We start from the raw sequence: 144,179 nt of genomic DNA, 5'->3' as shown, positions 1-144,179 counted from the left end.
GGACACAGACTGATGGACAGACTGATGGACACAGACTGATGAACACAGACTGATGGACACAGACTGATGGACACAGACTGATGGACAGACTGATGGACACAGACTGATGAACACAGACTGATGGACACAGACTGATGGACACAGACTGATGGACAGACTGATGGACACAGACTGATGAACACAGACTGATGGACACAGACTGATGAACACAGACTGATGGACAGACTGATGAACACAGACTGATGAACACAGACTGATGGACAGACTGATGAACACAGACTGATGGACAGACTGATGGACAGACTGATGGACACAGACTGATGGACAGACTGATGGACACAGACTGATGAACACAGACTGATGGACAGACTGATGAACACAGACTGATGGACAGACTGATGGACAGACTGATGGACACAGACTGATGGACAGACTGATGGACACAGACTGATGGACACAGACTGATGGACAGACTGATGGACACAGACCGATGGACATTTGTGTTTGACATATGTCAGTGGTTCTGAATCTTTTTACAGTGGAATTCCTCCTGAAATATACATATTTCATCCAAGTACCCCCAACTCTAACTTCAGGTAATTTATAATAAAATAATGAGTCCAAATGTGTTCCTGAGCCAAAGGTGTGTGTTTATGTTTACAAAACTGTGTAAACAAACAACATATAGTGCCCTCTTTCACTGATAAGAAAAATAAATTGGTCATTAATTAATAAATGAACTGTTGATCAACATAAAATAATTCCTTATTTACTCACATAAACTCATTTTGAATCATATAAAATATAAATGTTCTTCAAATGTCACCAAAGACAATAAAACTATTATATGAATGTATTTATTGTGTTTTAAATTTCAGCTTTAATTCTATTTATTTATTTTATATTCAATACAAGATGACTTATTTAATGGAGTACCCCTGGGCTCCTTCCAAGTACCCCTGGGGGTATGGGTACCCCACTTCAGCAGAACCAGACCAGCCTGCGAATGTGGACCTGCAGAACCAGACCAGCCTGTGAATGTGGACCAGCAGAACCAGACCAGCCTGTGAATGTGGACCAGCAGAACCAGACCAGCCTGTGAATGTGGACCAGCAGAACCACACCAGCCTCCAACCCACAAATCCCCAGAGCCCACAGGGTTAAGTCCAGGGAAAAGCTCTCAGAGGGATTGTGGGAGATGAACATGTGGCATCCAGAGGTTGTGGGTGTTGTGCCAGGACGGGGACTCGGCAGCGGACGCCGTCCTCTGCAGCCACATCAAGGGAACAGATCCGGGGCCCGGGCACCACCCGGGCCGCCGGCCAGCGCTGTCACGAACACAAACAAACCTCCACACTGGGATCTGTCACAGCAGAACTGGGAAGACGTTCTGTAGTAGAAGATCTGTTTATAGAGCAAACACACCCACGCCATGAACGCACCAACCATCTGGAGAAAGCATGAGGATGGAGACGACATGAGGACGGAGACATGAGGACGGAGACATGAAGATGGAAACATGAGGTCGAAGACTTGAGGACGACGACATGAGGACAGAGACATGAGGACAGAGACATGAGGACAGAGATATGAGGAGGGAGACATGAGGAGGGAGACTTGAGGATGACGACATGAGGACGAAGACATGAGGATGGAGACATGAGGACGAAGACATGAGGGCGGAGACATGAGGATGAAGACATGAGGACAGAGAAATGAGGAGGGAGACGTGAGGACAGAGACTACAATGAGGATGGAGACATGAGGATGAAGACATGAGGAGGGAGACATGAGGATAGAGACAACCATGAGGATGGAGACATGAGGACGAAGACATGAGGACAGAGAAATGAGGAGGGAGACATGAGGATAGACAACAATGAGGATGGAGACATGAGGACGAAGACATGAGGACAGAGAAATGAGGAGGGAGACATGAGGATAGAGACAACAATGAGGATGGAGACATGAGGACGAAGACATGAGGACGGAGACATGAGGATGAAGACATGAGGACAGAGAAATGAGGAGGGAGACATGAGGGCGGAGAAATGAGGACAGAGACATGAGGACAGAGACGGTAATGAGGATGGAGACATGAGGACAACGGAGACATAAGGACAAAGACATGAGGATGTGACAATGAAGGATGAACACAGTTGAGTTCAGGATTTGCAGAGTGGCTGCCTTTGACCCATATTCACATAGCGTATGAATAGGACTGTGTATCAGCAAGAATCTGGTGATATGATACAAATCACAATAGTAGGATCACGATACGATATATCACGATATATCACGATACTGTTCAAAAGGCAATTTTTTGTTTGTGTCTTTTTAAAAAATGATTATTTCCTGGAAGAATTGAATTCCATCATAAATCTGCACAAATACTAAACACATTTGTATTTGATCCCAACAGGATCTAATGTGCTATCACCAAATGCTCAAACTGTGTTCAGACTGAAATTCTGTTTTACAGACATTCCAGTTTCAGATCCTGTTCAAATGTTCAGATTCTATTAGTTCACAACATCAGAACAGGATTTGAGTTCAATCCAAACAAAGGAACAAACATCTGCCTCTCAGACAGAAAAAAGTGCTTTTAGGATGTGTCAAATAACCATTATTTAATAAAACAATGTTAAATAATAATAAATAAGATATTAACAATAAAGAAAAACAAAAAAACTAAAATGAACCTCTGTCATATCTGCATTTGAATAAATACCTAAAAATATTGATACAGTATTTTTTAGTATCGATACAGTATTGTGAAATGAAATATTGTGATATATTGCAGAAGTGATATTTTCTAACAGCCCTATGTATGAACCAGTTTAAGGATCTGATAGGACATGGAACTGTTGAACAAACCAAAGCAGTTCATCATATTCTTCCAGTTTAGAATGGTGGATCTGTTCAACACTAGTTCTTTGGTCCACCTGCCCTAAACTGTCCCATATTTCTATAAATGTGTTCCAAACACTAGTGTGTAATGTTGGTTTGTCCATTCAGTCCCTGCTGTGCTAATGAGTTTCTTTCTTGTGGTAGATGTCAGTGTGGGTCCTTTAGTTTCTTTAGTTGTGGTAGATGTCAGTGTGGGTCCTTTAGTTTCTTTAGTTGTGGTAGATGTCAGTGTCGGTCCTTTAGTTTCTTTAGTTGTGGTAGATGTCTGTGTGGGTCCTTTAGTTTCTTTAGTTGTGGTAGATGTCTGTGTCAGTCCTTTAGTTTCTTTAGTTGTGGTAGATGTCAGTGTCAGTCCTTTAGTTTCTTTAGTTGTGGTAGATGTCTGTGTCAGTCCTTTAGTTTCTTTAGTTGTGGTAGATGTCAGTGTCGGTCCTTTAGTTTCTTTAGTTGTGGTAGATGTCTGTGCCAGTCCTTTAGTTTCTTTAGTTGTGGTAGATGTCTGTGTCAGTCCTTTAGTTTCTTTAGTTGTGGTAGATGTCAGTGTGGGTCCTTTAGTTTCTTTAGTTGTGGTAGATGTCTGTGTCGGTCCTTTAGTTTCTTTAGTTGTGGTAGATGTCTGTGCCAGTCCTTTAGTTTCTTTAGTTGTGGTAGATGTCTGTGTCAGTCCTTTAGTTTCTTTAGTTGTGGTAGATGTCAGTGTGGGTCCTTTAGTTTCTTTAGTTGTGGTAGATGTCAGTGTCGGTCCTTTAGTTACTTTAGTTGTGGTAGATGTCTGTCGGTCCTTTAGTTTCTTTAGTTGTGGTAGATGTCAGTGTGGGTCCTTTAGTTTCTTTAGTTGTGGTAGATGTCAGTGTGGGTCCTTTAGTTTCTTTAGTTGTGGTAGATGTCAGTGTGGGTCCTTCAGTTTCTTTAGTTGTGGTAGATGTCAGTGTGGGTCCTTTAGTTTCTTTAGTTGTGGTAGATGTCTGTGTGGGTCCTTTAGTTTCTTTAGTTGTGGTAGATGTCAGTGTGGGTCCTTTAGTTTCTTTAGTTGTGGTAGATGTCAGTGTGGGTCCTTTAGTTTCTTTAGTTGTGGTAGATGTCAGTGTGGGTCCTTTAGTTTCTTTAGTTGTGGTAGATGTCAGTGTGGGTCCTTTAGTTTCTTTAGTTGTGGTAGATGTCAGTGTGGGTCCTTTAGTTTCTTTAGTTGTGGTAGATGTCAGTGTGGGTCCTTTAGTTTCTTTAGTTGTGGTAGATGTCAGTGTCAGTCCTGAACAGGAAGAGGAACACAAATCTGGGTTGGTTTGAATCTAGAATGATCCGAACTAGGGATGTAAACAATTAATCGACTAACGATTGTCGATAAGAATTTGCTCGATTAAATTATTAATTGTCGGTTAATTGCGCTTTCCGCCCGTCCACACCCGTCCAAAGACAGCCAATTTGACTGCTCTGTGCCACGGCTGGGATAGGCGCTCATTGAACCGGATCATGGCGTTGATGAGTTAGAATGTCTTTATGGACATGATGGAGCCAAACACAGACCGACCCGGTGCACCCCTGAATAAATACAGACACAGATGCGTGGTCGGTATTGGAGCATTTTCCCTGGAGGTTGGTCTAGTCTACAGTCAGTGAAAAGTTTCACTGTCACTTCTGCAGGGGCACGGACTGCACCGTACCGCCATAGTATTAGAAGGAGGATGGAAAGTGACGCACGCACGCATGCTGTTACCAACCAACACGCACACATCCCCCGGGCATACGCACGTGCGTGCACCCCCCCCACTGCACATACACACCACTAGGGCTGTGCAATTAATCGAAATTCAATTACGATTTCGATTATTACACGCAACGATTACAAAAATTATGTAATCGAGAAAAAACGATTATTAATTTTGAGTTGTTTTAATTCACGCGCACGCAAGCTACCATGAGCTGCTCTGCCCCGCCCCCCTCTAAGCTACTGCTGCCAGCTAGCTGGCAGGTCCACCCCAAGAGGACAGTTGTACCTAGCGGTCTGGAAAAATGGCAGGAGAATCACAGCAGAAGTGCTTGGTAAACAAAAAAGGCAAGTCCAATTCAATTGTATGGAATCACTTTGGGTTTGATGAAGACGAAGAGCAAAAACACATCACGTGCAAAAAGTGTTTCGTAGTTGTGTCCGCACCGACCGCTAACACAACAAACCTTTGTAACCATCTGAAGTTTAATCACCGCCACCTTTATCGTAATCTTATGAAAAACTAAAACGCATAAAAACAACTTTGTCCGCAATGCAATCTTCAGTCCCCGAATCTCTTTATGCTGCAACTCCCGTATTAACCTAACCCGTATAACCCTAACGTACGTATTCTAGATGGCTGATGTATACAGAAGGCCTGAACTGAAACCTCAAGGCACGCCACTGAATTTACTGTTTCATACAAACATACTTAAATTTATAATTTGCACTTTACGTGAGTTTTTTTTTTTTATTGCTACAGTTCTATGGCAAGTCTATAGCAGTTTAATTACAGTGCACTATTTATTTACAAAAGGAAACATACTTGAATTTACAGTACACTTATTTGCATTCAAAGATTTTTTTGTTTTGTACAAAAGTGAACATACTTTGTTTTAGTGGTTAAAAGCTTTATTTATGTTTAAAGAGTATATTTTACATTGCTTTGCAAGAAAAAAATAAACAACTTTAAGGTTAACAAATAATCGTTTTTAATAATCGTGATTTCAATTATTACTAAAATAATCGTGATAATTTTTTTTTTCTATAATTGAGCAGCCCTACACACCACCACATCAACAGATGAATTCCACAGGAAACACTGACTGGATCCAATGGTTCAATAAATCAATCATTAAGGAATATGACGTTTTTTTCATGAAGTGTATAATCAATATTTAGCTTTTATTCTTATAGACCATATTGAAAAAGAAATTCAGGTTCTCAGGAAAATCGCCGCTTATCAATTAATCGTTAATCGATCGATAAGGGCAACCAACTAATGATTAATGAATTAATCGATAATTTACATCCCTAATCCGAACCCCTCCATGAAGCTCCTCCTCCAACTTTCATTTCAATCCTATTTGTGCTTTACACTACATCGGCCTCTCCTTCTACATTAACTCAGACTTGAACCACATTTGTAGTTGTATTCGAGCTGCTCATGGAACTTTCATTTGTCATGTGAACAGTATTTGTGCTTTCAGCTTCTTCAGCAGCAGTTTGAGCTTCAGCTTCAGCCATCACACATCATCTGTTCAGTTTACAGTTCATTTCCTGTACCCTTCATTTATGGATTCATTACAGTTAGACAGTGTGTAATCAAGCTGTTTTCAGACTTAATTAATTGATCAACTGTTTGTTCCAAGTCCAAATATTCCATTTGCTGTAGAAATGAACATTTAGATGTTCTTTTTTCCTAATAAAATGATTCAAACTGATCAGACATTGGATAAAACCTCAGACTGAACCTGAACCATGGATGTCCTTTGGTTTATTTTAGGTGTTTGTTTTCAGTTTCTTTTGTGCTGCTTTATGCGTTTTTATTATTTATATGTATGTTTCTAATCACCCCTTACTCTTCCTGTATTAAATATGACTGTATATGTGTATGTATTTAATGTGTAAATATTTTTTATATTTAATCTACATATCTCTTTGAGTTTAATATCCCCTTCTGTTTTCTTTGAATATATGTGTGTGTGTGTGTGTGTGTGTGTGTGTATATATATATATATATATATATATATATATATATATATATATATATATATATATATATTTATATGTGTGTGTGTGTGTGTATATATATATGTATGTATGACCATATATATGTGCGGAAGAAAGAAGTCGTATTAATGTGATTTTCTTACCATTATGTGAATAATATGACAAATGAAATTACTTCCTTTGTGTTATTTATGGATCATTAATATTAATATCGCAGTAAAAAAAAAGGAACATGATGAAAAATATTTGGTTTTTCAACTGTGATAATTGATTTGGGCCATTTTTAGAGTTGGTTTGTTGAATTATACAATCCCACATCAATAGAAGTGGGAATTTATTGACTTTTACAAAATAAAATAAATGAAAAGTGTCTGACAACATGTCCTGAAATGTGTTTTTGGTCCAAAGACACTACCTTGTATCGGAAAAAACACAAAATACTGAAGTTTAAGAAGATGAAATCAGAGAATTTGGAATTTCTTTTTTCCAAATTAAAACAAATTCTATGATTTCCCTTGAGGTATTTATGAGTTATTGTTATTATCATCATGGGTTCTTTCCATTATGATGGCGTATTAGTGCCACATCGGAAAAATAAAAACACCTGTCACTACGAGAATAAAGTCGGAATATTTTGAGAATAAGTCGTAGTTTAAAAAAAGACCTCATAATTTAATGAAAATAGTGTTGTACTCTTATGAGATTAAAGTCGTAATATTTTGAAAATAAATGTGCAATAGTGCAATAAAAAAGTCATCATTTAGAAATCGTAAGTTTTAAGTTTAAGACAGTTTTCAGTTACAGTGCTAGCCCTTCAGTCGACCAGTTCAGTCAATTCCTCCACCATATAAGAAGTAATTTAGACCAAATCTGTTCAGTTCTTACGACGAAAAACAAACCCAAACGTGTGCGAACTGTCTTCAAACTCCTTGGACTAATGCTAATGTGTTGATGGTGGGCGGGGCTAATAGTCTCAGTATGTGTCCTTTGTGCCTAAACCCCAATGAAAGTCAAAGCTCAGAATGTTCCAGTTCTACATTATTAGACCAGTGGGTACGACTGTATTCTGGAAATGAGGAGATTTTTTCTCCTGTTTTAAAATTGTTATTTTCGTAATATTGTCGCTTTATTCTCTAAATATTCCGACATTATTTTCATAATATTACAACTTCATTCTCGTTAAATTATGACTCTTTTTGCATTTGACTTTATTCTCATAAATTCACAGGTTTTATTTCTTATATTTTACAAAGTAACCAGTGTTTTTCTTTTCCGATGTGGCCGTCGTATTCCATGGTGGTGTGAATAAAGTATGATAGTTTTTGGCTGATCTGCTGGACCACACTGTTGTTCAGGGATGATCTAAGTGGATGCATTAACTCAGCTGTTTTACTCCTTCTTTCTAGTCTGAGGAGACATATTTATTCCTGAAAATGTTGCTTCTTGCTGTGACACTCTCTCTCTCTCTCTCTCTCTCTCTCTCTCTCTCTCTCTCTCTCTCTCTCTCACGTGGCCTCTGGTAAAACTGCCAGGAAACGCTAATAAACGCCTCGACCTCTGACCTCACCTAATCTGTCCCGCACAGTTCGAGGCGGAGTCAATCGCCCTCCTCCTCCTTTCAACAGGACGCCACGAACGAGGCCACGGCTGACAACAATGGAGTGTACCTTTTAGATGGTCACCATGGCAACCGCTGCAGACAGAGCGAGGGAGACCAGAGAGAGAGAGAGCAAGCGAGGGAGTGCGGTTGGGTGTGCTGTAGACCAGCGCAGTGTGGATCTGCTGCTCCACTTTTCTATGTCCACCAGACCATTTCCATTTACAGAACATACAAAGACACCGGTTTAAAAGCAGCAGCTCCCATCAGCCCTTGGGGCGGGGGGGGGGGGGGGTGTTTCAGGGGGCTTTTAGTGTCGAGCAGCTCAGATGATGCTTTGTTTCCTCCATACATTTACATAAAGCCTGACGCTGCCAAACCAACTCTAGAAGGGCGTAGCATGAACATGTTCCTGTGTGGACTTGATAGAACAGCAGAAAGACACTAAAAAAACAGCAGAAACACAGTAAAAAAAAACAGCAGAAAGACACTAAAAAAAACAGCAGAAACACAGTAAAAAAACAGCAGAAACACAGTAAAAAAAACAGCAGAAACACACTAGAAAAACAGCAGAGACACAGTAAAAAAACAGCAGAGAAAACACAAACAGCGCCACAAAAACACACACACAACACCGGACACGGACACTCTACCTTTTTCTTTGACCATGACCATTGGAATCCAGATAAATCGGCACCAGAAAAGGCTCCGGCTATCAATCGGCGGCAACGCGACAGCTGTTAGTTCCTTTTTTTAGCCGAGACTGAAGAGCGAAAACAGAGCTGAGGCACCACAGAGGAAGAAGAAGAAGAGCGAGAGAGAGAGGGAGAGGTGTAGGCGACCAACTCTCCTCCCAAAAACACTGCTACAGCGTGGGGTTTGCCTCCCGACTGCCTGTTTTCCTCCCATCCTCCTCCTCCCATCCTCCCCCCCACCCTCCTCCTCCTCCTGCTCCCTCTCTCAGCCCCTCTGTTGTGTCAGCCGCCTCCTCAATGCAGCAACCAGGTGTCTGCTGCTGCTGTTGCTGCCTCCCACTGACCAAAACCCCCACCAGGACCACCAAGGCCACCAGGACCACCAAGGCCACCAAGGCCACCAGGACCACAACCACCGCAGACTTTAAAGACCCACAGTGCCCCAAAAGAAATGTTACATCACACTTTTCTTTCCCGTTTCAGCAGCAGCGTTTCCTCCTTATTTCAGAGCGTGACTCATCTGCCGCTGTAAACTGTGTGGTATATGTGAGATGAGCCTAAAAGTGGAAACGTCTCAGTCCACAGTTTCAACAAACGCACACTTTTACACTCAGTCAACTGACGGTTTGGTACGACAGTGTGTTAGGGCCACAGAAGAACATAAAAACACCTGTCACTTACCAGCAGAAAGTCAGAAAATACAGAGATAAAACGCCAAATTTAAAATTTTATTATCAACTAGGGATGCACCGATACCACTTTTTTCCAGACCTAGAAGTACGAGTACTTCCATTTGAGTACTTGCCGACACCAAGTATCGATCCTAGTCCTTAATAATCCCATTCCAGTTGTTCGTTCCTTTTGTAAATGTGCTTTATTGTCGTTGTCATTAGTCTGACTGGAACGAAGTGCTGCTACTGACATTTAATGTGTTGGAATGAGCGTTTGTCAGTTAATCCACCAGGGGGCGGCGCTCTGAATTAACCATACTGGACAAATACCACGAAGAAGAGGAAAGTTTAATGAGAAGAAGAAGAAAGTCAGTAATAACAAACCTGTAGATGACAGAGGAACACTACTGTGATACTAATGTTACAGCGTCTTCTCTGGTAAGGTTTAAAAGTTTAGCTTCAGCAGGAAGAGAAAAGACAAATGAGTGAGAGGTTTGGTTTTCACTTCCACTGACGACCAAGTCTCCGCGAGGGGCTCGCAAGACAGAGCCGGCTGTGCTTCTGTGTCGGCGGTTTCTGGGTCATTTACTCACGGTCCTGCTCTGAAAAATCGATCTCATCCACCATTAATCGATTACACAAAATTAAAAAGAAATCAATACAAAATCGATCAAATCAATTTTTTTACCCAGCCCTAACGAGTACAAGTACATGGTATCGGATCGGTGCCTCCCTATTAACAATTATCAAATAGTTTACTCACACGACGACGGAATACAACGCCGTATTACAGCCACATCGGATAATAAAAACACTGTAAAATATGGAAATAAAACCTGTAATTTTATGGGAATAAAGCTGAAGACAAAAAGAGTCAGAATTTTACGAGAATAATTTCGTAATTTTAAAACAGGTGTAAAAATCTCCTCATTTCCAGAATACAGTCGTATCCACTGGTCACATGATGTAGAACTGGAACATTCTGAGGTTTGACTTTCATTTGGGGTTTACGCACAAAGGACAAATATTGAGACTATTAGCCCCGCCCACCAAATACTGAGCCAATTAGCCCCACCCACCATCAACACGTTAGCATTAGTCAAAGGACTTTGAAGACAGTTCGCACACGTCTGGGTTTGTTTCATCTTAAGAACTGAACCGATTTGGATCAAATTACTGAACTTACTTAAGGCTAACAATTTCAAAGTTTTTTTAATCTATGACTTTATCCTCAAAATATTATGACTTTAATCTCATAAAAGTACAACATTATTTTTGTTAAATTATGAGGTTTTTCTAAACTATGACTTTATTCTCTAAATATTCTGACAAGTGTTTTTATTTTTCTTATGTGGCGCTAATATGTCATCGTAGGTTGGTTAGAAAACAGTGAAAAACTGTTTCTAAAAGCCAATTAATGTCTTGTTTGGGGTCAAAATCCCAAGATATTAAGATAGAAAGTACATTTCTGGGGGCTAGAATCAGATAATTTGGTCTGTAAAATGGTGAAAACTCGTCCCTCTGGTCCCACCTGTCCTAAACTGTTCCCCTTGGTCCACCTGCCCTAAACTGTCCCTTTAGTCCACCTGTCCCTAAACTGTCCCTTTGGTCCACCTGTCCCTAAACTGTCCCTTTAGTCCACCTGTCCTAAACTGTCCCTTTGGTCCACCTGTCCTAAACTGTCCCTTTAGTCCACCTGTCCTAAACTGTCCCTTTGGTCCACCTGTCCTAAACTGTCCCTTTAGTCCACCTGTCCTAAACTGTCCCTCTGGTCCACCTGTCCTAAAGTGTCCCTTTAGTCCACCTGTCCTAAACTGTCCCTCTGGTCCACCTGCCCTAAACTGTCCTTTTAGTCCACCTGTCCTAAACTGTCCCTTTAGTCCACCTGTCCTAAACTGTCCCTTTGGTCCATCTGTCCTAAAGTGTCCCTTTGGTCCACCTGCCCTAAACTGTCCCTTTAGTCCACCTGTCCTAAACTGTCCCTCTGGTCCACCTGTCCTAAAGTGTCCCTTTGGTCCACCTGTCCTAAACTGTCCCTTTGGTCCGCCTGTCCTAAACTGTCCCTTTAGTCCACCTGTCCTAAACTGTCCCTTTAGTCCGCCTGTCCTAAACTGTCCCTTTGGTCCACCTGTCCTAAACTGTTCCTTTGGTCCATCTATCCTACACTGTCCCTTTGGTCCACCTGCCCTAAACTGTCCTTTAGTCCATCTGTCCTAAACTGTCCCTTTGGTCCACCTGTCCTAAACTGTCCCTTTGGTCCATCTGTCCTAACTGTCCATTTGGTCCATCTGTCCTAAACTGTCCCTTTAGTCCACCTGTCCTAAACTGTCCCTTTGGTCCACCTGTCCTTAACTGTCTCTTCGGTCCATCTGTCCTAAACTGTCTCTTTGGTCCACCTGTCCTAAACTGTCCATTTGGTCCATCTGTCCTAAACTGTCCCTTTGGTCCACCTGTCCTACACTGTCCCTTTAGTCCACCTGTCCTAAACTGTCCCTTTAGTCCACCTGTCCTAAACTGTCCCTTTGGTCCACCTGTCCTTAACTGTCTCTTCGGTCCACCTGTCCTAAACTGTCCCTTTAGTCCACCTGTCCTACACTGTCCCTTTGGTCCACCTGTCCTAAACTGTCCCTTTGGTCCACCTGTCCTAAACTGTCCCTTTAGTCCATCTGTCCTAAACTGTCCCTCTGGTCCACCTGTCCCTTTAGTCCACCTGTCCTAAACTGTCCCTTTGGTCCACCTGTCCTAAACTGTCCCTTTGGTCCGCCTGTCCTAAACTGTCCCTTTGGTCCACCTGTCCTAAACTGTTCCTTTGGTCCATCTATCCTACACTGTCCCTTTGGTCCACCTGCCCTAAACTGTCCCTTTAGTCCATCTGTCCTAAACTGTCCCTTTAGTCCACCTGTCCTAAACTGTCCCTTTGGTCCACCTGTCCTAAACTGTTCCTTTGGTCCATCTATCCTACACTGTCCCTTTGGTCCACCTGCCCTAAACTGTCCCTTTAGTCCATCTGTCCTAAACTGTCCCTTTAGTCCACCTGTCCTAAACTGTCCCTTTGGTCCACCTGTCCTAAACTGTCCCTTTGGTCCACCTGTCCTAAACTGTCCCTTTGGTCCATCTGTCCTAACTGTCCCTTTGGTCCATCTGTCCTAAACTGTCCCTTTAGTCCACCTGTCCTAAACTGTCCCTTTGGTCCACCTGTCCTAAACTGTCCCTTTAGTCCACCTGTCCTTAACTGTCTCTTCGGTCCATCTGTCCTAAACTGTCTCTTTGGTCCACCTGTCCTAAACTGTCCCTTTGGTCCACCTGTCCTAAACTGTCCCTTTGGTCCACCTGTCCTAAACTGTCCCTTTGGTCCATCTGTCCTAAACTGTCCCTTTGGTCCACCTGTCCTAAACTGTCCCTTTAGTCCACCTGTCCTAAACTGTCCCTTTGGTCCACCTGTCCTAAACTAGGGCTGCTCGATTATAGGAAAAAAAAATAATCATGATTATTTTAGCAATAACTGAAATCACGATTATTAAAAACGATTATTTGTTAACCTTAAAGTTGTTTATTTTTTTTCTTGCAAAACAATGTAAAATATACTCTTTAAACATAAACAAAGCTTTTAACCACTAAAACAAAGTATGTTCACTTTTGTACGAAACAAAAAAATCTTTGAATGCAAATCAGTGTACTGTAAATTCAAGTATGTTTCCTTTTGTAAACAAATAGTGCCCTGGAATTAAACTGCTATAGACTTGCTACAGAACTGTAGCAATAAAAAAAAAACTCACGTAAAGTGCAAATTATAAATTTAAGTATGTTCAATGTAGTATGAAATAGGGCTGCTCGATTATAGAGAAAAAATAATAATCACGATTATTTTAGCAATAATTGAAATCACGATTATTAAAAACGATTATTTGTTAACCTTAAAGTTGTTTATTTTTTTTCTTGCAAAACAATGTAAAATATACTCTTTAAACATAAATAAAGCTTTTAACCACTAAAACAAAGTATGTTCACTTTTGTACGAAACAAAAAAATCTTTGAATGCAAATAAGTGTACTGTAAATTCAAGTATGTTTCCTTTTGTAAATAAATAGTGCACTGGAATTAAACTGCTATAGACTTGCCATAGAACTGTAGCAATAAAAAAAAAAAAAAAAAAACTCACGTAAAGTGCAAATTATAAATTCAAGTATGTTCAATGTAGTATGAAACAGTAAATTCAGTGGCGTGCCGTGAGGTTTCAGTTCAGGCCTTCTGTTTACATCAGCCATCTAGAATACGCACATTAGGGTTAAACAGGTTAGGGTTAGGTTAATACGGGAGTTGCAGCGTAAAGAGATTCGGAGACTGAAGATTGCATTGCGGACGAAGTTGTAAACAGAGTTGTTTTTATGCGTTTCAGTTTTTCATAAGATTATGATAAAGGTCGCAGTGGTTAAACTTTAGATGGTTAAAAAGGTTTGTTGTGTTAGCGGTCGGTGCGGACACAACTACGAAACACTTTTTGCACGTGATGTGTTTTTGCTCTTTGTCTTCATCAAACCCAAAGTGATTCCATACAATTGAATTGGACTTGCCTTTTTTGTTTACCAAGCACTTCTGCTGGGATTCTCCTGCCATTTTTCCAGACCGCTGGTACAACTTTCCTCTTGGGGTGGACCTGCCGGCTAGCTGGCAGCAGTAGCTTAGAGGGGGGCGGGGCAGAGCAGCTCATGGGAGCTTGCGTGCGCGTGAATTAAAACAACTCAAAATTAATAATCGTTTTTTCTCGATTACATAATTTTTGTAATCGTTGCGTGTAATAATTGAAATCGTAATTGAATTTCGATTAATTGCACAGCCCTAGTATGAAACATAATAAATTCAGTGGCGTGCCGTGAGGTTTCAGTTCAGGCCTTCTGTATACATCAGCCATCTAGAATACGTACGTTAGGGTTATATGGGTTAGGTTAGGTTAATACGGGAGTTGCAGCGTAAAGAGATTCGGAGACTGAAGATTGCATTGCGGACGAAGTTGTAAACGGAGTTGTTTTTATGGGTTTTAGCTTTTCATAAGATTATGATAAAGGTGGCGGTGGTTAAACTTCAGATGGTTAAAAAGGTTTGCTGTGTTCGCGGTCGGTGCGGACACAACTACGAAACACTTTTTGCACGTGATGTGTTTTTGCTCTTCGTCTTCTTCATCAAACCCAAAGTGATTCCATACAATTGAATTGGACTTGCCTTTTTTGTTTACCAAGCACTTCTGCTGTGATTCTCCTGCCATTTTTCCAGACCGCTAGGTACAACTGTCCTCTTGGGGTGGACCTGCCGGCTAGCTGGCAACAGTAGCTTAGAGGGGGGCGGGGCAGAGCAGCTCATGGGAGCTTGCGTGCGCGTGAATTAAAACAACTCAAAATTAATAATTGTTTTTTCTCGATTACATAATTTTTGTAATCGTTGCGTTTAATAATCGAAATCGTAATTGAATTTCGATTAATTGCACAGCCCTATCTTAAACTGTCCCATATTTCTATAAATGTGTTCCGAACACTAGTGTGTAATGTTGGTTTGTCCATTCAATCCCTGCTGTGCTGATGAGTTTCTTTCTTGTGGTAGATGTCAGTGTCGGTCCTGAACAGGAACAGAAATCTGGGTTGGTTTGAATCTAGAATGATACTTACCACGCAAAAAAAAAAAATCTTGAATTAAGCAAAAAAATAAATAAAAAAATCTTGAATTGAGCAAAAGGAAAAAATCCTGAATTTGGAAAAAAATCTTGAATTTAGAAAAAAAATCTTGAATGAAGCAAAAAAAATCTTGAATTAAGCAAAAAAAAATCTTGAATTGAGCAAATGAAAAAAAATCTTGAATTAAGCAAAAAAACATCTTGAATTCAGAAAAAAAATCTTGAATCAAGCAAAAAACAAAAAAATCTTGACTTAAGCGAAAAAAAAATTTGAATTAAGCAAAAAAAAATCATGAATTAAACAAAAAATATCTTGAATTAAGCAAAAAAAATTAAGAAAAAAAAAATCTTTAAGCAAAAGAAAAAAAATCTTGAATAAAGCAAAAAATTCTTAAATTAAGCAATGAAAAAACCTTGAATTCAGCAAAAAAAAAAAAAAAAAAAAAAAAAAGAATTAAGCAAAGAAAAGAGTCTTGACTGAATCAGTGGTAGACTGTGAATGCTGGTTCCTCCTCTATCTGCTCCTAAATTCTAAACTGATGTGCTTTCCTGCTGTGTCCACACATACACACACACGTTTGGGAAAAACTCTTCTTCTTCTCTTGTTCTAACACCCATCCACATCTGTTTGTTTTGGTCATGTGACTCCAGTTGGACTCATAGATCTTTCCGTTACAGTTTTGGGTCATAGACCAATTTAACTACGAACAAACACCTGGAACAACAACAACAACTATTTAGAGAAAAACCAGAGTTTGGGTGAAACTGTCATTTTTTTCCATCAGACACATTTTTATGCACCAGTTATATTCACGAACCTTGAGGGTCAATAGAAAACAGACAAGTGTTTCCAAAACCTAAACATGATGAGGTCTTAAAGGTCTAGTTTGGTCCAAACCCAAACATATTCAGTTTACTGTCACACAAGACAAAACAAACCCCAACATTATCACTTTTTGAAGCTGATTTTTACTCAAGAAATGACCCAAACTGTTCACCTATAAATAATTGTTGATTAATCTATTATTTTATGTGTATTACTTTAATGGTGTTTTTAATACAGATGTGTGATATTTATGTGTAATGTGTCATTTTGATTGACAGTTGGTGTAGTTTTATGTTCATGTTCATTTTAAAAACTGCAGCATTTTGAGTCCAAGACCAATTTATCTACATGGAAAATGGTCCTGTCACATCTCACCATTTCATACTGGACCGGATCAGATCATGTTATATCTAACTGTATGGTATATCAATGTATCACATCTTGTGCAATGTATCGAATGATACTGTATCACGACTCATACTGTATCACATCACATCTCACTGTACTGTGTTCTGTTGCATTGTACTGTGTGACATCATATGACATATTGGGTCATATCATACTGTATCGTATCCCTTCAATTGCGTTGTACCTTTACAATGGCAATACAGACTAGGGCTGTTAGAAAATATCAGTTCTGCAATATATTGCGATATTTCCTTTCACAATACTGTATCAATATTAAAAAGTACTGTATCAATATTTTTAGGTAGTTATTCAAATGCAGATTTGGTAGAGGTTCATTTTAGTTTGTTTTTTTTCTTTTTTATACCTTATTTATTATTATTTAACACTGTTTTATTAAATAAAAACACTCAATTTCATTTGATGTACTGTACATTGTACTCTGCTGTCAAATGACAATAAAGGCAGCTCTGATATTGGTTATTTGAATCATCCTAAAAGCACTTTTTACTGTCTGAGAGGCAGATGTTCCTTCCTTTGTTGGGATTGAACTCAAATACTGCTCTGATGTTAGTTGTGAACTAATAGAATCTGAACATTTGAACAGGATCTGAAACTGGAATGTCTGTAAAACAGAATTGCAGTTTGAATACAGGGACATTTTGTGATAGAACTTTAGATCCTGTTGAGATCAAATAAAAATGTGTTTGGTATTTGTCAGTTCGTCCAAGAAATAATCATTTTAAAAAAAGAAACAAAAAATGGCCTTTTTAACAGTATCATGATATATCGTGATATATCATATCGTGATCCTAGTATTGTGATTTGTATCATATCACCAGATCCTTGCCAATACACAGCCCTAATGAAGACATTCTGTTCTATTCTTTCATATTGTATCATATCATATCGTGTCATATTTCGTACCATGTAATGTCTTATTGTATTGTAATAAATCAAATCATATTGTGTCATACATCATAGTCATATTGTATCATATCGTACTGTGTCATTTATCGTATCATAGCATATCATATCATATTGTATGGTATGGTGTTAAATCTAAAAAATATAACAAAACATATTGCCTTGTTAACAGTATTGTGATATATTACAATATATCGTATGGTGATCCTAGTATTATGATATATTGCGATATATGGTATGGTGATCTTAGTATTGTGATTTCTATGGTATGACCAGATTCCTACCAACACACAACCCTAATGACAGCATGTCAGGACACTTGAGGTCAAAGGTCAGGCTGTGCGCTGTGTATTAATAACTTTAGTGGATCCTGTGGAATCCAATTACTGAGGACACGGGAGAGTATGTTCCGGAGAACCTGCGAACGGCGCCTTACATCACCACCATGTGAGAAAGTCCGCGGTTCAAGACACATTTAGACACAAAAAAGGTCAAAACATGGAGGTCAATGCACATAGAGTCCATTTATTCTGTAGTTTCACTGTTATGATCCTATTTATTCTACTATGGATTAAATATTTATGCTTTAACAGCAGCTCTATGGTTTACAAAAAGGTAAAACATGATAAAACTGTAATTATTGCAGCAAAATTCTGATTTTTATCATAATAACGATAATTGTCACAGCATTATTATGTGGTCTTTAAAACAAATTTTTCATTTTCCTGAAAAAAGCAAAAATATTTCCATGTTTGTTTTGATTGATTTTACTGTTAGAGTTGGATGGATTCCCTTTTACATGTGTGAAATCTTCTGAAGTCTATGCCATGTTCTGATCATTAATAAAAATTAAAACCACTAATAACCATTGGTTTCAACTTGCTCAATCCCATTCAGCTTGTCGTTGCTCATTTTCTGTATTTTTTGTTGTTTTCATCTGGTTTAATCTTTTTAATCTTAAACCACAAGTAACTGATTTGTTTCATTAACTTTTACTCACACACACAAACACACACACACTTTAAAGAAACCCAACATTATTTATAGGTTTAAATTATTAATACAAGATGTTATGACAAGTGGAATTAGAAACAGAAATTATGGAAATGATTAAGTAAGATGCTAAATATTTCAAAAGTTTTAAAAGATGTAACAAGACAAAATTTAAAAAAAAAAATGAAAAAGAGGCGACAAGACCTAAAAAAAGAAAACGATGAAAATTATCGGCAATATGAAAAAGATGAAACAAGATAAAAACTAATCTGTAAAGGACATAAAATGAAAAACTGGATGAATTATATAAGAAAGATCAGATTAAAACAACAGTTAAGGTTTAACTACAAAAACACACAAAATACACACAAAACACACACAAAAACAAACACAAAACACACAAAAACAAACACCAAACACACACAACATACAAAACAAACACACACAAAAACACAAAACATACAAAACACACACAAAAACAACACAAATAACAAACACAAAACACACAAAATTCACACAAAACATACAAAACAAACACACACAAAAACACAAAACATACAAAACACACACAAAAACAACACAAAAACACACACAATAACAAACACAAAACACACACAAAATTCACACAAAACATACAAAACAAACACACACAAAAACACACACAATAACAAACACAAAACACACACAAAATTCACACAAAACATACAAAACAAACACACACAAAAACACAAAACATACAAAACACACAAAAACAAAACACACACAAAAACACAAAACATACAAAACACACAAAAACAAAACACACACAAAACACAAACACAAACCCACACACCTCTGACCAACGATGTTGTGGTTTTATTTCTAACCTGAAAACAGTGTAAGAGCTGAAAATGATGGAACTACAGAGAACAGCTGAGGATTTACAGATCTGATGGTCCTTATCGCTCTGATGACTGAATGAATCAGTTCTCTCTCTGATAGTGACTGAATGAATCTGATAATGACTGAATGAATCAGTTCTCTCTCTGGTAATGACTGAATGAATCAGTTCTCTCTGGTAATGACTGAATGAATCAGTTCTCAGATATTGACTGAGTTTGTTTTGTTGTTGTGGTTAGTGGTCAGTTAGTGGTCAGTTAGCTGTGGTCAGTTGTAGTTGAATGTGTGCTCTTCTCCATGTCTCTTAAATGCTGGGATGTGGACCATGTCCAACCTGCTCCAATCTGAGTTCTGGACATGGTTCTGTGCCACAAATTCTATTATGAACAACATTATCACAAGATAAGGACCACAAATATTATGTAAACCCATGGCTGTTCTGGGATTCCGTATGGAAAAGATGCAAAAGATAAAACAACAGCTCTTATTTTGATCATTTTCTATATTTTAAAGGTTTACTGTTTGGTGAAAGTTAAAGAAAACGGACAGTTAAATTATTCATAAAAGATGAAAATGAGACAAACATTTCATGAGAACAGACATGAAAGCAGAACAGAAATAAACCATATTCTAGTTTTAATGCATATTTTGTTCATTATCTACAAGATGAAAATAAGTTAAATGTAGCTGGTTTTAAAATGTTCCTGGTACCAACAACACAATACAGTTTAATATTAAGGACTAAAATTTGGGTTTTCTTAAGCTCAGAATGAAAACAAAAGAAACCCTAAAGATAAAAAGAAATGACAGTGTAGCTGCTGATCTCCAAACAAAAAGGATCCGAATATAGAAATACAGACTATTATTACAAAGAAAAGGATTTGAATATAGAAATACAGACTATTAATATGGAGAAAAGGATCCGAATATAGAAATACAGACTATTATTACAAAGAAAAGGATTTGAATATAGAAATACAGACTATTAATATGGAGAAAAGGATCCGAATATAGAAATACAGACTATTATTACAAAGAAAAGGATTTGAATATATAAATACAGACTATTAATATGGAGAAAAGGATCTGAATATAGAAATACAGACTATTATTACAAAGAAAAGGATTTGAATATAGAAATACAGACTATTATTACAAAGAAAAGGATTTGAATATAGAAATACAGACTATTATTACAAAGAAAAGGATTTGAATATAGAAATACAGACTATTATTACAAAGAAAAGGATCCGAATATAGAAATACAGACTATTATTACAAAGAAAAGGATCCAAATATAGAAATACAGACTATTATTACAAAGAAAAGGATCCGAATATAGAAATACAGACTATTATTACAAAGAAAAGGATCCAAATATAGAAATACAGACTATTATTACAAAGAAAAGGATCCGAATATAGAAATACAGACTATTATTACAAAGAAAAGGATCCGAATATAGAAATACAGACTATTATTACAAAGAAAAGGATCCGCATATAGAAATACAGACTATTATTACAGAGAAAAGGATCCGCATATAGAAATATAGACTATTAATGTGGAGAAAAGGATCCGAATATAGAAATACAGACTATTATTACAAAGAAAAGGATCCGAATATAGAAATACAGACTATTATTACAAAGAAAAGGATCTGCATATAGAAATACAGACTATTATTACAAAGAAAAGGATCCGAATATAGAAATACAGACTATTATTACAAAGAAAAGGATCTGCATATAGAAATACAGACTATTATTACAAAGAAAAGGATCTGCATATAGAAATACAGACTATTATTACAAAGAAAAGGATCTGCATATAGAAATACAGACTATTATTACAAAGAAAAGGATCCGCATATAGAAATACAGACTATTATTACAAAGAAAAGGATTTGAATATAGAAATACAGACTATTAATATGGAGAAAAGAATCCGAATATAGAAATACAGACTATTATTACAAAGAAAAGGATCTGCATATAGAAATACAGACTATTATTACAAAGAAAAGGATCCGCATATAGAAATACAGACTATTATTACAAAGACAAGGATCCGCATATAGAAATACAGACTATTATTACAAAGAAAAGGATCCGAATATAGAAATACAGACAATTAATATGGAGAAAAGAATCCGAATATAGAAATACAGACTATTATTACAAAGAAAAGGATTTGAATATAGAAATACAGACTATTATTACAAAGAAAAGGATCCGCATATAGAAATACAGACTATTATTACAAAGAAAAGGATCCAAATATAGAAATACAGACTATTATTACAAAGAAAAGGATTTGAATATAGAAATACAGACTATTATTACAAAGAAAAGGATTTGAATATAGAAATACAGACTATTATTACAAAGAAAAGGATCCGAATATAGAAATACAGACTATTATTACAAAGAAAAGGATCCGAATATAGAAATACAGACTATTATTACAAAGAAAAGGATTTGAATATAGAAATACAGACTATTATTACAAAGAAAAGGATTTGAATATAGAAATACAGACTATTAATATGGAGAAAAGGATCTGAATATAGAAATACAGACTATTATTACAAAGAAAAGGATCCGAATATAGAAATACAGACTATTATTACAAAGACAAGGATCCGCATATAGAAATACAGACTATTATTACAAAGAAAAGGATCCGAATATAGAAATACAGACTATTATTACAAAGAAAAGGATCCGAATATAGAAATACAGACTATTATTACAAAGAAAAGGATCCGAATATAGAAATACAGACTATTATTACAAAGAAAAGGATCCGCATATAGAAATACAGACTATTATTACAAAGAAAAGGATCCGAATATAGAAATACAGACTATTATTACAAAGAAAAGGATCCGAATATAGAAATACAGACTATTATTACAAAGAAAAGGATCTGCATATAGAAATACAGACTATTATTACAAAGAAAAGGATCCGCATATAGAAATACAGACTATTATTACAAAGACAAGGATCCACATATAGAAATACAGACTATTATTACAAAGAAAAGGATCCGAATATAGAAATACAGACAATTAATATGGAGAAAAGAATCCGAATATAGAAATACAGACTATTATTACAAAGAAAAGGATTTGAATATAGAAATACAGACTATTATTACAAAGAAAAGGATCCGCATATAGAAATACAGACTATTATTACAAAGAAAAGGATCTGAATATAGAAATACAGACTATTATTACAAAGAAAAGGATTTGAATATAGAAATACAGACTATTAATATGGAGAAAAGGATCCGAATATAGAAATACAGACTATTATTACAAAGAAAAGGATCCAAATATAGAAATACAGACTATTATTACAAAGAAAAGGATCCAAATATAGAAATACAGACTATTATTACAAAGAAAAGGATCCAAATATAGAAATACAGACTATTATTACAAAGAAAAGGATCCAAATATAGAAATACAGACTATTAATATGGAGAAAAGGATCCGAATATAGAAATACAGACTATTATTACAAAGAAAAGGATCCGAATATAGAAATACAGACTATTATTACAAAGAACAGGATCTGCATATAGAAATACAGACTATTATTACAAAGAAAAGGATCCAAATATAGAAATACAGACTATTATTACAAAGAAAAGGATCCAAATATAGAAATACAGACTATTATTACAAAGAAAAGGATCCAAATATAGAAATACAGACTATTAATATGGAGAAAAGGATCCGAATATAGAAATACAGACTATTATTACAAAGAACAGGATCTGCATATAGAAATACAGACTATTATTACAAAGAAAAGGATCCGCATATAGAAATACAGACTATTATTACAAAGAAAAGGATCTGCATATAGAAATACAGACTATTATTACAAAGAAAAGGATCTGCATATAGAAATACAGACTATTATTACAAAGAAAAGGATCCGCATATAGAAATACAGACTATTATTACAAAGAAAAGGATCCGAATATAGAAATACAGACTATTATTACAAAGAACAGGATCTGCATATAGAAATACAGACTATTATTACAAAGAAAAGGATCCGCATATAGAAATACAGACTATTATTACAAAGAAAAGGATCCGCATATAGAAATATAGACTATTAATGTGGAGAAAAGGATCCGAATATAGAAATACAGACTATTATTACAAAGAAAAGGATCCTAAAATAGAAATACAGACTATTATTACAAAGAAAAGGATCCAAATATAGAAATACAGACTATTATTACAGAGAAAAGGATCTGCATATAGAAATACAGACTATTATTACAAAGAAAAGGATCCGAATATAGAAATACAGACTATTATTACAAAGAAAAGGATCCGCATATAGAAATACAGACTATTATTACAGAGAAAAGGATCTGCATATAGAAATACAGACTATTATTACAAAGAAAAGGATCCGAATATAGAAATACAGACTATTATTACAAAGAAAAGGATCCGCATATAGAAATACAGACTATTATTACAAAAAAAAGGATCCGAATATAGAAATACAGACTATTATTACAAAGAAAAGGATCTGCATATAGAAATACAGACTATTATTACGAAGAAAAGGATCCGCATATAGAAATACAGACTATTATTACGAAGAAAAGGATCCGAATATAGAAATACAGACTATTATTACAAAGAAAAGGATCCGCATATAGAAATACAGACTATTATTACAAACAAAAGGATCTGCATATAGAAATACAGACTATTATTACAAAGAAAAGGATCCGAATATAGAAATACAGACTATTATTACAAAGAAAAGGATCTGCATATAGAAATACAGACTATTATTACAGAGAAAAGGATCTGCATATAGAAATACAGACTATTATTACAAAGAAAAGGATCTGCATATAGAAATACAGACTATTATTACAGAGAAAAGGATCTGCATATAGAAATACAGACTATTATTACAAAGAAAAGGATCTGCATATAGAAATACAGACTATTATTACGAAGAAAAGGATCCGCATATAGAAATACAGACTATTATTACGAAGAAAAGGATCCGAATATAGAAATATAGACTATTATTACAAAGAAAAGGATCCGCATATAGAAATACAGACTATTATTACAAACAAAAGGATCTGCATATAGAAATACAGACTATTATTACAAAGAAAAGGATCCGAATATAGAAATACAGACTATTATTACAAAGAAAAGGATCTGCATATAGAAATACAGACTATTATTACAGAGAAAAGGATCTGCATATAGAAATACAGACTATTATTACAAAGAAAAGGATCCGCATATAGAAATACAGACTATTATTACAAAGAAAAGGATCCGAATATAGAAATACAGACTATTATTACAAAGAAAAAGATCCGAATATAGAAATACAGACTATTATTACAAAGAAAAGGATCCGAATATAGAAATACAGACTATTATTACAAAGAAAAGGATCTGCATATAGAAATACAGACTATTATTACAAAGAAAAGGATCCGCATATAGAAATACAGACTATTATTACAAAGAAAAGGATCCGCATATAGAAATACAGACTATTATTACAAAGAAAAGGATCCTAAAATAGAAATACAGACTATTATTACAAAGAAAAGGATCCAAATATAGAAATACAGACTATTATTACAAAGAAAAGAATCCAAATATAGAAATACAGACTATTATTACAAAGAAAAGGATCCGCATATAGAAATACAGACTATTATTACAAAGAAAAGGATTTGAATATAGAAATACAGACTATTAATATGGAGAAAAGGATCCGAATATAGAAATACAGACTATTATTACAAAGAAAAGGATTTGAATATAGAAATACAGACCATTAATAGGGAAAAAAGGATCTGAATATAGAAATACAGACTATTATTACAAAGAAAAGGATTTGAATATAGAAATACAGACTATTATTACAAAGAAAAGGATTTGAATATAGAAATACAGACTATTATTACAGAGAAAAGGATCTGCATATAGAAATACAGACTATTATTACAAAGAAAAGGATCTGCATATAGAAATACAGACTATTATTACAAAGAAAAGGATCCGAATATAGAAATACAGACTATTATTACAAAGAAAAGGATCCGAATATAGAAATACAGACTATTATTACAAAGAAAAAGATCCGAATATAGAAATACAGACTATTATTACAAAGAAAAAGATCCGAATATAGAAATACAGACTATTATTACAAAGAAAAGGATCCGAATATAGAAATACAGACTATTATTACAAAGAAAAGGATCCGCATATAGAAATACAGACTATTAATGTGGAGAAAAGGATCCGAATATAGAAATACAGACTATTATTACAAAGAAAAGGATCCTAAAATAGAAATACAGACTATTATTACAAAGAAAAGAATCCAAATATAGAAATACAGACTATTATTACAAAGAAAAGGATCCGCATATAGAAATACAGACTATTATTACAAAGAAAAGGATCCGCATATAGAAATACAGACTATTATTACAAAGAAAAGGATCCGCATATAGAAATATAGACTATTAATGTGGAGAAAAGGATCCGAATATAGAAATACAGACTATTATTACAAAGAAAAGGATCCTAAAATAGAAATACAGACTATTATTACAAAGAAAAGAATCCAAATATAGAAATACAGACTATTATTACAAAGAAAAGGATCCGCATATAGAAATACAGACTATTATTACAAAGAAAAGGATCCGCATATAGAAATACAGACTATTATTACAAAGAAAAGGATCCACATATAGAAATACAGACTATTATTACAAAGAAAAGGATCCGAATATAGAAATACAGACTATTATTACAAAGAAAAGGATCCGCATATAGAAATACAGACTATTATTACAAAGAAAAGGATCCCAATATAGAAATACAGACTATTATTACAAAGAAAAGGATCCGAATATAGAAATACAGACTATTATTACAAAGAAAAGGATCTGCATATAGAAATACAGACTATTATTACAAAGAAAAGGATCCAAATATAGAAATACAGACTATTATTACAAAGAAAAGGATCCGCATATAGAAATACAGACTATTATTACAAAGAAAAGGATCCAAATATAGAAATACAGACTATTATTACAAAGAAAAGGATCTGCATATGGAAATACAGACTATTATTACAAAGAAAAGGATCCGAATATAGAAATACAGACTATTATTACGAAGAAAAGGATCCGCATATAGAAATACAGACTATTATTACAAAGAAAAGGATCCGAATATAGAAATACAGACTATTATTACAAAGAAAAGGATCCGAATATAGAAATACAGACTATTATTACAAAGAAAAGGATCCGCATATAGAAATACAGACTATTATTACAAAGAAAAGGATCCGCATATAGAAATACAGACTATTATTACAAAGAAAAGGATCCGCATATAGAAATACAGACTATTATTACAAAGAAAAGGATCCGAATATAGAAATACAGACTATTATTACAGAGAAAAGGATCCGCATATAGAAATACAGACTATTATTACAAAGAAAAGGATCCGAATATAGAAATACAGACTATTATTACAAAGAAAAGGATCTGCATATAGAAATACAGACTATTATTACAAAGAAAAGGATCCGAATATAGAAATACAGACTATTATTACGAAGAAAAGGATCCGCATATAGAAATACAGACTATTATTACAAAGAAAAGGATCCGCATATAGAAATACAGACTATTATTACAAAGAAAAGGATCCGAATATAGAAATACAGACTATTATTACAAAGAAAAGGATCCGCATATAGAAATACAGACTATTATTACAAAGAAAAGGATCCGCATATAGAAATACAGACTATTATTACAGAGAAAAGGATCTGCATATAGAAATACAGACTATTATTACAAAGAAAAGGATCCGAATATAGAAATACAGACTATTATTACAAAGAAAAGGATCCGCATATAGAAATACAGACTATTATTACAAAGAAAAGGATCCGAATATAGAAATACAGACTATTATTACAAAGAAAAGGATCCGCATATAGAAATACAGACTATTATTACAAAGAAAAGGATCCGCATATAGAAATACAGACTATTATTACAAAGAAAAGGATCCGAATATAGAAATACAGACTATTATTACAAAGAAAAGGATCCGCATATAGAAATACAGACTATTATTACAAAGAAAAGGATCCGCATATAGAAATACAGACTATTATTACAAAGAAAAGGATCCGCATATAGAAATACAGACTATTATTACGAAGAAAAGGATCCGCATATAGAAATACAGACTATTATTACGAAGAAAAGGATCCGCATATAGAAATACAGACTATTATTACAAAGAAAAGGATCTGCATATAGAAATACAGACTATTATTACGAAGAAAAGGATCCGCATATAGAAATACAGACTATTATTACAAAGAAAAGGATCTCAATATAGAAATACAGACTATTATTACAAAGAAAAGGATCCGCATATAGAAATACAGACTATTATTACAAAGAAAAGGATCCGCATATAGAAATACAGACTATTATTACCGTCCACGAACCCTTAAAGACACAAACAGCCACCACAACCATCAAACGCTTTAACAACTTCTGAACCACTGAACCTATTCATAAATATAGTTCCTCATCTGTTCATGGTCATCAGATATGACCATATTTGGACGTTCAGAGGCTCCATAGTTACCATGGAAACACTGTCATCTTCTACAATATTGATTCTCCAGTCAAACCCATGCAGTTGGATCAGTGCCAGTGGATGGACACACTGGGTTTATGTTCAGTTATTGACAGACTGAACTGAAAAAGACACTGTTTATTCAGTTTGATCTGTTTCTGATAGAAGAACCATCAACTGGAATCTGAGCTGTAAAGAATATCTACAGCACAGGTGTCAAACATGCGGCCCGGGGGCCAAATCCAGCCCACCAAAGGGTCCAATCTGACCCGTAGGATGAATTTGTGAAATGCAAAAATTACACTCAAGATTTTAACAGTCAATGTTTTTGCTTTAGGGGTCATATAAAGCCCTACTTTGGTCTTAAGTGGGTCACATCAGTTAAATGCAACCATAAAAACCTACAAATAATGACAATTCCAAATTTTTCCTCTGTTTTAGTGTAAAAAAGTGAAATTACATGAAAATGTGCAAATTTACAAACTAGCCTTTCACAAAAAATATGAAAAACTACAAATGTCCTAAGACAGGGGTGTCAAACTCATTTTGGTTCAGGGGCCATATTTAGCCCAGTTTGATCTCAAGCGGGCCAGACCAGTAAAATAATGACTTAACCTATAAATAATGACAAATCCAAGTTTTTCATTTGTTTTAGTACAAAAAAAACCCAATTAAATCATGAATATATTTATATTTTACAAAAAGATGTGAATATCCTGAAAAAAAAAACAGAAATTTCATTTGAAAAATTAGTGCAATTTTAACAATATTATGCCTGGACTTATTATTTATACATGTGCATTACACACAACGTTCCATAAACATTTGGTAACAGGCAGAATATTGTTAAAATTTTGGAATTTGGAACTAAATTTTGAACAATTTCTACAATATTCCATCTGTTATTATTAACACAACTGCAGATCCCAGTGGATCCATAAATGCACCAAACATTTAGTAACAGGCAGAATATTGTTAAAATTTTGGAATTTGGAACTAAATTTTGAACAATTTCTACAATATTCCATCTGTTATTATTAACACAACTGCAGATCCCAGTGGATCCATAAATGCACCAAACATTTAGTAACAGGCAGAATATTGTTAAAATTGCACATTTCAGGTTGTTCATCTTTGTTTTTATTTATGTATTTATTTGCATTTTATTGTGAAAGAATAGTTTTGTAAATGTAAATATTTTCACAGTGTAATGTTATTTTTTCACTTAAAATTTTTCTGCAAATTTTTTAAGGAGAAAATTTGTAGTTGTCATTATTTATGGGTTATTGTGTTGTTATTTTTACTGGAGATCTCGTTGGTCTGTATGTGGAACCTGAACCAAAATGATTTTTGACAACCTTGACTGTTCTGGTTAATTTTTGCACTTTCATCCTGCGGGCCGGAATGGAACATTTGGCGGGCCAGATTTGGCCCCCGGGCCGCATGTTTGACACCTGTGTCCTAAGAGAAGTAAGTGCAATTTTACGTATACTCTGCCAGTTTCTCAGATATTTTGTAAATTTGCAGATCCATTGTAATCTGTACGTTTTAATGCACATTTACAAATAATAAGCAGAGGCAAAACAGAGTTAAAATTGCACTTATTTTTCTTAATAAATTTCAGTTTTTTCATGATTGTTCATGTTATTCATATTTTTAAAAGGACAGTTTATAGATGTAAATGTTTCCATAATGTAATTTTACTGTTTTTACTATAAAACACATTGAAATGTTTGGAGTTGGCATTATTTCTATATAATTATGTTATTAATTAACTGGTCCGGCCCACTTCAGAAAATATTGGGAGGATGGGAGAATATTGTGGAACCTGAACTAAAATGAGTTTGACATCTCTGATCTACAGGATCAGTGAAATAAATATAGAAAATACATTATTTTCTCTGAAAGAATGCAAAATACAGAGGATAATATGAGAATAAATGGTGATAAATCACCTCAGAAAAGTTAAACATAGATAAAAATTCATTTGTGAAGTGACACAGAAGTAGCTGTGGGTGTGTAAGGGTTAAATCCACTGTCATCCAATCACAGACAGAGCAGTCCATGGAAGGTGACTGACACGTTAACAGAGTCATGTGACCCCATCGCATGGAGTCATGTGACCTGATCACATGGAGTCACGTGACCGTACACGCATCACAGTACTTTAGTGAGTCTGAGGGGGAGGAAGAGTTTTGCATGAGCATCACTTCTTCCGTAAGTGCTGATGCAGGAAAGACATTGTGCATTCAGAAAGCATCCATCCACTGCAGTGTGGACTCCACCTCCCCCTGGTGGACACCCAGGGACATGCACCCACTGCACATGGACACCCAGGGACATACACCCACTGCACATGGACACCCAGGGACATGCACCCACTGCACATGAACACCCAGGGACATGCACCCACTGCACATGGACACCCAGGGACATGCACCCACTGCACATGGACACCCAGGGACATACACCCACTGCACATGAACACCCAGGGACATGCACCCACTGCACATGGACACCCAGGGACATACACCCACTGCACATGAACACCCAGGGACATACACCCACTGCACATGGACACCCAGGGACATGCACCCACTGCACATGGACACCCAGGGACATACACCCACTGCACATGAACACCCAGGGACATGCACCCACTGCACATGAACACCCAGGGACATGCACCCACTGCACATGGACACCCAGGGACATGCACCCACTGCACATGGACACCCAGGGACATACACCCACTGCACATGGACACCCAGGGACATGCACCCACTGCACATGGACACCCAGGGACATGCACCCACTGCACATGGACACCCAGGGACATACACCCACTGCACATGGACACCCAGGGACATACACCCACTGCACATGGACACCCAGGGACATACACCCACTGCACATGAACACCCAGGGACATACACCCACTGCACATGAACACCCAGGGACATGCACCCACTGCACATGGACACCCAGGGACATACACCCACTGCACATGAACACCCAGGGACATACACCCACTGCACATGAACACCCAGGGACATACACCCACTGCACATGAACACCCAGGGACATACACCCACTGCACATGGACACCCAGGGACATGCACCCACTGCACATGAACACCCAGGGACATACACCCACTGCACATGAACACCCAGGGACATGCACCCACTGCACATGGACACCCAGGGACATGCACCCACTGCACATGGACACCCAGGGACATACACCCACTGCACATGGACACCCAGGGACATGCACCCACTGCACATGGACACCCAGGGACATACACCCACTGCACATAGACGCTCATGGACTCAAACCACGCAGTCTTCTACAGAATGTAAAGCTTCAGGCTGTGTAAAGTGCATCCAAACATGGCTGTCATAAACCCCACTGCTTCTTTTACTACTGTCCACTGGTGGTTCTTCATGCTCTGCACAGCTCAACAAGTGTGAGCTGTGAGAAGAAAAGCCTATTATGTGTGGTTCAAAGGTGACTGCATCTGTCCATTAATAACCAGACCAGGACACAGACATCAGCCCAGCCTCGTGGACGTCCACATTCAGCTCTGAGCTGCACACACCTGCTTTTATTTACAGTCGGAGGCTTCGTTAATGCACTAATAATCCCATTGATACCTTTAGAGCAGGGGTCTCAAACATGCGGCCCGCCAAAGGTTCCAATCTGGCTCGTGGGATGAATTTGCAAAGTCAAAAATTCCACAGTCTTGAAATGAATTAAGCAAAAAAAAAAAAATTAGCTTGAATTAAGGAAAAAATGTTGAATTAAGCAAAAAAAATAAATCTTCAATTAAGTAAAAAAAATCTTGAATTATGCCCAAAAAAATCTTGAATTTAGCAAAAGAAATCTTAAATTTAGCAAAAAATCTTGAAGTAAGCAAAAAAGAAATCTTTAATTAACATCTTTTTTTTTTTCTTTTTTTTAGTGCAAAAAATAACATTAAATTATGAAAATATTTACATTTACAAACTATGCTGTACCAATAAAATGTGACTAACCTGAACAAATGTGCCCAACCTGAAATGTCTGTATTAAATTCAGTCCAGTTTGAACTCTTTTCTTCCTGTTCCTCAGTGTTTAGTGTCTTTGGAGATCTGATCCAGAATGCACATGGACTAATGAGAAGTGGAGGAAGAAGACTGAGAAAATTACACTGATTTTACTGAAGAAATTTCATTTTTTTCAGGTTATTCACATCATTTTTGTTTGGATAGTTTATAAAAGTAAGTATTTTCATAATTTAATGTTTTTTTTTCTTTACACTATAACACAGACATAAACTGTCAGTTGTCATTATTTCTAGGTTCTTCTGTTCTTATTTTACTGGTTCAGTCCACTGCAGATCAAATCAGACTGAATGTGGAACCTGAAAGAACAGGAGTTTGAGAGCCCTGCTTTAGAGTAAACAGCAGGTGGTCATGTAAGGCAGTGTGGATCAAACTGGGTGGGGGTGAAGAGATCGTACTTCTGTCCTGCAATTATTTAGCAATACAACATTTACTGAATATTTATCAAATAAAAATGCACTATTTTTATATAGACTTGGTTCATAGGCACACATACTGTTATATACTGTTAATATTGTCAATTTGCATCCTTTCATATTTTGTCCATTTGTATTTTTTATTGTACTTGGCTCTATTGTTATATCACTTTGTAAAATGTATATACTACTTCTTATCTTATTTTTAGTTTTCATAATTTTCTATTCTCTCTCTTATTTCTGTAGAACTGGCCTTGTGTTAATATTGCTGTATTGACAATGACAATATAGGATATTCTATTCTATTTTATTCTAAACATTTCAGAACATTGATTTATTTAATGAGAAATATCAATGTTTCCAATGTCCAGAATGTGGTTGAAAAGCCTCTGACTGAACGGGGTAAGTGTGAAACGCTGTAACTCTAACTCTATAAATACAGGACTGATCTGGTCCCAGGTGTTCTGGTTCCTGTCCACTAACCTGTTCTAGAACTTCAAACAATCCACAGCCTGGATCTGTTGCCCTGTGCAACGTGAAAGCATGACTCACATAAATATACACACAGACACTTTGATTATCTGTATGCATTATGAGCTTTTCACATGTATGTTCACACCGTTAGGAGACCTCTGTCCACCCTGAAACCAGGAGTCACATACCACAAACTGAGGAGGAGGGGTTAGGGGTAAGGGGTTAGAGGTAAGGGGTAAGGGGTTAGAGGTTAGGGGTAAGGGGTTAGAGGTAAGGGGTTAGAGGTTAGAGGTAAGGGGTTAGAGGTTAGAGGTAAGGGGTTAGAGGTTAGGGGTTAGGGGTTAGACGTAAGGGGTTAGAGGTTAGAGGTAAGGGGTTAGAGGTTAGAGGTAAGGGGTTAGAGGTTAGAGGTAAGGGGTTAGAGGTTAGAGGTAAGGGGTTAGAGGTAAGGGGTTAGAAGTTAGAGGTAAGGGGTTAGAGGTTAGAGGTAAGGGGTTAGAGGTTAGAGGTAAGGGGTTAGAGGTAAGGGGTTAGAGGTTAGGGGTAAGGGGTTAGAGGTAAGGGGTTAGAGGTTAGAGGTAAGGGGTTAGAGGTTAGGGGTTAGGGGTTAGAGGTAAGGGGTTAGAGGTTAGGGGTTAGAGGTTAGAGGTAAGGGGTTAAAGGTTAGGGGTTGGGGTAGAGGTTAGGGGTAGAGGTTAGAGGTAAGGGGTTAGAGGTTAGGGGTTAGAGGTTAGAGGTAAGGGGTTAGAGGTTAGAGGTAAGGGGTTAAAGGTTAGGGGTTAGGGGTAGAGGTTAGTGGTAAGGGGTTAGAGGTTAGGGGTTAGAGGTTAGAGGTAAGGGGTTAGAGGTAAGGGGTTAGAGGTAAGGGGTTAAAGGTTAGGGGTTAGGGGTAGAGGTTAGTGGTAAGGGGTTAGAGGTTAGGGGTTAGAGGTTAGAGGTAAGGGGTTAAAGGTTAGGGGTTAGGGGTAGAGGTTAGTGGTAAGGGGTTAGAGGTTAGGGGTTAGAGGTTAGAGGTAAGGGGTTAGAGGTAAGGGGTTAGGGGTTAGAGGTTAGAGGTAAGGGGTTAAAGGTTAGGGGTTAGGGGTAGAGGTTAGGGGTAGAGGTTAGAGGTTAGGGCAGTGGTTCTTAACCTTGTTGGAGGTACTGAACCCCACCAGTTTCATATGCGCATTCACACATTTTAACACACACCCATCACCTAATTTCCATCAGGCTACAACAGTAATGAATATTTACTGCAAATCAGTGTGACTTCTGCTGTTGTCGAGTGTGTGTCTTGACCTCCGCCGAACCCCTGAGACTGACTCACTGAACCCCTACGGTTCGATCGAACCCAGGTTAAGAACCACTGGGTTAGGGGTTAGAGGTTAGGGGTAGAGGTTAGGGGTTAGAGGTTAGGGGTAAAGGTAGAGGTTAGAGGTAAGGGGTTAGAGGGTAGAGGTAAGGGGTTAGAGGTTAGGGGTAAAGGTAGAGGTTAGAGGTAAGGGGTTAGAGGGTAGAGGTAAGGGGTTAGGGGTTAGAGGTTAGGGGCTAGAGGTAAGGGGTTAGGGGTTAGAGGTAAGGGGTTAGAGGTTAGGGGTTAGAGGTCAGGGACTAGAGGTAAGGGGTTAGAGGTTAGAGGTTAGGGGTTAGAGGTTAGGGGCTAGAGGTAAGGGGTTAGAGGTTAGAGGTAAGGGGTTAGAGGTTAGGGGTTAGAGGTTAGAGGTTAGAGGTAAGGGGTTAGGGGTTAGAGGTTAGGGGTTAGAGGTTCAGGGTTAGAGGTTCGGGGTTAGGGGTTAGAGGGTCAGGGTTAGGGGTTATGTGAACTGGAGATCTTGGCATAAATTGACATGTGATCAAATGGCACTGAATAAACGTGAAAGGTCAAAAATTCAGACATATAACACACCAAATGCCATAAGAACTGGAGTGACATCCAACACCATGTATTGACATCAGTGTGCCTTGTGAAGAGGAAAAAGGATCATGTCCAACACATGCAGTGACCTTCTCTGAATGCCTCTATGTCCAGGCTGTTGTTCATGTCCTGCTTTCATCCTCTTTTACTGATTAATCTGACTTCATAGTATCAGTAGAAGTTGCTGACTGTAATGTAATAATGATAAAACTGATTGAAAGCTAAAAATTGCTCTTTACAGTAGGTTTGATGTCTAGACATTGATTATATTGATTATTTCCTTCCTAATACATTCATTCATTCATTCATTCATTTTCTGAACCTGCTTTATCCTCGCTAGGGTCACTGGGGCGGAGCCAATCCCAGCTACTAATGGGTGAAGGCGGGGTTCACCCTGGACATGTGACCAGTTCATCACAGACTGAACATATAGAGACAGACAACCACTGTCACATTCACACCTATGGGTGATTTAGATTAACCAATTAACCAATCAGTGCATGTGTTTGGATGGTGGGAGGAGCCAGAGTACCCGGAGAGAACCCATTAACCTATCAGTGCATGTGTTTGGATGGTGGGAGGAGCCAGAATACCAGGAGAGAACCCACTCAGACACGGGGAGAACATGCAAACTGCACACAGAAAGGTCCCATCCCAATGGACTAAAGGCCCCACCCCCATGGACTGCTGTTGGAATTGAAGCCAGGACCTTCTGTCCACCAGTGCTATCCACTGCACCGCTGTGTCGCCCCCTTCCTAATACAATGATAGTTAATTTTATAAATGCATAATGTGTTTTTATGGGACGAACAGGTGGAACTGATGTGAACCCATCAATCAAAGGGTGTATTCACACCTACCACGTTTGGTCTGTTTAAAACGGACCAGAGTTCGTGTCCCCAGAAAGTCCAGACTTTTTTTTAGGTGAGAATACAAACATGCGAACTCTGATTCGAACCAAACAAACCAAACCGAGACCACCTCCTCTAGGTGGTCTCGGTCCGCTTCCAAACGGACTCTGGGCCGGTTCACTTCTGGTGTGAATAGAACCGACCTCGAACCGAACCAAACCAAAGAATCTTGCGCCTTTTTGTGCTTGACAAGCCACCATAGCCACTGGAAGTAGCCGAGGTTTACGGGTGGTCAGAGCTAATAGCAGCAGCCATGAGCTGTGGACGGATTTGAAGCAATGAGGAGATTGAATGTGCCACTGACATTTTGTCAGATGCCCGTATTATGAAACTGGCTCCGACTGAGCTTTTCTTGAGTGTTAACGTCATTTTCGTGAATTTGTGTCAGTAAAAATACAATTTATATTCTGAAAATGATAACTGTATGTAGGAGCACCACGTCTATTTTCATCAACACTGGCCGTCCTGGTTCACCCCGCCCCCGACTTTTCTGTCCAATGCTAGCGCAGTTCGTCACATGCGTGCTTCTGTTCACGTATTTTGGTCCACTAGCAAAAAGTGCAATGTGAATGCGATCCGACCCAAATGAAAAAAATAAAGTCTGCATTTGATCCAAATCAAATAAGCGGACCAAAGGACTTTTCAGGTGTGAATACAGCCTAAGACTACATTCACACAGCAGGTCTGAAAGCACAAGATGGATTTTTGGGTTAAATCTGATTTTTTTCTGTGTTGGTTCATATTCCACATTAAATGTGACTTAGGTCTGCATATGAACGTGGTCTGAGTCAGATTTAGGACCACAGATGAAAGCGGTCTGGGTTAGATTAGTGCTGTTCAGAGTGTCTTTACCAGATCAGATCCAGGTCACATATGGACACATTTGAACCTAGGTGGTCTTTTTCCTGCTTTTATTCCAAACCCACTGTTTGTCGACCTCTACACACTCATTCCAAAGGCTGTGATTCAAATACTGCTCATCATTTCCCGTTCGGTCTTGGTCTGGATCACAGACGTGTCCAGGAGGTCAGAGGGTTAAAGGACTGAGGCGTCCACACTTCTGTCTGTCATTAACTGACTGACTCACTGTGGGTTAGAAATAAAAAGGCTTAAGCACTAATTAACTCTGCTCGCCCTTTGAGCTGAGGTGGGCTCAGACACAAGGCTCTGGACATTGACTTATGAGCTTAGATGAACTTCAGAATAGAACTTATTACAGTGTCTTATTTTCAGAGCCAAACACAGATGATTACTCTAGCGTCTGGCACGCATTCAGAGAATCCATAAGGTCTGAAATCTGCATTTGTCGTCCTGCCCGTGCTGTAATCCTGATGTAAGCCGTCGTGTCGCTTCATGTACAGTTGTTTGGCAAAGGCTCTGAGGTCTGCATTATGTAAGGATGGACAGGACCCACATTCATTTACACTCAGTATGAGCACTAACACTTCCTGACATTGGAAGGATCTGATTGTATAACTCATGTACACAAATACAAACAGGTGACAGATGAGCAGGAGTCACTCACCGTCAGCCAATTAGAATGATGGAATCACCAGGATACCGCCACTACAGCTGCACACTGAAGCCCGCACACATATTTACAGATAGTGTGAAATCATCAGCTTATAAGAAGTCGGGGTGCTCCATAAAGAGTTTAAGGCAGTGGTTCCAACCTTTTTTGGCTCCTGACCCCATTTTAACATCACACATTTCTGGCAAACCTAGACATTAAAAATGGAGAAATTTTTTAGGTAAAGTGATTTAGTTTTGATCATGTAATAATTTTTTCTCCTCTTTTTCAAATCCAGGTTAATTTTAGAGGACATTTAGTCGATATAATGTATATTATTGTGGACAGAGGCAGTAAATCCAGGTGTAGATTACTGCACAAAGGGAGAATTTTATCTTCCTTGGTCAGGATATGTACAGTCAGTCCAGCTGTGATTTACAAGGAGGACAATTAATACTGAACAAACAAGAACTGAAACTATGAATTATGAAAGAGCTGCAGCGTCTGAAACTGACCACAATGAACATTTGACACAGAAACAGAACCACAGAGAAACACAACCACACATAAACAGAACCACACATAAACAGAACCACAGAGAAACAGAACCACACATAAACAGAACCACACATAAACAGAACCACAGAGAAACAGAACCACACATAAACAGAACCACACATAAACAGAACCACAGAGAAACAGAACCACACATAAACAGAACCACAGAGAAACAGAACCACATGCTTCAGTTTCACAACCGCAGTTTGTCATGTCTTTTGTGTCTTTTATGGATTGTGACTGTCTCTCACCTCACCATATATTTTTTATTAGTAAGTTGTTGGGGTTTTTTTTTATTATTTTTGTCAATTACTAGAAATTCTAGGCGACCCCACATGGGGCCCCGACCCCAAGGTTGAAAAACACTGGTTTAAGGGTTATTCCTGAGTATCTTGCCCATTGTAGGGGGCACTACACACATGAACTGAACGATACTAAAGACACGTACAAAGTAATAATGTACTCCTAACACAGAGGGCTGAACTCAGCCAATAGAGCAGCTCCTTCCAACAGATAATGACTGTAGTGACGAATAGATTTGATTTTCCACAGGTTATTGAACTCCAGCGTCTGATTTGTGAAACAACCATCAGTTTGATGGAAACCATACAGACTGGACAGTTTCAGGGACACTGGACTGGTTCAGGGACACTGGACAGCTGATGGGACATTTACTGGGACACTGGATGAGCATCGTGTGGTGTTTATGCAACAACAAAACCTACGTATGAACACAATTCAAGTCAAAATTAAAAAAAAAAAAATCAAGGTTTATTTCTATAGCACTTTACAACAACATAATGAAGCCCAAAGTGCTTTACATCTAAAAGCGTGATTAAATTATAAGATAAAAAAAACAGGTAAATCAAGTACCATAATACAACAGGACACAACACACAGTGACGAAAGAGAGCACAGATTCAAACCTAATACTGTCTGAGTGCTAAGGGTTCAAAGCCAGTCTAAACTGGTCCAACAATGAGGACACACAACTGTCAGAGACAGGTACCAACCCACACCTGCACCAACCCACACCTGCACCAACCCACATCTGCACCTACCCACACCTGCACCAACCCACATCTGCACCTACCCACACCTGCACCAACCCACATCTGCACCTACCCACACCTGCACCAACCCACATCTGCACCTACCCACACCTGCACTAACCGAACACCTGCACCTACCCACACCTGCACCCAAAGGCAAACACACCAATCAGACTAATTAGGAATCATTCTAATCAATACACTTTGACACACTTACTCACATAGACAGATACAGAGAGACAGACAGACACACACACTCACACAGACACACACACTCACACAGACACAAACAGACACACACACTCACACAGACACAGACACACACACACAGACAGAGTGGTACCTGTGGCCACATCGTTGAGCCGTTCGCTCAGGTAATAGTCGTTGGGGTTGAGGTAGGGCAGCTGCTCCATGTACTGTTTTGGAATCAGGTACAGGACCTCAGCCACATGTCCATCCTCAATGACAGACATGCGTTTTACCGAGCTCTTGCGTTTGACGCAGACTCGGTCCACGCTGTGACTCCGGCTGGAGCTGCACAGTTTGCCCAGAGTATTGAGGGTGGGCAGGGTGGGCATGGCGCCCGTCCGGCCCCCTTTAGAGGTCCCCGACAGAGGGGTGGAGCAGCGCCGGTAGACGCCGGCCAGGGTCCAAGGGCTCTAATGAGACCTAACAGACGAGGTGCACATTTAAGACCAGGCACGGACCACAACGGAGGAGCCAGAGCATGGTGGGAAACCTCCAGCAGCGCGTCATCACATCTTGGCAGCCATGGTGGACTCCCTGGCACCGTGGAGTCCGCCGGCCAGTCCCTTCCACCTGTCCCCGGACGTGAGGCGGCGTTTGAGAACAGCGGGCGTCAGGTATGACAAAGCAGCGGCTGCAGGTGGTTGAGTGGGACCAGGAAAGAGGCTTACAGACTGAGTGTCTTCAGCGGCGCAGCCCCGGCCTTAAGCAGCTTAGGGCTGACGTGGAGCCCAGGATTATCCTCTGGGTGGGGTTAGGTGGTGCTGCATCAGGTCGGCCCACCCCACCTGAGCCCCTGCACCTACCACGACAACTACCTCCCATCATTACTAAGGCTGTACGAAAATACTGGTTCCACGATATAATGTAATATTTTATTTCACGATACTGTATCGATATCAAAAAGTACTGTGTCGATAATTTTAGGTTTTTATTCAAATGCAGACATAGCTGAGGTTTATTTTTATTTTTCGTTTATATTTTTTGGGAATCCTGCGAGCTGTTCGTCTTCTATTCTACATTCACGAGTATTTTGCATTATTTGTATGCAACAAAGGTAGTATTGTGATATTGCAACTGATAGCACTGTTTTGTTAAATAATGGTTGTTTCAAGCATCATAAATGCACTTCTTACTTTCTGAAAGGGGGAGATCTTAGTTTTCCAGGAAAGAATATTAAACATTATTTTTTAAAAAGTAAAAACAAATAAAAATTGCCTTGTTAACATTATTGTGGTATATTATATTGTGATCCTAGTATTGTGATTTGTATCATATGACCAGATTCTTGCAAATACACAGCCTTAATCATCACTATAGAATCTGAAATCCTCAGGTCAGCACCTGTATTTAATTTCATAGCAGAGTCATAAGTTGAATGTGTTTGTGTCAAATAAAAGATCCCCTCATGTTCTGATCATAAATATGAGATTATAGCCATCTGTCACATCATTTTCATTTTCTTGAATAAGAATTTGTTTTTTATAAAACAAAATTAAAATGTAGAAACTGAAAAGCTGGTGTGTTGTTGACTCGCTGTATCTGTCATGACAGTAGTCGGCTCATTTTCATCTTGTTTTTGTCCCTTTTTCAAATTGTTTTGTCTCATTTTCATCATGTTTTTGTCTCAATTTCATCTCGTTTCTGTCTCATTTTCATCTTGTTTTGTCTCATTTTCATCCTGTTTTGTCTCATTTTCATCTTGTTTTTGTCTCTTTCACCTTGTTTTTCTCCTTTTCATCTTGTTTTGTTCCATTTTCATCTTGTTGTCTCATTTTCATCTTGTTTTGTCTCATTTCTATCTCGTTTTGTCTCATTTTCATCTTGTTTTTGTCTCATTTTCATCTTATGTCTCATTTTCATCTTGTTTTTGTCTCTTTCATCTTGTTTTTCTCATTTTCATCTTGTTTTGTTCCATTTTCATCTTGTCTCATTTTCATCTTGTTTTGTCTCATTTCTATCTCGTTTTGTCTCATTTTCTTGTTTTTCTCATTTTCATTTTATGCCTCATTTTCATCCTGCTTTTGTCCCATTTTCATCTTGTTTTGTCCCATTTTCATCTTGTTTTTGTCTCATTTTTATCTCGTTTTGTCTCATTTTCATCTTATTTTTGTTTCTTTCATCTTGTTTTTGTCTCCTTTTCATCTTGTTCTTGTCTATTTTCATCTTGTTTTTGTCTAATTTTCATCTTGTTTTTGTCTCTTTCACCTTGTTTTTCTCCTTTTCATCTTGTTTTGTTCCATTTTCATCTTGTTGTCTCATTTTCATCTTGTTTTGTCTCATTTCTATCTCGTTTTGTCTCATTTTCATCTTGTTTTTGTCTCATTTTCATCTTATGTCTCATTTTCATCTTGTTTTTGTCTCTTTCATCTTGTTTTTCTCATTTTCATCTTGTTTTGTTCCATTTTCATCTTGTCTCATTTTCATCTTGTTTTGTCTCATTTCTATCTCGTTTTGTCTCATTTTCTTGTTTTTCTCATTTTCATTTTATGCCTCATTTTCATCCTGCTTTTGTCCCATTTTCATCTTGTTTTGTCCCATTTTCATCTTGTTTTTGTCTCATTTTTATCTCGTTTTGTCTCATTTTCATCTTATTTTTGTTTCTTTCATCTTGTTTTTGTCTCCTTTTCATCTTGTTCTTGTCTATTTTCATCTTGTTTTTGTCACCTCATTTTCATCTTGTTTTGTTTCATTTTCATCTTGTTTTTGTTTCTTTCATCTTGTTTTTATCTCATTTTCATCTTGTTTTTGTCTCATTTTTATCTTGTTTTTCTCACCCCGTTTTCATCTTATTTCCATCTCATTTTAGTCTGATTTTCATCTATCCATCTTCTTTTCATGTGACTCATCTTATTTCCATCTCATTTCCATCAGTTCTTATTTTTCTAGCTCTTTTCATTTCTTGTAAATAATTTCACTACCTTGTTTCTTCAACTTTCACTCAGGCTCAAAATCCAGCCTTTAAAATAAAGAAAGTTAACAAAATAAGCTCTTAATGCAGACATCAGAGAGGCTCATTTTGTCTGTATCTTGTAACACATTGAAAGTTCTACACTGTTTTGGCCTTGTTGCATCTTTTACATATAATGAAAATAAAGGTGGTTGAACAAAGTAACACATTTATCATGACAACACTTTGACCATATCATCCATCTCTAAATACCCTTTGCATCCACCGGCGTTTCCAACACCTTCTTTTGTGTTTTTTTAAGTCTGACCCTGAATCCATCACACCTCCATTAGAGTCATAACCGCTGAGCATGTGCACTCACATTAGCCCCTCCCTCCAGGCCAGAGCACTGAGCAGCAGCGATCTACTAGAAGACGTGGTTCAGGGCAGTCTGCCAGTCACTTTACAAGGACGACGACCAACAAGGTCAATGGTTTTAGCCACTAAACAATGCACAAACCAACATTCAGCCGTCACAGGGGTCGTCCAAAATAACAGAGAGTGGAAGTACATCAGCAGAGCTCAACATCATCCGCTAAACACCACTGGGTCAAGAAAGAGGATTTGGAAGATGTTCTGACTTCTAAATCCTAAAACCGTCTGATGCTGCTGAGAATCTGCCTCTAAGACTGATTTAACGCCAAAACATGTGATGATATGGATTTGATGAGGACAGAAAATGTCTCAATTTGTCATGACCAGTGTTGTGAACATTACTTCCAAACAGTAATCTGTTACAGATTACTGGTTACTGGTACAAAAGTAATTCCTTATGTAAAACCCTCAGTATTTTAGCTGAGCTCTCCTTACAATATTAACGTCTCAGAACTGGAATGCGTTACATGACTCCTGTATTACTTTGGAGTAACAGACAGACTCTCCTCAGAAATGGTGCGTGCATAGTAAACCCCCCCCCCCCCCCAACATTTAACATGTTCAAATAGGGGGCGGGGCCAAGGACGCTGGTAGATAAATCTGCAATCAATAAAGAATTCTAACTAGTCCTATAAACGTTATCTTCGTTACTAGGGGTGTGTATCGGCAGGAATCTGGCGATATGATACAAATCACAATACTAGGATCACAATCCGATATATCACAATATATCATGATACTGTTAAAAAGGCAAATTTTGTTTTCTTTTTTTTAAATGATTATTTCCTTGAGGAACTGACTTACACCAGAAATCTGCACAAATACTAAACAGATTTTTATTAGATCAGAACAGAATCTAATGTTATGTCACAAAATGTTCCTGTGTTTAAATGGAAATTCTGTTTTACAGACATTACCGTTTCAGATCCTGTTCAAATGTTTTATCTGTTAGGTCATATTATTTTAGTTCAATCCCAACAAAGGAACTAACATTGTTTAATAAAAGAGTGTTAAATAATAACAAATAAAATATAAACAAAAAAGAAACACAAAAATGAACCTCCACTAAATTTGCATTTGAATAAATACCTAAAACTATTGGTACAGTACTTTTTAATATCAATACAGTATTGTGAAATGAAATATCACGATATATTGCAGAACCGATATTTTCTTACACCCCTATTCGTTACCTTGTCGTTGCTGATGACAGGGGTCATGCTAACATGCTAACTAGCTTCTGTAGAGCAGGGTTAGGGTCAGTAAAGAGCATACGTCCATGTGGACAGTGGACTGTCTTCTGCTGTCTTCACCCATTGGCTGAACACCAACAGGAAATAGAACTTTAAAAGATGCATTTTGGATTCCTTAAGGTCTTGCTAATTTGTTTTTTCTGTTTTGTTTTTTTTTTTGGGGGGGGGGGGGGGGGGGGGGGGGGGGGGCTCATTTGAGGAATTAAATTATGGGCAAAAAGTGTTTTGTAATGCAAGCGCTGTTGAACATATACTGAGTAAAATATGACTGAAAATGGATTAGCAATGCCTTACACTACTGCGCTACAGCAAAAAGTAATCTGTTACTGTAATGCATTACTTTTGTAACTAGTTACTCCCAACACTGGTCATGACATATGCTTTACTTTTCCTTTTGTTTGCCTTCTCTAAAACACTTAACTTTACTCATGCATATTTTAATATTGAACACACACTAAAACTGCAGTGAATCCGCCTCTGGATGAGTCACATGTTCTTATTCGTCATGTTTAGGGTTTAAAAATCACACATAACTACCTTCATGTCACTCTGTCTAGCTTTACAAATCATTACATTCTGTTTCTATTTACACTTTATGGTGTCCCAATTTTTATGGAATGGGGTTTGTAACAGGGAGAAAAGCAATAGATGATTAATCCGATATCATCACTTCTGAGAATGAGGAACTAGAAAACTGCTGAAAACTAAATAATAATATTTAAAATAAGTGGTTCCAGGCACAACAAACCCTGCCCCTCACACATACTGTAGCTTATTTTAGCATTGATTCAGCTGATGTCATCATGTCTGTGTTAATCAGTTCCTCTATGGCATTTATTTATTAAAACAAGGGATTTTTTTTTTTTTCAGGATGAGCTGATAAAAAATTCCGAATTTATGGATTTTTTTTATGACTAATTTATTTCTGAATTTATTTCCAACGACGGGCTGGGGGATTAGTGTGACTACTAGAGGGAGTAGTGAATCACTCTGCCGGTCTCCCATGGTGAGGAAAACTAACACCACAAATCTTTAGTTCAGTTATTGATGACACAAACCAACAGAAAACCGAGGATTAGTGGTTTAACTGGGACTGTTTTAGTCTAAAAACAGAGCTAAGCTAACAGAGGGGCTGTTTCATTCATTCATTTCATTTATTTCATTCATGGTTGTGCATTTCATCAGCCAACGTTCAATAATCATCCAGTAAACAAACATGTACACACCCATGCTCGAAAAGGAGCAGGATGAAGAAAATCTGATGTTTCCTGCCCCCTTCTAAATAATAATAGCCTTAATGGTTAGCCATACACAACTAGCTATAACATCATACTGTATAAAGTCAGACAAACCAAACACATCCAAAGATAATACAAAATGAATACAAAACTAAGTGCAAAACTACATGTCCAGAAATTACAAAACATAGCTAAACATATACCTGACGAAATGATGCAAAAACATTATACCAGACCAAAATAAGTCAATAAATATGTCACAAGATGCAGTACAAATACGAAGCAAAATGTAAAAACTTATAACTGTTCTTATAATCTCATTGTTCTTTCTTTAAGTCTTAAAACAGAGCCAAGCTAACAGAGGGGCTGTTTTAGTCTTAAAACAGAGCTAAGCTAACAGAGGGGCTGTTTTAGTCTAAAAACACAGCCAAGCTAACAGAGTTAAGCAAACAGAGTCAAGCTAACAGAGCTAAGCTAACACAGGGGCTGTTTTAGTCTAAAAACAGAGCTAAGCTAACAGAGCTATAATGTAAACTATCAGCTGACCAGCATGTCAACATTATAAGATGCAGTGTTATTTTAGCCACCGTTAAAATAAGCATATATAAGTTTGAGTTTTTGAATAAAACTTGATGAAACCATAATACAGATGTGTGGAAACTACAACACGAGACCATGATTCGTGTAAATATACACAACACTTTTAATTGCTGTGTTATCTGTACGTATTATAAGCTTTCCACATGTATGTTCACATTGTTATTATCTCCTGTCCAACCTGAATCCATGCGTCAAATACCATGAACTGAGGGTTAGGGTTAGGGTCATGTGAACCACAGATATTGGCCTAAACTGACACGTGATCAAATGTTGCTGAATAACCCATGAAAGGTTGAAAATGCGTAGGTATAGCACGTCTAATGCCATAAGAACTGGTGTGACATACAACTCCATTTCATGAGCTCAGTCTGGGAGAGTATGAGCTTCTTCCTTTATTCAGTCACTGATTCAGTGTGTGGTTTTATGGAGGTTTGGGTTCTAAGTGTGTTCTGGTAACAGACTGCCCCCTGCTGGTCGGAGTTTGGAATATCAAAAGCAACATGAAAAAAAAAAACTAGAATGAATACTGAAATCAGTAGAAAAATATGATGGCAAAAGTGCCAGCTGAACATTCAAACAATAAACCCTGAACTTAACACCAAACTAATCATGAAACATACAGACGTCTGAAGTTGAGTATTATTTTTTGAGCTGTTATTTTTTAAGAAACTTGTATTTTCTTGTTGAAAAGTTGAATATTATCCACCTGTCATTAGCATCTCTAGTATTTATTTCCTGAAGTTATAGAAAGTGTGCTATAAATCAACCAATCACATGTTATTTACACAGCACCTCATCATGACAAAAGTTACGTCATGACTTTTACATTTAGAGCTGGTCTAAAGCAGACTCTTAATAACTCATCTGCATGATAGTAGGTGTCATTAGTGGAAATGAAATGGAAATTAATTCCAATATGATAATGTCCTTTTACTTCTGATGTCTGTTTGAGCCAACTTTTATCCACAAAAAAAAAAAAAACCAGAACAAAACTCCACATAAAACAAAAAAACACCACCATGTTTCTACAACCATCAGATGAATGACAAACATCACCTCCATGACTTTTACTAAGAGCATCCTCCACTGAAGCAGACGTCAAACTCACTTTAACTCAGGTTCCACATTCAGCCCAATCTGATCTCAATCAGGCTGAACCCATAAAATAATGACATACTAACCTATAAATAACAACAACTACAAGTTTTTCTCTTTGTACTAGTACAAAACAAAAAAAACATTGAATTATGAAATTATTTAGGTACATTTTACCAAAAAAAAAAAGAAGTGAATAACTTGGGGGAAAAAAACTGAAATTTCATTACAAAAATTAGTGCAATTTTAATAATGTTCTGCCTCAACTTATTACTTATACATGTACATGTACACACAATGTTACACAAACATGTGGAAACAGGCAGAATATTGTTTAAAGTTTGAAACTAAAATAAGAACAGTTTCTACAATATTATGTCTCAGTTTATTATTAACACACATACAGATCCCAGTGGATCTACAAATGCACCAAACATTTAAGAACAGACACAATATTGGTACAATTACACATTTCAGGTTGTTCATATTTGTTTTTATGTATTTATTTGCATTTTATTGTGAAAAGATAGTTTTGTACATGTTAAAATTTTCATAGTTTAATGTTATTTTTTTCACATAATTTTTCAAGAACATGTGTATTTGTGATTATTTATAGTTATTCTGTGATTATTATGGATCCCATTGGTCTGTTTGTGGAACCTGAACTAAAAGGATTTGGAAAAACTGGACTGTTCATGTCTTCAGTGTCATTTTTGTACTTTCATCCTGCGGGCCAGAGTGGAACCTTTGGTGGGCCGGATGTGGCCCACGGGCCGCATGTTTGACCCCCCCCCTGCACTAAATGGACTAAACTGCAGTGTGATGAAAAGCCCAGCACACAATGACAAAGCACAAAACATCCTTTTGGGGTGAAGAGCTGTGTCTTGGCCTACACTTCACATTTAATGAATTTAGTCTTTATCTGAGACGGTGCAGAGACGGGACGACCAGCACTGTTTACATCCACCCCCTCCCTCTCTCTCGTACTGCGTTAATTCCATGAGCACAGATTCACTGCTGTACTCAGGGGGTTTCATCCCAGAGGTACCAGAGGTGTAGACAGGCTGCTGAGCATCCCCACGCCTGCCCACACATGGTCCACACTGTGGACTCCACAGAGGACCTGAGGACACGCTCCTGTCCTCCAACTGTCATCCAGCTTTGACTAAACTACCCACGCATGCACCGGCACAAACGCACATGAAAAACACGGCAGTGGAGCCACCGGCACCTTCTGCAGTACATGTGAGAGTTTGACCAGCCTCCGCCGCAGAGGAAACACCCCTCCTGTTCCCTCCTCCTCCTCTGTTTTCCCCCCGTCTGTCTTACCGTCCAAGCCGAAGCAGGAGGTGATTTTCTGGGCGTAGTTGCAGAGGCCGTCGTAGCCAGGCTGCTGCTGCTGCCTCTCCGCCATCTCTACTCCGTCCCACACGCCGACCGTCCGGTAGCGCCTTCACTCCTTCCACTGCTCATCAATTATTCAGGCTTTAGCCAGGACACATGCATGCGCGCGCACCCCGGCCCTCATACGTGTGCATATATACACGGACTGACAGCCAGGGAAAAATGCTGATGCAGAGGGTTGAGCCGCGGGGGAAGAGATGAAGAGCTGGATCCTGCGGTTGGACGAGGAGGAGGCAAAGGATTGGGTTACTGCACAATGAGTCCTTTTCCAGCCACCATTGATCTGGCAGATTGCACTGCAGTGGAACAGGTACAAGGACTGAAGGGGCTCCAAAAAGGGCGGAGACAGGAAGTCACCGCTGGGACTGAAGTCACCTCTGGGACTAAAGTCACCTCTGGGACTAAAGTCACCTCTGGGACTGAAGTCACCGCTGGGACTGAAGTCACCTCTGGGACTAAAGTCACCTCTAGGACTGAAGTCACCTCTGGGACTAAAGTCACCTCTGGGACTGAAGTCACCTCTGGGACTAAAGTCACCTCTAGGACTGAAGTCACCTCTGGGACTAAAGTCACCGCTGGGACTGAAGTCACCTCTGGGACTAAAGTCACCTCTAGGACTGAAGTCACCTCTGGGACTGAAGTCACCTCTGGGACTAAAGTCACCTCTAGGACTGAAGTCACCTCTGGGACTGAAGTCACCTCTGGGACTAAAGTCACCTCTAGGACTGAAGTCACCTCTGGGACTAAAGTCACTGCTGGGACTTAAGTCACTGCTGGGACTTAAGTCACCTCTGGGACTGAACCTCTGGGACTGAAGTCACCACTGGGACTAAAGTCACCTCTGGGACTGAAGTCACCTCTGGGACTGAAGTCATCTCTGGGACTAAAGTCACCGCTGGGACTGAAGTCACCTCTGGGACTAAAGTCACCTCTGGGACTAAAGTCACTGCTGGGACTTAAGTCACCTCTGGGACTGAACCTCTGGGACTAAAGTCACCTCTGGGACTGAAGTCACCTCTGGGACTAAAGTCACCTCTGGGACTGAAGTCACCTCTGGGACTGAACCTCTGGGACTAAAGTCACCTCTGGGACTGAAGTCACCTCTGGGACTTAAGTCACCTCTGGGACTGAAGTCACCGCTGGGACTAAAGTCACCTCTGGGACTAAAGTCACCTCTGGGACTAAAGTCACCTCTGGGACTGAAGTCACCTCTGGGACTGAAGTCATCTCTGGGACTAAAGTCACCGCTGGGACTGAAGTCACCTCTGGGACTAAAGTCACCTCTGGGACTAAAGTCACCGCTGGGACTGAAGTCACCTCTGGGACTGAAGTCATCTCTGGGACTGAAGTCACCTCTGGGACTGAACCTCTGGGACTGAAGTCACCTCTGGGACTGAAGTCACCTCTGGGACTGAACCTCTGGGACTAAAGTCACCTCTGGGACTGAAGTCACCTCTGGGACTGAAGTCACCTCTGGGACTGAAGTCACCTCTGGGACTGAACCTCTGGGACTAAAGTCACCTCTGGGACTAAAGTCACCTCTGGGACTGAACCTCTGGGACTGAAGTCACCTCTGGGACTAAAATCACCGCTGGGACTGAAGTCACCTCTGGGACTGAACCTCTGGGACTAAAGTCACCTCTGGGACTTAAATCACCGCTGGGACTGAAGTCACCGCTGGGACTGAAGTCACCACTGGGACTAAAGTCACCTCTGGGACTAAAGTCACCGCTGGGACTGAAGTCACCTCTGGGACTGAAGTCACCACTGGGACTAAAGTCACCGCTGGGACTGAAGTCACCGCTGGGACTAAAGTCACCGCTGGGACTGAAGTCACCTCTGGGACTGAACCTCTGGGACTGAAGTCACCTCTGGGACTGAAGTCACCACTGGGACTAAAGTCACCTCTGGGACTGAAGTCACCACTGGGACTAAAGTCACCGCTGGGACTGAAGTCACCTCTGGGACTAAAGTCACTGCTGGGACTTAAGTCACCTCTGGGACTGAACCTCTGGGACTGAAGTCACCACTGGGACTAAAGTCACCTCTGGGACTGAAGTCACCACTGGGACTGAAGTCACCACTGGGACTAAAGTCACCGCTGGGACTGAAGTCACCGCTGGGACTAAAGTCACCGCTGGGACTGAAGTCACCTCTGGGACTGAACCTCTGGGACTGAAGTCACCTCTGGGACTGAAGTCACCACTGGGACTAAAGTCACCTCTGGGACTGAAGTCACCACTGGGACTAAAGTCACCGCTGGGACTGAAGTCACCTCTGGGACTAAAGTCACTGCTGGGACTTAAGTCACCTCTGGGACTGAACCTCTGGGACTGAAGTCACCACTGGGACTAAAGTCACCTCTGGGACTGAAGTCACCACTGGGACTAAAGTCACCGCTGGGACTAAAGTCACCGCTGGGACTAAAGTCACCGCTGGGACTGAAGTCACCGCTGGGACTGAAGTCACCTCTGGGACTAAAGTCACCGCTGGGACTTAAGTCACCTCTGGGACTGAACCTCTGGGACTGAAGTCACCACTGGGACTAAAGTCACCTCTGGGACTGAAGTCACCACTGGGACTAAAGTCACCGCTGGGACTGAAGTCACCTCTGGGACTGAAGTCACCGCTGGGACTAAAGTCACCACTGGGACTAAAGTCACCGCTGGGACTGAAGTCACCTCTGGGACTAAAGTCACCGCTGGGACTGAAGTCACCGCTGGGACTGAACCTCTGGGACTGAAGTCACCACTGGGACTAAAGTCACCTCTGGGACTGAAGTCACCTCTGGGACTAAAGTCACCTCTGGGACTGAAGTCACCTCTGGGACTAAAGTCACCTCTGGGACTAAAGTCACCGCTGGGACTAAAGTCACCGCTGGGACTAAAGTCACCTCTGGGACTGAAGTCACCTCTGGGACTGAAGTCACCACTGGGACTGAAGTCACCTCTGGGACTGAAGTCACCGCTGGGACTGAAGTCACCTCTGGGACTGAAGTCACCTCTGGGACTGAAGTCACCGCTGGGACTGAAGTCACCTCTGGGACTAAAGTCACCTCTGGGACTAAAGTCACCTCTGGGACTGAAGTCACCTCTGGGACTAAAGTCACCGCTGGGACTAAAGTCACCTCTGGGACTGAAGTCACCTCTGGGACTGAAGTCACCACTGGGACTGAAGTCACCTCTGGGACTGAAGTCACCGCTGGGACTGAAGTCACCTCTGGGACTGAAGTCACCTCTGGGACTGAAGTCACCTCTGGGACTGAAGTCACCGCTGGGACTGAAGTCACCTCTGGGACTAAAGTCACCTCTGGGACTAAAGTCACCTCTGGGACTGAAGTCACCTCTGGGACTAAAGTCACCTCTGGGACTAAAGTCACCTCTGGGACTAAAGTCACCTCTGGGACTAAAGTCACCTCTGTCTGGATGGACAGGGTGTCAGGATGGACTGGATGTCTGTATGTGGGTCTGAAGACCATACGACAGGGGTGTCAAACTCATTTTAGTTCAGTTCCACTTTCACCCTAATATGATCTCAAGTGAGCCAGACCTGTAAAATTATACCAGTGAAAAAAGTAAAATTACATTATGATAATGTTTACATCTACGTTTCCTTAAAATCTGAATGACATGAACAACTTGAAATGTCTTAAGAAAAACACAAAGTGCAATTTTAACAATATTCTGCCTCAGTTTATCAGTTTGTCATTCACACATGTGCATTACAACTTACATTACAAATACACAAAACATTTTGTACCAGGTATAATATTGGTAAAATTGCATTTACTTCTCTTAAGACATTTCAGGTTCATATTTGTTGAGCTTATTCACATTTTTTACAAAAGGATAGTTTGTTAATGTAAACATTTTCATGTAATTTGACTTTTTTCACTATCACAAAGATAAAATCTGCAGTTGTCATTATTTATAAGTTATTATGATACTATTTTACTGACCTGACCCAGTTGAGATCTAATTGGTCTGTATGTGGAACCTGAATTAAAATGATTTTTTCACCAGTGATTGTTAATATCTTCAGTATAATTTTTGCATTTCACTAATTCATCCCAGGGGCCAGATTGGACCATTTGGCAGGCCGGATTTGGCCCCCAGGCCGTATGTTTGACACCTGTGCCATACGAGGTGGAGTCAGTTTGCGCTCATCCTATAAAATAAAGTCCAGTTACCGTCCAGAGCAGGGCTGTCACACACATTTTAGTTCAGAGTCCACATTTAGCCCAATTCCATCTGAAGCAGGGGTCTCAAACATGCATCCCAGGGCCCAAATGCGTCCCGCCAAAGGTTCCAATCTGACCCCTGGGATGAATTTACAAAGTGTAAAAATTCCACAGTCCAGGCTCATTGTAGTTCAGGTTCCACATACAGACCAATATGAGCTACAGTCAAATAACAGCAGAACAACCGACAAAAAAGAATGACTCCAGATTTTCTTCTTGGTTTGATGTGAAAAAAATATTACATTATGTCTATAAATAATGACAACTTCATTTTTTTTTTCTATGTTTTAGTGCAAAAAATAACATTAAATTATGAAAATATTTACATTTACAAACTATCCTGTAACAATAAAATTTGAATAACCTGAACAAATACGAACCTGAAATATCTGTATTAAATTCAGCCCTATTTGAACTCTTTTCTGCCTGTTCCTCAGTGTTTAGTGTCTTTGGAGATCTGATCCAGAATGCACAAGGACAAATGAGAAGTGGAGGAAGAAGATTGGTAAAACTGCACTGATTTTTCTGAAGAAATTTCTTTTTTTTTCAGGTTATTCACATCTTTTTTGTTTGGATATTTTATGAAAGTAGTATTTTCATAATGTAATTGGGGGTTTTTGCACTAAAACAAAGACAAAAATAGGACCAATGGCCCTGGAGCTTACCGGCCAAATTAAAAGCTTTGGGAAATGTATCCAGATGCCATTTATTATCACCCAGTTCTGTGTATTTATTCTATTACAGAAATCACCCATGCTTTGGTCAGAGGTTGCGCTAGACATTTTTATTGTCCGTCATTTTGACGGACAGGGTCGTAAAAATTCCGTCATAACATATTATTATCCATCATTTCAAATTTTTATTTTTTAATGATAAAGAGATATATTTAGTAGTATTTAATGTTCAAAAACATCTCAATGATGCAGCAGCTGTAGTTGCTGTTGGCTGACAAACCAACATGATATCACGACTTGCATGATTATATACGCCACTTTTAATTGGTGTGTTATCATGCACTGAGGGTTAGAGTTCAGGTTATGTGAACCAGAGATCTACGCACAAATTTACATGCCATCTAATAACACATGAAAGGTAGAAAATGCGTATATATAGCCCACCAAATGCCATCAGAACTGGAGTATTCCTTACTTGCCCGTCATCTTTCACCGCATCAGTCCCTCTTTTTTGAACCACGTTTATCAATGCCATAATATTTACTGGGCCTTCTAAAATAAGGAGACTCAGCTGTCTGCACAGTTTGCGCTAGCAAAGTAGCATCCAATTTTGGCTAAAGTCAGAGAAACAACGACACAAGACTGGAAACTGACTGACTAATATTCACACTCACCATCAACTGGACAGGGGGTCTACTACAGGTGGACTAACGGTGAGTCATGTGACTGCAGTACCGCTGTTGTATTCAGTGTAGTTGTGAACAGTGGTGCTGTTGGTTCTATACAGGTGGATGTAGGTTCTATACAGGTGGATGCTGTTCTGGACTGTTTGATGCCTTGTTAAGAGAGAGACAGACCAGCAATTCTGCAGCAGGTTCTGTTCACAGTGTTGCGTGAAAACTTTCTTTGGTAGTGTTATGAGATTGGTGTGTGTGTGTGTGTGTGTGTGTGTGTGTGTGTGTGTGTGTGTGTTCCTTTAAGTGCGAGAGCAGTGTGTGGCGCGTGCGTGTACGTATGGTGTGAGTGGTCGAGCAAGGTGAGGGAGCAGCACTTTTGAGTATGAGTGTGTACGAGGACAGAAGGAAAAAGTGTTCTAACATCAATATACTGTGCATAAATAAAAGTTGCTGTCTTCCACTACTGGTAAGGGAGTTAACCCCGATATCGGCCCTGGAGGAAATCTGCCCTGTGCTCGCTGACTACGGTCGGACGAGCCGAGCAGGAAAGGTTAACAGTAGATTACCCTCAGTATTTCAATCTGTCAAAATGATGGACGGCCTTCAGAATTTTCCGTCATTTAAAAAAAAAAAATCTGTCAATGACGGAATATTTTCGGTTAACACGACCTCTGGTTTTGGTCATATTCCAATCAGATCTGTAAAAAAATTCAAATTCACACTTGACATCATTGATACTGATTTATTGCATCAATCCACTTCCTATCTGTTATAATAGGGAAATTTTTCAAAGTGGCACCAAATCCAGAATCAGATCCGGATCCAAATAATTTCACTAACTTTTGTTGACATCATCATAGGGCTGCACGATTTTGGCAAAAAAAAAATCCCGATTTTTTCCTCTAAAAATTCGATTTTCGATTTTGATTTCGATTTTTGGGTAAAACTACAAAAGACAACAGAAGTCAGCATGTTGTTTTTGTGAGCAGCCAACAATGCAAGGCACTGCTCTAACCTCAAATCTGTGATGGTATCACGTGATGAACCGAAAGAAGTTTATTTTTTCTTAATTAAATCTTTACTGAATGAAGTAGAGTATACAAACAATGTATACAACAAGAAAATAACATAAGTTTGCCAGGGGGAATACACTATAATACAATGTCCAAATCAGAGCAAATACTTATGTTTTTTATACCTTTTTTATACCTGCCTTTTTGTTTCCAGATTTATCTAACAGCTTTTAAATAAAGTTCAACATCTTTCAAAAAATAAATAATATTTGGTTTTGTGTTACAGAACTTACATTTGTGAATGAAAAATTTAGCAAGTAAGAGGACTAAATTAATTATTAAAAACAAATATTTATTTATTTATTATTATTATTATTATTATTATTTTTTTTTTTTTCTGGGTATCTGGGCCCACAGAAATGATACCAATATAAGTCAGTGACAGGCTTCAGTCGTGCGTGTGTGCGTGGATCACGTTAATATGAGTGATCCACATGCGGTTCTATTTAAATTGGGGGATCTGCGTGGAACAGACCTATCCAGGACACACTGGAGGGGTTATATCTGTGGAGCTGGTGGATGTGTGTGGGCACAGGGCTGTCTGAGCTCCTCTGCTGAGGCTGATGACCCCGAGACCCGGACCCGGTTCGGAAGAAGACAGTACGGTACGGATCCGGGACAACGGAAAATGAGTGATCCGCATGTAGTTCTATTTCAGTTGCGGGATCCGTGCGTGAAGCCACGGCTTACATTGCTATAAGTACTGCGGGCTCATTAACACATTTAAAGTCCGGTCATTACACGGACTTCTGTGACAGACTGCTGTCACTGATAGAAGGAGGAGCCTACGGGAGCCTGCAAGCGCGCGGCCCGCAGACACGAGAGGGATGAAATCGATTTTACGATTTCCCTTTTTTAAAAATCGTCCTAATTAAAAAATCCGATTTCGATTTAAAATCGATTAATCGTGCAGCCCTACATCATCATAAAGAAGCTGTATACCAAGTTTGAAGTCAATCGGAATTGCAGTTAGGCCTGTCACGATAACAAATTTTGCTGAGCGATAAATTGTCCCAAAAATTATTGCGATAAACGATAATATTGCCATTTTGATACCATTTTCAACTAATATAATAATATTGGTGTAATAATGCTAATAAATCATTTTAAAGACAAACAAACTTTTATTTCTTAACAATATATAATATTTCAATTGTATTATAAAAAACAGCATAGTAAATATCCAAAATAAATAATAACAACTAAAAACAATGAATAAAATGGACTGTCAGTCTCTCTTAACAAAAAATTGCACTTGAGTAAAAACCACACAGAAATAAAACAGTGCAAAAGTATAAAGTCTCTGTAAACAAAATTTAACTTCAATATATATTAAATATTGGGCTCAGACATTAAGATATTTAACAAGCAAAACTTCCAATCCCGTGAGGACCTTTGTAAACAACAAGTGCAAACTAACAACAAAAACACTCCATAGGAATAAAAGCAGGTGCCTCAACAGGCCATATGAAAATTAGTCGGTACTTAGTTTGGCAGATTTCGAGCAAGAAAGACCAACATGTTGACCTTCTGTGGCTTAAGGCAGGATCTCTCAGGAGTAGCAGTGTTGCCAGCTGTGCTGAACATTCTTTCTGAGCTGGTGCTTGTTGCACAAATGCACATGTATTTTCGGGCCAAATTAGCCATCATAGGATATCTTTTTTGATTGTCACGCCACCACATCAAGGGATCACAAGATGCATCAAGTGCATCCTCTTGGAGGAACTTGGTCAGCTCTGCATCAGCCTGCACTCTCTTTGGAACTGCAGCTTGGGCCTGACCTGTGAGATGAGCTCTTCTGTTTTGAAGAAGATCACTCAACCTCTTCTTCTTGGGGCGAAGGGCAGCAGGAGGTTCATCTTCATTTCCTCCAGCAGCTGTGCTGCAGCTCTCACCACTGGCACCTTCTCCACTTCCTTCTGGCTCTTTTAAGTCCAGTAGCTCTTGCACAAGCTGATGTTTGACATCGTCCGATGCATCTGCCTCCTCCATGCTGCCGCGATACCTTGGATCCAAGAGGGTTGCCTTTCTCAGGATGACTTGGATTGCAGGTGAGTTGTATTTTTCAGTCAGTACCCTGCAAATGTTTTGTTTAATACTGGCTGTCAGTGCAGTGTCTTCAGGGCTTGGAGAGAGAAGATCACCTTTAATCAGTTCCAGTACAGACTTAACTGAGGACACTGTGACGTACTTTTCCCCTGAGAGAACATCTGTGAAGTCAGCCAGTGGTTTCATTGCTGCATTGATGGACTCCAACACAGAAACATCCTGCCATGTGGGGTTGAGGTGGCTATGTTTTCTGTCTTGAACCAGGACATGTCTTATGGCTGGGAGTTGCTCCAGCACCCTATCATCTTCTGCTTAGTACCCCATCGTGTGGCAACATCCTGTGGCAAAGATAATTTTCATTGTTATTTTTCATTAGTTGGCATATCAACATTCTTCTCAAATACAACTTTATACATTTCCATTCTTTATCATTATTAATTTGAATAATAATGTTAATGTTATTATTAATTTGAGTGTTTATTATTAATTTGAATATTTATGTTATTTTTATATTTATGTTGTTATTTATAAATTTATGTTATTTTTATATTTGCTAGGGCATATATATATATACGTGCTAAAACACTACAATCTCAATTAGATTATGACTATATGTAAAACCAACATGCTTATGAAAGTAGGTCTACAGACATTAGCCAACATGTTGCTATGAAATAAAAATGTCTCATAACAACTCTTAAGATTTTGTCAAATGAAACTATTCATGATGAATTAAACACAAACTACTCACCAGTATTAGACTGTGTTGGGGAAGATTAGCCTCACTCTGTGCTTTCCTCAAATCTCTCCTCTTAATCCAGCTCAGACTGAATGTGTTGACCAAACTTTTACAGAGTCCTATGGCACGTGCTGTCCGTTCTTTGTCACTGTCCAGACCATGGACAACAGCTAGATGGAGGTTGTGGCCAAAGCAATTTAGCCATGGCCAGCCAAGATTCCTTACTGCAGCAACAATGTTAGCACCATTGTCAGATGTTATGCACACTAGCTTGTGCTCATCCAGTCCCCAGTCTGCTAAAGCAGACTTCAACTTCTCACCAAGGGTGTCAGCAGTATGATTTTCAGGAACATATCTGGTCTCTAAACACTTGGATTGCAGGGTCCAGTCAGAAGTAATGTAGTGTATGGTCAAGCTCATATAGGGGGTCATGTTTGAGCTTGACCACATGTCCGTAGTGGCAGAGAAAAACGGGATGTTTTTGATCTCCTTAAGTATGTCGTCTTTTATGTTATTGTAGAGTTGTGGAATTGCCGTTTGTGACACAAATGTTTTCCTTGGCAGCTCGTACTGCTGGTCAAATGTTTGTAGCATTTGTCGAAATGCCGGCTTTTCGACGGTGTTAAAGGGCTGCATCTCTTTGGCAATGTAGCGAACTACACTATCTGTGAGTGTGCACCATTTAGCACTGTCTCATTTATATTTGTTTTGTTTCATAAACGCCCCCGTGATGGTGGACTGTCGGGAAGACGTCGATGGCCCCGCTGCCTCTTTGGTAGATGGTTTTTTTTCCCAGTTGAGAAAACGCCAATGGGTGATTGTGTTTAAGGTGAAGGTGCATGTTAGTCGTGTTGCTCCGCTTAACTTGAACGGTTTTAAAACAAATGCGGCATACTGGCTCGTTGAGGTTCACTGGTTCACCGCGGTCATTGGGCTTAAAACCAAAGTGTTCCCACACGTCTGCTGTAGTATTTGGCTTTGAAACCAACTCCATTGTATTTTTCATTCCTCCAAATCGGTCACTACAGGCCTCGGCTACTCCACACTGTTGTCATGCTGCGTGCGCCACGTGCTCCGCCTCCCCACACATACAGAGTGATTGACACAGGAGGGTTCACTTCTCATGACCAAGGGTTAGAGTAAAGAGGAGGACGAGACAAATGTAACAAAGTTAACTCATTATTAATATTATTTGGTAAATGAAGACTTATCGCAGCTAACAAAGTTATCAAACTCATTTTTAATTATCGCGCGGTTTATTGATTTATTGCTTATCGTGACATGTCTAATTGTAGTTTCGGAGAAGACGATTGAAATTTTTGTAACGGACAACAGATGACGATGACAGATGACGCTGGACGCCACATGACGACAATAGCTTATGGCCTGCCTCAACTTATCATGAGCCTCTGCCTCAACTTATTTATTCATGTGTATTACAGATCAGATCTACAAAGACACTAAACATTTAATAACAGGCAGAACACTGGTACAATTACACTTAATTTACTTTAGACATTTCAGGTTGTTCATGTTTTTATAGTTAAAGGGTAGTTTGTTTATGTAAATATTTTCATTATAAAATGGGATTTTTTTTGCACTTAAACAAAGAAAACATTTGGAATTGTCATTATTTATAGTCATGATGTAATATTATTTTTTTTTACATTAAACCAAGAAGTACATTTGGAGTCATTATTTACAGATTATTATGCTACTATTTTACTTGAGATCATATTGGTCTCTGTGTGGAGCCTGAACTAACATCACTTCTACATCACCACTGTTCATATCTTCAGTGTAATTTTTGCGTGTCCATCCCACAGGCCGGACTGAAACCTTTGGTGGGCCGGTTTGGGCCCACGGGCCACATGTTTAACACCCCTAGTCCACAGGATCCATCCATGACTGAATGAATGTTTGAAGTGGTTAAATGTCAGTCTTCCTCTAACATGGTCCACATTAATGACAGACTGATAGATTCATCAGTCTACAGGACAGAGGATTCAGGTTCTTCTGAGGTTTCATATCAGGCTTTTCAACTAGAATTACTGACGGTGGGGGAAAGTGATGAAAATAATAAATATATTGAACATTTTTATAGTTTGTTCCACTTGTTCAGCTCTACATTTACTGATAAATGAGTGTCGGTTGGATTTATTTTTGTTGGGGTGTTTGTTACTTGAACTTAAATGTTCCATTGAAATGTGTTTAATACAGGTAATGGGTTTTCAGTGTCAACATTTTCAGCGGTGAAGCTCCTACTGGTCGATTCATCAGCTAATGGCTTTTTCCTGCTCCATTTGTTCACATATTGACCTCTAAGACTCCACTATCTGTCCAACTCTGCTTTTGTCTTTTTTTTCTCAGAAGTGAAGTTGACTATTGGCCAGAATAAATCACATTAAATATGAATATGATCTGTTTTCTGATGCAGGAGGTGATCCAGAACTGTGATGTCCATAGAAACTCCTCCTGTTTTACACTGTGTTGAGTCCTTTTCTAAATCTATTCCAACATAATATCATGAAATCCTGTAAATACACATGGGTCTATCCGTACTCATCTGCATTACATTTTGGTGTCCCCGTTACGCGGTAACATGTACAAAATACATGTTACCGTGTAACAGGGACACCAAAATGTAATGCAGATTAGTATGAATAGACCCACATGCCACTTTTAATTGCTGTTAATTGGTGCGTTATCTGAAGGCATTATAAGCTTTCCACAAGTATGTTCACACTGCGTCAAATACCACACACTGAGGGTTAGGGGTAGGGGTAGTTTTAAGATAGGATAAGATATACTTTATTGTCCCTGGGGGGAAATTTGTTGTAGGTAATAGTTCATGGGGGCTGCAACACCATGCAGAGAACATAGTACAAACAAGAAAACACCTGAGTGCAGACACATAATAAACTACAAGCACTCGGAGAGCGCAGACCTCCGCCAAGGCCGATCAGTGGGGCCCCCCGTGGGGCCCCCCCACACCCAATCACCACCAAAATTTAATCATTTGTTCCTTGTGCCAGTATCAACATTTACTTAAATTTTCATCCAAATCCCTCCATAACATTTTGAGTTATCTTGCACACAGACAGACAAACCAGCGCCGGCAAAAACATAAGCTCCTTGGTGGAGGTAATAAAGGATAAAACCCACCATTAATCAACAATAAATAGAAAGAGAATGCAATAATAAGTAAATAGTGACCAGCCATTTTCGCAGTTACAAAGTAAGTGGTCGAGATATATTAAGAAGAAACATGGAGAAGGGGATGAACAATAATTTAAAGCGGTTGCTTTTGCAGCAGACAGCGCTACAGCATCTACCTGAAGGTAGCAGTTCATATTGGGAAAACCACACATGAAAGGGGTCCTGCAGGATTCTGTTTGCCTGTCTGATTACTGAGCTCTCATAAACAGACTGAAGGGCTGGAGCTGATTATTCCACCCTGTAACTTTCACTGCTGTTTTCACTGTGCTCAGGGGTCTAGATTTAGACTGAACTGTTAGCGTGCCAAACCATGAAGCCATACCAGATCTGATGATGACTACCAAGAACAGCATTAGAGAAAAGAAGCAGAATCTCAGGACGGACACCTTACAGTTACAGTTAGGGTTAGGGGTATAGTTACAGTTAGGGTTATGGGTATAGCTACAGTTAGGGTCAGGGATAGGGTTACAGTTACAGTTATGGTTAGGGGTATAGTTACAGTTACAGTTATGGTTAGGGGTATAGTTACAGTTAGGGTTATGTGAACCGGAGATCTTGACGTAAATTGGCATACGATCAAATGGCGTTGAATAACAGGTGAAAGGACAAAAATGCGTAGGCATAGCACACAAAATGCCATAAGAACTGGTGTGATGTACAATGTGATTTGCTGAGATCATTCTCTGTTCATACATTGACTGAACCAACTTCAGAAGTACTGATGAAGGAACATGAATCTGCATCTTCAGGCTCAAGGAACTGATTCATCACATGATTCTGTGAGTGAATCCTTCATTGTGGCAGATCTGATCTGAGTGGATAACTGTGAAAACACTTAGTTCTCTAAACTTAAAGCCCATTACTTTAGACCTCTTTAGACTACAGTAAAAACTCATGCAGTGTCTATTTAAGATGTAAATAAGATGGCCTGGCAATTAAATAATACGAAGAACTCATTTTTCAACTTTTATGACCATAGAGCTGTGTCATAAAATGATCAATGCTATTCTGACAGTTTTATATTGTAATTATATTTAGAATGATATACATTTGTACTTTGGAACTGTGAACAAAATGAACCCAAAGAACAGTTAAAATACTAAAAGATTCAGTTCCGTTTGTTTTTACTTGTGTGCATCATGTATATCCTGATAACGAGCAGACACTATTATTAATAAAAGTTCTACCTCTAGATTTGAGAAATATTGTGAAATTCTGACCATGAAGAAGAGTTAAACTGTCTTATTGAATAAGATATGTTTCTGAATAAAGACTAAATCACAAAATAAGGAACTATGGGTGTGTTTTTGTCTTAATGAGTCCTGTTTTATCTTTTTCTTTTGACATTTTCATCACATTTGGTCTTTTCTGTTATTTTGTCTCATGTCTCCTGTTTAGTTTTCACCTTGTTCTATCTTTTACAAATATCCATCAGGACTAAAAATCAGCCTTTAAAATGTAAATAACCTGGGCTTTACTCATGAAAATGTTAATCATAATTGCATTTTTATCCACATCACCTGTATCGCTCTATATGACATTTCAGATACTAAACCATGTAAGAAAACAGTCTACCCTCAAAAATCTGCAGTATTCACTCAGATGTGTACAATAATTGGCTGATAGTTTCACAAATACACAGCCTTCAATACGCCTCTAAATGCTGTTCCAGTCTGAGAACCCAGCGTCCGATATGTTGATTTAAGATCCTGCGGTAGAGAAAGGACAAAGGGCTTAAATGGACCGAGATGAATAATAAATGCATCCATGACTGAAAGGCCAACCTAAACAGTCACAGAACCAATTAAAGCTGAAGCGCCCACTGTACAAATAAATGAAGGAATGCATTTAAATGGTAGGATGAAGGGAATTCCCACAATCCACCACTGCCATCACTCCGATAATACTACTGAGTAGGACTGTGTGTTGGCAACAACCTATGGATACGATACAAATCACAATACTAGGATCACCATAAGATATATGACAATATGGTTAACAAAGCAGTTTTGTTTGTTTTGATTCTTTTCTTTCTTATTTTAAGATTTTTCCTGGAAAATTTTAATTACACCAGAAATTTGCACAAATATTAAACACATTTTTATTTGATCAGAATAATAACCTAATGCTGTATCACACAACATTCATCTGTAAAAATGATTTTTTTTTTTAAACACATGAATAAAGTTTTAACATCTGGCTTTACCAGTAAAAAAAAACACACCCATGCAAAATAAAATAAAAGTATGTTTTCCAGACATTACAGTTTCAGATCCTGCTCAGATGTTCATATTCTATTAGTTGTGAGTAGAATGCTGTTCAGTCCATGAATCATCCAACATCAGAACAATATTTTTGTTCAATCCCAACAAAGGAACATCTGCCTCTTTCAGACAGTGAAAAGTGCTTTAGGAAGCTTGAAATAACCATTATTAAACAAAACAGTGTTATCAATTTTAAAAAAACTACATGCATGACCCGCAGTATTACAATACTACTTTTACAATACCCATGTGAATGTATAAATAAAAGAGTTTGCAGGATTCCCAAGAAATACAAACAAAAAAGAAAACAGAACTACAAAAATGAGCGTATGCCATGTCACCGCCACTGGCCCACTTCGTCCACAGAGGAGGAATGTGAATAAATGAAACTGCAGCTAGCTCTGACAAAGCCTTTGGATTGGGTATAAGTTCAGGTAGTACATGTTCATACGTTCACAGAAAACACTTCACTTTAACAATATGTTGAATTCAAATACAGATTTATAAGGTAAAAAATATTATAAAGAAGAAAATGTATGTGCTTTTGTACAGAAGCAATAAGTTGAAATCAAAATAATTTAAAATTGTATTTTTCTTTCCAACAGAGCAGTGTTTTATTGTTAGGTAGTGGCAGAGCCAGAAAAATTAAGGGTGGGAGGTGGGGGGTCTATACATCCTTTGAACTGTCTGAACTGTCCTATTCCTGACTGCTTTGTTTCCAGAACATACTGTGCATTCGGGTCATATTTCACACACAATATACACTTTAATCTGAATTAACCCTGAAGCTTCAATATAAACATCACAGCTTAAAAAGTACCAAGACAATCAGAGAGAACATAGGTCAGCCTTTGAACTACAGGAGTTTAGCTCAACAGGGAACACTTCACACTGCAACATGGAAGACGAGGGTTTGAATCCCAGCAATTTTATCTGCAGATTTTCAAATGGGGGGGGGTCTGGGTACATAAATCCATCAGGTTAACACTGAACTCATTTTCTTGAAGCGGTCCTTTTGGGCTCCACCTGGCCTCTTCCTGACCTCCATCACCACCCACTGACTCGTAGTACCGTTCCAGAAAAGACGCCTCATGGGCCAAACCAACGTAAACATTTGGGAGGAAAGAACACCCTCCGATGGTAGAACCCATCTACTCTACTGCAATGGAGGGGCTGCGCTGCCAGATGAATGGAGAATAAATGCACAGTCGAATGGAGAAGGAATGCAACAAGAAGAGTAGATCAGTGACAGATAAGGGTCCGCATGATTTTTCCATCCAACCGACCCAAACTCCAGACTGACACAGGCCGGCCCATTGGGAATCCTCCTGAATGTCCCATTTAGCCGCTCCGCCCTTGTCTTCTACTGAGGTGACCTTGAGCAATGCAATTCCACCCCCGTCACTCCTGATAGAAATCCACCCATCAGCAGGTCACATGTACAACTGAAACCAGAATGAAGCTGGAACAACACACAGTGCATACTCTGTCAACACCCCCGGGATAATAAAGGTTTTATGAAAAGTAAATAAATAAGTACAGGCCCCTGTAGAGGTTCTGCACACACAGAAGACGATGAGCAGATATGGCAGTGAGCCCCCCCAGGGTCAACTAAAGGGTGGAGAGGCTAATGGAAGGATATCAGCACCAAGGTGAAGGCTGCTGGTCCTCTGCCGATAACGGGGGGGGGGGGGGGCTGGCTAATGGCTGATGCTTCTGCTGAGGGAGGAGCAGTAAATGCACAGGCAAAAGTAGGTAATTTGAGCCATTTTCTGAACTTTCTATGTTTTTATGGCAAGTTCTTCAGCGGCTCGGTGCAGTAGTGGGACCTGGCTTTATTCAGACACCTTCAACGTCGTACCAGGAATTGACAGGCTTTTTAAAATACATTTTTAGACTGTTCATATTCCTGCTTTTAAGACTTAAACTTGCACTGAGAAGAGCACATGACAATGAAGTAGAGAATGTGCATCTTCCTTTTCATATACAGGACTGTTTAAAGTTTTGGGCGGCCTTTAAATTAGTTGTTTTTGCAGCATTGAAATGAACATGCTGTCATGTCTGCTCCCAGACTGTGTCTGTCTTTTCTGTTTTGTTTGTCATTTCCTGTTTTATTTTGTTAAGTTTCCCTCATGTGTCTTGTCTGTTGTCTTTACTTCCTCTCCCTGATCGTGTTCACCTTTTCCCTGATTACCTGGCTCCACCCTGATGTGTTCCACCTGTGTCCAATTGTCTTCCCGCCCTCTTGTGTATTTAAACCCTGTGTCTTCCCCTGTCTAGTTGCCAGTTTGTGTTCTACAACTTGTTGTGCTCACTCATCAACGTTTTTTGGATCCCGTTCGTTTGTCTGCCGTTTTTGACCCGTTTTCGTCCTTCGACCACTGATTCAGCCTGTGCCTATCCTGCCTGCTCGTCAACGACCTGGTTCGTGTACCCGACTCTGTCTCTGCCTTCTCCCTTTAATACCTCAGCCTCCTCCGATTACCTGTGCTTCGACCTTCGCCTGGATTACTGACCGTGAGTTCTGTCTGTCCCCCATGTACCGTTGCTTGTTTGATTGTTTCCCCGTGTATGACCTGGCTTGTTTTTTTGACCACCCTCTGTTTGTCCCTAGTGGGGATTCCGTTGGGGTTTTCCCGGCTCGGCCAAGCCGGTCGTCAGCCGTATCCACCCAGACGTTTATCCCCGGACTCGGTGGCATCACAGAACTAATATTATCTCTGTGTTGTATTATCTCACCTGTTAAAGTGTTAAATAAAAACACTCAACTTTATTTGTACGTTGTGGTCTTGCTTTTGGGTTCAGCCTTTGTACTTAGCCTATCACACATGCATATTTACTTTTCAGTCTCTTCTCTTCAGATACAACAAGAAATATGTGCACAGCCTTAAAAGACACAAAAAAAACAGAACTAAACAGGTTCTAAAGGTTAAAGTCAGTATTTAGTGTGACCTCTGACCCCATGGTAAGAAGCTGCAAAAACCGTTAGAAAAATCTGGCCTGTGTTGGATGAAACCTAGATTTAAAAAAAAAATCAGAAAGTGAACAAAAGGATTAAAGACATGTTAAGTGGAAAAGGAAGGTCACACTAAATAAATACCACCACTTTGGTTTAGAGAAACTGTTTGGTTTTTTCCACTGAAACTTGTTTTTGCTGCTGTACAACTTAAAGTAAAGTACGTACTTCACATATTTAATGTGTCTGTAATCCAACAAATCTAAAGGCCTCCCAAACCTTTAGCACAGTACTGTATATAAAACATAAGTATGTGCATAGTTCTGTTCATAGTGTAGTTTAAGGTAGCTACCACAAAGGTTTACCTGTACCTACTGAGCTTGATGCCAGTCTAATAACAAAAACCACTGTAGTTAAATTAAGTCACAATATTAGAGCTGATTGACCCCGACAACTCTAGAAAGCACTGTGAACTGAAGTTTACAGAAAATCAGCCAGATAAATAAGTACATATATTAGACCCTACAAAAAACACTGTTTCACTTCTTTATATTGATAGGTAACAAAAGCATAAACCTCATTTAACCCTTAGGACAGGTTTTAATATTAGTCACACTAGTACCACTAAGCACAAAACATTTGCTTTTTAAAAGAAAACTATTCTAAAAATGTTATTACATTCAACTTTCATTGAGCTAATTTTTTCACCTACATCTGACCTAATTATTGATATCAAGTATTTAATAATTTTTAAGTTTCAGCCTTTTTTGTCCTGATGCTACCATGTTTTAAATTTAAAAAAAAAAAAAAAAAAATATTTTCAATATACTACGTGCACAGTAAATCTTTGTATTGAATTATTACACCCACATATGTCTCAGGGTTAAATGTCAATGTAGGAGGAGATCAGCGCCATCTAGTGGAAATCACTTTTTCCTTCTCCATAGGTCAAAATTACCATCTGCTGAAAAATAGCATAACTCTGAAGAAAAACCCTTTGAATAGGTTTCAATGGTGCAGTAGTTGCGCTAAACAGCTGGAGTTATCAGCTGCTATGCAGTGTACTGTAGAATTACTGCAGGAGCTGATCTGGAAATAACAAGATCAAACAAAAATACAAAACCTGCAAAAAATATCTAACAAGAATGAAAAGCATGTAAAATGGGGACAGTCTAAAACGCATAAGGTAAAAAAGCTTAACATTGCTTAATGTCCTAAAACAGCGATCAATCATCACCGAATTTCAGGAGAACATCTCTAGTCATGCCCACTGGTGATTGATGGTTGTTTTCAGACATTAATTCTCTTAATTCTAGGGGGTTAAAATAATATGGGAGTAAACTTTGTACAGTGGCACTGAGCACTGTTTCATATTTAAAATAGTACAACTGTTATATATTAGACATATGTATAATAAGTCTAATACTGTGTGTTGTGTTTGGAGCGAGAAACAGACTTTGGCCTGCAAATTTGCAGAGATTATTTGTTTTCATATCACGGGATGAAGAACATTGAAGGAGGTTTAATTTTAAACAGCAAAGGGTTCAGACTAATGTAAAGCAAATGTGTATTTGTGTTGTGGGTGTCTGAATGTGGAACTCTTTGGCAATGGAAGAGAAGAGCTGTACAAACATTTTTTGGTTTGAGGTTGTATAAGGAAAGAACAGAGAAGCTGTATAAAAGCATGTAATGAAATAATTTAACTTATGGATTTTGGATGTTTCATTTGTATTGACCATCATGTAAACTGTTTACTGTAATAGCTGTAACGGCAACCTATCTGATGGAAACAGATGTTTGAAGACAAAGGTAGGTATTAGAAGTTTTCTTCATCCTGCTCCTTTCTAATCATTTAGATTGGAATGAAGAAATAAATGAAATGAAATACGACAGAGATGTTTTTTTAGTATCTAAAGGTACGGTGTGGTGATACAGAACCTTTACCAGTGGAAACACTGATTTAACCAGTATTAGCTTCACCTACTGTGGACACACACACTCTGAACAACCATTACAGAACTGTATGTAGCTCCAGTGAGGACAGAACAATGGACTCTATGCACAGCCCCACTACTTCCTGAACTTCAGGTGGGCTCTTTATTTCCTGTCTTTCATTACTGGACACTCATTAATCCAGGTGTGTCTAATTAACCAGTAGTCACAACCAGAAGTAGAAGACACACCTGGATTAATGAGTGTGTCCAATAATGAAAGACAGGAAATAAAGAGCCCACCTAAAGTTCAGGAAGCAGTGGGGCTGTGAATAGAGTCCATTCTCCCCACAAATAGAATCGGAAAATCCAACTTACAGTTTGAAGTCCTGGTCACAAAGCAGATCCAGACCGGTTCAGCACAGCGGGTTCGTCCGGTCAAAGTCCATCCACACAAACCGCCGGCATTAGCGGCTAGTGCTACATGCTAACAGTAACTCCCAGTCCTTTAAACTGCTTTTCGGCGGACATTAGCGCCATTCTCTTCAGTGTAACTCCACAAACACACTCACCGACAGTAACCGCAATTAGTTTGAACAACAATCACCCACTATATTATTAATTACTTAGACATATGAATGGTAAAGATGCTAACATTTTCTTTGTTCGGTTTTTGCTAATCCCGCTCGATCTTCCCTCTCTCATCTTGGCTCCTCCCTCATCCGCCCTCAGCCAATGAGAGCACAGATACAGATACAAATCAAAGAGCAGAAACATTGCACATACAGAAACACTGCTGTACTCAAGGGAGACGCACCGGTAATTAATTAGTAAAACTTTATTTTACCAGACCTCTATTAAAGGTAAATAAAAACAGAAGACTGCACTTATATTAAATATATTTGCATTGATCGTCTACATAAAATATGGTTAAGGCAAAGCTGTAAAACAATAAAGATAGCAAACATATTTGTGTTATATTGTGATCATTTTCCTCATCTTTCCTTCTTTATTTTGATACAAGTCAAAAATAAGGAAAATTAACCAAATAAGACTGAACTCAAACTACAGGTTTGTTGCATTTATATTGTTTTCGTCTTGTTGCATCTTTTATGTCGTTGGTCTTTTTTGTTGGTTTAGTTTTTGTATGGTTTGTTTTTTTCATCTTGTGTCTTTTACATCATTTACATATTTTTTTGTCTTGTAGATACAATATCCTTTTCATCCTGTTGCATCTTTCCTCTCACTTTAGTCTTGTCTTTTTTTTATGGAGTTTATATAATTTCTGACATTATGTGTAGTTTAACCCATTTTCATTTTTGTTGCATAACTTACATCCTTTTCATCTTATGTCTTTTAACATCGTTTTTGTCTTATGGCATACTTTATGTATTTTTTCTATTTCGTTAGTTTACACTGGATTTCTGCCTTTTTATGCCATTTGTATTGTTTTGATCAGTTTCCTCTTAACGGTTTCATTTCTGTCTTGTGTATTTCATGTAATTTTCATCTTGTTGTGTCTTTTATTGATATATTAAAACCACAAATAACCATCTGGCTTCTTCAACATTAACCTCAGGACAAAAAACAGCTTGTAAACTGGAAACAAATATATGAGGATACTAATTACCATCAGTGGTTCATATGAACATTATTTCTATGCACATCTTCCAGCTCTATATCCTCTTGTTTCTTCCTCTCAGACATACCACTGGTCACATGACAGTTACAGGGACTCCTGTTTGTGTTGATGTATGTGCTTTTATTGGAGCTAATACATGTATTAGCTGTGAGTACAGTTCCAGAGCAGACACAGTCGTTACCTCTCATGAATAATGATGGACTGTTTGCAGGGGCTTAAGCCTGCTAATCGGGTCTAGGGTTAGGGCTGTAAAGCAATGGTCTCTGAGCTCCATCGATCTCCACCAGGATACAGTCGGCCTGATCCATGATGGACCCGGTTCAAAGCCCTGGGGTTTTACAGACTCAGCTTTACTGACCCTGAAGAGGAGCCCCGGCCTGTAAAAGCTTTCATATAAAACATTCATGTCCTTATAGTCGGAGGATGAGTGGGATGAATCCAGACGCTCATACAAGGACCTGGAGCTCACAGTGATACTGGACCTGGATCCAGCTCCCAACCAGACCATCTGATCACAGCCTACAGTCAGAACAGCTGGGTTAGGGAACAGGGAACAGGAAACAGTCACCTGATGCAAATCCAGGACAGCTACTCCCCCCCAGGCCCACCTGATGGGAACAAACATGCTCCTTCTGCAACTTTTGCAACAAAACTGACTATTTTGCACTATATATTTTACAGACTGTATTCCTGTTCATATCCACGCACTGTATAAATACTTCAACTTGCACTTTCTGCACATATTACAATATAGTACCCACTGTAAATAATATATACATAAACATATATTTTTAATAAACTGGATCCACACATCCACTCACTGTAGAAAAACTCCAGTTTACACTCTGTACATATCACATTATAAATCCACTGTAAATCTCCACCCATTGTTGTCTCTGTCTGTAGTGGACAGTTTGTCTATATTGTGTCTTGGTCCACATGTTGTTCTGGGTTCATGTCAGAACTGTATGTTGTGAGCAGTGTAAAAACTGAAGCCAAATTCCTTTTATGTGTTCACATACTCGGCCAATAAAGCTGATTCTGATTGTGAACCAGACCATCTGACCACAGCCTACAGTCAGAGCAGCTGGGTTAGGGAACAGGAAACAGTCCCCCAGGCCCAGGCCCACCTGATGGGAACAGACATGCTCCTTCTGCACTTTCTGCATCTAAGGCCTTCTGGGAAAGCACCTCCATCATCAGTTTGGCTCCTCCAGATGCCACAGTATGACTTCAGCAGGAACCACATGACAGACTGGTGCAGGAGCAACAGTTCGGGTGTGTGCAGCTCCACTAATGACATGCACTATGAGGGACTCATCAGGACAAAGTGGGCTCTATTTTTAGACCAGAGTCCGTTGTGTGGAAAAGGCAGTGGAAGCTGCAGTTCCATCCATGCACCTCCACAATCACAGGCATTACTGTCACAGCCAGATCCCCCACAAACACCCACGTCCACGGGCTCCCACCTCCACCCGCGGCCACCCCCTCCTCCCCAGCCCTCCTGCTCTGCTCTGATGTGCTGTTATGAAGGCTTCTGCGGCAGAACACACTCACCTCTAGCAGACATGCCCGGTAGGTAGAGCCCGCTGCTCCCGCACCGACACCGACCCACGGACCCACGGACGGGAAACGCCGCTGCACAGCCTCCGCTTAAGTGCGCTCAGTTCGGGGCTGTCATTTACCGGGATCGCACGGAACGGAACGGCTCGGCCCGCTGGCGTTGAGCAGAAGCAGTCTAGACTGCGGGCTGCAGGGCAGTAGTTCCCTTGAGCAGGGCGTGTCCTGGAGCACACAGCTGCAGCATCCTCCTGCTTTCAACACTGGACTCCCAGATCTGTGCAAAACCACGCAAACCAATGATGGAGTCATGCGTTAAATCATTCCTCACATTCCGCGGCTGCGTGCCTCTGCGGGTCACTGCCTCCCGTTAAAGCCGGTAGACCTACTTTCCGTCTGGAGGATGGCGGAGCTGCGTGGATGTGGTAGTTCAGCCCAGAGCTGGAGCAGGAATGCGTGTGGGACTTGTGTTTGTCCACTTTAATCTGAACGAACGGCTCTCACAGCCATTGCATGGTGTGTGTGTGTGTGCACTTGAACGGCCTTCTAAAAGCACTTGTATTTCATTTCACCTCCAAACTTATGGGACACAACAGGAAATCAGAGCTTATGGGGACCGAACTAACCAGTAGGTTTCACTGGAGGTTTGTTCCACTGCACAGAGTTGGCTCCGGTATTGAAATCCTGTACGTGATTTAATATTTGAAGCCAAAATATTGACCGCAGTTTCCGCAGATTAATATATTGATCCCCATCCTTCACTGATCGGCTCATTTGCATGTATCGATCGGCTCATTCGCGGTGCGCTGTGTGCCGGCGCCCCCTGCCGGCCGAAGGCGGAAGTGTGAGCCTGGCTGTGGAAGTGCCACGGTGTCCACGGTGTCCGCGGTGTCCACGGTGCGCGGACGGTCGTGGGTCTTGTTTACAGTAGCACAGCTGGCCCCGCAGAGCCTTGAAGCCGCTTTTATTGCTTCCATTTCTCTTTTCGTTCCAAGGGTCAGTGTATGAAAGCTCCAATCTGGATCGCGGCGGCAGCAACAGGAAGAAGAAGATAGAGGAATTCTCTAGGTCTTCTCGGGAGAAACTAGTCCAGTCCAAGAACAAAATGTTCTCCAAATTTACGTCCATTCTCCAACACGCCGTGGAAGCGGTGAGTATGTGAGTGAACACAGGTGTGTTTTCAGCAGCTGTCTGGTGTCTGGGCTGATTACGGCCTTTGCTCACCCAGCTGCGACCGCTTCACCCACCGAAACGTCAGCGTTAGTGGCTAGCATGCTAACGCTAACTAATTAGCCGAAGCTAATGTTAGCGTTTTGTGTTTGTATTGTTTGTTTACTCTTGTTAGCTTCAGTTAGCGGTCGGCTTGGCCCTTTGTCTGTTTGTTAAAGTCATCAACTAACACATCCACCCGCTGACACTTTGTGCTTTTCACTTTGACGACCATTTCTAAGGTGGTTTCGCAATATTTGCTAGTTAGCCGCTAATGCTAGTAGGCGCTAAGCTAAGTTGACGCCGTTGGAGGCTAGTTGGGGCTTCTGTCCAAACATCTAATCACGAAGAGGGGGGTTGATATTACATACCTAAGGTGACAAAACAGGCCCAGTCTAGGGGTTATGCCATAGCTGTGTTGTAAACGTCACTGTTAACCAACTAGCTCACAGTGAAGTGACCAGTGGTACCTGCTAACCTCAAACCTGTTCTCCAGATGCTTCAGACTTTAAACAGTGGTGGTTGAGCAGGTGGACCCTCCAGACTGCTGGTGTAGATCTGACACAGGCCAAAAAGGAAAGATGGAGTGGAAGAACAGTGTGTTTTGGATGTTCATTTGAATAGCCGGTGTAAATGTTCATGTCAGTAGTAATAACTGGGTTTGTTGTAATAAGCCTCTGACATTATTGATCCTAGAAGTACAGCACACCCTTCTGCAGAAGAAGAAGAAGAAAGTCAGAGACAGCCCTTCCAAAATCAACAAACAAGCCCAGGGTGTATGAACTCGAAACCTAGAACTCACAGGATGGGTTTTAATAATGTTTCTCATATATTGTTTGTGTTGCAGCTGGCCCCTTCGCTGCCCTTACAGGAGGACTTTGTGTATCACTGGAAGGCCATCACACATTACTACATCGAGACGTCTGGTAAGCACAGTCTAGTCTAGTCTGGAAAACAGATACCGTACTTTCCAGGCTATAAGCCGCACCTGAGTATAAGACGCACCTGAATATAAGCCGCAGGTGTCCGTGTTGTGACATGACATATTTCCACAGAAAGATGGTAAACAGACAGATGGTTTAAATATTTATTTCCATCCCTTCACTGCTTTTTTCCAAACAGTGTGTGTAACGTCAGTCAAACGTCAGGAACAGGCTGGTTCACAAACCCACAACAGTCACTGATCTGTGTCTTCCTCTTCTTCTGCTCATTAAACCACTGCAGTCGTCTTCTTCAGTGTTCTTCAGTTGAACATCCTCAAAGGCTCTGTCACACTCCTTCTACGTCTCTCCTCCGTTGTTGCTCAACGGCACTTCGGTGCTGCAGCTCTATTTCCTTCTTTACAGACACATCGATTGCTTTTAACTTAAAAGATGCATCATATTCATTTCTTGGTGTGTTTTCCATGATGAGGGTTTGTGCATGACACACAAAATGATTGTTCAAAGTTCAGATTCAAACTTCTCCTCTTCGTCACCTCTTCCACCTGTCTGTTTCATTTTTTCGCTTCCTGCTAGAGCGCCCCCTGGAGGCTTTTAGCCCGTAAAAATCTATACTTGAGACGCATCGTTGTGTAAGCCGCAGGGTTCAAAACAAGAAAAAGTAGCGGCTTACAGTCCAGAAAGTACGGTAGATAGTGATGAGATCCTTTGAAGTTGTGTTCATGGTGACAGTACTAGTGACAGGACTGAGTGGAACTGCAGTGAAGTGGGTTTGTTCCAGATGTGTCTCATCATGACAGAAGTATATGGGCTTTTATTTTTAGGCTGCATTTAAAAGGTAGACACATTACCAGACAACAGCATCATCTAAAAAGGATTCCACAGAAGTGTCAGAGTGTGGGTAATGTTTGTTCTGGTTGGACTGATGTAAACGTACAGAGCGATATGTGGTCAGACCCTGTTTATTTCAGCTCCACACAGTCTGATCGTTGCAGAGGTTCACTTAGTTTGGATGTTTCTGCACATTTTGCCGTGAAAGGTAAATGGAGGTTTATTTTATCTATAATCAAGATGAGCTTTAAACATTATTTTTGGACTTGATTAAAGACGCTGATTTAAGAAACTGTTTGGTCATTTCAGTTCAAGTTGTTTTGGTCAAGCACATTTCACACTATCATTAGTCTTTAAAGCTTCACGTCATACTGGTTTTTGGTGTTACTTTTAGAAAATCCAAGCGTTCTGTTTGAGCGTGTTGTCATCCAGGAGGTCTGACAGGAGCTGAGACCAGTGATGCTCCTCTTGGATGTTTTCAGGATGTTCAGAATGGACCCTGGGGTGTTTTTTTCTGCTCAGAAGTGCTTCAGACTGATAGAACAGCTGCACCTCTTCATTTGGTTTAGTGTCCATCAGACGTGGCTCTGCTGTTTTACTTGATACCTCCACAGATGCTTGGAAAAGGGCCTTCACTTTTCCTCAGCACTCTGATATTTAGTCTTTGGATTTGGACCGAGAGTAGAAAGCTGCAAAACCATGGTTTTGGCTCCTGTAGGTTTAACTACTGTACGTTGAACTTGGTAGGAGGGTTCTGTGCTTCGTAGTATTAAGAGAACATACAGGTGTTCCTGTTCATACTGATATAGACATAAACAGTGCTGTGGAATCAACCTGTTGCTCTGTCATGCTCTCTTCATGTACTGTGTGAAACTCAGTAACTGCACATACTTCTCAATACAGCTGTGTCAAAACTCTCCATAGCTCTGGGCAGAGAATGGTTTGTATTATTTTAATAGAATGAGCTGCAGTGATAAGAGTTGGCCTGAAAAGTGGATGTAAACCTTGTGGAGTGTGCACGGACTTTACATCCTGTAGGTATCGGTGAGCTGTAACTAACTGGAAAGTGAAGGACTTTTCAGAGGAGGTGTGTAGTTAAGCACTGTAGAACTACTGATAAAGAAAAAGGTCAAACCAGACGGTGGGTAGCGGTTGAACAGAAGCTTTTCCTCCAACCTGAGCTTCACTGCATGTGCCGAATATGACGGAGGTTCTCTCTGACATGTTCTGTGTGTTTTCTGTCAGATGACAAAGCTCCAGTTACCGACACAAACATCCCATCCCACCTGGAACAGATGCTGGACATCCTGACCCAGGAGGAGGGGGAACGGGAGTCTGGAGAGACCGGACCCTGCATGGAGTACCTGCTGCACCACAAGATCCTGGAGACGCTGTACACACTGGGCAAAGCAGACGTAAGGACCAGGGAACAGGCTCCACACTAAACACCAGGGAACAGGCTCCACACTAAACACCAGGGAACAGACTCCAGAATAAACACCAGGGAACAGGCTCCACACTAAACACCAGGGAACAGACTCCAGAATAAACACCAGGGAACAGGCTCCACACTAAACACCAGGGAACAGACTCCACACTAAACACCAGGGAACAGGCTCCAGAATAAACACCAGGGAACAGAATCCACACTAAACACCAGGGAACAGACTCCAGAATAAACACCAGGGAACAGGCTCCAGAATAAACACCAGGGAACATACTCCACACTAAACACCAGGGAACAGGCTCCAGAATAAACACCAGGGAACAGGCTCCACACTAAACACCGGGGAACAGGCTCCAGAATAAACACCAGGGAACAGGCTCCACACTAAACACCAGGGAACAGGCTCCACACTAAACACCAGGGAACAGGCTCCAGAATAAACACCAGGGAACAGGCTCCAGAATAAACACCAGGGAACAGACTCCATAATAAACATCAGGGAACAGACTCCACACTAAACACCGGGGAACAGGCTCCAGAATAAACACCAGGGAACAGGCTCCACACTAAACACCAGGGAACAGGCTCCAGAATAAACACCAGGGAACAGGCTCCAGAATAAACACCAGGGAACAGGCTCCAGAATAAACACCAGGGAACAGGCTCCAGAATAAACACCAGGGAACAGACCCCACACTAAACACCAGGGAACAGGCTCCATAATAAACATCAGGGAACAGACTCCATAATAAACATCAGGGAACAGGCTCCAGAATAAACACCAGGGAACAGGCTCCAGAATAAACACCAGGGAACAGGCTCCACACTAAACACCAGGGAACAGGCTCCAGAATAAACATCAGGGAACAGACTCCATGATAAACACCAGGGAACAGGCTCCAGAATAAACACCAGGGAACAGGCTCCACACTAAACACAAGGGAACAGGCTCCATGCTAAACACCAGGGAACAGGCTCCACACTAAACACCAGGGAACAGGCTCCAGAATAAGCACCAGGGAACAGGCTCCAGAATAAACACCAGGGAACAGACTCCACACTAAACACCAGGGAACAGGCTCCAGAATAAACACCAGGGAACAGGCTCCACACTAAACACCGGGGAACAGGCTCCAGAATAAACACCAGGGAACAGGCTCCACACTAAACACCAGGGAACAGGCTCCAGAATAAACACCAGGGAACAGGCTCCAGAATAAACACCAGGGAACAGACTCCACACTAAACACCAGGGAACAGGCTCCATAATAAACACCAGGGAACAGACTCCACACTAAACACCAGGGAACAGGCTCCAGAATAAACACCAGGGAACAGTCTCCACACTAAACACCAGGGAACAGGCTCCATGCTAAACACCAGGGAACAGGCTCCACACTAAACACCAGGGAACAGGCTCCAGACTAAGCACCAGGGAACAGGCTCCAGAATGAACACCAGGGAAAAGGCTCCAAAATAAACACCAGGGAACAGGCTCCAGAATAAACACCAAGGAACAGACTCCATAATAATCACCAGGGAACAGGCTCCACACTAAACACCAGGGAACAGGCTCCAGAATAAACACCAGAGAACAGGCTCCACACTAAACACCAGGGAACAGGCTCCACACTAAACACCAGGGAACAGGCTCCAGAATAAACACCAGGGAACAGGCTCCACACTAAACACCAGGGAACAGGCTCCACACTAAACACCAGGGAACAGGCTCCAGAATAAACACCAGGGAACAGACTCCACACTAAACACCAGGGAACAGGCTCCAGAATAAACACCAGGGAACAGGCTCCACACTAAACACCAGGGAACAGGCTCCAGAATAAACACCAGGGAACAGGCTCCACACTAAACACCAGGGAACAGGCTCCAGAATAAACACCAGGGAACAGACTCCACACTAAACACCAGGGAACAGGCTCCAGAATAAACACCAGGGAACAGGCTCCACACTAAACACCAGGGAACAGGCTCCACACTAAACACCAGGGAACAGGCTTCAGAATAAACACCAGGGAACAGGCTCCACACTAAACACCAGGGAACAGGCTCCACACTAAACACCAGGGAACAGGCTCCACACTAAACACCAGGGAACAGGCTCCAGAATAAACACCAGGGAACAGACTCCACACTAAACACCAGGGAACAGGCTCCAGAATAAACACCAGGGAACAGGCTCCACACTAAACACCAGGGAACAGGCTCCACACTAAACACCAGGGAACAGGCTCCACACTAAACACCAGGGAACAGGCTCCAGAATAAACACCAGGGAACAGGCTCCACACTAAACACCAGGGAACAGGCTCCAGAATAAACATCAGGGAACAGACTCCATAATAAACACCAGGGAACAGGCTCCAGAATAAACATCAGGGAACAGACTCCATAATAAACATCAGGGAACAGGCTCCAGAATAAACACCAGGGAACAGGCTCCAGAATAAACACCAGGGAACAGGCTCCACACTAAACACCAGGGAACAGGCTCCAGAATAAACATCAGGGAACAGATTCCATGATAAACACCAGGGAACAAGCTCCAGAATAAAAACCAGGGAACAGGCTCCACACTAAACACAAGGGAACAGGCTCCATGCTAAACACCAGGGAACAGGCTCCACACTAAACACCAGGGAACAGGCTCCACACTAAACACCAGGGAACAGGCTCCACACTAAACACCAGGGAACAGGCTCCATAATAAACACCAGGGAACAGGCTCCACACTAAACACAAGGGAACAGGCTCCATGCTAAACACCAGGGAACAGGCTCCACACTAAACACCAGGGAACAGGCTCCAGAATAAACAACAGGGAACAGGCTCCACACTAAACACCAGGGAACAGGCTCCACACTAAACACCAGGGAACAGACGCCATAATAAACACCAGGGAACAGACTCCACACTAAACACCAGGGAACAGGCTCCAGAATAAACACCAGGGAACAGGCTCCACACTAAACACCAGGGAACAGACTCCAGAATAAACATCAGGGAACAGGCTCCAGAATAAACACCAGGGAACAGGCTCCACACTAAACATCAGGGAACAGGCTCCACACTAAACACCAGGGAACAGGCTCCAGAATAAACACCAGGGAACAGGCTCCACACTAAACACCAGGGAACAGGCTCCACACTAAACACCAGGGAACAGGCTCCAGAATAAACACCAGGGAACAGACTCCACACTAAACACCAGGGAACAGGCTCCAGAATAAACACCAGGGAACAGGCTCCACACTAAACACCAGGGAACAGGCTCCACACTAAACACCAGGGAACAGGCTCCACACTAAACACCAGGGAACAGGCTCCAGAATAAACACCAGGGAACAGACTCCATAATAAACACCAGGGAACAGGCTCCAGAATAAACATCAGGGAACAGACTCCATAATAAACATCAGGGAACAGGCTCCAGAATAAACACCAGGGAACAGGCTCCAGAATAAACACCAGGGAACAGGCTCCACACTAAACACCAGGGAACAGGCTCCAGAATAAACATCAGGGAACAGACTCCATGATAAACACCAGGGAACAGGCTCCAGAATAAACACCAGGGAACAGGCTCCACACTAAACACAAGGGAACAGGCTCCACACTAAACACCAGGGAACAGGTTCCACACTAAAAACCAGGGAACAGGCTCCACACTAAACACCAGGGAACAGGCTCCAGAATAAGCACCAGGGAACAGGCTCCAGAATAAACACCAGGGAACAGGCTCCACACTAAACACCAGGGAACAGGCTCCAGAATAAACACCAGGGAACAGGCTCCACACTAAACACCGGGGAACAGGCTCCAGAATAAACACCAGGGAACAGGCTCCACACTAAACACCAGGGAACAGGCTCCATAATAAACATCAGGGAACAGACTCCATAATAAACACCAGGGAACAGGCTCCAGAATAAACATCAGGGAACAGACTCCATGATAAACACCAGGGAACAGGCTCCAGAATAAACACCAGGGAACAGGCTCCACACGAAACACAAGGGAACAGGCTCCATGCTAAACACAAGGGAACAGGCTCCACACTAAACACAAGGGAACAGGCTCCACACTAAACACCAGGGAACAGGCTCCACACTAAACACCAGGGAACAGGCTCCAGAATAAGCACCAGGGAACAGGCTCCAGAATAAACACCAGGGAACAGACTCCACACTAAACACCAGGGAACAGGCTCCAGAATAAACACCAGGGAACAGGCTCCACACTAAACACCGGGGAACAGGCTCCAGAATAAACACCAGGGAACAGGCTCCACACTAAACACCAGGGAACAGGCTCCACACTAAACACCAGGGAACAGGCTCCAGAATAAACACCAGGGAACAGGCTCCAGAATAAACACCAGGGAACAGACTCCACACTAAACACCAGGGAACAGGCTCCATAATAAACACCAGGGAACAGACTCCACACTAAACACCAGGGAACAGGCTCCAGAATAAACACCAGGGAACAGTCTCCACACTAAACACCAGGGAACAGGCTCCACACTAAACACCAGGGAACAGGCTCCAGAATGAACACCAGGGAACAGGCTCCAAAATAAACACCAGGGAACAGGCTCCAGAATAAACACCAAGGAACAGACTCCATAATAATCACCAGGGAACAGGCTCCACACTAAACACCAGGGAACAGGCTCCAGACTAAGCACCAGGGAACAGGCTCCAGAATGAACACCAGGGAACAGGTTCCAGAATAAACACCAGGGAACAGGCTCCAGAATAAACACCAAGGAACAGACTCCATAATAATCACCAGGGAACAGACTCCATAATAAACACCAGGGAACAGGCTCCAGAATAAACACCAGGGAACAGGCTCCAGAATAAACACCAGGGAACAGGCTCCAGAATAAACACCAAGGAACAGACTCCATAATAAACACCAGGGAACAGGCTCCAGAATAAACACCAGGGAACAGGCTCCAGAATAAACACCAGGGAACAGGCTGCAGTATAAACACCAGGGAACAGACTCCATAATAATCACCAGGGAACAGACTCCATAATAAACACCAGGGAACAGGCTCCAGAATAAACACCAGGGAACAGACTCCATAATAAATACCAGGGAACAGGCTCCAGAATAAACACCAGGGAACAGGCTCCACACTGAACACCAGGGAACAGGCTCCAGAATAAACACCAGGGAACAGGCTCCAGAATAAACACCAGGGAACAGGCTCCAGAATAAACACCAGGGAACAGACTCCATAATAAACACCAAGGAACAGACTCCATAATAAACACCAGGGAACAGACTCCAGAATAAACACCAGGGAACAGGCTCCAGAATAAACACCAGGGAACAGACTCCACACTAAACACCAGGGAACAGTCTCCACACTAAACACCAGGGAACAGGCTCCACGCTAAACACCAGGGAACAGGCTCCAGAATAAACACCAGGGAACAGGCTCCAGAATAAACACCAGGGAACAGGCTCCACACTAAACACCAGGGAACAGGCTCCACACTAAACACCAGGGAACAGGCTCCAGACTAAGCACCAGGGAACAGGCTCCAGAATAAACACCAGGGAACAGGCTCCACACTAAACACCAGGGAACAGGCTCCAGAATAAACACCAGGGAACAGACTCCACACTAAACACCAGGGAACAGGCTCCAGAATAAACACCAGGGAACAGGCTCCACACTAAACACCAGGGAACAGGCTCCACACTAAACACGAGGGAACAGGCTCCACACTAAACGCCAGGGAACAGGCTCCACACTAAACACCAGGGAACAGGCTCCAGAATAAACACCAGGGAACAGACTCCATAATAAACACCAGGGAACAGGCTCCAGAATAAACATCAGGGAACAGACTCCATAATAAACATCAGGGAACAGGCTCCAGAATAAACACCAGGGAACAGGCTCCAGAATAAACACCAGGGAACAGGCTCCACACTAAGCACCAGGGAACAGGCTCCAGAATAAACACCAGGGGACAGGCTCCACACTAAACACCAGGGAACAGGCTCCAGAATAAACACCAGGGAACAGACTCCACACTAAACACCAGGGAACAGGCTCCAGAATAAACACCAGGGAACAGGCTCCACACTAAACACCAGGGAACAGGCTCCACACTAAACACAAGGGAACAGGCTCCATGCTAAACACCAGGGAACAGGCTCCACACTAAACACCAGGGAACAGGCTCCACACTAAACACCAGGGAACAGGCTCCAGACTAAGCACCAGGGAACAGGCTCCAGAATAAACACCAGGGAACAGGCTCCACACTAAACACCAGGGAACAGGCTCCAGAATAAACACCAAGGAACAGACTCCATAATAATCACCAGGGAACAGACTCCATAATAAACACCAGGGAACAGGCTCCAGAATAAACACCAGGGAACAGGCTCCAGAATAAACACCAGGGAACAGGCTCCAGAATAAACACCAAGGAACAGACTCCATAATAAACACCAGGGAACAGACTCCATAATAAACACCAGGGAACAGACTCCATAATAAACACCAGGGAACAGGCTCCAGAATAAACACCAGGGAACAGACTCCATAATAAATACCAGGGAACAGACTCCAGAATAAACACCAGGGAACAGGCTCTACACTGAACACCAGGGAACAGGCTCCAGAATAAACACCAGGGAACAGGCTCCAGAATAAACACCAGGGAACAGACTCCATAATAAACACCAGGGAACAGGCTCCAGAATAAACACCAGGGAACAGACTCCATAATAATCACCAGGGAACAGACTCCATAATAAACATCAGGGAACAGGCTCCAGAATAAACACCAGGGAACAGGCTCCAGAATAAACGCCAGGGAACAGACTCCATAATAAATACCAGGGAACAGGCTCCAGAATAAACACCAGGGAACAGACTCCATAATAAATACCAGGGAACAGGCTCCACACTGAACACCAGGGAACAGGCTCCAGAATAAACACCAGGGAACAGGCTCCAGAATAAACACCAGGGAACAGGCTCCAGAATAAACACCAGGGAACAGACTCCATAATAATCACCAGGGAACAGGCTCCAGAATAAACACCAGGGAACAGACTCCATAATAAACACCAAGGAACAGGCTCCAGAATAAACACCAGGGAACAGACTCCATAATAAACACCAGGGAACAGACTCCATAATAAACACCAGGGAACAGACTCCAGAATAAACACCAGGGAACAGGCTCCACACTAAACACCAGGGAACAGGCTCCAGAATACACCACTAGGCAGACACATTCTAATGTCTGATGTAGAGTTACATCCTAGGTGAGGTTTTATCCTTTAGTGTTAGAGCGTGTCCAGACTTTAACAAGCATTCAAGCGGTTTGTTGGAGTAAATCACTGAATTTAACCCTCTGGAGTCAATGGATGCACCTAGGGATGGAACCATTACCGGTATAATGATAAACAGCAGTAAAATTGCAGACGGTTAGTATTGCCATGTAAATTCTAATTATCATGATAACTGTGTTTGATTAATGCACTTTTAGGGGAAAAAAACCTTTGTAAAGATCTGCTTTTCTGTCAAATATTTGAGTATAATTTTAATTTATTACAGTTTTAATTTTATATACCTAATATTTGGAACCAATATTCGCTTTTAAAATCTTTGAAAAGGTTCGTTAAGGATCTGTGAGTTATTTATGCAATAAATTATATACATTTTTCAAATTAGGTTTTTTTTTTTGTTTGTGTGTTTTTTGTCCTTTTGTGTTTTTATAGTAGGTTAAAGTGAAAAAAATAATAGACAGATGATATAAATGAAGTTGTGCTGAAAAAACAGATTCCAAACATGGGTATAGTAAACATTTGTTTCTATAGTATATAAAGGCAAAATCTAAAGGACTGAAAAATGGACAAAATAGACTCAGACCACTAAGGGTTAATATTTGAATGTTTCTGACACGGAAGGGACATTGTACCAATAATTTTATTTTATTTTTTTTTAATGAAATCCGGTGGCATACTCCCGATGCGGAACTGACTAAGCTACACGATGGCGCTCGTCAGAAATTTCTACCTTTAATATTAAAGGCACAGTAGGCCAAAAAGTAAGGGCACCCCCATTTTTTATATAAATTGAGATAAAATCCGCCTTCTGGATCAGATCCGGATCAGCCTTTGAAATGTGATAGAGGACCCCATTGTCAATTCCTGAGTTAAATTTTATGAGTTTTGGTCAATAATTAAGCGAGATATTGGGAAAGGAAAATTTTGGCCCCATTTACCACAATGTTAACGAAAATTTCAAAGTGATCCAGAATCCAGGATTTCTTCCGGATCACCCCCAAAAGTTAATCATTTCTTCCTTATCCCATTTCCAACAAACCCTGAAAATTTCATCAAAATCTGTCCATAACTTTTTGAGTTATGTTGCACACTAACGGATAGACAAACAAACAAACAAACCCTGGCAAAAACATAACCTCCTTGGCAGAGGTAATAATACTGTGATAATAATGATAACCGTGATTTTGGTCACAAGAAGCATGATATGAAATTTTCATATGGTTCCATCCCTAGATGCACCATGGTTTTATTAGTTTACGCTAGGGATGTAAACAATTCATTGACTATTGGGGGGGGGCTTCCTCTGAAATCTGACTCCATCATGTCAGTGCAACATCATAACTGTCCATTTGTTCTAAACTGCACCTCTTTAGATCCATTTATTTTATTGTATTTCTCTGTTGAATTTCTTTTGTTCTACTCCAAAAATGTCAGTCTGTTCTGTATCCAATGGTTCAATAAATCAATCATTAAGGAATATGACATGATTTATTCATGAAGTATAGAAACAGTATTTAGCTTTTATTCTTATAGACCTGATTGAAAGACAAATTCAGGTTCTCAGGAAAATTGCTGCTTATCAATTAATCGTTAACTGATCAGTAAGGTCACCCAACTAATGATGAATGGATTAATCAATAATTTGCATCCCTAGTTTACGCTGTAGAAAAGTGGTTGAAATACTTGTAGAATACAGTTGAATCCCTGGTCTGTCAACTTTTACCAACCAATAGGCACTCTGGAATCAAGTAAGGCCCGCCCTCTTCTAGTGTAATGTGTAGAGTCAAGACAGAAATAGACCTGTCCGACATGAGACGGACAGCAACTGTTTGACTGCAGGGCTTCAAGAAAAAAAACGAAGCAATATACAGGATGGAAATATTCTAAATACTGTGTCATTAGTAAATATTTGGATAAAAGAACCTGTTCCTTTGTCATTTGAACACATGTAATGTGTGTCGGTCTGTGATGTGAAGGCATTATTCAGCCTCATTTATCACATTTGGTCAAAATAGAACATTTATGACAAAAAAAAAAAAAACTATAACAAAATGTCATCTTAGACATGTTTTCTATGTTTACCTCTTATTTTATTCATATTTTCCACTACTTTAATGAAGCTCAGACTTTGTTAAACTTATTCCAGCACCAAAGCGCTTCATCCACATGAGTGAAGGTGTGTTTTCACCACACATTTGAACGTTTGCACTAATCCCACTCTCAGCATTTGGGCTGAATTCTGTCTTTGTCCAGTCCTCTAGGACTAAACAGGCCTCAGTTCCATAAAGCTGAGATTGTCCTGAACAGTTTCATAAAAAACACTTAGGTTTGTGTTATTTCCAAATACCTTCAAACAGTGAATTTAAGACAATCTGTAGAAATCATTCGAATACGGTCGGAGGTGTGAAGGTTCAAAACACACATCACTGAGCTTTGTTCTCGTCCTCCACAAAGACTCCAAAAGTAGGACAGTCTACTGGAAATAAGACACAGATTCTGACTTTGAATCAAATGTTCTTGTTTAAAGGGGAAAAATATCTGCCAGTGGTGTCGAACCAAAAGAACTCTAACCACTTTAAGACTCAAAACAAGAAAAAAAGTCAACATTTTATAGACATTTTTCCTCATTACAAGCAAATAAACACAGTTATGTAAGCAGTGTTGACTTAAACTGAATGTTCCATTTTCCACGTTAGTTCAGATTTTTTAGTCGTAAATAATGTGTACAACATGGCAGAATACTGTGACTTTAAGTCCTGTAGGATCAAACAGGCCTCAGTTCCATACAGCTGAGATTGAACTGAACATTTTCATTTAAATGTGTTCTTTTCAAATGCCTTAAAAAGGTGAATTTATGAACATGTGTAGAATTGGAGAAAAGCCCTTAGACTCCAGAGTTAACCCTGAAGAAAACACATGAATGTATGTGAATGTAGATGCATTATTTCAGGGTGGTAGAGGACAGGTTTATTTTAGAGGATGTTCTAATGCAGGGCTGTCAAACTCATTTCAGTTCAGTTCCACATTCAGCTAAATCTGATCTGCAGTGGGCCCAAGCAGTCAAATAATAATAGAATAATACAGAAAAAACGTCAACTCCAAACTTTTCACTATATTTTACAGTGAAAAAAGTAACAGTAAACAATGAAAAGGTTTACATCTACAAACTGTCCTTTCAAACAATGTGAATAACTTGAACAAACTGAACAAATCTGTGTAATTTGAACACTATTCTGCCTCAGTTTATCATTAACACATGTTCATTATAACGTACAGATCACAGTGGATCTACAAACACACAAAACATTTAATAACAGACAATATTGGTCAAATTGCAATAATTTTTCTTAAGACATTTCAAATTGTTCACAATTGTCCAAATTATTCACATTTTTTGTGAAATTATACTTTGTTTTTGTGTAAATACATGGAAAATATTTACATTTACAAAGAGAAAAATTTGGTGTTAGTATTTATAGATTATTGTGATTAGGGCTGTTAGAAAATATGGGTTCTGCAATATATCGCAATATTTCATTTCACAATACTGCGTCAATATTAAAAAGTACTGTATCGATATTTTCAGGAATTTATTCAAATGCAGATATTGTGGAGGTTCATTTTTGATTTTGATTTTTCTTTATTGTTTATATCTTATTTATTCTTACTTAACACTGTCTTATTAAGTAATGTTGGTTCCTTTGTTTGGCTTGAACTCAAATCCTGTTCTGATGTTAGTTGTGAACTAATAGAATCTGAACATTTGAACAGGATCTGAAACTGGAATGTCTGTAAAACAGAATTTCAGTTTGAACATTTGGTGATAGAACATTAGATCCTGTTGGGATCAAATACAAATATGTTTAGTATATGTGCAGATTTATGATTTAAATCAGTTCTTCCAGGAAATAATCATTTTTAAAAAAGAAACAAACAAAAATTTGCCTTTTTAACAATATCATAATATATATAATGATATATCGTATCGTGATCCCAGTATCGTGATTTGTATCGTATTGCGACATTCTTGCTGATACACAGCCCTAATTATAGCAGTATTTGACTGGTCTGACCCACTGCAGATTGAATTGGTCTGAATGTGGAACCTGAACTAAAAGGATTGTTCATTTCTTAACATCTAGTTTTGCATTTCACAAATTCATCCCCAGGGCCGGACTGGACCCTTTGGTGGGCCAGATTTGGCCCCCGGGCCGCATGTTTGACACCTGTATTCTAATCCATTCTAATGTATTGTGGGATGTCTTTTCCCAGTGTCCTCCAGGGATGAAGCAGCAGGTTCTGACCTTCTACACTAAGTTACTGGCCCACATCCGTCAGCCTCTGCTGCCTCACATTAACGTCCACAGACCTGTCCAGGTGAGTCCTGCTGCTCTGGGCCTTCGCTGGCTCTGACACCAACCAAACTCATGCTCATGCTTTGTTTTTCTCCGTCCTGTGTCAGAAACTGATCCGTCTGTGTGGGGAGGTGCTGGCTGCTCCCACAGAAAACGAGGAGATTCAGTTCCTCTGCATCGTTTGTGCCAAACTGAAGCAGGACCCATACCTGGTCAACTTCTTCCTGGAGGTGGGTCACATGACACCGCACTCACACACACTGTACTGCACACACACACACACACACACACACGACACTGCACACACACATGACACTGCACACACACACGACACTGCACACATATGATGTTGCACACACACACGACACTGCACATACACACAATACCACACACACACACACACACACACACACACGACACTGCACACACACACATGACGTTGCACACACTCACACACATGACACCGCACTCACACATGACATCACACACACACACGACACTGCACACACACGCATATAACGTTGCGCACACACACACGACACTGCACACACACGACACTGCACACACACACGACACTGCACACACACGACACTGCACACACACACGATACCACACACACACACACACACACACACACACGACACTGCACACACACACAACACTGCACACACACACATGACATTGCACACACTCACACACATGACACCGCACTCACACATGACATCACACACACACACACACGACACTGCACACTCACACACGACACTGCACACATATGATGTTGCACACACACACGACACTGCACACACACACGATACCACACACACACACGACACTGCACACAGACACATGACATTGCACACACTCACACACATGACACCGCACTCACACATGACATCACACACACACACACACGACACTGCACACTCACACACGACACTGCACACATATGATGTTGCACACACACACGACACTGCACACACACACGATACCACACACACACACGACACTGCACACACACACATGACATTGCACACACTCACACACATGACACCGCACTCACACATGACATCACACACACACACACACACACGACACTGCACACTCACACACGACACTGCACACATATGATGTTGCACACACACACGACACTGCACACACACACGATACCACACACACACACACGACACTGCACACACACACATGACGTTGCACACACTCACACACGGCACCACACTCACACATGACATCACACACACACACACACGACACTGCACACACACACATCAGGGCTCGTGACTGCGACTGAATTACGGTCGCATGCGCCTGAGAATTTCGGTAGTGCGACTGTTTTTGAGATTACGATCGCACGGTGCGCCAATAAAAAAATGAGCGAAAATTAATATGTGCGCCTAGAATAATGGCTGCAGAAGTAACTCGTCAGCTGAAAATAAACAAGCTCCACGCCCCGCTGACTGAAGCGGAAAATCTAGTCCCCGCCCCTCGCGTGCGCAGGCGGCATAAACAAAGGGATCAAATAACTCCACCGATGTTTGAAACAATCTCCTGACTTCAGGCGTGGTGTAGACCACAGTGACTAGGGTACGTTTACACGGCAACACTCCGCAAAGATTTCTCCTTTGCGTTATAAAATCATTCCGCGTTAAGACGACGCCGCTACGATAACGATCTGCGTTAACATGAGTCCACGAGAACGGCTGAATACGCTGTAGTGGCCATGCCAGACCAGTAGCTGGCGATGTAGAGCTGTAGTGAAACAGTGGTGGTAAAACAGGCGCCTGCGCACAAACAATTTCCAGTTTAGACAGCCTTTAAATGAGGAGAAGAAGAAGAAGAGGGGGAGGCGGACAACACTATTTACAAACAACAATGGCGAGTGGTCGTACAAAGACGCAGGACTTCTTTGTCTGGACAGATGAGCTGAGCACAGTTAGCAGCACGTATGTTGTTCTGAAACCGGCCATTGTTGTTGTGGTTGTTCCTTCTTTTTCTGCAGCTTTATTGTGTCATGGAGGCTGGCAAACCAGCTTGGAGGCGCATTACCGCCACCAACTGGCCTGGAGTGGGTTAACTGGCGGTTCTTGGCTGCGCGCGCATGCGGTGACGTCATATTTTACCCCGGAACGCTCCGACTCGCGTTAACACGGAGCTGGAATGCGGAGCGTATCGATAACGTTCCACCCTGGACCCTGGTATCAAAAGTTTCCGAATTCAGGCACTCTAGGCACCGTTTCCATGGTAACAGAAGGCTAATCCGCCATGAAATCTTCCCGGAGTCGACTGAAGCCGACGCCGTGTAAACGGCCCCTAAGGGCCTTTAGGCCATGAAATAAAAAAGTTGGTTGTTGCAAATAATGGTGTGATTCGTCTTTCTTCTCCAAGAACCAACTAAAGTATATACCACACATTGACAATTGTTTTGCACCTGTGTCAATGTAAGCTTTTTCTTTCATACTCTATTCAAATACTTTATTCTAGGTTGTTAACATTGCTTAAATACATATAGGAATATTACTTGGTATGGCCAAGAGTTTTGCTTGTTCTCCAAATTTTTTATATAATAGTGGTGCGCCTAGATTTTAGCCTGTGCTCCTAACTTTTTAGGGTTAGGAGCACAGTGCTCCTAGGTCAAAAAGTTAATTTTGAGCCCTGCACATGACGTTGCACACACTCACACACATGACACCGCACTCACACATGACATCACACACACACACACGACACTGCACACACACACATGACGTTGCACATACTCACACACATGACACCGCACTCACACATGACATCACACACACACACAAGACATTGCACACACACACGACACTGCACACACACAACACTGCACACTCACACGATACCACACACACACACACACACAACACTGCACACACACACATGACACCACACACACACACGACACCACACACACACACGACGCCACACACATACACAACGCTGCACATACACACACGACACCGCACAAACACACATGACACCACACACACACACGACGCCACACACACACGACGCTGCACACACACACACAACACTGTACACACACATAACACTGCACACACACACGATACCGCACACACACACACACACGACACTGCAGACGCACATGACACTGCACACACACACGACACCGCACACACACACACACACACACGACGCCACACACACACACACAACGTTGCACATACACACATGACACCGCACAAACACACATGACGCCACACACACACATGATGCTGCACACACACAACGCCACATGCACACACACGACGCTGCACACACACACACACACACGACACTGTACACACACATAACACTGCACACACACACACACACACACAGCTGGAGCTCATACATAATGAATGTAGGAGTGGTACAGCTGCTTTCATTACACTGGACTCTCTTCTGTTTTTGGAGCAGATGAATTTATTAATATTTCCAGCTTGATATTCTTAAGGACATTTCCAAACTGTTTCTTGTTGAAAACTTTAGACTCTTTTGTTACGTGGCAAAGCAAACAACAAAGAACCAAACCTGAGCAGAGAACCTGTGGGTGAAGTGGAGCCCTCCTCTGATGACAGTGTCAGACAATACAGATAAATCCATTTACAACAGTGTTTGATAATAGTGCAGAAACACTTTCACCTTCACGAACCCAAACATATACATGTGTTTATGATGTCAAACCATCTGAATGTTCACCAGTCACCATTTTGTCCACATCGTCTCCAGCAAACATTTGTCTTAAGTGGGTTCACATTTAAGGATGATCGGGCTGTTTTTGTCCCGATTTTTCCATGCCCAACCAAGGATGTCAAACCCCAGATTATCTTCTGTTTTATCAGTTTGTTGTATCAAATTATCTTCTGTTTTCTGAGTTTCTTTTATCAGATTATTTTCTGTTTTATCAGTTTCTTCAGATCCTCCTGTGGTCTGAGGTCTTTTCACAGTGCATTTGTCCCGATAACTGGCTCTGAAATGGGTCGGGGCCGACAATCTTAAATATTAAACTTGTTCGATATTTGCGACAAAAAATCTTCATGTGTGTGGAACGCAGACGACTCCAGAGCAGAGTCCTGCAGGGGTCCACTTTTCCAAACCCACCCACCTGTACCTGTGTACATTAGACCCACAACCTGACCCGACCCGGCATTAAACCCATTCTCTATTCATAACTGACTTTAAGGGCTTCATTTTTGCCTAAAGCACACACATCATTAAATCTCTAATCTGTGCTGCTCAGTGATATCTGTGGGTGGAAACAGATGTGAAGCTCACTTCAAAATAAAACCGGATATCGATCAACCAAATGTTCTGACAATTATTTTAATCCACAAATTTTTTATTTTTTCACTTCCGTGCCCATTAACCTGCATTTGGTTTAGTTTTACCCGGGCCTGTAACCACAAAAATACCGTCCCTGCATGTTTTTGTGGATTAGCCAACCCTTTTTTTTTTTGGGGGGGGGGGGTACCCAACCCAATTCAGGGCTCTGCTCCCGAGTCATGCTATTTTTCTTCTTCTTAATTAGGGACCGAGCCGAAAGGTAAGGCCCTCTCACACAGTGAGAGGCCTTGCCTGCAAGCAAGGCCCTATTGTTCGTTCGTTTTTAGATTATTTTTCCGTGACGCTTTAAACTGGATTTTGACCCCCTAAACATGCTCAAAAACTCACCAAATTTGGCACACATGTCAGGTCTCGCGAAAAATTTGATAAAATATAAAAATTAACCCCATAGGTGCCAAAATGAGCTCTCTAGCGCCCCCTAGATACACAAAAACAGCCCTAGCGGCCAGTAGGAATGTCGCAGAAACATGAAACCAACGCCAAAATTTTCGTCTCATCGAGCCCGACAAATCATGCACTGACACTCATGACCTAACTCCAACAGGAAGTTCAGAATTTGCCTTTCAAACTAAAATGCTCAAATTGCAAACTTCCAGTAGGAATGTCGTAGACACACGAAACCAATGCCAAAACGTTTGTTTAATTGAGCCCAACAAATTACGTGCTGACACCTATGAGCTATCTCCAACAGGAAGTTCGCAATATGACTTTCAAAATAAAATTTTTAAAACTAACTCCGATGACACCGTTTGTCATATTGACTTCTAAATAGCACCAAAAAATAGAGTGAACCCTCCTCAAAAAAGTGATCTCGTACTTTTTCCATAACTGTCTTAGTTTTTTTTTTTTACAAGCCCGCAAAGTTGTGATGTTTGGAACTCATTTTTCACTTTGGAGTTTTTCCCCACATGTGACATATCTACGCGTACACGGGACTCAGCACAACTCTCACATGCAAAAATTTTGGAGATAGGATGTACGGTTATTGATTTATAACAATTTGTTTATTTTCATACTTTTTCCACTTTAGACTGCCATTTGACCCCCTTAACATGCTCCAAAACTCACCAAATTTGCCATGTATGTCATGGCTGGTGAACACTTTCATTTAATATCAAAATTAACCCCTTGGGTGCCAAAATGGACTCTGTAGCGCCACCTATGTACTAAAAAACACACAAAATCTGCCCTAGCGGCCAGTAGGAATGTCACAGAAACATGAAACAAATGCCAAAATGTTGGTCTGATTGAGCCGACAAATCATACACTGACACTCATGAGCTAACTCCAACAGGAAGTTGGCAATCTGCCTTTGAAAGTTACTCTACGTTTCTGCAATTACTGCTTATTCATTTCAGACTTTTGACACAAAAGCTATACCTCCTGAAATTCCCACAATTCTGCTGAATCCAAAAGTGAAAGAATTTTTCAGATACGACCTACAGTTATGGAATAATGGCGATTTTTGGAGGAGTATGTTTAGTTTCACTTTTCACAATGTCAAAGTCCCTATAAAACTCTTCCTGGTGCACATTTGTGAGTGTCTGTCTATAGTGCAGTGGTTCATACAGCTGCCTATTGAGCAGAAAGACCCTGGTTCAAGTCCCAAACAATCCAAAATTTTTTTTTTTTTTTTTTTTTTTTTTAATATTAAAACAGGTTTTACTGCATTGTATTGTGGATATTGGAAATTTTGCACACATTCAAAAGTACATGGAGTACATTTTTAAAAAAAATAAAACTTCAATTAAGAATAATACAAAATGTCTATGACATAACTTCTTTTCATTTTTATGACCAAACGCTCAACTGTTTGTACAATGTTTCTTCATTCAAAAGTACTCTTTCTCACAGACACACATGCTCACACAATAGGGTTTTTCCAAAATAAAAGCCTTAAATGTGAGAAATCAGCACTTTAATGCTCAATTATTCACACAATTTCAATTCATTTTTCAAACTGATTCTTTCTCTCACATTAAAAACAAATGCACATACACACAGTAGGGTTTCCAAAATAAAAGTCTCATTTAAATGTGATGGTGGTTTCAGCAGAGGGTCACTGGTGTTCTGTACAGATGTAAGGGGGAAAGACACTAAAGGGTGGGAACTGGTATGGGGACGGAGAGGTGTGAGTGGAGCTGAGGTGTCGACGGTCATGGGAGGCGGATCGCGGGGGAGGCGGAACGCCCAATGCTGCTTGCAGCTTTAATTTTTGTTAGATCATGTTTGATCACATGAGATTTCTGTCTTGGAGGACTAGATTGTAGGTCAGTGGTGGGACAGAGTCGTTATGTGTGTGTGGTGTTTAGATTATCAGAACACACAACACACAGTACCATCCAAACTGTTCAGTGCCTGATATTTTTGTCTTCATGTGTGGGGTCTGGGACAGATGAAAAATCTCTTCAGATGTAGAAAATCCTTAGGTGTGTACCCTGCCTTGATAAATGGAGTTTACGTCTGTTTGTTCCAGAACAAGTTAAAGAGGCCTGAGACCAGGAGTCCTGGAGGAGCCCAGGAGGTGAAGGACAACGGCCTGGCTCCAGACACGGGTCAGTCCCACGACCAGGACCAGGATGAAGCCCAGGCCGCCGCCTCTGGTCCTGCACCCGCCTCCTCCAGTCCTGCATCCAGCAACAACAACAACAGCGACAACTACAACCTGGTCACATCCCTGCTCAACCTGACCAAGAGTCCTGTGAGTAATGAAGGTCACATGAAGGGGTGGGGACTTAGAACGCAGGTTTTTATGTCACCGGTCGATCGGCCAATGAGCTATTGAGAAGGGGTGGGTCCGACATCATCATCTACGTTAGCAAGTTCTTCAAACATGTTCTCTGAAACTACTGGTCACATGCATTTGTAATTACCTCTGCCAAGGAGGTTGTGTTTTTGTCGGTGTTGGTTTGTCTGTCTGTCCGTCTGTCTGTGTGCAAGATAACTCAAAAAGTTCTGCATGGATTTGGATGAAAATGTCAGGAAATGTTGATACTGGCACAAGGAACAAATTACAAAATTTTGGTGGTGATGGGGGTGGGGGACTGATCTGCCTTGGCGGAGGTCTGCACTCTCCAAGTGCTTTTCTAGTGTTAAAGCTGAGTCTGTGTTAAAGCTGAGTTTATATTAAATCTGAGTCTATATTAAATCTGAGTCTATATTAAATCTGAGTCTATATTAAAGCTGAGTGTTAAAGCTGAGCTTGTGTTAAAGCTGAGTCTATATTAAAGCTGAGCTTGTGTTAAAGCTGAGTCTGTGTTAAAGCTGAGCTTGTGTTAAAGCTGAGTCTATATTAAAGCTGAGCTTGTGTTAAAGCTGAGTGTGTGTTAAAGTTGAGTCTATATTAAAGCTGAGTGTGTGTTGGTGTGTCCACTCAGGACGGTCGGATCGTGGTGAAGGCGTGTGAAGGCCTGATGCTGTTGGTCAGTTTACCAGAACCTGCAGCTGCCAAGTGTTTGACAGAGAACACAGAGCTGTGTGAGCTGCTGACCCACAGACTGGTCAGCTTCTACAAAGCCCTTCCACAGTCCATGGACCCGCTGGACATCGAGACGGTGGAGTCGGTCAACTGGGGGTACGCCGCCGTCCAACTGACTCTGAATCCTTTTCAACTGTCATTAACCCTTAAAGAGCCACAATGATTTTTGTCACGACTTCCAAATGATTTTATTGACTTTCCCAGATGATTTATTACCATTTATCATAATATTATCATCAGCTTCTTATATTTTTCAGTTAAAATGTGATATTTTCCTATTTTGTCTTGAGACAATGCATGTTTGTCCTGTGTAGGGGACAGAGTTTCACAGCTTTACTGAAAAAAACAAACATTGTCCACTGTAAAGGACATTTCAAAAAAAACAAAAACAAAACATAAATACAAATTAAAAATAAATGTGTACGCATCTAAAGAAACTGTTGCATCATCAAAACAACTATTTAATGTGAGACAAACTGCATTGATCTGCATTATTTCCATGTATTGATGGTCTTAGATCAGGGCTGTTAAACTCATGTTAGTTCAGTTCCACATTCAGTTAAATTTGATCTGCAGTGGGCTGAACCAGGAAAATGATAACATAATAATATATAAGTAATGTCAACTCTTTTTAGAGTAAAAAAAAAAAATGTTGATTTACATTATGAAAAGGTTTACATCTACAAACTGTCTTTTCAAAAGGTGTGAATAACATGAACAAACTGAAAAAATCTGTAATTTTAACAATACTCTGCCTCAGTTTATTATTTACACACATACTTTAGAACTTACAGATCACAGTGGATCTACAAACACACAAAACATTTAATAACAGACAGAATATTATTAAAATTGTACTTACTTCTCTTAAGACATTTGAAGTTGTTCATATTTGTTCAGGTTATTCACATTTTTTGTGAAATTGTACTTTGTTTTACTGTAAATACATGAAAATATTTACGTTTATGACGAGAAAAGTTTAGAGTTGTCCTTATTTCTATGTTATTATGATAGTATTTGACTGGTCTGACCCACTTGACATGGAATTGGTCTGAATGTGGAATCTGAACTAGAAGGATTGTTCATATCTTAGTGTAATTTTTGCATTTCACAAATTCATCCCAAGGGCCGGACTGGACCCTTTGGTGGGCTGGATTTGGCCCCCGGGCCACATGTTTGACACCTGTGGTTTAGTGGATGAGCAGGTGTGAACCAGCTCCATCAGTGGGCGGTTCAGGTCTGTGGTGGTGGATGTTTGGGTCTTTGTGGGTCTGATGGGGTCCATGTTCTGACCTGATGGGGTCCATGTTCTGACCTGATGCTGTCCTTTCAGTCTGGACGTGTATAATCTGAAGGAGGACGCTGCCGTCTTCACGGGGAAGCGCGCTCTCATCTCCTTCCTGTCGTGGTTGGATTATTGTGACCAGCTCATCAAAGAGGCTCAGAAGGTACAGTGTAACGGCGCCCACTCGCTGCCTTTCATGTGTCACATTGTTGCTTTGCTGAATACCAGAAGTGGTTTTGGAGGTTCAGATGTGTCTGAGTGTGGGGGGTGTCCTGTGTGTTTCAGTCGGCGGCTGCAGTGATGGCCAGAGCGGTGAGAGAGCACTTCTTCATGTTAGTGATGGAACCACAGCTCATGCAGACGTGAGTTTGAATCCTCCATCAGTCAGCCTGTGTTCGAATATCTGCTCACTCTGTGCAAAACTGGACCCATATTTAATAATGTAAAAAAACAGAAGTGGGAAATGTGGGTTTTTACTTAAGGCAACGGCTGTGTATTAGTACAACCCCATTTATAGACAAGGTACTGTAAAGAATTTTACCAAGGAAGAGAAACACAGACAGTGACTTTAAAATCATAGACTAATACGAGGATGACAGCAGAATAAAACGTTAAACGGAAGGAGAGTACAGAAAAGATCCAAATAAAGGAAAATATTCAAACAGGAATAAGAGAGTTCAAACACAAGATAAAAACAGTCTGGAATAAAATGATACATTTAATATTAAATCAGTCCAAACCGTTCAAACAGTGTCAGTGCAGATTTTACAACTGAAATAAACTGACTCCAACCAAAGGGTTACACCTGAGGGGTGGAGCTAACAGACCTGAGGGGTGGAGCTAACAGACCTGAGGGGTGGAGCAGACCTGCAGTTCTCTACTACTTTAGTCCAGATGTGGACCATCAAGACCACAAAGCTGCTTCTGCCTGTTTGGGTCCAACTCTGGGGACAGAGGTCAGACCTGGACCACAGGACCTGGACCAGTGGACCTGAACCAGAGGACCTGGACCAGAGGACCTGGACCAGTGGACCTGGACCAGTGGACCTTGACCACAGGACCTGGACCAGAGGACCTGGATCAGTGGACCTGGACCAGAGGACCTGGACCAGAGGACCTGGACCAGAGGACCTGGACTGTTGGATGGTTCATGAAATCACAAACATGATGATTTGTTTGTTTATTGTCACATGATGTCATGAGTGATGTCACAGTAACAGGAAGTTGGATTGTAGGTCACTCCGTCTGTACGATCCTGGACTGAATCGTGTAAACCAGGGGTTATGGTTTATCCCATTTCTGAAGGGTCTGTAAACGCATCACATCTGATTATGGTTCACTGAAGGCCATAGATCTTTCCAGACCGTTGTATTCATCTGTTTTCATCTAGAATATTAGGATCCTCCTGTACTGCTCCACATGTTTTTACACCATGCTTTCCGTTACTAACCGAGCCAAATTCACACGTATCACAAATACAGCTGCTAAAATCATCGGCCTCCCCACACCCAACCTCACAGAACTAAATCACGCACCCATTACACCGCTACTTCATCCCACTACCCTCAGGACGCAGGTACAGGACATTAAAATTCAGGAGGGCCCGTCTTGGGAAAAGCCTGATCCCTGCAGCCATAGCTGCCCTAAACACCAGGCCCCGCTGACAGGCTGACCAGTCTACTAACTGTCACTCCATCAATGTCTCTTTTCGTTATGTCTGCCCCTACTGCTGTTGTTGTTGTCTGTGTTGTATAATGTTACTGTCTTTTTCTTGTATGTTATGTAATGTCTTTTTCTTGTAATGTTTCAGTCAGTGAAGACGAATTTCCCCACGGGGACCAATAAATTAAATCTAATCTAATTTAATTGTGCGGTTCACCCTCTGGTGTCCTGATCTAACTGCAGTTCACCCTCTGATGTCCTGCCCTTATTTATTTAGTCTCAGTTTTAACCTTCAGTTCCCCACACACACATGAACCAGATGCAGCTGAATCAGCTTCAGTCTGTGGACTGGGTTCAGAAATAGGATCAGGTCAGTTGTGTGTCTGTTACACAGGACGTACGCTCTGTTAACCACTGCACATGTGGACGGGGCCACAGCCTCCTGCTCACTAACACGTACCGTGGCGTTGACAGGTCCGAGGTGGGCATCCTGACCTCCACCGCCCTCCTGAACCGGATCATCAGGCAGGTGACATCTGACGCTCTGCTGCAGGAGATGGTCTACTTCCTGTTGGGAGAAGAGAAGGAGGCGGAGTCTGCAGCAGCTGTCAGTCAAAACCCACTCAGACACCGACTCATCGAACACTGCGACCACCTATCAGATGAGGTTAGTATTATTGTTATTATTATTATTATTATTATTATTATTAGAGTTTTTTAACCAGGGTACTGTCTGGTGAGTCCACCTTGAATATCTCTATTTCAGATTCCAGAATCAGTTTTATTGACACAAACCAGGACTTAGACTCCAGGTTGAGCTCAGCTTTCACACTCACTGGTGTCGAACTCATGGACTGTTGGGATCAGTTGTCCGTCCGTAAACAATTTTTCAAGAGACTTTTTCACCAAATCCATATGCCAGAATCAATTGAAATTTATGGCAGAGGATCTTTGGAGTAAGGTCTACCAAAGAACTGAGAAATATTGATTTTTGAATTTTTTATGATTTTTTTATTTTTCCAAATCTCCATTGGTTTATGATGGGACACAGTTCAAAGTGTTAGAACTGTAAAACAGTTAAAGATATTGAAACAATTACTATTGGTAGTAGTAATTATGTCACAGGTGTCATGACCTTTGACCTTGAGTGACCTTGAAAGGTCAAAGGAATATTAGTTAATGTCTTTTTAGCTTACCAGCTGACAGGCCGTAAGCTATTGTCGTCTGGCGGCGTCTGGCGGCGGCGTCTGGCATCTGTTGTCCGTTGTCCATTATCCGTTACAAAACTTTCAATCATCTTCTTCCCCAAAACTAAAATTCCGATTGACTTCAAACTTGGTATACAGCTTCTTTATGATGATGTCAACAAAAGTTAGTGAAATTATTTGGATCCGGATCTGATTCTGGATTTGGTGCCACTTTGAAAAATGTCCCCATTATCAGAGATAGGAAGTGGATGGATGCAATAACTCAGTAAATATAAATGATCTCCAGTGTAAATGTCTCCAGTCCAGCCCTGATGGGGAGATGAGCCAAACATAATGTCCACATGCTGATCAGGATCTTCTTCTGGATCTGGAACTGATGCAAAATTTCACATGGGCTCTTATGGGGAAAACATTTCAGTCGTCTTCTTCTGTGAAACTCCAGTTCTGATTGACTTCAAACTTGGTCTACAGCTTCTGTATGATGATGTCAGCACAAGGGATTGAAATTATTCGGATCCTGATCTGATTCTGGATTTGGTGCCACTTTGAAAAATTTTCCCATTATAAGAGATAGGAAGTGGATTGATGCAATAAATCAGTATCAGTGATATCAAGTGTGAATTTGAATTTTTTACAGATCTGATTGGAATATGAGCAAAACATGGGCTATTTCTGTAATAGAATAAATACACAGAATTGGGGGAGAATAAATGGATCTGGATACATGCTAAGTTTTGAATTTGGTCGCTAAGATACAGGGCCATTGGTCTGATTTTTAATATAAATATCCTGTTGAGATTCTGCAACAATGAAACAAAAACACAAAAACCAAAAACCAACGTCCACTGTAAAGGACATTCCATAAAAAAAAAAGAAAAAAATCAGTAAACATAGAACCAAGGCTCCAAGATTTACAGAGTAACAGAGGAATGACAACAGACAACGACGCCGGATGCCGCATGATGACGATAGGTTACGGCCTGTCGGCCGGTAAACTAATAATATGTTTTTCCCAAACTGTATAAATGGTGTTAGACCAGAGGGTAAACAGAACAATAGTGTAAACTAAGCCACAGTGTGATGATATAATTGAACGTACAGATGTGTACATGACCCAAACTGTAGGTGTAGAAACTACACACAGATTTCCAACTGTGTCGTATGTTTGGGGGGGGGGGGGGGGGGGGGTTGATCATATATAAACCATGTGGTGGACCTCTGGTACAAACCACTTTAATCCACTGAGTCCTAATTAAACACAAGCTCATGCATTTTAATCCGAGAGGCTTTCAACAGGATGAATCAGGTCTTTGAAGTTGGACGTTTTAGCGCCGCTTTAGCCTCATGTGCGTGTGTTTAAACCCCGCCCACAGATCAGCATCATGACTCTACGACTGTTCGAGCAGCTGATCCAGAAACCCAACCAACACATCCTGCACAGCCTGGTTCTGCGGAGCCTGGAGGAGAGGAACTACCTGGAGAACAAACCCCAGGAGGAACGGGAGCCAATGGAGAACGGGCAGCCGCACGATGCTGTGTAAGCCCCGCCCCCGCCCCCTGACCTCATCAAATACATCAGCCTTTATGATGCCTTGCACTGTTTGTTTTACTGCTGATATGAAGTCAGGATTAAATTGATCAGGTTAAAGCATAGAATATCACATCATGGAGGATGAACCTTCGTTATCATCAGCTCTGATGTTTAAGGATGTCAGTGGTTTATACCAAGAAAAACTACTGATTCTATCTGGAATAGAAGGAGGGCTTTAGGAAATACAGCACAGATCGTTCATGTCCAGGGATTAAATTTGTATTTTCATGATGAATCTGATCTGTTTGACATTGACGTTGTGTGCTTTTGTTGCATGCGTTGACGTTGTGTGCTTTTGTTGCGTGCGTTGACGTTGTGTGCTTTTGTTGCGTGCGTTGACGTTGTGTGCTTTTGTTGCGTGCGTTGATGTTGTGTGCTTTTGTTGCATTCAGGGACCTGGAGGAGGATCCTCTGTTCGGTGACGACCTCTCTCCTGACGGCCGGTTGTCTGGATCTGATTGGCTCAGCTCGTCTCCCCCTCTGAGTCCAGACCACTCCAAGTCTGAGGGGAAAACCGAGGTCCACAAGATCGTCAACAGGTCTGGGATCAGCGCCTGGCTCCGTCTGCGTTGGACTTTCCCCCTCTGACTCTGTTTCCTTTGTTTCCTGTAGTTTCCTGTGTTTGGTTCCTGATGAGGCCAAGTCGTCGTATCACGTGGAAGGCACCGGTTATGACACCTACCTCAGAGACGCTCACAGACAGGTAAAGCCACATGTGACCAACCTACGGCCCCTGGGCCAAAACCGATCGCCTGATGGTCCGATCCACGCCCAAGCAGAAAAACTGCAGAGAGGATCAGAACAGTGGGTGGTGTTGGACTGGTTTCACGTCAGCTTCCACATTCAGAACAATGTAAAGGAAAATAACAACACAATAACCTTTAAATAATGACTACATTTTATTCTTGGTTTAATGTCAAAATAATATCACATTTTGCCTATAAATAATGACAACTCCAAATTTTTGTCTTTTAGTGAAAAAAAAACATTAAATTATCTAAATATTTGCCTGAACAAACTCTCCTTTAACAGTAAAATGTGCCTCACATGTCTATAGTAAATTCAGTGTAACAGGACCAATATTTAGTCTGTTCTTAAATGTTTGGTGTATTTGGATCTGATCTGGAATGAACATGTGTAAATGATGAACTGAGGCAGAAGATTAGTAAAACTGCACTTCCTTTTCTGAAGAAATGTCAGTTTTTTCAGGTTATTCACATCTTTTTTGTTTGGATCATTTGTAAATGTAAACATTTTCATAATTTAATGTTACTTTTTTGCACTAACAGAGAAAAACTAGTATTTGTCCTGATTGGCAGGTTCTTGCGTTGTTCTTGTCCTGGTTTGGATCCACCTCTGATCCTTTTGGTCTAAGTTTGTGCTTCCTGTTTCTGACAGTCTGCTGTTTGTGTGTCCAGTTTAAGGACTACTGTGGCGTCTGTCAGCAGTGGGACTGGAGGGGACACCCCAAGCCTTTGGAGAAGTGTAACCTGGACATCCCCTTCTTTGAGGGACACTTCCTGAAGGTCCTGTTCGACAGGATGGGACGGATCTTGGATCAGGTCTGTTTGGTGTTAAACCCTCACATCCACCAGATTTAGATTTAGCTACTGTAACTGTTTGGAGGATCAAAAACACTGAACCTCCTTGGCAGAAGCCTGCACTTGGAGTGCTTTTCTAGTTCTGTTTGTGATGGTTCTTCACGTGTTCTTTGAATGTTTGTCGTTCAGCCATACGACGTCAACCTCCAGGTGACGGCGGTTCTGTCCAAGCTGTCGCTGTTGCCCCACCCCCACCTCCACGAGTACCTGCTGGACCCCTATGTCAACCTGGCCCCCGGCTGCAGGTCCCTGTTCTCCGTCATCGTCAGGGTACGGATCCACCAAAATACAAAACACACACTGACACGTTTAACATTTGACCTAGAACCAAAAATAGTAATGATATGAACCAGTGTTGGTGTGAATCACTGACAGATGACAGGAGGAACTAATAAAAACAGAAATAATACAGTTTATATGTCGATTATTGGAGGGAAAAAAAGGGTTTTCTGCATCAAAAAATCTGGTTTGTTTACATTATGAACCTGTCATTTAAAGGGTTAAAATATGACACTTACTGAGTATTTGGTTATTTTCTTTATGGATCAAGTTGATGAAATATAAAAACAAAAGTTTAAAACACAAAAAAAAAACATTTACAGATAAACTGTATGTCATAACTCAGGTGCTGCTTTAGGACGTCTGTGGGCTGGATAACAGAGTTCATGTCACTAATTAGTGTTGGATACTTTGCTTTATATATATATATTTTTTAAATGTATTTTCTTCCACATTTCCTCTCATCTGTTAAACATGTGTTTATGGTTCAGTCCTTATGGTTCTCACCGATAATCATACATGTTTGTTGTGACGTGTCCGTGTGTTTTATTGTCCTGTTAATGCTCTGGTGTGTCTGTAGATTCCACTGATGTCACATGACCCATTTCCACTGACCCTTGAACTGCATGAATTTAACTGTTCATGTAAATGTGTTCAATGGAAAAATGACGATTTCACCCAAACTGTAGTTTTTCTCTGAATAGTTGTTGTTGTTGTCATTGTTGTCATTGTTGCTGCTGTTGTTGTTGTTCCTGTACGTGGTGCGTTCATGTTCCTTTAACCGTGCTGCATTCGGGGTCCTTCCAGGTGGTGGGAGATCTCATGTTGAGGATTCAGCGGATTCCAGACTTCACGCCCAAACTGCTGCTCGTCAGGAAGAGGTTATTAGGACTGGAACCAGAAGGCATCAAGTAGGTACCAGAGGACCAGAGGGGGATCTGTGGTTCTGAAACACACTGGGTACAAGGGAAGAAGATAGACTACAGACATCCCATAATAAGCTGTTTGACCATCCAAACCAGTAAATGACTGATGGCAGATGAACAGTGTGTCACAGGTTCAGCTGTTTGAATATTTGAGTCCATTATTAGTTAAATGTGTGTGTGTAGCATCAGGACACCAGGAACAGTAGATACACTGGGTCATGTGATGAGGGGAGGGGGGGGCAGGACAGATTCAGGGGGACCAGTGGACCATCCAGGGAAAACCTGTGATGGTCCAGGGAAAACATGTGAGGAGATAAAGCACAGAGACTCCAGGGAAGAAGACAGTTCAAAATAATCCCAAAGGCATCAGTTAGTGAAATGTGAGGGATTTAGGATTTAGGACAGTTTCAAACCCACTGAGTCATTTTCCTGGTATTTTTTCCCCACAAAATGTTTTTTCTCTTTTTTTTTTCCCTGCTAAATTTTTTTCCTGTTTTTTTTTGTTATTTTTTCCCCCCACTATTTTTTTTTTCTTTTTTTTTTCCCCACTATTTTTTTTCTTGGTATTTTTTTCCTGCTAAATTTTTTTCCTGTTTTTTTTTCCCCACTGAATTTTTCCCTGTGAATGTTTGTAAATGGAATAAACCAGTGGATTAAACAGAGGAAGGTGTGGAACGCTGACAGTGAGTAACACAAATCAGTGTTCTTCAACACACAGCCCCGCCCACAAGAATTCAACCCAATCTGAAAAGTGTTCTAGTTAGCTGTTAGCCAAAGTTAGCTCTGCTGTGTGCTAGTTAACAGTTAGCTCCAATGTTCAATACACAGTGGAACCAGTTTATAAATGTCACTGGATTAAACATGGAGGGTGAACGTAGGTGTGGAACGCTGACAGTGTCTTCCACCAATCAGTGTTCTCCAACACACAGCCCCGCCCACAATAATTCTGGGGAATCTGTGAAGTCCTGCCCCCTACTCTGAACTGTACTCAGGTAAAGTTTGAGTGGAGGGACAGTTTTTACTGGTCCTGACCTGGTCCTGGTTCTGACTTGGTCCTGACCTGGTTCTGACCTGGTTCTGACCTGGTCCTGGTTCTGACCTGGTTCTGACCTGGTCCTGGTTCTGACCTGGTCCTGGTTCTGACTTGGTCCTGACTTGGTCCTGTCCTGTTCCTGGTTCTGACCTGGTCCTGGTTCTGACCTGGTCCTGACCTGGTTCTGACCTGGTCCTGGTTCTGACCTGGTCCTGACTTGGTACTGGTTCTGACCTGGTCCTGACTTGGTCCTGGTTCTGACCTGGTCCGGGTTCTGACCTGGTCCTGACTTGGTCCTGGTTCTGACCTGGTCCTGACTTGGTCCTGGTCCTGACCTGATTCTGACCTGGTCCTGGTTCTGATCTGGTCCTGGTCCTGGTCCTGGTCCTAGTCCTGGTCCTGGTCCTGACCTGGTCCTGGTTCTGGACCTGGTTCTGATCCCTGTCCGTCCTCAGTGTGGATCACATGACTCTGCTGGAAGGTGTCATCGTGCTGGAGGAGTTCTGTAAAGAGCTGGCAGCCATCGCCTTCGTCAAATACCACGCAGCGGCCTCGTCCTCGCCGTAACCCCGCCCCCCCGTTCATCCATCTGCCGCGGGCCGGGAGGAAGCAGGGCATTCTGGGGGAGCGTGGTGTCGCAGGGGCAACCGGTCAGCAAAGACGTCACCACAAACTGATCATCCCCGAAAAGACGACTGTTAACGCCCACACTGGACAGCAGTTAGCTCCGCCTCCTCTGGACAGCAGTTAGCTCCGCCTCCTCCAGACAGCAGTTAGCTCCGCCTCCTCCAACCTCTGAAAACAAAAACAAAAACACAGACTGGCTTTGGACTGGATCTGGGGTCAAAGGTCAAAGGTCAGAGCACAAACACTGCCCAGGAGGAGGAGCAACAGGAGGAGGAGGAGAAGAAGTGGAGGGGGCGGGGCCACTCCTCCCATCAGCCAATCCAGAGCCGGCCCAGTTTGTCTGTTGGTCACTGACACGTGTATGTGTGTGTATGTATGTGTACGCGCGCGCGTGTGTGTGTGTGTGTGTGTGTGTGTGTGTGTGTGTGTGTGTCATTGCCTTAGTGCGGCTTCACACCGTTCATTGGTTCAGTTTCATTGTTTCCTTTTGAAACAGTTTTATCCGTTTTTTTCTTTTTACTCCTCTTGTGTCGTCATGTGTTTGATGACCACAGGCTGTAAGACGGACACGACCTTTGACCCCCCCCCGTACCTGTAGTTCCATACATATTTAACAGTCGTATTCTTCGTACTACGCTCAGATTTTAATGCCAAGTTCTTCTTATTTATTGGACTGTTTTTTCTTTCTCGTTGCCTTTTTAAACAGATGTTCTTTTGTTTCCAGTTCGACTCAACTCGCCTCCATGTAAGGGTTTTTGTTAAAACAGAACATGTGAGGATGGTGTTGGAACAGTAGAAGCAGTGGGACTGTTCCTTAAAGGCTCTAGAACAGGGGTGTTCAACCTGTGGTTCCTCTGGTCCAAAAACACAAGGAACATTTGAAATGAACTGAAGGAGTCAGGACTTTTGAACAGTATTATAGGACTAAATCTATTCTACCTTTGTCCATCTGCAAAAATGTGCAGACTTTACGTGGAATAAAAGAAGTTTTTGACAGCATAAAAACCAAATGGATTATTTTCTTGCCAAATTAAGTAAGTAAATTAGAAAGTAAGTAAATTTTATTTCTAGAGCACTTTTCAATAGACAGTCGCAAAGTGCTGTACACTGCAAAGTACAAATAAACAGGACAAATAAAATACCATTTAAACACAATAAAATACAATTAAAAATATGATAAATACATAAAGTGCAGTCAGTTTGTAGCAGCCCTGAGTCAGTTGGGAAATTCCGAAGCCTGCTTGAACAGGAGTGTTTGAGGTGTTTTTTTCAAACTACAGCAGGGCTGTCAAACTCATGTTAGTTCAGTTCCACATTCAGTTCCATTTGATCTGCAGTGGACCCAACCAGTAAAAGAATAACAGAATAATATAGAAATAACATCAACTCCAAACTTTCCTCCATGTTTAAAGCGAATAAAGTAAAATTATGCGATGAAAATGTTTACATCTACCAACTATCCTTTAAAACAATGTGAATAACATGAACAAAGTGAAATTTCTTAAGAAAACTAAGTGCAATTTTAACAATATTCTGTCTCAGTTTATCATTTACACGTGTAAATTGCAACATACAGATCCCAGTGGATCTACAAATACACAAAACATTTAATAACAGGCAGAATATTGGTAAAATTACACTTCAGACATTTCAAAATGTTCATATTTGTTGTGGTTATTTGTGTTTTTGTGAAATGTTAGTTTGTTTTAGTGTAAATACAGTAAAATGACATGAAAATTTTTACATTTACAAACAGAAACATTTGGAGTTGTGAGTATTTGTTTGTTATTATGATAGTATTTGATCCGACCCACTGCAGATTAAATTGGTCTGTTTGTGGAACCTGAACTAAAAGGATTCATATCTTCAGTGTCATTTTTACATTTCACAAATTCATCCCATGGGCTGAACTGGACCGTTTGGCGGGCTGGATTTGGACCCCGGGCCGCATGTTTGACACCTGTGCACTACAGAGTCCACGGACCATAAGTGTAGAGGCAACAATACAGGAGGCTCCTTTTGCATTTGTTCATAGTTTGTAGGTAAGCCACTACACATGAAAGATGAGCTTTTTCTCCAGTACACAACATAATTATGTTTTGGAAATAGTGTCTATCATTAAAAAAAAGTACAAATCTTGAATGTTTTCTTTCTTGTAGTTGTATAATTCCATAAGTGCACCAGACGTTGCATTATTGTAATGGAAATACAAAGTTAAATAGAAAACTAATCCTACATAGGCTCCAGCAGAGCAGTCACCTCATGGACAAATGCAGATGGGTTAAAAAACTGTCATGGCTCCAGTCAGATTTGTCTTTTTTTTTTTCCCAGACCAAAATGGCTCTTTAGGTTGTAAAGGTTGTCGACCCCTGCACTAGAACATCTCCACATTTAAACATTTAAAGGCCTCAGAAAAGAATGTCTGTGTTTGAGAGAAGCAGCGTCAGTTTCATGAACAAACGTCTGTTTTAGGTTCAGTCTTCCAAAACTTAGACGTAGTTTGGTTTGGTGTGTGCAGGAAAAACGACACAAACATATGAAGATGTCATCTGTGCGAGAAAAAATTAACCGACTCAGTCACAAAATACAGCTTTAATAGTGTTGTAGTGGTATTTGAACTGTGTTTGAATGGTATTTCAATAGTATTGGAAGCGTTTTCATCCAGTTGAGCCCAGTTCTGGGTTTGATTCCACTTTTATCTGTGGTTTTTTCAGGGTTCAAATCATCCTGTTTAGTTCAGTCTGTTGTTTTTTTTTTACAGTAAATCTGTTCACAGCCTTAAAAATCCAAAAAAACTGAACTAAATGTGTTGTAAAGGTTAAAGGTCAGTGTTCAATGTGACCTTTGACCCCTTTAGATGAAACAGACAGATGTGACGTGAGTTGAACCAAAGGGTTACAGACATGTAAAGGTCAAAGGTCACAGGGTTCATACAAGCTGATGTTCAGATTTAAACCTGGACGTGGACCCAGAACTGGAGTTAAAACGGACCTGAGATCAGCTCAAGCACAAATATGGAAGAAGCACATCTGCCTCAGCAGATTTTTAATTAGAAAAGACACAGAATTTCTAGCACTGAAATTAAGTATCTGAATTTTTTCAGCGTCACATGACCAACCTAACGTAACTGGATTGGCTGTCGGTTCAACGTCAGATGGAATCATTGTTTATCCGTGGTGTCCCGGATGTATGATCAGAATTTTTGCATCTGAATTTTTTTATTCTGTGTTTATTGTGCATAGTAAAATTGAAAGACAAAAAATACAGATACTTAATTTTAGTGAAAAAAAGTCAGATACTGAATTTCAATGCAAAAAAAAATTCAGTGCTGTAAATTCCATGGCTTTTCTAATTCCGAAATCTGACGGAGACATTTCCTTCTATACACAAACGCATCCACGGTGTCACATCATGTGGAACGTCTGTAAAGATCATATTAGAAAATATAAATATAAATATGACCTCTGACATAAGAGGTAAAATCCTGCACTTTAACTGAAGAAACAGACACATTGAACCAAATACAGTGTGATTCATATGGATCTGAACAGATTCTGGGCTGCAATCAGGAAAAAGAATAAGAATATAATTAGACTAATACTAATCTACATGCTGATGATGTAATGAGGCCTTTCTAAACCTGTGGAAAACCTGAATCTGATTAGAAACAGATTCAAGGCGAGTTGAGTCGATTGTTTTTTTTGTTGGTTTTTTTTGTGTCTTGAATGGATGATGTTCATGTTTCACCCACAGACGCTTCATCCTGGGCTTCAGTTCAGCTGAATTCAGTCTGTCTGCACACGTTACATTTACGTTGTTTATCAGTTCTGTGTTTTATGGGTGTGGTCAGGTTCCATATCAGTGTTTGATTGGATGCTTTATTTGGTGAGAACAGACTAGGCTCCAGGGACAGAACCGCCTTCATGTGTTTAAAACAGACGACGGATGACGGGTTAGCAGACGGATTTAACCACAATGTCAGCGTTCGAGTCTGAAAACCACACAAAGAAAAACAGAAGCTATGCAACAAGTGACGGAAAAGAAACAAGACAGAGTTTAGGAACAGAAAAAGAACAGAAAATACAGAAAATTACAAAACAAAACTGTTAGTAACATGAACAAAAAAAAAGGACAAAACTACGAACATGTAATGAAAATAAAAAGACAACAACTACAGAACCAGAGAACATTATGGACAAAAATCGTCCATTTGATGAGTTTCTGTCGTTTCTGATCAGATTAAACCTTCAGATTCATGGATCGGTTCTGGTTCTGGTTCTGGTTCTAGTCCTGATTCTGGTTCTGGTTCTAGTCCTGGTTCTGGTTCTAGTCCTGGTTCTGGTTCTGGTCCTGGTCCTGGTTCTGGTCCTGGTCCTGGTTCTAGTCCTGGTTCTGGTTCTGGTCCTGGTTCTAGTCCTGATTCTGGTCCTGGTTCTGGTTCTAGTCCTGGTTCTGGTCCTGGTTCTGGTTCTAGTCCTGGTCCTGGTTCTAGTCCTGGTTCTGGTTCTGGTCCTGGTTCTGGTTCTAGTCCTGGTTCTAGTCCTGGTTCTGGTCCTGGTTCTGGTTCTAGTCCTGGTTCTGGTCCTGGTCCTGGTTCTAGTCCTGGTCCTGGTTCTAGTCCTGGTTCTGGTTCTGGTCCTGGTTCTGGTTCTAGTCCTGGTTCTGGTCCTGGTTCTAGTCCTGGTCCTGGTTCTAGTCCTGGTTCTGGTCCTGGTCCTGGTTGTGGAGCCTCATTTCTTTGTTTTGGTCCCAGATGTAAAAACTGCGAACACATGCTAGCATTGAATGGTTGAATGTCGTCATTTGCACAGAGTTCATCTGTAAATATTCACCAGGAAAAGCTTTGATTTTGTTCCAAATGATTCTGTTTAAAAAAACCAAATGAATAAAAGAACGAACAAACGTTTCTATTTTAAAGGCCACTTTTTCAACTGTCAATCATGTACATTTTATTATTAATGTGTTTGTACATTTGTATAATGGATGTGTATGATAATTATATAAACACGAAAAACCTGGAAACTACAACGACCAATGAGGAACACTAAAAAAAACACTGAAGAAAAAAGGTTTAAAATATGGAGATAAAAGCTGTCATTTTACCAGAATAAAGTTTAAAATATGGATGATATAATCCGATACTATGGTCTGAAATGAACTGGATCCAGCTGTGAAGTGAAGGGACGCTGTGGCATGGATGGAGCACAGGGGGTCAGCCTAGGCAGGTGTTCTGTCCACAGCAGGAGCCCACTGTGGACGGCAGAGCTGGAAGGAACAGATGGGAGACGAACCCTTTCATACACACTGGTCACTCCAGTGGACACTGCAGTGGTCACTCCAGTGGACAGCTCTTCTCCAGCTGTTCTCGTGTATATTCATGGGTTTGGTTGTTTCAGTTCCAGATCAGCCAACACAGTGGATGCTTATGCACCATCCCATAATAATACACTGACATTCAGACCAGTACTGTCACTTTGCTGTTCTTGATAAAACTGACCTGCACTAACGTGTTGGAGTGTAAAACCACTTGCTTTTGTTTGACACAAAGGTTTTTTTTGCATGTTATCTCCATGAAATGAGTAATAACTAGCATAAGAATATGTTAAACTGTGAGAAAACATCAGATTAGCAGCATTAAAAATGTTTTTATTTCATTGTTTTCATATTACTTTCTTACAGAAGAGGATTAGGGCCACTGGAAAATAAAAAAGGTGTAATATATATATTTTTTATTATTATTCTGAGAAAAAAGTCAGAATTCAGACTTTAAACTCTGAATTCTAACTTTTTCCTCTGAATTTTGACTTTTTTCTCATAATAATAATAATAAGGAATACATGTTGGACCTTAGTTTATTGTATTTTTTTTTCCAGTGGCTCTAATTCTCTTCCATACTTTCTAATATTGGGTTTTAAACACATGTATCTTTACCTTAAAAATTAAATGCCTGGACATTTTAATAACGCCATGAAAAAAAAATCACATATTTTTTTCATGCCTAAGGGGGAATAAAAACACTCAAGAAAAAAAATCTTGCCAAAAGGTTCTCATAAGTCATGCATGAAAGGGTTAAATTTAAAAAATAAATTAATAATTAAAATAATAATAATAATAATAATAATAAATTGAAGGTTAAAGTTTAGAGTTAAAGCACTAGTAATTCATATGTAAGTGTTTATTTTCCACTATTTTAAATGCTCTGTCGGGCAGTCTTTAATGATTATTATTGTTCTATTGATGTTCTAAGCCCAGACCCCTCCTCTGCTGTTGTGTGCCTTCCATGGGCAGACACAGTGACATTTAGAAGCCCCCCCGTCAGTCTGAGTTTGCAGCAGAATGTCTCTGACACAGGGCCAGATTAACACTTCATTGTACCCTGGGCAACAATATTCAAGGGCCCCATCGTCACAACCCCAGGATCCCTATAATCTGGCAAAATACAGAATAAGTTCCAGGAATATATGTAAACATACCCCATACTCCAATATCTAACTATTATCAATTGCATTTTGATGTACAAATGTGTAAATGCTCGTAGAACTATAAGTGCACCACTATAGCCTCTTGTCAAGGCCACTCACTTGCATATGATGATATGAAAACAAAACACATCATCATCATCAGTATAATCTAAAATTGATCCACTACATTAGAAAGAGAGGGAAGTGTCCTCCATTTTCACAAAAAATAAATAAGAAACCATTTCCAAAGTATCCAGTATTTATTTAAGAACACTTTTTGCCAACACAAATGTATTGAATCGTCAGAAAAGCCCACAGACAAAACACAAACATAATCTGATAGAATCAGATATGAATTTTAAACAGAAATCCCCTTGTCACCTCAGAATTCAACAAGAGAGTTAAAGTGCAATGTAAACATCTTGAAATCTGCTTTCTCTCAACAATAAACATATCTCAACATTTTCATGGAGCCACCACAAGGAAAAAATAAATATAATGCAGTATAATCTGCTAAAATAAACATTTTGGTCCCAGTTTAACTTTTAAACAGAAAACACATCACAATTCAAGGCATGTCAAGGCAAGGGTTAAACATTTGAAAACTAAATACTACATATACTAAATACTATAAACCAGTGCCGGCTGCTCGTCTTTTAGACAGGGGAAGCTCACTGTCTGCTTACATAAAAAAATAAAAATAAAAAAAAAAAGAATTAAGAAAATGCTCAGTAACCTTATCGTACCAAGTAGGCGTCTTTTTCAGGGACTGGACCAGTGTCCTCTCAGTATCCAGCAGACCTAGGCTGCTTAGATTGCCTTGGCCCAGTGTGTTGTGGGTGTCAGACTTCAGCCTTTTTAAACTACAGATGCTCCTTTCACTCCGACCTAGCCGACAGTCTGACTGATTTAACTATCTACAAAACAATATTAAACTCGAACAAGAAATGATTAAATTATGGAACTGAAACAAGAAAACGCTGAAACTATGTTAAATTGAAACAAGGAAGTCCAATGAGTGTGTTTTATTTACAGTGCAAAAAATGAACGAGTAATTTCGTAGTACTTTCTCTCTTGATTTCCCAGCAGAATGTGTGACGGTATTAAAATGAACTGTGTCAGTGAAGGAGTAGATCTGAAAACAGCTGTCAAACAAACGGGATTCAGCCTTTCGACCGATCCTCCAATCAGCACGTGGGATTCTGGCATACCCGTTCGAGCTCCGCCCACAGCTCCATTCACCCGCAGAGACACCCGGTGTCCGGGGGCGGGACAACATCGTGACATTTATCCAATTACCGTCCAGTTTTGACGCAATGAAAAAAACTGTTCCATTCAGTCCCGTTGAAGCCCACAGACGGACACAGTCTGTGGACACAGTCTACGGACACAGTCTGTGGACAAATGCACTGAGCAGAGATGGAGGAGAAAACACAGACACGGGAATGGAGGAGAAGGGAACAACATCCAGTCCGTTGGTTTGTGATAAAGCTGATTTGAACGAACTCATCTTTGAGATGAACGTGTTCGAACACATTTGTAGTCAATAAAATGTCAACACAACCGAACAGATTTAACCATTTAATTTTCATCATTTTAGGGGAAGCCGGGCTTCCACTGCAGTCTATGAGAAATCGCCACTGATATAAACATCTGGAAAACCGTCAATTTCTCTCAAAGAAATACTTATCTGACCAATACTAAACTTCCCACTTAGCTGCTTCTCCATGTTTGCAATGTTTGATTCGCGTACGTCGCGTAGTTCTTGACGTCTCACATCCCGCTCAGTGCACGCACGTTGATTTGCGTCACCGCTGATTGGCTTTTTGGACTGACCAATGAGGAGAGGGTCTGAGCTCACGGTCACAGACAGCAGGAGCAGGGTTTGTGTGCAGTGCAATGGCTCCGGGCAGCGGACAGTTTCATTTATAAGCAAAAGATAACCAGATATTTTCATTATGCCTGAGCTACCCAGGGCCCTTCAGAGGTCGCGGGCCCCTGGGCAATTGCCCAGTTGCCCATATGGTTAATCCGGGCTTGCTCTGACATGATTTTAAACAGAACTTAGGCTTCAGTATGGAGTGTGAGACTGACATGAGAACAATAAACTCTAGTTAGTGTCCAACAGACCCTGGCAAAAACACAACATACAATAATGTTAAAATGATTTGAATTCAGGTTCCACGTGTAGACCAGTATGATCTAAAGTGGATCAGAACCAGCCAAATAAGAACAGAAGACCCTGTAGAAAAGAACTATACAGTTTTGTCTTTGTTTTACTGTAAAAAAAAACAAGTAAAATTACATGAAAATGTTAAGATTTGCAAACTATCCGTTGACACAAAAGGCGAATAATGAGAGGAAAGACACTAAGAATGTTCAAATGATTTGAATTCAGGTTCCACATATATGATGGGGATCCCAATCAATCAATGGCTTCCTCTGAGCTTTTATCAACCTGTGCAGGATCAGACCATTTAAATGTAGGAAAACACAGGATTATCCCCAAAAACACTAAATACAGAGTACAAGGTTCTCCTGAATGGTGATAAATCACTTAACAGAGGATAAGACATGGAGAAAATTCCTTTGGGAACGGGCCCAACAGTTCCACCGGCTCTCTCTCTACCGGCCCGGGCTGCAAGCCAAGATGGCTGCACTCAGGCTTTTGGTCACCTGACCTGACGTCATGGCGACGGACCGGAAGGATGACATAGGCCTCGTTTTGGAGGAGAAAAATCCATTTTTTTTCCACATAAAACGCTTTCTGGAAGAGATTTAAAATGGTGTATGACGCGTACTGTCTGGGCCTGGACCGACTTTGGGCATTTTCTGGGAAGTGACACCGTGAGTGAAAAACACAGTCACAAAGACGACCATATAAACTCTGGTGCCAGCAGCCACAGCCCAAAACGGGTACATGCACTTTACCTACAGACTACTGTTGTACAAGTCTGCGGACCGGAGCGTTCCCGGTCCATTTCCCTTTTAGAATATCGACAGCACAGGTAAGTTGTATTCAGCAGATTAGTCAAAAGATCAATGATGATTCCAACAGACTACAGGAAAAAAGTTCAAGAAAAAAATGGTAATATTCTTGCATTTACTGCCTTTTGAGACTCATATTGACAGTCTGATGTACCAGTTTCTAGACACGTATGGATAAGCATCCTTCTGTAAATGTCAGTAAGCAGGTGTAGATTAATCATCATATAAATCCTGCTTAAGCTATGTCTTACAATTTGTACATTATAGATAAAAAAAAAATCATAAAATACACAGAATGAGGGGTTTTTTTTAGTTACGTATCCAAAACTGGTCTTTTTTTAATTGACATGAGCAAAAAGAACTTTTTTTTTGTAGTGCGCTGTACAGTATGAAATCTATCCCATAGTCTGTGAGGTGGTGCATGACGGTGGATCACATGGTCGTTAATAATGGCGTTAATTCCAGTGTTTGGGTCCAACTTGAAATGCAGATTGGTGCTTTCTTGTCATTTGCAGCTGGTACACTGACTTCCTCTGTCAGTGTGGTAGGTCTTTGTGCAGCTGTGCATGGCTGTGTGAGTGGATCTTCAGCCTGTGTGTCCCTGATGCTCAGACTGAGCTCATACTCACATCCACTGCCTCGGTATCCACCTGAACTCATACCAGAGTTAAAAGTAGTGATGAATTTGGGAGCTTGTCCTGGTTTCTGATGGTACCAGGCTAACTCATTACTGATGGCGCTGCTGGCTTTCCACCTGATGGTGGCAGAAGTTCCCAGCTGAACTGATGTGGACTCTGGAGTGTGGGCCACCAGAATGTGTGCTCTACACACTGACAAACCAAACAGAAACACTGAGGAAACATGCAGACAAACAGTGAACACATGGAGAAGGTATTTAGAACAGACCTTTGACGCAGAAAGTGAGAGCCAAGATGCAGATCCAGACGGAAGACATGTTAGTCGTCTTCTCGGTCTGGCGGTCTTCAGGATCTGGATCAGTGTGAGAAAAATGGGTCGAGCTTTGAGTTATAAAGTCCAGAAGAGAGTTTATATGTGTTTCCTCTCCATGCAAATGAAGATCTGTCAGACTGTTACTTCCTGTTCTGCCCTGTTTTGTTCCGTTATTGGCAAGAACATCTAATTGTTCATATAGTTAATATTAGAAATTATATTGTAAAAGAAAAAAAACAAACAAATAGGGAAAAAAGGTAAAAATTCCATCTAAAATACTTAGATGCTGCTGATATGTTTTTACTTTTGATGATCAATAACAGTTTAAACGATATTCAGTTTTACTTAACAATAAGTTCAAGGATGAGTTGTTTTATGATTAAGAATTAGTGCTATGACTTTTTTTTTTTTTTATAAAAATATTTTTCATCAGCCCTGCGATAAACTGGTGAAACGTCCAGGCTGAACCCCGCCTTCACCCATAAGTAGCTGGGGTGGGCTCCAAGAGACCCCCATGACCCTAGTGAGGAGAAAGCGGGTTCAGAAAATGAATGAATGTTTTTCATATTATATACAGATGCAGCTCAAAAAAGTAAAATATTATGGAAAAGGTTCATTGTTTTACATAATTGAATTAAAACAGAAGTTTTCATTCCCTCCACCAGGAGGTATTGTGATCACTTTGCTTTGTGTGTGTGCACGTTCAGGGAACACCACCAAAATTTAATCATTTCTTCCTTGTGCCAGTATCACCATTTCCTGAAAATTTCCTGAAAATCCGTCCAGAACTTGTGAGTATCTTGCTAACAAACAAACAAACACACGTGGAAGGCAGGTCTGTCCTGGTGGAGGTCTGCGCTCTCCAGGTGCTTTTCCTTGTTCATATTAGATTCATTACAAAGAGAAATAGTTCAGACCTTTCCTGTTTTAATCCTCAGAATTACATGTTTTTCCTTCTTTCAATTTTCCATATCCTTATAAAAATATATCTAATAATTCTAATAACAGTCTATGAATCTGTCAGTGTAGGTGAGTACACTCTGCTACAACCATGGGCAGACTTGGGACTCATTCGATCCTCCATCAGGGTCCAGACACAGGATGAGCGCTGAAGCGGCCGGCTGTTCACAGAGCACTGCACCACAGAAGGTTATTTCATCTTTTGACGGTCATCACATAGGACCCATTAGGCTCCAGAGGTGAATGTGGAAACAGTTATCTTCTGCAACACTTCTTCACCAGTATAACCTGTGGAATCTGACAAACGACAGGAGTAGGAGGCACTTGTTTTTATGTTCACTTAATGATGTAGTTTGTTGAAAAAGTCACTTCTTCCTCATTTTTTCTGATTTGATGGAATACCTTTTGAATTTGCTAGGAAGCTTTAACATCATGATCAGTAAATTAAATACAGGAAAATACCTAATTTTCCCTGAATACAAAATGCAGAGATATATTATAAATATGATGATAAATCACTGGCAAAGAAAAAAAATCAATTGAAAGTGTGACAAAAATAGGTCTCCAAGGGTTCGAATAGATATAATTTAAAATGTTCATATCTGAATATGTTCAAGCAGGCGGACTCACACCAGTGATGAGGGTCTTTAAGGGAAATGAGCAGTTCTAGTATTCTGAGATGCACTTTTTCTATTTTCGAGCTTTAGTCTGTAAGTATAAAAATTAAAATCCAAAAATTCTTGAAATGTTTTAGGTTACATGAAATCTCTAACCAAAACACTGAACTTTTTGGATGATATTCTAATGTTTTTGAAATGGGAAGTTACCATTTATCCATTCCTTAATCTTTCTTTTTTTTTGTTTTTTCTTCTTTTTTATACATCAAAAATGTAAGATAAGCTTACCACTCAGCATTGCTAATATGCCCCCATATTTGCCCTACATTTTTGTTTGTTTGTTTTTTTAAATTTTATTTATTCATTCATTCATTATCTGAACCCGCTTTCTCCTCACTAGGGTCACGGGGGTCTCTTGGAGCCTATCCCAGCTACATAGGGGCGAAGGCGGGGTTCACCCTGGACAAGTCTCCAGTTCATCTGAGGGCTGAACATATAGAGACAAACACTCACTCTCACATTCACACCTATGGGCGATTTAGATGAACCAATGAACCTGTCAGTGCATGTGTTTGGATGGTGGGAGAAAAAGCTGAAATACAAACAGTGTACAAAGAACAGTATGATAGATGTGCCAGGGGCAATGTACAAAAAATAAAAGGTAAAAATGTCAAAAGGTTGTATATGTTACAGAAATCTAATGTTTTAATAGCCTTTTCATTTGTCATATTGGTTCTGACCTTAAAGTAAAGATCCATTTCTTTGTGGAAAACAACAAAGTGAGTGGTTTTCTTTATAAATTTATTTCTATGAATCAAATTTTTTTGCCAAAAATAAAAACAAATTTATTTAAGAAAAAAAAAAAAAAACACAACATGTTTCTTCTCATTTGGTATAATTATGAAAACCCAAAACAACATTTTCCCAGAGTAAAATAAAAGCTTTGGTCAGATGATCACTGATAAACCTGCTGAGGTCTGCCTGTAGCCTTTTGGTAAAACAACAACGCCAAAGTAAATGATCAAACTGTTTCTGGATGTGAGTTACAAAAAGAGCAGTTAATATTAACGTCCTTTTTGAACTTTTGCATCTAATGATTAACTAGGTAATATTTGTGCAGAATTTTGTAAGATACCTCCTTAACCTTATTAACTTGTTGGAGAGCATCCACATGTTTTTCCAGTTGATGTTATTGGTGAAGCCGCTGCAATACATAGTGAAAACAATGGATTTTTTTTTTTTTTAAATAAAGCACATATTTTTAAATTATTATTCTTTTGGGATGATGAGAAACATATTTTCCTTCTGAGAGTCAGTTGAATACAGAACAGATTACAATGTGGAGCTGAAGGTGTGAGCATTAAAGTGGTGATGGAATGGTGTTAGTGATGAGCGAGAGCTCCACAGGAGTCACCTGGAGGGTGTGTGGAGGTAGAAAGGCTCTGTAAGAGAGCGATAAGGTAAGGTGAGGTAAGGTAAGGTAAGGTAAGGTAAGGTAAGGTAAGGTAAGGTAAGATAAGGTAAGGTAAGATAAGGTAAGGTAAGGTAAGGTAAGGTAAGGTAAGGTAAGGTAAGGTGAGGTAAGGTAAGATAAGGTAAGGTAAGGTAGATAAGGTAAGGTAAGGTAAGATAAGGTAAGATAAGGTAAGGTAAGGTAAGGTAAGATAAGGTAAGATAAGGTAAGGTAAGATAAGGTAAGGTAAGATAAGGTAAGGTAAGATAAGGTAAGGTAAGGTAAGGTAAGATAAGGTAAGGTAAGGTAAGATAAGGTAAGATAAGGTAAGGTAAGGTAAGGTAAGATAAGGTAAGATAAGTAAGATAAGGTAAGATAAGGTAAGGTAAGGTAAGATAAGGTAAGGGAAATAAGATACAGGTAAGGTAAGATAAGGTAAGGTAAGATAAGATAAGGTAAGATAAGGTAAGGTAAGGTAAGATAAGGTAAGATAAGATAAGGTAAGGTAAGGTAAGGTAAGATAAGATAAGGTAAGGTAAGGTAAGATAAGATAAGGTAAGTTAGATAAGGTAAGGTAGATAAGGTAAGATAAGATAAGGTAAGATAAGTTAGATAAGATAAGGTCAGGCAAGATAAGATAAGGTCAGGCAAGATAGATAAGATAAGTTAAGGTAAGGTAGATAAGATAAGGTAAGGTAAGGTAAGATAAGATAAGGTAAGGTAAGGTAAGATAAGGTCAGGTAAGATAGACAAGGTAAGGTAAGGTAAGGTAAGATAAGGTAAGGTAAGGTAAGGTAAGGTAAGATAGGTAAGGTAAGGTAAGATAAGGTAAGATAAGGTAGGTAAGGTAGATAAGATAAGATAAGATAGATAAGCTAAGACTTTACTGATCCACTTTGGGGTAATTTGACAGTTGACAGCAACAACATCCAACACACCAGTGCACAAAAAACAGGTAGAAAAAAACCCTCCCTCTTCATTTCAGAACGGACTCACCTGCTAGACTTGGTTCTGAAACCAGGTTTTTAAGTAGAGGGACTTGTTTTTAACTATGATATCTCTGTTATTACCTACTGGTGTGGTGAAAAGTTCTGTTTATAAAAGAGAGTCCAGGCAAGGACTGTGGAAAAGCGATCATTTAGCAGAGTTTGTCCACGTTATAATTACATATTAGAATGAAATGAAGGCTTCCAAAACGAGAAAAGATATGTTAGAAGTTCCAGATTGAAGTGGGATTTTTATAAAACTTTTTGTCCAATTAATTTTCAGAGTTGTGAAATCCAGGAAGTGAAGCCCTCCAGACTCCTAATTCTTCATGACAACATTTTTCCATGTGTCATGTGTACGCTTTCTTCATATGACATTAAAGAGCATCTGCTCAGCAGCTTCACTTCTGTTATTTTCTGAACACAGTGAGATGGCAGCAGCAGTTAGTGGAGACACTCCCTCTGCTGTAGTGATGAACCCTCTGCCCTTCATGGAGAAGACCACCTGGAACCTGTGCTTCAGTTTTTTGGAGTTTTCTCAACAGTTGGAGTAAATGTAAAGAGGACCTTTCCTTTGATTCTTGATGATTGTAAAGCTGAGATATGAACCTCATCTGTGACAGTGATGGTCCAGACGGACCCAGCATCACAGTCTGTGACTGCTGACACTTCACATGTTTTCATATTTAGGCATAAACCACAGGCCTGGGACAAGTCATACATATACGGAGAGCAGCAGGTATCTGAAGAACATCTGGGAAGAAAACTGTGGTTCTATTTTGTTTCACTGTTATTCGTTTACTGTCCAGGGATACGACGGCGTATTAGGGCCACATAAGAAAAAAACAAAAAACAAAAACCTTGTCACTACGAGAATAAAGTTATTTAATGAGAATAAAGTCGTTATTTAATGAGAATAAAGTTATTTAATGAGAATAAAGTCGTTATTTAATGAGAATAAAGTTATTTAATGAGACATAAAGTCGTTATTTAATGAGGAATAAAGTGTTATATTTGGAGAATAAAGTCCTGATATACTGAGCAGTTGTTCCTGCCGTGGATGTAGACCTGTGAACATCTGCCTTGCAGTTCTCCTTTTATTGGGCTCAAACACAAAGGTTCCCATACTGAGGCTTGGCCTCCATCCACACATGACAGGACTGTGAGGACAGTTCACACACCTTTGGGTTTATGACAGAACATGATGTGTGTTAAATGTCCTCTTCAGTTTCAGACAGACTGCTGCAGTGTTCGTCTGCAGGGACTATGAGTGGAAACCAGCAGAAGTGACACACACAGGGTTGTGTTTCTGAACAAACTTGGATCCTACTGTCACTTCATCCAACAGAAGGAGAGGATCGGATTCACTGGTTTCCTTCGCTGTAAAACTGGAAACTCTGTCGAAGTTTCAAATATTAGGAGTTCATTCATTCCTTTTCTGAACCCGCTCTATCCTCACCAGGGTCACAGGGGTCACTGGGGTCACAGGGGTCACTGGGGTCACTGGGGTCACAGGAGTCACTGGGGTCACAGGGGTCACAGGGGTCACTGGGGTCACTGGGGTCACAGGGGTCACTGGGGTCACAGGGTCACTGGGGTCACAGGAGTCACTGGGGTCACAGGGGTCACTGGGGTCACAGGGGTCACTGGGGTCACAGGAGTCACTGGGGTCACTGGGGTCACTGGAGCCTATCCCAGCTACACAGGGGCGACCCGGACATGTGACCAGTTCATCGCAGGATATTAGGAGTTTAATCTTGTACAAGTACGACTTTATTCTTGTAAACAATCATTTTTTTAAAACTACAACTTTATTCTCATTAAATAACGACTTCATTCTCGTAGTGACAAGGTTTTTTTTTTTTTTTCTTATGTGGCCCTAACACGCCGTCGTACAGGGACAGTCTGCACTTTGGATTTGTTTTCTTTTCACATATAAAACAATGGAATTTCTACTGATATAACATGTGAGCCATAGAGAGGCTCACTGACATCCGGAAGGTGGCGGAAATGCACTAACAAAGACTGCAACCGCCGTTAAAAAACAAAGAAGAAGAAGAAGAGTCTGCGCGTTAGAGCTTGTGTTTCCATGGTAACAGGCTGAGCAGCTGGGCCCTGAGGGGCTCGTCAGGCAGCACTAATCATCCCAGAAACGTCGATCTACTACTGCTCCAAACACACACACACACACACACACACACAAACCGGAGTCCAGAGGAGGTGCGGCTCCAGCAGCTGTGTGTACGGGATGGTGGGACGTTAACGGCTGACACACGGACGTGAGTGGTGGAGCTGTGGGTTCTGCTAGCCTGGGGCTGGGGCTAATGCTAACACAGCTAGTTTGGTCAGTGCTGTTAGCTCTGTCTGTAAGCTAGCTAACACCACCCCCCCAACATCTCATGTTTCCATAGTTGACCGTGTTATGTTGGGTCATTGTTTGAATGGTTTTGTGTGTATTGTGAAGGGCTCAGGTCTGGGAAAAACTACTGTCAACTTCCAGGGAGTCTGGAGGAAAAGACATTACGGATCAGAGAATTCAAGTCACTAAAAAGTCTTGCATTCAAATGTATGAGGTCTGAATCCCAGCTGAATGTCATCTGTGTTAACATGTTAGTCTTTCTTCTCGCATCTTTTCCATTTATTTCCGTCAAACTGGGTCATGGTTTTCTGCGGTGAACTCAGTATTTCTGGAAATGCATAATAAATGACAAACCTGGAAACCCCACTGAACCTACTGCTGTGTTTCCATTGGACCTTCTACTTCCACACATTTGGACAAATAGGACTAACTTCTGTGCTTACAGAAAACCTACCTGTGCATACATACATGGTCATTTGCCTGCACTGATTAAATAGAAAATAATTTGTCCAAAACTTAGTCTTAAATGTATTAAAAATTTCAAGAGTGAGACTTTGAAAAGATGTTTACATTGAATCTTCTCACACCTTAACTTCATCCAAGCCGGAAACATAAACTTGAATTACCTTTTATTTTACTTTTACACTATTTCCTGTTTACTGGAGTGAAGACGCATAACAAAGTATCATTTTTATACCCAAATGCAAAGCTTGATTATAAGGAAAACATTGTATGTTGTATGTGTAATGTACATCATATGTCGGTCAGTGTGTAAATTTAGGAAACTCAGTCCTAAATTGTTGTTACCAGTGATTAAAACTTGTCTGAATGAAAAGATGCTGTGTGTTTGTGTCAGGTCATGGTGCAGCTCCCCCTGCTGGTGACAGCCCAGGTGGACGTCATCCTCCTGCTGGTCTCCCTGTTGGCCTTCTGGACCCGCTGAGCCACCTCAGCTACCCTAATGCTGTGGTGTGAGTGTGATTGTTTTCTGCACCTTACTTACGCACACACCTCTTACTCCATTACTTATATTCACTGTCTCTGTAATGATGCATTCATGGACACTCAGACATCTGACATGTGATTTACTCTGTGTGTGTAGGTTTGATGTATATTATGGACAGTTTGTGTCTCTCTACATGAAGAGAGTGTTCTTCATTGATGATAGCGGCCCACCCTCGGTCACATGATACTGGCTTTTGGAGGTCTGTTCACATGGACACCACACATTCATCACTGCTGAAGTCAGTCACTCAGTCCTAGTCATAATCAGTCTTCCTTGCTTCTGCTTTGCCTTATGTGTGCTGCAGCCTACCTGGGAGGTTTTGATGGGAACATTGTGTGGAACAGAATTGGAGCAGGTAGGAAGACTTGAACCTTTGACCTTGTTTTCCAGTTACAGTACCTCTGCAGTGTGGATGTGGGTGGGTTTTAGTTTGTTGTACTGAGTCTCTATAACACAGGTGTCAAACGTGCGGCCCGGGGGCCAAATCTGGCCCGTCAAAGGGTCCAATCCGGCCCTGGGGATGAATTTGTGAAATGCAAAAATTACACTGAAGATATTAACAATCAGTGGTGTCAGAATGATTTTAATTCAGGTTCCACATACAGATCAATATGATCAAGTGGGTCAGACCAGTAAAATCCTATTATAATAACTTAAATAATGACAACTACAAATTTTCTCTTTGCCTTATTGTAAAAAAGTAAAATCACATGAAAATGTTTACATTAACAAACTATCCTTTTACAAAAAATGTGAATAAACTGAACAAATATGAACAACCTGAAAATCTCTTAAGAGAAGCACAGTATGCAATTTTACCAATATTGTGCCTGGTACTAAATGTTTTGTATATTTGTAATAGTCATGTAAGTTGTAACGCACATGTGTAAATGATAAACTGATAAATTGAGGCAGAATATTATTAAAATTGCACTTGTTTTTCTGAAGACATTTCAAGTTGTTCATATTATTCAGATTTTTACGGAAACTTTGTAGATGTAAACATTATTACAATATAAATGTACATTTTTTGCAGTTATTATTTTACTGGTCCAGCCCACATGAGATCATATTAGGGGGAATGTGGCCCCTGAACTAAAATGAGTTTGACAGCCCTGCTCTATAATGTGGGCGTGTTTGTTTTGTTGTACAGAGTACCCTGGCAGTGTCAGTGTGTGGAGTTTGAGATTGCTGCCAGCTCTGTGTGGTGCTTTGTGTGTTCCTCTCGTTTATCTTCTCACTCTGGAGCTGAAGTTCTCTCATCTGTCAGCACTGGGAGCTGCTCTGCTACTGCTACTGGGTGAGCACCTTCACACTGACATCAGCAGCTACTGTCACATGTTGACATTGTTATATTATCATACTGAGTACCTTTGTTGTTTTTCAGAGAATTCTCTAATTGTCCAATCACGCTTCATGTTACTGGAGTCCGTTCTCATCTTCTTCATTTTATTGGCCTTCTTCTCCTATCTGCGTTTTCATAATGCTCCACACAGGTGAGACCTCTGATCATTAAACTCTGATATTTAGACAGTTTTTTTCATGAATACCTAATACAGTGGCCATTCTCACTTTATGGCTGTTTTCTGTAAGTTGCCATCTTCTGCAGATTTTGCCTGAGCGAATCCACAGTTTTACAATGTTAAACTTTGGGTTTAACTTTTGGGTTTTGGGTTCACAAAAGTATCAAATCATTTGAGAGGGTCGTGGAGGGATAAAGCCTATTGTTTCTACCAACGGGCAAAGGTGAGGTAGACCCTGGACATGTCACCAGTTCATCACAGGACTGACATAAACGGACAAACAACCATGTAGTCTCACACTCACACCTATGGGGATTTAGACTGACCAAAACCTGTTAAGGTGCTTGTCTTTGGACGATGGGAGGAATCCAGAGTACCCGGAGAGAATGCATGCAGACACTGGAGAGCATAGAATCTCCACCTCTTGCTGTGAAGCAAAAGTCCTAACCACTGCACCACCGTGCAGCCCAAAAACATATCAGAAGACTGCAAAGATTTGAATGAAAAGCTCTTCAGTCGAACATTTCTTTTTCAGTTCAGGTCAGTCCATGTCGAATATGCAGCAAAACAAACAAAATTAAAGCCGCAAGCGGCATCTAAAGGCCCTCGCCAAGGGCACGTCCAGTAGAAGTATGCTCATCATTCAGCAGGTGGCGCTCTAGCACCAAATTTCAAAGTCTTCTGATGAATGGGTGTAGGCCTGGGAGATTGACAATTGACTCAAATTTGAGACAAATCACTGATTATAAGTCCGAACTGAACAAATTTTTATATAAATAAATCTGTAGGGGGCGCTGTGGAGCCAAAATTCAATTTGTTCCATTGAATGGGTGTAGGCCTGCGAGATGTACCACTGAGTCAAATTTGAGCCAAATTGGTGTTCGTATGTCTGAACTGTTACAATTTTCGTCAAGGTAAATTTGTAGGGGGCGCTATTGTCTGAATTTTCAGTGTCTTCTGACAAATGGGTTTAGGCCTAGGAGATTGACAATTGATTTGAGACAAATCAGTGTTCGTATGTCCGAACTGAACAAAATTTTGTATAAATAAATCTGTAGGGGGCGCTATGAGCCAAAATTCAATTTGTTCCACTGAATGGGTGTAGGCCTGTGAGATGTACCACTGAGTCAAATTTGAGCCAAATCGGTGTTCGTATGTCTGAACTGATGCAATTTTCGTGAAGGTAAATTTGTAGGGGGCGCTACTGAGCGAAGTGGCAATTTCTTTTGATAAATGGGTGTAGGCCTGGGAGATTGACAACTGATTCAAATTTGAGCCAAATTGGTGTTCGCATGTCTAACGTGAAGTAATTTTCGTAAAGGTAACATTGTAGGGGCGCTATGGCGCTGAATTTAAAATTTTTGATAAATGGGTGTAGGCCTGGGATATAGACGTCTGAGTCAAATTTGAGCTAAATCGGTGTTCGTATGTCCGAACTGATGTCATTTTTGTAAATGTACATTTGTAGGGGGCGCTATAGTGCGAAATGTCAATTTCTTTTAATAAATGGGTGTAGGCCTGGGAGATGGACGTCTGAGTCAAATTTCAGCCAAATCGGTGTTCGTATGTCTGAGCTGAAGCAATTTTTGTGATGGTAAATTTTCGAAAAAACTTCGCAAAGTTTGCAACCTCGTCACACAAAAACGGTGATGCCGATTCAAAAAATTCGGCTAACTTTTGATGCCCCACTTCTCTAGATACTGTACACCGATTTTGAGCTCATTCGGCCAAACGGCTTAGTAGGAGATAGTTAAAATACAACTTAAGGTGAAAACGCTGACTCAGCATTTTGGAAATTTCAATCCATATGGCCGACAAAGGGTTGGTTTAGGGGCGTGGCCATAATAATATTTTTTGTTTGTCTCCTCATGATGAATCTGTGTACCGAATTTTCGTGGCTCTACGACAAACTTATGTTGGACCGCGCTCCATTGGCGCAATGCATTTCCACTTTTCAGGGGGCGCTGCCGCAACATTTCTTACCGACATCTAAGAAACCTATATGTAAATTCAATTTTTCACACTTCTGAATTTTAGGCAAATTGGTGAGTTTTGTAAATGTTCAGAGGGTCAAAATTGAGCTCAAAGCGCAGGAGAAAGAAAAATAAGACAAAAAAAAAAAATAATAATAATAATCGAGCAAGAACATATAGCCGTTCTATGGCAACCACGTATTTGCCCTTTTTTGAAAGTTCTCGAGGTCCCCCACTGTCTGTGGGGTCAGATGTCACGTGTCGTGCACTTACACACATGTGACTGACCCCGAGTGGGCGTGTCCACTTGACTCCCATTCATTCAGAGCCGGTGTAAATATGCGATTTTGGGCACATGTCATGTACATCGTCGGAAAGGTCTCAGTGCTGTGAATGTGAATATGTGTGAGAGTGGCGACAGTGGCGAAAGGCGACCAGCTGTCACTGGCGATTTCGTCCCCATGCGCCCACATGCAGACTCAATAGCCTGCACCGGCCTTTACTCGGCTCGGGCCTAATAATCCTACCTTAGTGCCTATAACTTAAACAGATTTCAATAACATGAAAATGTATATATTACAGGAAATAACATAATAATTCATTTGCATATTGGAAAAGGAGTGGGAGGAAGCGTAAACCTTATTTACTCCCTCCCCCCTCTCCAACACAATAGTCTAGCATTTAACGACACAAAAAAAAATCAATTCCCTTGGATCTTTTTACCTCCGCCAAGGAGGTTCGTTTTTGCCAGGGTTTGTTTGTTTGTTTTGTTTGTCTGTCCGTTAGTGTGCAACATAACTTAAAAAGTTATGGACAGATTTGGATGAAATTTTCAGGGTTTGTTGGAAATGGGATAAGGAAAGAAATGATTAAATTTTGGTGATCGGGGTGGGGGGGCCCACGGGGTGGGGCGGGCACTGATCAGCCTTGGCGGAGGTCTGCGCTCTCCGAGTGCTTCTAGTTGTTAATTGTTAACCACAATTGTCATTTCCCAAAAATGCACATACATACCCTAACTCTACCCACTTATACTGGCATACAAAAAATAAATTACATCCTTGAAGGCAACACAAAATGAATAAACAACAAAATAAAGAATTGAATAAAGTAAACAAAATAGCAGTCCAAAACAAACCAAACAAACAAAAGACAAACCAACAAAACAAAAAAACACAGTAAACATCTGGTAGTACTCAGATGCCTTCTACAATTTTATACTGTGTATAAACCATCTCTTTATACCTTTTTTAAATTGGCTGATGTTTGGAATTCTTTTAACTTTCATAATACTTTTTTACAGAAATGAGAAAGTTGATTATTCCAAACTGAGTTAAGTCCCAAACCAGCAAAGGAATGAAATGTTGACTACCATGACTGTTTTTATGGCCTAAATAATGAATTAATCACTTACTTCATTTTGTAGTATTTTAGTTTTAGCTGCATGTTAACTGAATTTTCCTCAGGTCGTTGTTCATGTTAATGTCATGTCTTCATCACTCATATATTTACCGTATGATGTCATGTGACGTCATGTACCAAAGTGCTATCCCGTTAGTTTGACACCATTGTGAACCCTTGCAACCTCTAACACTCAGTTTCAGACCAGCTGACATCAGTAAAGTCTGACAGGATTTTGGGACCAGATCATTGAACTGTGGATGGGGATTGGAGTTGGGCCACTAACACTTAATCTACTGTCATACATTTATAACATGAGTTTATTATTTTGAAGATGATTACTTGTCACTGACAGACTCCTCCCCTGTTCCTCTTCCTCAGTTCATGGTTCAGATTTTTCTGGCTCTTCCTCTCTGGAGCCTCCTGTGCAGCAGCTGTTGGGTAAGAAGCTCCTCACTGTGTGTGAGATCTGAAACCTGTACCTGTTTTAATGTATGGCATGCTGAATCGGAATCATACCTATCATAAAAAGTAGCATGAAGTGTACAAATATACACAGTATGTAGTATAAAAGGTCCTATATGTATACTATTGTGAACACAGTCACTGTGCGTACATTTGTGTGCATGTGATCAGGGTGAAGTACATGGGCGTGTTCTCGTACCTGCTTCTCCTGGGCGTGGCCTCTGTGCACACCTGGAACCTGATTGGAGACCAAACTGTCAGTCATGTGAGCCAAGATTCACACTGAGTGCACTTACCAAGTGATTAAAAAGCCGACAAGCCGACACTAATGTACAGGCTGTGTGTGGTGTGTGTGTGTGTGTGTGTGTAGCTGAGTGTGTGTGTGCAGTGTGTGTCGAACAGTGTGTCTGTTGGTAGTTCCAGTTCTCCTCTACATCTTCTGGTTTTATATCCACCTGAGCATCCTGTACCGCAGCGGACCACATGACCAGCTGATGAGCTCTGCCTTCCAGGCCAGCCTGGAGGTAACACACTCACAAACCCAAATTCATGTGTGTGTTCGTCAGGGCATTCCATCACAATAATGCATTAGCTCCTCATGTGAACCTTCCCCTAACCTTTACAAATGCCTAACCACAGATTTACTCCACAGACAAAAGGATAACACGCCCTGACAATGTTTTGCTAATTAAGGGGTGAAACATAGTCATCTTCACTGTCACATCCTCAGTGCCAGCTGAATTTAGTATGGTAGCTACCACACAACTACACAGGATGCTGTTAAACACATGTGTTGGTTGGCGGTTTGATTAGCATGTTCAGCATGGCTGTATTATTAGGACAGGATTCCGGACTCTTAAATGGCCCTCACTCATTGGAGCATGCACCAGAAAAGATTCTCACTTACTTCAACATTATATGAGTCACTGCACATGTGGATGCAGGCGTGTATTTCACGCTGTGGTTTTCAGTCAGTTACTGTGAGCGTTGGCTTGAGTTTCCCCTTCCCTCTGCTCCCTCTCACCCACCGCATTTACAGCCACTTCTGATGTCAAAAACCAAGGTGGAGAAGGCCAAAATGCCAAACACAAGCTTTTCTACAACAGCTGCAGCCACAAACTAAAGAGTGATGCCCGCTGTTGTATAGTGTAGTCTATAAACCCAGAACACAAACACACAAACTACAGGAGCAAAACCCTAACCCTACTGGAGCTGATTGATTTGTGTATGTGTGTGTGTGTGTTGTGTGGTGTGTGTGTGTGTGCGTGCGTGCGTGCGTGCGTGCGTGCGTGCGTGCGTGCGTGTGTGTGTGCGTGTAGGGTGGCCTCTCCAGGATCACACAGGGTCAGCCTCTGGAAGTCTCCTACGGCAGTCAGGTGACATTAAGAAACTCGGCCTCCCAGCCTGTGCCTTGCTGGCTTCACTCACACAAAGCCAACTACCCAATCAGGTGCTGCTAACTCACAGTGACAGCTGCCAATCAGAACGCTGTCACATAGAACTGACCTGTGTTCTTTTGCGCATGTTAAGGTATGATAATGGGCGGGGCAGCTCTCACCAGCACAGGTCACCTGTTATCCTTTCAAAGATGTCAACAACTGGTGGATCATCAAAGATCCCGGCAGTGGGTCACCTGTCCTTGTGTGCATGCTGGGAGATGCAGTCCATGTAGCCCCACCTCCTCAACTGTTTGTGTCTCTCAGACAGGACCTGGTGGTCAGCAGTCCTCCCCGACCTGTCCGTCACGGTGATGTCATCCAGCTGGTTCACGGAATGACCTCTCGCTTCCTCAACAGGTAAACACATGACCTCAGTGACATCACTGTTTGTCTGTGGTGCATTCAAGGACAGTATCACATGTGATGTTTGTGTGTCAGTCATGATGTTGCAGCTCCCATGAGCCCTCATGCCCAGGAGGTGTCAGGTTACATCGACTTTAACGTTTCCATGGCTCCGCAGAACCTGTGGAAAGTGGTGAGGGAACATGAGTCATCCGAATTATTCTGGAAAATGAAACGCATCACTTTCATACCGCTAGTGGAGGTCCTGAATCAGTTTGCAAATGGACTTGGAGTCCTGCATTTACAGACGGTTACACATTATGACTGGCTGTGTGTTGGACAGGGTGCAGTGAGCAGCGCATGGTGACTCATGCTGTCTGTTGGCCATTCAACTGTGGAGTGGCAGCTTTGACAAACTAATCACTTCACTAATCACTAAACTAATCACCTCCTTTTGCATTTAGTTGTGGCAAACGGCAGTGGCTAATAGCTATTAGCAGTCAAATGGATACCCCTCGCCTTAGCCGCCACTACAATGGCCATTAAAAACCTTAAAGTCCCTCGTCAGAGTCATTGCTTGTTTTGTCCGATCTGTGATTTTTACTGATGGGGATATTACCACTAGTCCACACTCGGACATAATGAGAAACATTCGTTCATGTTTGTGCCGGATGCTGCCTATAATAAAATGTAAAAGAACAGGAAGTCTGTTCTGAGTTGCTCTAAAAACATGGTGAACTCTGTCTAGACCTGTTCACTCTGTAGATATAAATGTTTCATTCTAGGGGTATGAAAAAACAATGTTACTGATGTTCATGTGATTATCACAAATGAAATACTGAAATACTATGAATATTACACTCTGCATTTTGGTACTCTTACACACTGGACCATAGAGCTTCAACAATAGCTATAAAGTATTTTATCCTTCACTTTTATTGTAATATTAGCTACAGAGATAGGAACTTTTTAACACTGTTACCCTATTACGGCATCTCACATCACCATTGTCATGATGAAATGTGTTATTATTAGGGGTGCAACACCTTATCAACAAATGACTTACTTCATTACTTTACTTCAGTTTTCAAGTATATGTGCTGTGAGATTTTATTTTTCTGACATTTTTTTATTTTACTCCCTAAATTTCAAATTTCTTCACTTTACATTTTCAGAATAAACTCATTACTTTTTTCTTAATGCATTTTAGAGGATTTTTTTTTTTTGCAATATTGCATACTGTTAATAATGCAAAAGATAAACCAAAACAAAATTTGATAAAAGACAAGATGACAACATTGTAAATAAAAAAGATACAAACATAAAAGACAAAACAAGATGATAATGAAAACTGAAACAAGATATATTAAAATGACAAAAATGAATCAGTCTGTGGTTTTGTGGGTTAGTGCGTATTTTGTTCATTTTGTTTAGTCCGATCACAATTATTTAAAATCAATGCATTCTGACGTCTGAATTCAACATGTCAAGAAGACACAGAAAAACCCTAAAATAATAAATAAATAACCAAAATTATGTGAGAGTCAAACCAAAATGCCTAGTTTTTACTTTGAGTTTATATTAGCGTCTTTACTTTTCACTTTTACTGAAGTAAAGACATTTTAACATTTTTTACAAAAGTAACTGAACTTCCACTGGAGTGAAAAAAGTGTTGAAAGTGCCATCACCTCTGTTGCTCTTTAATTCCAATAGCAGCTATTGTTAGCTCTGATAAAGACATGATTTTACTTGATAAATGTCAGATGCAAAGATACTCTGGGACATGTGGTTTATGTCAATAGCTCATCAAAGTTTTCAGTCAGATGTTAGCTGGCCAATAGAGAAGCAGGACGTCAGCAAACAGTCATAATGTGGGACATAACCTGTTAACTCAGGGCCTTGAACTGGTTCTGGGGCCTGCAGTGGGTTCAAAGTGTTGTGTGACCTCTGACCTTTGTGTCCATTGAAAACAGAAGCCAGACCTGATGTTGCTCGTTTGTTTCTCAGGACATCTCCAACAGGGAGGCAGAGTCTGACGTTTGGAAGACGATCTTGTCTGAGGTGCGACTGGTCCATGTCAACACCTCAGCTGTCCTGAAGGTACAGACAGGAAGTCACCAAATATGGCAAAACCCCATTTTCTCCAACTTTTTAAACGTCCATACAAGGCCATAACAACACTTTTTTTGTGTATATGTCTGTGTGTGTAGCTGAGTGGTGCTTCTCTTCCAGACTGGGGTTTCCGTCAGTTAGAGGTTGTAGCAGAGAAGTTGTTTAAGGTTCACAGCAGCAGTCTGAGCTGGACGGTGGAGGAGCACAGATACGGAACCAGTATGACCTCTGACACTTCCTATGATGAAGTATTATCCAGTTTTAGGTGCGGCTGTGGTTCAGGAGGTAGAGCAGGTTGTCCAATAACTATTCCAGTCCTTCTCGTCATGTGCCGCTGTGTCCTTAGCCAACACACTTCACCCTCCTTACCTTCAGTGCTACTCACACTGGTGTATGAATGCGTATGAATGTTTGGTGGTGGTTGGAGGGGCTGTTTGGCGCAGATTGGCAGCCATCTTTCCATGTGCCTGCCCCAGGACTACAGGTGGAATTTACACTAGTGTGTGTGTGGAGTGAATGAATAATGGATCCAATGTAAAGCGCTTTGAGTGCCTTGAAAAGCACAATATTATTGTTGTTGTTGTTGTTATGTATACACTATTACAGTCAAAAATATTGGTATAGCTAATATAAGTATAATCTGAATAAAGTCAGTATTTTCAAGGAAAGAGTCATTATGTTATGAGAAGGAAGAATTAATATTTCAGAACAAGGCAACATAATGTTACAGAGCTGCAGGTATCGATTATTTTTGTAATCCATTAATCTATTGATTATTTTCATCGATTCGATTAAGTGATTATTTGAATAGGCGGAAAAAATTGTAAAAATGTGAAACAGACATGTCTGAAAATGACAAACAACTTGTCCTTTATTCCAGAACCAGCTGAAACAACAACCACAAAAAAATAAAAGGATATAGAAAAATATCTATATAGAAATAACAACAATATCATTAGTATAAAAGTATATATAAAAATATCCATAGATATAAACAACAACAAACCAGTCCAATGACATCTACACACAATCAGTGCACTGCAGTCTTCAACACATTTGGATCCAACTGACGAACAACTGAACATGGACCGAACATTCACCTGTGTGTGGATCCTGGCATCGTGTGCGTCACAATAAGTGTCTGTGTGAAACACAACAGTGGAACCAATGTTTGGCGGCAGCCAAATGAAGGAAATGAAGCTTCGATTCTGGAAAATTGTTATTGAATAATTTTTAAAATCAATCTGATTAATCGATTAATCAGCTGTAGTTGTTAGAATATATTATCATAATATTGTGACAGTTTTTTGAATCTTTAGTTTTTTTTGTTCTGTCAGTGTGGCCCAACTACTCCTTCATACATAAACCTTTTGTTGTTGTTATACATGTCAGTATAGGAATCAGACAGATGCACAAGTAGACTGGTTATGCTCAACTTCATATCTTTGCAGGTCAAGAACAAAAGGAGCGGGAGGCGGAGCTTCATTCTCCCACTCATATTAATGTGGATAGAAAAATATCTTTCTGGGCGAAGTTTATGGAACTTCAGGTATGACACCGAACACATGAGCTCATCAACCAGAGTGTCCCCTTGTGTAGTGCTAATGCTAATGATGGGATGATATGCACTCATGCCACGGCAGTGGAAGATGCTGACGGTGAAACAGGAAGACTCTGAACATAAATACAGCTCCGTCCCCTTAGAGTGGATCACCCTGGAAACCAACATTGCATATTGGTTGCATTCTTCCAACAACGTAAGACAAAACGTATATAACACACTCTGTCAAATGGACTGTGCTGGGATTGGCCATGTGTCTGTAGATGTATTTTATATAGACTCACTTTAAACCTGATCTTAGTGTTTCGTTTCTGTGATGATCTGTCACATGATGTCTGCTTCAGGCTCAGATCCATCTGATTGGTAACCCGGTGTCATGGGGCGTGGCCAACCTCAGTCTACTGGTCTATCACCTGCTGGCAGTCATCTACCTACTGAGGAGGAGACGGGGCTTCAAAGACCTGCCTGATGGTACACACACTCTCTATGACCCCCCAGGAATTTGCAATGTTTGGATCCAGGAATGCCATGCCCTGTTTTTATGTTAACCCATAAAGACCCAGTGCACCTGTTGTGGAAGGTCCCAGATGATTTTTTTTCTTGATTTAATTCTGATATTATCCTCTGTATTGTTCATTTTCAGTGTAAATCATGTATTTTTTATATATATATATATATATATATATATATATATATATATATATATATATATATACACACACACTGTTGTCGTCCACTGTCATTTATCAAACTGTTGTAGAAAATGACGATGTTTCCTCTTTCACTACAGAGCCTCTGAACGTCCAAATGGGTCATATCTGGACCATGAAAAAATGATAAACTGTATTTTCACCAATTATTTACATCTTTTATAAACCTAGGATTACAAACCATTTTAGATCAGTAGATGGTTTTTGTCACCAGTGGATATTTGGGTCTTTATGGGTTAAATAAATTGCTGTGTATGTTGTATAAATACTGTGAATCTGTTTGGTTCAATACACACTCTACACACACAGTTTCTAACATGACTCTGTGCACTAGACACATGTGAACATCATGTCCATCATGTTCTCCTTATTAGATCACTACATGTCTGATGGACTGTGAACTACTCATCACTGCTGGCAGTCTGCTGCTTTTATAACTTATCAAAAAACTGGTGAGAAAAGTGCTTTGAACATATTTCAGTCTCTTGAAACTTGCCTAAAAAGACTGAAATCACTGAAAATCATTACCCATTCATCACAGAAAATCAAAATCCAGGATGGACTGATATTGTGTTAGTAGGAAACAGATGACAAAAAGGAAGTTTTACTGAAAAATACAGAACAGGCCAATGTTTCTCCTTGATGGACATCTTTGTTCTTACCTGAGCTGTGTGTGTGTTCAGGTGAGTGGTGTCGCTTCCTGTCTCTGGGCGCTGTTTGTGTTGGAGGTTGGATGGTGAACTTTGTTCCGTTCCTGCTGATGGAGAAAACTTTGTTCCTCTATCACTACCTGCCAGCCCTCTGCTACCTGCACCTGCTGAGCCCCGCCCTGCTGGAGCATGTCCACGCCCATCGACTCAGGTACACACACACACACACACACATATATATACATACAGGGTGGGGAAGCAAAATGTACACTATTCTGAGGCAGGGATTGAAAGACAGTGTATGACCAATTAGTTTATTGAAAGTCATGAGAATTTATTTGCCACAAGAAAATGTCCATAATAGAAAATGTTTTTATTCTATGTGTCCTCCTTCTTTCTCAATAACTGCCTTCACACGCTTCCTGAAACTTGTGCAAGTGTTCCTCAAATATTGGGGTGACAACTTCTCCCATTCTTCTTTAATAGTATCTTCCAGACTTTCTGGTAATAGTTTTGCTCATAGTCATTCTCTTCTTTCCATTATAAACAGTCTTTATGGACACTCCAACTATTTTGGAAATCTCCTTTGGTGTGACGAGTGCATTCAGCAAATCACACTCTTTGACGTTTGCTTTCCTGATTACTCATATGGGCAAAAGTTTCTGAAAAGGTATGGAATAGTGTTAGGTATGATTATGACATCAGTATATGTTTGGGTTCAAAACAACTGACGTAGTGTCTGCTGAGAAAAAACAACTAAATCAGTGTACATTTTGCTTCCCCACCCTGTGTATATATGTATATGTATATGTATATGTATATATATATATATTATATAATATATATATATATATATATATATAAATTTCAGTTGGAAATGAAAGCTGTTGTCTACCTGTGTGCCTGGTGGATTCCAAAAACATACTGTTTTTGTAACTGAGGCCTGTGCACATCACATGGCTTTAATGACTAATTGCCAACTCTTATAAACTCGTCTGGAAGACACTTGTATCTTAATAATAAAAATGAATTCGTATATCTTACATTTGTTGTATATTTGATTTTGACAGTTGCCAACCCAATAAAAATGTTCACCCACCTACTTTGGGTCCTCACCCTTTGACATGTGGAGGCTGTACTGATTCTGTGCTTTACTGATGATCAGCATCTTTTCTGCTGATAAACCTAACCATACCATCTGCAAATCATGAGCTGTTATTCATTTTATCAGACCTATTCAAAATGGCACACCCAGATTTTGTTTGATACAGTTTCAGCACACAGCTCCTCTTGCACCAGCCCAGAATGGTAACTGAACATTGACCCACAGACTAGATAAGCTTTTTTGCAAGTTTCAGGCATATATACTTATCTTTTCCAAGCTGCAGTTTGTAAGTGCAGTTGTTTGTTGGCTTTTATCAAATTGAACAAATATTGTGTTTCATTGTGACTTTACTGAGACACATCATCACAGAAAACAACTGTAAAACACAGACTAACATGAAATGGGAGTTCATCAGCTAATGTTACTGGAATTCAGCAGATGTCAGATTTTACTTCACCTCTGCTTCCAAGATTCATTCCCATGTTCTTCTGTTTTGAGGTGAATCTAAAGTTACCTTTGTAATCTCCTGTGTGTCCTCACATCCAAGCAAAGCAAGCATGTCACAGCTGATACAACTGAATTTCTACATTCTGTTTCAATGCATCAGCCACTGCATTTGATGGGTGGTGGATGCTGTTTTCTAAGCCTAACACATGCACAGGCTCTATTGACTACTTTACAATATGCACTATACTGTATGCACTGACTGTATGTGTGTATTCATGTTTACCTAACATTTCCTCTGCAGCTGTGTTGCACACCAACGTTCCCTGTATGTGTGCATCTTGGCTCTGGCATTGTCCGTCTTCCTGTCCTATCGCACCTTCTGCCCTCTGACTTATGGCAAACCAGAGCTCTCAGCCAATCAGCTGCAAGGACTCAAGTGGAGAGACTCCTGGGATATCCTGTATCGCCGCCGGTAGATGGAGTGAGACAGATTCTCTCTGTGGACCAGTACTGAAAGGTTTTTTCCCTTTCTCTGTTTACAAGGAACTGCTGAATATATCATCAGGTATTTCTGTGGAGGACATTGTTGAAGTTCAAGGGGGAGCCTGTGGGCTGATTTAATGTGATTCAAATAAAAGACTGAACTACTTCAAACGTTTCTGAAGCATTTTCTGACGTGAATATGAACATGTAAGTTTGAGACGTATTTTGGGATGATTCAGAATATACGGATTAAATATTTATGATCTTTTATGAATAATACAGTTTATTCCCCCCAAAAAATGCTTTCAAAAGTATATTTTTATTAACGCAATATTTGATCCAGCAGCTGCAACATTCATTCATTTAATCCTGCTTTTAATTATCTGCAAAAAAAAATAAAATCAATAAAAATTCATCTAAGCACCAGATGTAAATACAGGTAACTAAAAATTGAGATATAAATACAACAGTTTTATTGGAGTCATGATTTAGGAGTGTTTCAACCATTAAGTATTTTAAACCTAAGTCCTTAATTTAGGGCAAAGGTGTCAAGCATGTGGCCCGGGGCCCAAATCCGGCCCGCCAAAGAGTCCAGTCTGCCCCCGGAATGAATTTGTGAAATGCAAAAATTACACTGAAGACATTAATCATTTTCATTCAGGTTTCACAAATAGACCAATTTAATCTCCAGTGGGTCGAATCAGTCAAATATTATCATAATAACCCATAAATGATGACAACTCCAAATTTTTGTCCTGTAAACATAAACATTTTCATGTCATTTTACTGTATTTACACTAAAACAAACTAACATTTCACAAAAACACGAATAACCTCAACAAATACGAACATTTTAAAATGTCTGAAGTGTAATTTTAACAATATTCTGCCTGTTATTAAATCTTTTGTGTGTTTGTTGATCCACTAGGATCTGTACGTTGTAATTTACACGTTTAAATGATAAACTGAGACAGAATATTGTTAAAATTGCACTTAGTTTTCTGAAGAAATTTCAGTTTGTTCATGTTATTCACTGTTTTAAAGGATAGTTGGTAGATGGAAACATTTTCATACATAGTTTTCCTTTTTTTGCTCTAAAACATAGAGGAAAGTTTGGAGTTGATGTTATTTCTATATTATTCTGTTATTCTTTTACTGGTTGGGCCCACTGCAGATCAAATTTTGCTTAATGTGGCCCCCAAACTAAAATGAGTTTGACAGCCCTGATTTAGGGTTTGAAGAAATGGTATGTTGTGTTTAAATACCAATTAACATTTATTGTAGGAAATGTCAAGTCCAGTGATTTTGAGTTAAAGTATCTGGGTACCTGGATTTGAGTAGCTTAATTGTAGAGATATCATTTCTATTTTACTTGAAATGAAACAGAGAGAACAGAGAAATTAGACCTGTTTTCTTTGTAGACATAAAGAATGTACAACTTTTTTTTTCCCCCAAACATTTATTTATTTAATGTTGTATAAAGTACAATAATGCTATGACAAGTACAACGCAGTATTAACATACTAATAAGACATGAACAGAACAGAACATAGCCAGGGACAAACCATGCAAACAAACAAACAAACAAACAAACAAACAAACAAAGCAATTACACAAAGTTCAAATCTGTCGCTTAAATCAATGGTTTTGATTGCTTTCTATTTTTAGAGTATGGACTGTTTGGAATATACCGGGTAAGCTCAGTTTTAAAAATTAAAAAAGGTTTGAGATTTGAGAATTTACATTTGTGACTGTGGTATTTTGCCAAAAATAGAATTAAATTGATAATGTAATGTTGATCTGATTTGTTAGCAGGATATGAGCATATACCAAAAATATTTTTGAATAAGTAAAAGAGAAATCAGAAATTATTTATATATATATATATATATAATAATATATATATATATATATATCTAATATATATATATATATTGACAAATAAAAAACAGACGTCTTGCCAGAAAATATTTGAAAAGGGACAGGACCACAACAGGTGATATATATTCTCCTCTGATTGATTACAAAAGGAGTGAACTACACTGATATCTTTTTTATATCTTTGTAGGAATAGTTTGGAAGGATAGAAACGATGAACTGATTTGAAGAAACTTCCTTTATCTTGTTTATTACTCATATTTACAAGGTAAACACCAGATTTTCTTCCATTTTAGGTTTGGAAAGAGATTATTCCGATAAAATATTACATTTGGAACAGAGACAACATTTTTTTTTTTTTGGAATAAACCACGTGTATTGCGGTTGTTTACTCTGTTTTGGCCAGAAAAACACATTTGTCCAACTTCTTCCTGAGCTGCAGAATTTTTGAGAAAGAATGTTCGACTTTTCCCACGGACAGTAAACGTCACAAACGCGACACACCCACACGCGCGCGCGCACACACACGTTGCCATGGTTGCAGAGACGCTAACAGTAGAGAGCGGCCGGATGTGGTGGATGGACTGTGTTTCCGAGAAAAGTGATCCAACTGTCTCTTCAGAGGAGCAGAGTTCGTCACCCCAGAGGCAGGTAGTCTTCTCCGCCTCCACCCTGTCCTCCACCCTGTCCTCCAGTCTGTCCTCCACCCTGTCCTCCACCCTGTCCTCCAGTCTGTCCTCCACCCTGTCCTCCACCCTGTCCTCCAGTCTGTCCTCCACCCTCTCCTCCACCCTGTCCTCCAGTCTGTCCTCCAGCCTGTCCTCCAGCCTGTCCTCCACCCTGTCCTCCAGTCTGTCCTCCACCCTGTCCTCCAGTCTGTCCTCCAGTCTGTCCTCCAGTCTGTCCTCCAGCCTGTCCTCCAGTCTGTCCTCCAGTCTGTCCTCCAGCCTGTCCTCCACCCTGTCCTCCAGTCTGTCCTCCACCCTGTCCTCCAGTCTGTCCTCCAGTCTGTCCTCCAGCCTGTCCTCCACCCTGTCCTCCAGTCTGTCCTCCAGTCTGTCCTCCACCCTGTCCTCCAGCCTGTCCTCCACCTGTCCTCCAGTCTGTCCTCCAGCCTGTCCTCCACCCTGTCCTCCACCCTGTCCTCCAGCCTGTCCTCCAGCCTGTCCTCCACCCTGTCCTCCAGTCTGTCCTCCAGTCTGTCCTCCACCCTGTCCTCCAGTCTGTCCTCCAGTCTGTCCTCCACCCTGTCCTCCAGCCTGTCCTCCAGTCTGTCCTCCAGCCTGTCCTCCAGCCTGTCCTCCACCCTGTCCTCCAGCCTGTCCTCCGTCTGTCCTCCACCTGTCCTCCAGCCTGTCCCTCCAGTCTGTCCTCCAGTCTGTCCTCCACCCTGTCCTCCAGTCTGTCCTCCACCCTGTCCTCCAGTCTGTCCTCCAGCCTGTCCTCCAGCCTGTCTCCAGCCTGTCCTCCACCTGTCCTCCAGTCTGTCCTCCACCCTGTCCTCCACCCTGTCCTCCAGTCTGTCCTCCAGCCTGTCCTCCAGCCTGTCCTCCAGTCTGTCCTCCACCCTGTCCTCCACCCTGTCCTCCACCCTGTCCTCCAGCCTGTCCTCCAGCCTGTCCTCCAGTCTGTCCTCCACCCTGTCCTCCACCCTGTCCACCCTGTCCTCCAGCCTGTCCTCCACCCTGTCCTCCAGTCTGTCCCCACCCTGTCCTCCACCCTGTCCTCCAGTCTGTCCTCCAGTCTGTCCTCCACCCTGTCCTCCACCCTGTCCTCCAGTCTGTCCTCCAGCCTGTCTCCACCCTGTCCTCCAGTCTGTCCTCCAGTCTGTCCTCCACCCTGTCCTCCACCCTGTCCTCCAGTCTGTCCTCCAGCCTGTCCTCCACCCTGTCCTCCAGTCTGTCCTCCAGTCTGTCCTCCAGTCTGTCCTCCAGCCTGTCCTCCACCCTGTCCTCCAGTCTGTCCTCCACCCTGTCCTCCACCCTGTCCTCCAGTCTGTCCTCCAGTCTGTCCTCCACCCTGTCCTCCACCCTGTCCTCCAGTCTGTCCTCCAGCCTGTCCTCCACCCTGTCCTCCAGTCTGTCTCCAGTCTGTCCTCCACCCTGTCCTCCACCCTGTCCTCCAGTCTGTCCTCCAGCCTGTCCTCCACCCTGTCCTCCAGCCTGTCCTCCACCCGGGCCGGAGCCGCAGCAGTGTGCGCATGTGCAGCCCCATGCTAACCTGTTAGCTCCAGCCATGAGCAGAGCGGTGCGGAGGCCAGGTGTACCGGCAGCTGTTTGACGCTCAGGTGGGTCACAAGTCACAGCAGGACGCGGACATGAGGCGTTCAGAGGGGCAGTCCAGCTGACGGGCCTACAGCTGTTAGAGGCCTGCTCAGCTGGCAGCAGGTGTCATAGACCCTGAATGTTACAGTATCTCCTGCTGTTTACAGTCTGCACTATGACAATATGTGTTTTCCTTTGGTGACGTCACTGGTGTGAGTCTGTCTGCGCTAACTATATTAAAATATGACAATTATACATTCTATGTTTGAACCCTGAGGACCCAGAACTATTTTGTCACAACTTTCAAATGACTTTTTTTTTGGTCTTTCTCATGTGATTCACCTTTCTGTAGAGTATCAGCCTCTGCATTTTGCATTTTTCAGAGAAAATCGTGTTTTCCTACATTTAATTTACTGACCATAAAATATTTCATAAAAGCTCAGACTAAATTCAAGGGTCATTCCATCAAATCAGAAGAAAGGAAAAAGTGACTCTTTTTTCTGTCATTAACTGAACATCAGCCCAGTGTCTTCATCCACTGTCACTGATCCAACTCCATGGGGGGACTGGTGAATCAGTGTTGGAGAAGATGACAGTGTTTCCACGTTCACTGCAGAGTCTCTGAACGTCCACATGGGTCATATCTGATGACCATGAAAGATGAAAACTGTATTTTACACCAGTGATTTACATGGGTTGATAGGCTTGTTAGTGGATCAGCAGGTATTAACCGTTTTCGATCAGTCGATGCCTTTGGTCACTTGTGGATGTTTGGGTCTGTATGGGTCCTGAATCCTGGTCTGTCCTCTGCATGTCCTCCCAGTTCTGTGTGTGCAGGGTCAGTGCTGGGGTTTGAGATCACAAAGTGTCAGATATTTGAAATTTGTCCATGACTTTACAAATAAAGGCCAAATTATGGAGAGACATTTGTTTCTTTATTATTCAATCAATAGGATAGATTTGCAACCAAAAAAGAGATTTGAGAGCAAACGACAGTAAGTGGCAATCAAAAAAAGACATTTGAGATGGAAACAGAATAAGTTGCAATTGTTTTGAGAGAATATTTCTTCAACGTCAATCAAAACTAATGTTAGTCAGTAAAAACATAAGATCATTTTGCTTATAAATCCCTCCTCTTTGCTTGCAAGTTCAAAAGTTTTGCTTGTGAGTTCAACTGCACTTAATGGGCGGGGCTTACACTGACAGATGAGAGAAGAGTTTCTATTGGTGGGTTTGAATAGTAAAGAAACAAATGTCTGTCCGTACCAAGTAAATATTATACAAATCACAATGCTGACGCTGACTTCTTTCACACATTTCCTGAAGATTTGGGAACTCTAAATAGGACAGAGAAACACTGATTAAAGTGGGTATACGATGTCTGACAACATGTAGTGGCCATTTTGTAAAATGACATTTTGATTAGAATTCCTGTTAATGTTAACCTCTTCATGGATTTTGGAATGGAAACTATGAAACTCATTAAATATTTTAGTGAAATTAAGTTGTCTTACACAACTTGTGGATTCTGACCATTTGCTGATGACCCAGTTATAAAAGTAAATGTCAGGTTTAGGAGCTCTGATGGAACAAGTCGCATCACTCCGGCTTTGTTAGATGACTACTTTTACTTGTGGTTGGTTGCATGTCACTAGTTACAAACAGGGGACCGTTTCTGTCCAGGCTAAACTAACCCTTCTGTCTGTCTGTGTTTGTAGGTACAGCTGTCCAGGTCCCTCCTGGCTGGACAGAAAAATGTAAGGACACACTGTTTGTCTGCTGAGGACAGCAACACACACTGCAGTAGCTGGCAGCAGGTACACACACACACACACACACACACACACCACCACACCACACACACACACACACACACACACCACCAGACAGACACTGTTCATTTAATATCATTATGAGCATCTGTGTGTGGAGGCTCAGCAGCTCCATCTTTCTTTTTGTCAGGGCATTGTGTTCTTCCTCCAGCAGCGAGCAGCAGGTGGACGATGATGATGCTGATGACAGCAGCAGACTTCCAGACACTGTGGGTGTGTTCGCTGGCTGTGACATCACCACAGAGACATAAACACACTTTATGCTTTCCTTTTAATCAAGTAATGACGTGTCACTAACAGGCTGGTTCTTCTTCTGTTTTTCAGTGGTTGAATGTCAAGGTCAAACATCATTGAGGCAACGTCAGAGAAAAAAAGTAAAAAGCATAAAGAGGCTTTAGAACAACTGGAAGCTGAGATGACAGTATCACAGAGGTAGTCTACAGATAGATATACATACACAGCCTGGCCAACACTCAGCCTCCACCTGGATTAACACAGCAAATAGGTTGAAGCCTTTCCTTTAGATAATTACTGTAGTGAATAAAATGTTTCAACTGTAACAAGTTATTTAACTTTAAATAATGCAGTGAGTAGCCATTTATGTCTTAAACATCGTTGAGTTTGTGACAGAGCATAAAGACTGGACAATGGCAGGACTCATCAGGCTCCTGACAGAGCAGTTCATGGAGCAGGAGACATCATTTTTACAGTCCAGGCATGAGAAGAGTTTATGCAGTGTTTCAACTTTCCTATCATCAATACTAGATCCTGGCCTAAAGCTGAGTTGGACAAAAATAAGTATTGTGACATTATTGTGACAATGTACATACAGTGCCACGCAGGTGTCCTGTTACATTGTCCGTAATAAAGCTGAAGGAGGTCAAAGAAACATTGT

At 40.6% G+C, this 144,179-nt stretch overlaps 3 protein-coding genes and 1 long non-coding RNA gene across 4 annotated transcripts in view; all 4 read left to right on the top strand.

Annotated features, from left to right (window-relative positions):
* The first annotated feature begins 71,963 nt into the window (after positions 1 to 71,963).
* Positions 71,964 to 106,552, top strand: fhip2a (FHF complex subunit HOOK interacting protein 2). The gene is made up of 17 exons (XM_030156656.1): positions 71,964 to 72,265; positions 73,172 to 73,250; positions 75,342 to 75,511; positions 87,166 to 87,270; positions 87,356 to 87,478; positions 94,108 to 94,332; positions 95,009 to 95,205; positions 96,443 to 96,557; positions 96,680 to 96,756; positions 98,531 to 98,723; positions 100,638 to 100,801; positions 101,248 to 101,394; positions 101,468 to 101,558; positions 102,274 to 102,417; positions 102,586 to 102,726; positions 103,543 to 103,646; positions 105,150 to 106,552. The coding sequence occupies exons 1-17, from the start codon at positions 72,221 to 72,223 to the stop codon at positions 105,259 to 105,261; spliced, it is 2,232 nt and encodes a 743-aa protein (XP_030012516.1). The 5' UTR covers positions 71,964 to 72,220; the 3' UTR covers positions 105,262 to 106,552.
* Positions 106,553 to 119,197: 12,645 nt separating this feature from the next.
* Positions 119,198 to 119,698, top strand: LOC115434493 (uncharacterized). The gene is made up of 2 exons (XR_003937546.1): positions 119,198 to 119,251; positions 119,603 to 119,698. It is a non-coding gene; the product is annotated as an uncharacterized LOC115434493 (long non-coding RNA).
* Positions 119,699 to 122,955: 3,257 nt separating this feature from the next.
* On the top strand, positions 122,956 to 137,477 carry pomt1 (protein-O-mannosyltransferase 1). Its single transcript, XM_030156465.1, is given in 23 exon segments — positions 122,956 to 123,034; positions 123,037 to 123,067; positions 123,199 to 123,272; positions 123,275 to 123,301; positions 123,407 to 123,457; positions 124,256 to 124,402; positions 124,490 to 124,598; positions 128,378 to 128,437; positions 128,633 to 128,726; positions 128,832 to 128,851; positions 128,853 to 128,985; positions 129,781 to 129,911; positions 129,992 to 130,020; positions 130,023 to 130,083; positions 130,162 to 130,257; positions 130,339 to 130,435; positions 132,250 to 132,342; positions 132,453 to 132,573; positions 133,806 to 133,903; positions 133,998 to 134,111; positions 134,260 to 134,386; positions 135,309 to 135,486; positions 137,129 to 137,477. Coding segments are annotated over 23 exon segments (2,145 nt in total). The 3' UTR covers positions 137,304 to 137,477.
* A 5,887-nt stretch (positions 137,478 to 143,364) lies between these two features.
* Positions 143,365 to 144,179, top strand: part of ccdc180 (coiled-coil domain containing 180) — a 29,302-nt gene continuing 28,487 nt past the window's right edge. Inside the window, 1 exon segment of the mRNA XM_030155469.1 lies at positions 143,365 to 143,493. Within this exon segment, the coding sequence (XP_030011329.1) occupies positions 143,365 to 143,493 (129 nt within the window).

The sequence above is a fragment of the Sphaeramia orbicularis genome, chromosome 15, assembly GCF_902148855.1.
Source record: "Sphaeramia orbicularis chromosome 15, fSphaOr1.1, whole genome shotgun sequence".
NCBI lineage: Eukaryota > Metazoa > Chordata > Actinopteri > Kurtiformes > Apogonidae > Sphaeramia > Sphaeramia orbicularis.
The sequence above is the reverse complement of the archived record's forward strand: the minus strand, read 5'-3'. Positions and strand labels throughout refer to the sequence as shown.

Coding starts and splice junctions, on each gene's coding strand:
- fhip2a (XM_030156656.1), top strand. CDS start 72,221: ATGTTCTCCAAATTTACGTCCATTCTCCAACACGCCGTGGAAGCG. Junction 73,251..75,341: donor TTACTACATCGAGACGTCTG/GTAAGCACAGTC, acceptor GTTTTCTGTCAG/ATGACAAAGCTCCAGTTACC. Junction 101,559..102,273: donor TCAGAGACGCTCACAGACAG/GTAAAGCCACAT, acceptor TTGTGTGTCCAG/TTTAAGGACTACTGTGGCGT.